Genomic DNA, 116,196 nt, shown 5'->3' on the forward strand with positions numbered 1-116,196 from the left:
CACTGGTGTGCAAATTCCCCCCAATTTAGCGTCATCTATCAATTGAATAGATGCATTGTTTACTTCCTCTTTCAAATCATTAAATAAGGTATGATAAAAGACTGGTCCTAACAGCAATCCCTGTGGTACCCTACTTGATACATTATTTGGGAGTGCTGTTTATCTCGGAGATGAAGTATTGACTGATGGTTGGCTTCTTGAGGTATTTAATCTTATCTGTGCTAAAGTCTATGTGGAGTCATTTCATCCATCAGAAATATGTAATTATCATAATTTGTACTTATATAGTGCATTCCATAGGAAGAGCTGAAATCATTACAAAGGTAACTATTATTATCCCGTTTTATGGCTAGGGAAACTGAAGGACAGAGACTTAATTCACATAAATCAGTTGTGGAATCATGAAGAAAACTCAGGGCTCCTGACTACCAATCCATTGTTGTGACTGTTAGACCTTATCCTCATCCTATGAACTTCACACAGACCTGCCAAGACTGTTTTTCCTATTAGATTACTGCTTTTGGCCCTTTTTAAAGGGCTACTGGGAAATATAGCCCATCTACTGATTTTTCTGGTGCCAAGCACCATGCTTAGGATGAGGAGTGTTGCATATGAAATAAGTGTGTTAAGAAATAAATCCTGGCACTTAAAATATGTAAAGGTCAGTGTGACAATCTGCATCCCTATGTTCATCCCTTTTTCAAGACTATGATAAATATTGTACAAAATATATCTTGTAAGCTATCATTTGAAAACTCATGATTTGCTGATCATTATTGTCCTGGTAAAATATATGTGCCAATGAAATCAAATGGACCATCACCTGATTAAGCAGCCATTCTTTGGCAGGAAAAGGGGTGAAAGCAAGAAATGTATATCTTAGCAAAGAAACAGTCTGTCCCCACAGACTTCCTGTCTTCTGAACCCCAACTGGAGATGATTCTCAAAGAAGAGGAAAAGATATAAAAATGGGGAGCAGATGCCCCAAGATATCTCTCCCTTCATCTCTACCCACAGCAGCCACAACACCTGAGGAACAAAGAAACAGCTTTGGATTAAAGGCGGGATCCTGTCTGAAAGGAGTTCAGTCAGTAAGACTATAACTTGTGGTGAGAGAGATTCTTTGCTTTGAATTTGTTTTAGCTTGTTAAATTAGCTATTAGTTGCATTTTACTTTTATTTTATTGCAACCAATTCTGACGTTTATGCCTCATTACTTATAATCTCTTAAAATCTATCTTTCTGTAGTTAATAAACTTGTTTTATTTAGACCTGTGTGTTTGGATTGAAGTGTTTGAGAAATTTCATTTGGGATAACAGGATTTTTGCATATCATTTTCTATTAATAAAATGACAGATTTTACATGAGCTTGTATTGTCCAGGAGAGGGCTGGGTAGTATGAGGTGCACATTTCTGGGGGAAAGTCTGGGTCTAGCAATGTGCTGGTGTTGCCCTGCAATAGAATACAAGAGTAACTGGCCATAGCACTCGTAAAATATAGCTGCGAGTAGTTTACATGCTGAAGGCTGTGTGTGAGCAGACCAGGAGTGGTTGCTCTCACAGCGAAGCAGGGTAAAAGGCACTCCAAGCTGGAGAAGTGAAGGGACATAGCTGCTCAACAGTCCAGATTGTACCCTGGGTAATGTCACAGTCATAGTCTGTTCTTCTAATCATTCTCATCATTTCCTCATCATTTAGATTATTCTAATCTAGATTTCCCAGACACTTTCACAGGACAGAATTCTGAGAAACCACACTTCTTTGTTTTTGATTTTCACATTTCTCAGATTTTCCAGTTCCTCCCCTTACAGTTTGAAATGGCTCTTGAGAACTTTTTGGGGATATCTTAAAATTGTTCAGGTTTTCCCTGGAGACAAAGAGCAAACTCTTCTGTAGAAAAAAACCCTGGGAATGCATGTTTTGTATATAGCAGGGATGCTGACATGGGGGCGGGGAGCAGAGGGCCGTGGCCCCATCACTTTTTACTGGCTGTAAGGGCGAATGATGGGGAAGAGAGGAGCAGGCAGCATCGTGGGGGGGGGGGGGGTGGAGGGAGAGAGGTGGTGCAGGAATGGGGAATCAGGGGAAGAGGCAGTGTGGGACCAGTGCCTTGGGGGGAATGGGTGCCACAGGAGTGGTGAGTCAGGGGGGAAGGGGCAGCACAGGAGGCGGAGCCACAGTTCGAATGCCAATATCAGCCCTTCAAACTTTGGGGAGGAGCATTAGCAGCCTGGCCTCCTTTGTACTGCTGCAGCAGCCAGTAGATTCTGAAGGAGGCCAGGACGATGCAGTGTGTCCTGCATGCACTCTTACCAACAGTGGTGAAGAAAACAGCAAGGGAGCTCCTTTTGCAGCAGCTGCCATGGCCCACAACAATAGTGGGTGCAATTGTCTGAGAGTAGAAGCTATGTAGAATGTTTCTCCATTCTATCTATCTGTCACACACATTAAGTGCAAGTTCTGTTTTTCTGAGTAGCAGTTTTTCCATGTTTAGATCTAATAAACAGATTTCCATACAAATGATTTTGGCTTTCCCCATCTCTGCATATTTTATTATGTCACTGTTACTAATGTATGACTACTTCTGGAACGCTCTCTGGATCATGTAGTATCTCTTGTATTTCAACGGACCAGTAGCCATTCAATTCTATTTCTGACTGGCTAGGGTTTTCTGTACCAACAATCAAGATGTTTTTAGGCATGCTGTCCCTTCCCCCACAGGACTCCCACAGACTCCAAGATCGGTAGAAGGCAGACCCTCCTCACACTGCTGCATCAGAGCACAACAGACTCATAAGCAGCAGAAGGAACAGAGCAAGAATGGGGGCAGGACTCCACACACCCCCTCACTATAGAACTTTTCATATTATCAGCAAGGCTTGGCTGGGGATATGTTAGGGGTGTTATGAAGGGGATATTTGTTTAGAGGGGAGGAATGGGGAATTATTTACATGGGCATTTAATGTGGGTTGTTTGGTTTGTTGAGGTGGGGGAAGTGTTAAGGGGATTAACAGCTGTGAGATTTTTCTTTGTTAAGGGAGAAGGTTAATGGTTGTGCGTCTTTTCTCTTTGTATTGGGGGAGGAGACTTAATGGCTGTGAACCCTCCTCTCACTCCCTTCTGAGTTAATTTCTGTACATTTGTCTAGTCAGGTTAGATTGTAAACTCTTCAGAGCAGGAACACTGTCTTTTAGCTTGTTTAAAGTGCTGTGTAAATTGCCATGTACATTGATGGACTGGTATACAAATAAAGATATACACATACATAGAATTTTTTTCTAGAAGATTCCAGCCATGCAAGATGCTCAATTTCCAATTAATTCACCTTCCCCGCCCCCCAAACAGGTGCCATTACCATGCAGTAAAATGAGTGATCAATGTATTTAAGTAGGCTTGCTTACAAATGGCACCATGATGAAATCAAAAAGGTAGCCCGCCACCTATCTCCAGGTATTCTTGCTGAAATACTGGGTAATATTTTATCATAGCAAAATAATAGGCTGTCAACTGAGCGGTTAATTGACTAGCTTTCCAAACCTAGAAATTAATCCTAAATTTTAATTTGTTCTGTTAATTAGCCCTTTTTTATTATGCAACTTCCAACATCTCTCATTCAAATTATTGGTATTCTAAGAAAATTTGCAGATTTATATACACAGTCTTATCTGAATGCACATATTCATCAGATTCAACTGAAAGTGGAAGTGAAAATTACCCTACAATGCCAGTGGAACTCACGTGTGTGTGTCATTCAAATGACAGCAAGTAGAAATACTGGGGGGAAAAGGGACATAAAAAATAAAATCATATCATGCTTACTAGAACCTAAACTTAAGTAATAAGATGTCTCACAAAAGTCTTTTCTCCCAGCATTTAACAACTAGATTGGCTGTGACCCTCTGTTCATAAAACAAGCACACTGGTAACTTGTCTCCAAGGTGAAAGTCGTAGAGTTTTTCTCTGTCTCTACAGCTATAGTACAAAACTCCATTGTCTTTGCTTGTAAACAGGATCCTTTCCAACCTACCTGATAGCTGTTTTTTTCCTTATGTGCTCTTTTCTTGTTGGGTTTTACAATCTCTTAATTACTATTCAGCTCAGACTGTAGTCAGGCTTCCATTATGAAGCGGACAATACACACACATAATCAGCCAGAGACAGATAAGCATCTCTTCCCTCCTGCCTGACAGGAGTGTGCTGATCACCTTCTGGTGACCTGCCTTAACTCACAGACCTTAAGAACATAATTTTCAGTACATATATACATAATCCTTACATATTATCTGTACGTTCGTCTCAAATGATTATAAGGACCAGCGTGGCACAGGCTTTCAGTAGAGACCTTGCATGACACTCTTTGGTGAACTAGTATGTAGATACCAGACCCAGGGGATCCCTGTAACCCTTATGCACCCCATGCCCTCTCCCAATTGGCATCAAGTGGTCCCTGGGTTGCAGTGGGTCAAAGAGCAATTAAAATCCTATGTACATTCTACCTTGCAGTGCAGAATAGTAACTTCACCTGCCCCTCCACCCAACCGTACTCAAATTCTGTACTAATGAAATAAATAAACTCTTGTTACGGGCCCAAGTTAAGATAATGCAAGAGTGAAGAAAGGATGTACTGCATCCTAAAACTATCACCAGACTCAGGCTGTGAATGTCCGATCCCATGGGCCTCTCATAAAAAATGTACTCCACTTTCAGTTCCCTGGCATGGTCTTTCTCATTCAAATTCCCCTACTCCTATTAAATGTTCCATCCATACCTGTCCCATTCCTGAATCTTTTTGCTCCAATGGTCCATTCCTCCTCCAAGGGATAGTTTGGCACAGGGATGATCATTCGATAGAGGAGGCAGCAAAACAGAACAGCAGCTCCAGCCTTCCCATGGCTGATCCTCTCCCTTCCGATTACTGTTCACTTAGCCCTGGTCTACACTACAGGGTTAGGTCAAATTTAGCTGCGTTAGGTCGATTTTATAATGAATGCATCTACACAAGCAACCCCGTTCCGTTGACCTAAAGGGCTCTTAAAATCGACTTCTGTGCTCCCCAGCAAGGGGAGTAGCGCTAAAATCAACCTTGCTGGGTTGAATTTGGGGTAGTGTGGACGCAAATCGACATTACTGGCCTCCGGGAGCTATCCCAGAGTGCTCCAATGTGACCGCTCTGGACAGCACTTTCAACTCCAATGCACTAGCCAGGTACACAGGAAAAGCCCCAGGAACTTTTGAATTTCATTTCCTGTTTGGTCAGCATGGCGAGTTCAGCAGCATAGGTGACCATGCAGTCCCCCCAAAATCACAAACAAGCTCCAGCATGGAGCGAATGGGAGACACTGGATTTGATTGCTGTACTGGGAGAAGAATCTGTGTTGGCAGAACTCCGATCAAAAAGAAGAAATGCAAATATATATGCCAAAATCGCACAGGGCATGATGGACAGAGGCTATAACAGGGACACACAGCAGTGCCATGTGAAAGTCAAAGACCTCAGGCAAGCCTACCAAAAGACAAAGGAGGCAAACGGTTGCTCTGGGTCAGAGCCCCATTCATGCTGCTTCTATGATCAGCTGCATGGCATTCTGGGGGGGGACCCTACCACTATCCCACCACTGTTCGTGGACACCTGCAAGGGGGGAGTCTCACACAACATGGAGGAGGATTTTGTGGATGAGGAAGAGGAGGAGGAGGAGAATGCGCAGCAGGCAAGTGGTGAATCCGTTCTCCCCAGCAGCCAGGACCTTTTCATCACCCTGGAGCCAATATCCTCCCAAGGCGGAATCCCCGACCCTGAAGGCAAAGAAGGCACCTCTGGTAAGTGCACATTTGTACTACAGTACAGGGTTTAAACGCAATAGTGTTTAATGTTTGATTTGCCCTGAAGACTTGGGATACATTCGCGGCCAGTACAGCTACTGGAAAAGTTTCTTAATGTGTCTGGGGATGGAGTGGGAATCCTCCAGGGACATCTCCATGAAGCTCTCCTGGAGGTACTCTGAAAGCCTTTGCAGAAGGCTTCCGAGGAGGGCTGCCTTATTTCATCCTCCATGGTAGGACAATTTACCACGCCAAGCCAGTAGCAAGTAGTCTGGAATTATTGCAGCACAAAGCATGGCAGCGAATGGTCCTGAGTTTTGGTCGCATTCAAGCAACATTATCTTTCTGTGTTAGCCTCAGGAGAGTGATATCATTCATGGTCACCTGGTTGAAATAGGGGAATTTTTGTTTTGTAAGTAAACAGTAAAAGGACCCCATTCATGCTGGGCTGTTTGCGCTTGGCTAAAAGGGATCATCCCATAGCCACGCGGCGGGGGGAGGGGTGAAGGGATCATCCCAAATAGCCACGTGGAGGGAGGTGTGTGCTGCATATCCATCCAAAAATCACAGCCCCTGCTTTTAAATGGCAAACCCAACAAGCATTGCTTGCTATGGGAAAGGAGGATGCTGGAGTTTCAAAACATTCCCACATGTTATGCAGATGTTAGAAGCCAAACCCCCATACCCTTTGGGTTACCATGGCTGCCTGGAAACCGAATTCTGTTGCTCAGCCATGTGTGATGTGTCACCATACCGGCAGGTGCTCAATATAAAAGGCAAAATGCGACCTTGTACCTAAAGCACATGTGCTGTCTGCTGTGAATTGCTTGATTCACTGTGAAAGAGTCTCCCTTTTGTTGTCAGAAATATATCATCTTAAATTTTACTCTCCCTTTTTATCCCCCTGCAGGTGCAAATGTTTCTATGCTACCCCTATCATCTCTGTCCCTGAGGTTATCGCAGATTAGAAGGTGAAAAAAACGCACTTGCGATAACATGTTTTCCGAGCTCATGCAGTCCTCCTGCACTGATAGGGCACAGCTGAATGCATGGGTTTGCCATTTAAAAAGCTGGGGCTGTGGTTTTTGGGTGTATATGCAGCACACACCTCCCCCACCCCTCCGCGTGGCTATTTGGGATGATCCCTTCACCCCTCCCCCCGCTGCGTGGCTATGGGATGATCCCTTTTAGCCAAGCGCAAACAGCCCAGCATGAATGGGGTCCTTTTACTGTTTCCTTACAAAAATTCCCCTATTTCAACCAGGAAAGCATTAAGTGAGCACGATGAGAAGAGGCAGGATGCAATGCTGAGGCTAATGAGGGGAACAAACGGACATGCTCAGGTGTCTGGTGGAGCTGCAGGAAAGCCAACTAGAGCACAGACTACCGCTGCATCCACCGTACAACCGCCTGCCCTCCTCCCCAAGTTCCATATCCTCCTCACCCAGACACCCAAGAACGCAGGGTGGGAGGCTCCGGGCACCCAGCCACTCCACTCCAGAGGATGGCCCAAGCAACAGAAGGCTGTCATTCAAACAGTTTTGATTTGTAGTGTGGCTACAATAAGCAATGTGTCCTTGTCTTTCCCTCCTCCCACACCCCACCCTACCCCACCCAGCCTACCTTATCAGTTATCTCCCTTTTTTAAAAAATTAATAAAGAATGAATGCATGGTTTCAAAACAATAGTAACTTTATTTCCTTTGCCAGCTGTGATTGAAGGGGGGAGGGTGGTTGGCTTTCAGGGAATTAAAATCAACAAAGGGGGTGGGTTTGCATCAAGGAGAAACACACACAACTGTCACACCATAGCCTGGCCAGTCATGAAACTGGTTTTCAAAGCCTCTCTGATGCACAGCGCGCCTACCTGTGCTCTTCTAATTGCCCTGGTGTCTGGCTGTTCAAAATTGGAAGCCAGGCGATTTGCCTCAACCTTCGACCCCACCATAAACGTCTTCCCCTTACTCTCACAGATATTATGGACCACACAGCAAGAAGTAATAACAGTGGGAATATTGGTTGCGCTGAGGTCTAACCTAGTCAGCAAACAGCACCAGCGAGCTTTTAATGTCCAAAGGCACATTCTACCACCATTCTGCACTTGCTCAGCCTATAGTTGAACTGCTCCTTACTACTGTCCAGGTTGCCTTGTATGGCTTCATGAGCCATGGGAGCAATGGGTAGGCAGGGTCTCCATAACTAATGGCATTTCAACATCCCCAACAGTAATTTTCTGGTCTGGGAAGTAAGTCCCTTCTTGCAGCTGCTCAAACAGCCCGGAGTTCCTAAATATGCGAGTGTCATGCACCTTTCCCGGCCATCCCACGCTGATGTCGGTGAAATGTCCCTTGTGATCTACCAGTGCTTGCAGCACCATTGAGAAGTACCCCTTGTGGTTTATGTACTGGTTGGCAAGGTGGTCCGGTGCCATGATAGGGATATGCATTCCATCTATCGCTCCACCACAGTTAGGGAAATCCATTGCAGCAAAGCCATCCACTATGACCTGCATATTTTCTAGAGTCACTACCCTTGATAGCAAAACATCAGTGATTGCACTGGCTACTTGAATCACAGCAATCCCCACAGTAGATTTGCCCACTCCAAATTGATTCCCGACTGACCAGTAGCAGTCAGGCGTTGCAAGCTTCCACAGGGCTATCGCCACTTGCTTCTCAACTGTCAGGGCAGCTTTCATCTTGGTATTCCTGCACTTCAGGGTGGGGGAAAGCAACTCACAGAGTTCAAGGAAAGTGCCCTTATGCATGCAAAAGTTTTGCAGCCACTGGGTGCACTGGGAATTATCCCATACCTGCAAGACTATGTGGTCCCACCAGTCTACGCTTATTTGCCGGGCCCAGAATCGGCGTTCCACTGTATCAACAAGCCCTACTGCTGCCATAATGTCCCAATTGCTACATCCCTTGCTTTCAGGAACATCTGTATCCATGTCCTCCTCACAATCATCCTTGTGCTGCCATCTTTTAGCCAGGTTCTGCACATACACAGTATAACGCATGAGGTGTTTACAATGCTCGCAACAGCAGCGGTGAGCTGAGCGGGTTCCATGCTTGCTATGCTATGGCGTCTGCACGGATAACCCAGGAAAAAAGGCGCAAAATGATTGTCTGCAGTTGCTTTCACTGAGGGAGGGAGGGGAGACTGACGACATGTACACCAAACCACCTGCGACGATGTTTTTGCCACATCAGGCATTGGGTGCTTAATCCAGAATTTGAATGGGCAGTGGAGACTGCGGGAACTGTGGGATAGCTTCCCACAGTGCACTGCTTCGTGAGTCGATGCTAGCCATGGTAGTGAGGATGCACTCCACTGACTTAATGCGCTTAGTGGGGACATACACAATCGACTGTATAAAATCGATCTCTAAAAATCGACTTCTATAAAATCATCCTAATTTCGTAGTATAGACATACCCTTAGATGCCAGCACTTGCTATTGCCCTATTTCTCTCTCTCTTCCCACCAAGCAGTCCACTCCTATTCCCCTCCTACTGCCTCCCATGCCAAGTAGTCAGTTACTGACATAAAGCTGCCTAAAAAACATGGAGCTGACAGGTAACCAGTCCATTATAATGACTTTTTTCTTTATATATGACAGACTAGTTTTCTATTTTGACTCCTGTTTTGGGACTTCAATGGGGGGCCATACCAATCAACAAATTTCTGAAATGAACCATGCAGTAGAGAAATATATCATTCCATGTCTATCTTCTAACACAGTAACTGACTGGAAAGTGTGATCTAAGAGTGAAAATGTAAACTAGCTGCTGAGCTGTTTCTTTGTAAACATGTCTGAATGAGAAAAGAAATGGATGATTTGTCCATGCAGCCTGTTACTTTGCTTAATACTTTCCTTTATCTCAACCTAGCAGTTGCTTCCCAACTGCAAAGGGAAGAATGCCCATGACTAATTAGCTACACGCATTACCCGAAATATTCAATATGCAGTTTACTGCTATTCAATTACACTTATAAACAAGCTAATGCCATGTCTACTCTAGAAGTACTTTACTAGTATACCAGTATACTAAGCTTTATACCAGTATAGCAAAGCTGAGCTTTATGCCAGTAGAGTAGAACTATTCCCAACAAATGAAACAAGCTATACTAGTAAAACCACAGCTTTGTCAGAACAGCTACATCTACACTAGGAACTTCTGCTAGCACAGGTACATCGGTCTTGGATCACACCTCTTCACGTCCCTGACTGATGCAGCTATGCCAGCAAAAGTCTTTAGTGCAGAGCTCATCAAAAGCAGGTCAGTTTCCACTGTCAGCCTCATGTCTGACATGCCAGCTATCTAACATACTCAAGACTTTAAGTAGTTTTGAACAGATCAGCAACCTGATTTTGTGAGATGTTCATACAACATACATAAAACATAACAAAGTAATTAATTTTTAACCTTAAAAGGTTTGTTTTCCTCTGCATCCCTGAAAGCAGTAAATGACAAGGCTGAAGTTGGTTCCTTATTCCCATTTCCTTATTTATTGCTCCGAGTTCCTTATTCAAAAGACCAAAATTTTAAAAAAAATCAGCAAAAGGTTAATTTTTAGTAATTTCACCCTAATAAGTGATTGAATTTTAGAACAAGTTACATTAGTAATTAAATATTGCTTATTAATTAATTATTTAACTAGGGAACTGGGCTTTCACTTGACAAAATACTAATTGGGTCATCCTCAATGACATAACCCTGCAACCATTAGGCTGTTCTGAAGAAGTGGGATAGGTCACCATCCAACCCGAAGCGTTATTCTTGAGCAATATGATGACATATATCATACTCACTTACATACCATTTTATAAATAGAGCTTAAATAAAAAACTGGGAACCATGAATAAGGAGCTGGGAATAAGGAACTGACTTTCAGCTTTGTTAGAAAATGACGGTTATTCAGCTGCAACCAGAGTTCTTAGCGTGACCTCTGCATATTCGCACATCCCCTCTTGGCCATGCCTGAACATCCCATGAGTGTGAATATGCAGCAGTCACTCAATTTTTTTAAATGTAAAATGAGATTCTCACCTAATTCCATAAGTCTGGGAGTGGAGGCTTTAAGAAAGGCACCAAATTTTGTGAGACTTGCCCTATAATCTGGAGAGTTGGTGATGTTCGTTTGTTGCTGAGCTCAGATAACTCCAGCAGCCTGGTGAGGCACAATTTCCCTTTCCAGACACGGGACTAGTCAGTCCTCATCACATAAGAGTTTAAGACCAGAAGGGACAACCAGATCATCTAGTTTGACCTCCTTATAAATCACAGACCACCACCACCACAAGCTAAAACCCACAACCAAATCAAAGCATTGCAGCCCACAGGTAACTAAACTATTATGTAGCACAGGCAGAGAATAGGAGGGACTGACATGCACCAATGCCTGAGGCCCCTGCAATGGCAAAGAATTGATTAAATGAGATATGCCCAGATATCAAGTGACCTCCACCTCATGCTGCAGAGGAAGGCAAAACAAAAAAAGTTCCAAAGTCACTGTCTATCTGACCTGAGAGGAAATTCCTTCCCACCCCCACATATGGGGATCAGTTAGATCTTGAGCATGTGAGCAAGAACCAGCCAAGTAAGCACATAAAAGAGGAAGAGAATTCTTGGTTCCCCTCAGAGTCCTGGATCATCTGTCCAGCGTCTTCAGCTGTGGGTGTGTTTCAAGGTGTTTGAGCATTTGATCCTCCAACGAATCCGAGTTAGAACGATGTCTTGCAGGTTGAGCAGGCAGAGTTCAGGAAAGGATGCAGCGTATGTGATCAAGTTCTGACCTTGGTCATCTTTATCAAAAACTGTTTTCAACAAAATCTAAAGATGGGAGCCAACTTCTTGGATTTGACCGCCACCTACAACACAAAAAGAAAAGGAGTACTTGTGGCACCTTAGAGACTAACAAATTTATTTGAGCATAAGCTTTCGTGAGCTACAGTTCACTTCATTGGATGCATTCAGTGGAAAATACTGTATCCTCTTTTATGTGCTTAATTGGCTGGTTCTTGTACACTATATTTTCCACTGAATGCATCCGATGAAGTGAGCTGTAGCTCACGAAAGCTTATGCTCTAATAAATTTGTTAGTCTCAAGGTGCCACACGTACTCCTTTTCTTTTTGCGATTACAGACTAACATGGCTACTACTCTGAAACCTACAACACAGTTTGTCACATAGACCTTTTGTTTAAATTCTCTCAAGTTGCCCCACGTTAGGTGGTCGAAGTAGTAGAGCTCTTTCTCCAAAATGGGCAGTTTAGAATACACATGGGCAACTGATGCAGCTCTTGGAAGTGTCAGATCAACGGCCTTCCTCAAGGCTCAGTTCTTTCACTGATACCGTTCAATGTGTACATCAACAGCTGCACCTGCCAGCTACACTCTCGCACAAGTTTATCTATGCTGACAACATCTACTGCAGCTACCAAGCTCAGTCCTTCTCAGAAATTGACAAGGTCTTGAATGATGATAGGAAGCTGATGGCAGACTATTGTAGTTGATGGTGCCTGCAGCCAAACTTTTCCAAGACCATTTTTAGTGTATTTCATCTGCATAGAGCAAGCCATGAGTTAAAAGTTTTTCTCAATGGCCAACACATGTAGCATGAGCCAAACCTGGTTCATCTCGGTGTGACACTGAATAGGTCATTAACATACTGCAACCACTTGAGGAAGATGGCAGCCAAAGTCAGAACTCGGAACATCTGGCTCAGAAAATTGGCTGGTTCAACCTGGGTGCGAGCACCTGGACACTTAGAACACCAGCCCTTGCCGTCTGCTATTCAACAGCAGAATATTGTGCTCCTATCTGATGTCACTCACCTCACAAAAGGCTAGTCGATGTAGGCTTAATAAAGCAATGCATATTGTTACAGGGACTTTACAGGCAACTCTGTTGCCACGGCTACTGATACTTAGTAACATAGCACTGCCCCATATTTGCCATGATTAGACTTCTGTCATGCTACTGGTCAAGATCCGTGAGAATAGCGACCTGCTTTTGTACACAGAACTCTTCAATCACCCGCCAGCTCACCTGTCTTCTAGACACCCTTTATAGTCATCTATGCCACCACAGAATGTAATGGTGGAATCTGCTTGGAGCAACGAGTGGTCAGCAATGACAGTCATGACTATCCACCAGGTTTTGATGTGCCACTGCACCATCCTTGAGGAACTCCTCTCGTAACCACCCTCCAGTTCAACACCCACCAGTTCACCATTCAGCACAACCCGTTTGCCTTCTCCTTTTCTAGTTCCTTGTGATGCTTGTACTGATCCCCATCTTCTCTAATTTAACTATTGTAATATCTTCCCATGTGGTACCTGATCAAATGCTTTAGTGAAGTATGATTACATCAGCTCTACTGCACTTCCCTCAACTAAAAATAAACAATGAAAATGATTAGGGGGCTGGGGCACATGACTTTCGAGGAGAGGCTGCGGGAACTTGATTTGTTTTAGTGTGCAGAAGAGAAGAGTGAGGGGAGATTTGATAGCAGCCTTCAACTACCTGAAGGGATGTTCCAAAGAGGATGGAGCTCTGCTGTTCTCAGTGGCAGATGACAGAACAAGGAGCAATGGTCTCAAGTTGCAGTGGGGGAGGTCTAGGTTGGATATTAGGAAACATTATTTCACTAGATGGGTGGTGAAGCGCTGGAACGGGTTACCTAGGGAAGTGGTGGAATCTCCTACCTTAGTGGTTTTTAAGGCCCAGTTTGACAAAGCTCAGGCTGGGACGACTTAGTTGATGTTGGTCCTGCTTTGGGCAGGGGGTGGACTAGATGACCTCATGAGGTCTCTTCCAACCCTGATCTTCTATGATGCAAGTTATTGCCTCATGGGAAGAAATCAGGTTCCTGTGGCATGATGAGCTACCTCTGCTGAACAACGCACCTTGCATGATAGCCCCTTTACTCCCAGTATTTAATTAAGTATTTAATTTCAGGTGGTGAGGGGGAGGAGTCACGTGGCTGTTTCTGCAGCGTGTGAATCCGGCTTCATACCCACAGGGCTCCAAGTGCCTTAGCCCGGCCGCCGGCAGAGAGGCGCTGGCCGGGCTGAAAGCAGCCCTTCAGCAGGCAGGGTCGGCTACGCGGCTGCCCTGAGTCGGCGCCCGCGCCCCGGGCCTGGCTGAAGCGGAGGGAGACGAAGCAGCGCCTGGACACGGTGGGAGGGGGCTGGGGCTCTGGAGCAGCGGAAGGAGACTGGTCCTTCCCCTCCCCCCCCCCGGATGATTGGCGGCGGTTCTAACTTCTCCGCTGGGGGGGCTCCTTCTCCCTAGTAGGGGGCGGGACTCAAAAGAGCCTCTTGTCCAATCGGAACTAAATTCTATCCGCACCCTGTCGCCGAACCCGCCAATCCGAGGCCGGCTTGTTGGGCGGTGACGATATTCAAACACAGAGCGCGGCGGCGCGCGCCGTTTCCTCTGCCCCAGGTCCCCCGCTCATAACCTCCTGCCTCGGCGCAGCGGCCTCGCAGCAGCCCGCTTGGCGGTGAGTGCAGCTCCCCCAACGGCTCTCGCCGCCCTCGGGGGCGGGCTCCGGGGGGCGGGGGTGGCAGCGATTGCCGAAGGACGAGAGTTTCTGTGGGGTCGGGTGTCCGGCGTGCGGCCTGTTCCCCCGCCCGCCGAGGGCTCTCCTCGCCGGGGGCGGGCGGGGGCTGGCTATCGCCTTGATTCCTCTCGCCAGCCGCCCGCGCACCACCTTGTGAACCACCGTGGCGAACCGGCGCCTTTAACGCCTGAGGCCGCCGCAGAAGCCTAGCGCTGCTCTTCAGCTTGCCCCTGCCTCCAGCGTGAAACGTAGCGGCCTCTCCTGGGGCTCTGCGTGAGCATCCCGGGGTCCAGAGGCGGGGCGCTCCCTGCGGAGCCTATGTGAGGGAACTCACCCTGGTGACTTGTAACGGACAACCGTTATGTCAGGGCTGCAACTGGTTTCGTCTCTGATATAACAAGAAGTCTGATGTAGGGCTAGTCCTTGGGTCTCCTCCGCCTGTATCTGTGCCTCCCATCCCACTGTACAAATCAGAGTCGGGCTCTTTATTATTTGTATTGTGTAGCACATAGGAACCCTAGGGATGGACTATTGTGCTAATGCTGTACAAATGCGGAACAAAAGCAAAAGAACCTCAACTCTAGCACCAATACGTGACAAATGAAATGGTCCCTTGGCTCTCCTGAGCCCAAACAGTTTAGGGCTTTATCTGCCCTGTCCTAGGAAATGAGGTTATATTGCGCCTAGGAATACACCGTTTTTGACAGAAAAGTGGTATAATATGCTTCATTTTGCTGTGTCTGCTGGTGCCTGCAAGTCTTGGTGGGAACTCTTAATCAGAGCCTTGTTGAGGTGCATATAGTGATGCATATAGTAATAGTGTCTGCAAACATGGCAGACACTTTAACTTGGACTCATACAGACATCAATCTGTCACTTTATTAACTTTGAATACCTTCTTCCTCAACTCTCTTCTCACTACCACCCTGACTCTGATATGCCCCCTTTAGCACATGTGTAGAAGAGTTTGTAATCTAAGCTCTTTGCTGTGTTCTCCCTCCATCGTGTTTCCTGTAGTCCTGGAATAGGGAAATCTTTACCAGTCAAACTGGATGCATTGCAGTTTTGATGATATGGGCTGTCTTTGGCTTTGTAGCTCACTCCTTTTCATCTGACTCTTCACTCTGATTGCTAGTCCCCCTGAGGCCAGATCTATACTTTACACTTACTTTGGTATCAGTACCTCGCTCACGGGTGTGAAAAATCCACACCTCTGAGTGGTTATATATAGTGGTTAATATAGTTATGCCAACTGTTACCCTCCCCCGTGTAAACAGTGCTATGTTGGCAGGAGAGCTCCTCCCTCCAACATAACTACCATCTCTCACAGAGGTGGAGTTGTTAAGCTGACAGGAGAGCTCTCTCCTGTTGTCTTAGAAGGTCTTCATCAAAAGCGCTACAGTAGAGCAGCTGTATCAGGGCAGCTATGCTGATGCAAGTTTGTAGTGTAGACCTGCCTTGACTCTCTCGAGATGTGGTTCTCAATTTGTGAGCCGCTTGTAGCCCAATCAGCACACGGCTGCGGCCCATGTGACCTCTTCAGAGCCTTACAAGTAGTATATGGTGGGATGTGGCACACATTACCCATAGAGAGTAGGGATGTAAATATTGTTTTAAACCGTTAACTTCTTTAACTATTAAAATTATATTGGTTAATCGTTGGGGCTAGGGCCGCTCTGGCCAGCTGGTCCGTGGCTGGCGTCGCCCTGGCTGGCATAGCTGGGGTTAAGGGTTAGGGTGGTTAACCGGTAGACTAATGCTTACCAGTTAACCGTTTACTATTTTGCATCCGTAATAGAGAGCCACATATATGGCCTGCAGTGGTAAGTAGGTTGAAACCTACTGCTCTAGAGAAGAGGTTCTCAACCTTTTTCTTTCTGAGCACTGCACATGCTATAAAAACTCCAGGGCCCATCTATGTCACAACAATTGTTTTTCTACATATAAAAGCCAGGTCTGGCATTAGTGGGTACCAAACAAGGCAGTTTCCCATGGCCCCATGCCACAGGGCCCCCCACAAAGCTACATTGCTCAGGCTTCAGCTTCTGCCCAAGGTGGCAGGGATGAGGGCCCTGGACTTCAGCTCCATGTAATGAAGCTTTGGCTTTCTGGTCTGGGCCCCAGTGAGTCTAAAGCTGGCCCTGCCTGCAGATACCTTGAAACCTGCTCACAGTCCTCCAGGGCCCAGAACCAAGTCTAGAGGACAGTTTAAATGCCGGCAACCAGAAATCCTATTGGCTTGGGGCTGCCAGGCTTAAGGCAGGTGATCTACTGTCATAAGGCTGAAACATTCTCCCACTGTAGTCCCGGAAGGAAAAGCAATATAGGCCAGTGTCACCCTTCCTTATAACTGCCATGTACTACTGCCCTTTGGTAATTCACCATCAAAAAACCAAAACAAGTCTTTCGCATTATAGGTTTTATTGGTATCAGCTGATGTCACTGCAATGAGTGCCTTTACCCAGTTAGACTAAGTACATGCTGTGACGAGATGTCCCACTGAGACCCCTGACCCATCAGTCTGGGCTCCCTCTTACCCTGTACTGTTGTGACAAGTTGCAAAGCCCTCCAGGCTCCAGCCTGCACGTTCACCAGCATACATGCAGCTGGATGTGTCCCTACCTGTAGTTATATGCAGGTGCTCTGACCAGCCCCTGCATGGGAAGGCCACAGCTAGGGCAACTACTAGCTCCTCAGGCTCCCGTCCCCTCTGGAGTATAAACCCAAAATTATACCATCTTGCCTTGCACAGGGAACTCTACAGCATAAGTTCATAAAATTTGCCTCCTTCCTCCATGTGGAGAGGATTATGCAACAGCCTTTTGCCTTTGAGTTATGATTCCCTCAGATTAGTTTAGATAAAGCAAAAAAGTTTATTAACTACAAAAGATAGATTTTAACTAATTATAAGGGATAGCAAACGGATCAAAATAGATTACCTAGGAAATAAACAAAAACGCAAACTAAACTTAATATACTAAGTAGATTGGATGAATAGCAGATTCTCACCCTAAGAGATTGTACAAGCAGGCTACGGATTCTTAAGGGGTAAGCTGCACTTGCTTACAGCTTGGAATCCCAAGATGTTCCATTCACAGGCTAAAAATCCCTTTAGCCTGGGTCCAACGTTTCCCCAGTTCAGTCTTTGTTCCTCAAGTGTTTCCAGGAGTCTTCTTGGGTAGGAAGTGAAGAACACCAGGTGATGTGTCTCCCCGCCTTATATAGCTTATATATATATAGCATATAGTGGGAACCCTTTGTTTCAAAGCTTGGTTCCCAGACCAATGTGTGGAAGAATCCTGACATCCCAAAATGGAGTCTAGAGATATGTGGACACATCACGTGTCTTCGTAGATTCATAGCAGTCATTACTTACAGGCTGTCTGTAGCCTTCTCAGGAAGGCTCCCCAGCTGGGAGATAAGCTTCTCCTAGGGCCTATTGTTTTCCCTAATGGCCCTTCCCCACCAGCTGTCTAGACTGAAAACATCTTGTCTAGTGGGCGTTACCCAGGTGTAACTACATTTGAAATACAGATACATAGTCAATATTCATAACTTCAGATACAAAAATGATACATGCATACAAATAGGATAATCATATTCAGCAAATCATAACCTCACATGACTTATCTTGCATAAAATACATTGATTATGTCATAATCATATAATATCACCGTGAAGAATATTTGGAGTGCAGTGTCACACATGCTCATTTTCTTCCCAACTTCTCTAAGGTAGGATGCCTTCCTGGGCTAAAGAACTCCATCTGCCATAAGCTGTACAGTTAAAGGTTAAAGGTAACAGATACCTAAGTTCCCTGTAAGCTGCATGGCTGCAGGGCCACGCAACAGTCTATTTAGCACCATGCAGATGCTCGGAACCTGCCCAGGGACCTGCCAAGGTTGGGTGTCCCTCCCTGGCCCCCACCTAACCAGGCCCTCAACCTGCTGGGGGAGGGACGGTCCGAACCCCGGGCTGGACCTGCCATGGCTGGGGCGCCTCTACCCCGGCCCGACCCAGCTGCAGTCTCCGCCCCGGAGCTGCCACAGTGGGGAGAGGTTCCTCTCCCCTCTGCTCAGAAGCTGCAGGAGGGGACTGGAGCCGGTGAGCTCACTCCTGGGGGCTGCAGGAGGACTGGAGCCGGTGATCTCGCCCTTGGGGGCTGCAGGAGGGGGAAGAGGGCTGGTGATCTCGTGCCTGGGGGCTGTGGCCAGTGATCTCGTGCCCATAGGCTACAGGAGAGGGCTGGGGCTGCTGATCTAGTGTCCAGAGGCTGCAAGAGGGGACTGGGGCTAGTGGTGGTCTCAGAGATTGGAGGTACTGTGCGCCCTGGTGCTTGTGGGCAGTGGAGACAGTGAAAGCAGCTTAGTCTCTCTGGCCGTGGTTGGTCCTGGTGAGCAGAAGGCAGTGGGTTTCTATGCCTTCCCGGGCCTCTGCCCGGGGGGAGTTGGGATCGGGAGCTAATTGCTTCTTGTTAGTTGAAACACTCATTGGTGGCCATGGGGGCAGCTGTGAGCTGGCTGGGCTGTAGAGCAGAGTCGCTGCCTACTTTGCTTTAACATGCCTTCCCGGCTGGGCGTGCAAAGGGGAAAGTGGTTCAGTGCAACCAGGGAGTTACTCGCCAAGCTGCTGGCTTTTGGGGGGGAGTTGGATGGGATTGCAGTCACCTGCCCGAAAGGGAGAAGCTCCTGGAGCTCATTAGAGCTTGGCTGCTCGCTAACCTGGGCTGGGAAGATGAAAGCCCCAGAGCACCCTTCTGTATCCCAAACCCCAAATCCCTGGCCCCACCCCAGAGTCTGTACCTCTACTCTCTGCCCCAAACCTGAGCCCCTCATCCCGAGCCACACCCCGGAGCCTGCACCCTTAGCCAGAGTCCTCACACCCCTGCACCCCAACCCTCTTCCCCAGCTCTGAGCCCCTCATCCCTGGCCCCACCCAAGAGCCAGCACCCCAACCCTCTGCCCCGGCCTTCAGCCCCCTCCCACACTCCAAACTCCTTGGCCCCACCACATGAATTTTGTTATGTGCACCAATACGAAGGCGATGTGTCACACATCACCTCCACATTGGTGCACATAACAAAATTAATTCTGCATATGGGTAGGAAAAATTAGAGGGAAAACTTCCAGATACTCAATGTTCACATCCTCTCCTCCCCCCACTGTTAGTGCAAATATCTCTGCCATATGAAGGCAAGTTATGGGGAGTTTGCCTGTAAGAGGTTATCATAGATGCTGGCCGTTTATAAGTATTTTATAGGTGTTGGGAGCTTAACCTGGGCATAACAGCCCTTTCTTTGAGACCATGTCCAACTTTGCTAATGCCACAGCTGCAAGTGGGAGGGGCCATTGAGCTAATAGCTCTCTGGTTTTATGTGGATGGAGGCTGGTGGCAGGGTATTCTCTATGAAGGATCTTCAATTCTGGAACTTGCTTTCCACTCTAACCACCAGGCTAAGCCTGGATTTTATCCCTTTGAGATTCTGAGAGGTCCACTTATTTTCCCATCCATCTGGGATGAGGGCGAGTTGCAGGCTATTGAGTAATCAGATGTGGGAGGTTTTCCTTGTATTCTATATTTTGGGAGTTGGACTGATTTGAATTGGCAAGTTACTGTATGAAAGTTTATCTTTTAATCTTGATTAGTAATTAACTGTGCCTAGAACTTGGGATAGATACATCTTAAACAAAACAAATATTGAACAAACGAGTGCCCACGTTCTTGTTACTTCATGTTCTTAAGTCGATAGTGTGCATGTTGCTCATGACCTTCGAAAGCTTCTCCTTTCTTCTTCTTGTCTTACTTTCTCTGTAGTGTGCAGTTGTTGCTGTTTATTACTTTGTTTTACAGTAGTACTTGTTACAATCAGTCGATCAGAGTGCCATTGTGCTAATTACTGTACAAGAGCATAGTAGAACAGCCCTTGTCCTGAAACACTCAAATGTAATTTGACACAAGATGTAGCAGTGACCATAGAAAGGAGATGGGAGGTGAATGAAAGAAAGTGTGTACCATAATACAGACTGAACTGCAATTCTAAAGAATGCATTTTGGTTTTTGAAAGGGGTTATTTCTTAACCAGTTAAAATCACTTGAGGATATATTTTTTTTACTTGAATAGGCTCTGTATATTTTGAGACATTCTGTATCTGAAGTCTGTATCAAACTGACAACGGTGGTGTCAGATTCACAAGAACTCTCGAACAAGTGGTCTGGGTTTTTTGTTTTGTTTTTTTTTTTTGTTTAGTAAACAATAAACTGAATAACTCATGACCCTTTATATTTTAGTAAAAGCCTTTTATAGGCTATTCATTTTGTCAGTTAATTCAGCATGGTGGGTCGTGGAAACCGGAGGCAGTGATTTTTTTTAACATGACCTGGTCTCTGTGCCACAAGGCAAAATCTGTGGCCAATCATTAGGGCCCTGCCCCTAGTTATAGAAAATATTGTAACTTTGTTCCATCAAGCTAACTAAACTGAACAATATGGAAAAATGGGTTTAGGAGAAACTTGGCCCTTTTAAAATTAAGCTGTCAAAGTAAGCAATAGTCAAAGTAAACGAAACTGGAAAATAAGCTATGTTTTTTCCCCCTGGATGGTATAGTATTTTAGGGGGTTACTTTTAACCATTGTAGGCACAATGCCTTCTGATGGAAACATGACTCCGGCCTTGTCTACGCTGGCAAGTTTCTGCGCAGTAAAATAGCTTTCTGCATTGTAACTCCTGAGGTGTACACGCTGCCAAGCCACTTAGTGTTCAGAAACTGCCAAGTTGCAGATCTGTTTAAAAAAAAAAAAAAAAAATCACCCTGACAAGAGATGTGCAGCTTTATGCGCTGGGGCTACAGAGCCACGGTGTCAGTGTAGGCACACTGATTGACTTCAGCACTAAGATTGGCCTCTGAGAGGTGTCCCACAATGCTTGTTCTTGCCTATCTGGTCATTGGTTTGAACTCTACTGCCCTGCCCTCAGGTGACCAACCATGAGCCCCACCCCTTAAATTCCTTGGAATTTTGAAAGTCCCCTTCCTGTTTGCTCGGTGACACGTGCAGTAGTCTCAGCACATCTTTCCGGGTGGCCATGCCTGCTCCACGTACCAGGCGATCCCCCGCTTGGAGCAATGCCGAGTTGCTGGATCTCATCAGCTTTGGGGAGAGGAGGCTGTCCAGTCTCAGCTGTGCTCCAGCTGTAGGAATTATGATATCAACGGACAGATTTCACAATGCATGACAGAAAGGGGCCATGACCGGGACACGCTGCAGTGCAGGGTCATAGTGAAGGATCTATGGAATGCCTACCACATGGCACAGGAAGCAAACTGCCATGGTTCTACTAGCTGCTGGTTCTACTAAGAGCTGGACGTGATGCTCGGTGGCGACCCCACCTCCACTGCGAAGGCCACCTTGGATACTTCAGTGACTTGTGTGCCAGTCGAGAGTGGACCGAGCCAGAAGGAGGAAATTTTGGATGAGGCGGGGCTGGGGGGGACCCAGAGGCAGAGACGACTTGGAGGTCAGAGATGCATGCAGCCAGGAGCTCTTCTCTACTCCAGAGGAGGCTAGCCAGTCACAGCTGTCGGAGCTTGGCGAAGCACAAATGTGAGAGGAGGCCCCTGGTAAGTGGCTTTGATTTTGGGAATCGCTTTGAAGTGAGTTGTTGGGGGCAGGAGGGTTGCAGAAACCTGGCTTGTGTCTGTATGATGTGCGTACCACCACATGCCTAGTCTGAGAGGCAGAGCAGTTTGTTGATTGACTCCCTCACTTCACAGGAATCTGCCTCTCCAGGAGGATTTAAGCTCTCCAGGAAACTCTCGTGGAGATACTGGGCAATCCACTGCCGCAGGTTCTTTGGCTGAGCTGCTTTGTTTCTTGCCCCATTAAGGGCAACTTTCACTCACCACTCTACCGTCACAGGGTGGTGGTGGGGGGTCTGAGGACCATTGCCGCACACTGGCATGCCGCATAAGGGCCAGGGCAGAGGCCGCAGTCTTGGAGAAGACCCTCCTTTGATTCCCCGCTCATCCTTAGCAGTGAGATATCTTCCATAATGAACACAGCCTATGGAAAATGTGGGGACAGGAATGATTATAAGGGGCCCCCTCCCCCCCAGTACTGGCTTTCCCCATAAGCCACGTGCTCAGTGTACAGTACAGTCCTGGAACACTGATTTCCCTGGCCCTGCGGTTACTCACCATTTTGAGGGTCTTGTGGCTCATGAGTGCTTGCTTGGGGTCAGCCAGTTAGTGACAGGTATGTGAATAGTGGCTGTGTTTTAAATCACTGAATCAGTGGTCTGTGTTTTGCAAAAAATACTGCTTCTGTAAAATGTTGCATTTTGGCTTCACAGATATGACCTTGGGAGTCAAGCTTCCCTCTTTATAATTGCCAGCTGAATGGCTGTGCAGAATTAAGCCAGGAAGAACTAAAAAGGACTCTGCGTGATGTCATGATGCACTGTGTGGCTGAAAAACAAGAATCGAAGGAGTGGCGGGACAGCGAGAATAGGGACTGAAAGGAGAACGTGGCATGCCAGAATGAAGCCATAGAGCGGCTCTTAAACATTATGGAGCCCCAGGTGGACATGCTCCAGGTGCTACTAGCACTGCAAACCAAGCAGCTCCGCACCCGCCCTCCCCTGCAGCAGCTGTCGCAAAACTCTTTCTCACCTGCACCCCAGACACCGCCAACACACCCGTATCAACCTCCTGGCTCCAGTCTGTACCTGCTGCATTCCAATCCTTCCCCGACACAGTCCAGGACTGCAAACTCCCAGTACCCACTGCACTCAACGCCCTCTGCAGTTTAGCCCTGCTGAAGTACAGTACCCACTGCACTGTACTCCAAAGGAGAAGATTGGATATGAAACACAAACCTTTAACTGTCCCAGGACCCCACCTCCTCCTGGGATCCTCCCTTTCCCCATCCACCTCAGGGCTGATGTGTTTTTTTGTCTCTCCTTCGGTTGTTGTTTTTTAATAAAAGAATTTTTTTGGTTTGAAAACCATCTTTATTCTATTAATTGAAAGCAAACAGAGCCCTGCAAAGCAACAGGCAATTTTCTTAAACCTTCATAGTACATTGTCTGCACCCTTCACAATCACCTCCTAGCACTACAAGCACTGCACTCCAGAGCATAGCAACAAATATTAGTAGCTTTCAGCTTTAAATTGCTGTCTCAAGGCATACTGTCTGTATAATGTCTTATTTAGGCTGCAACTTTGGGAGAGGGATCTAGCTTGTAATACTCTTGTAAAGCACCTTGGAATCTTACAGCACTGTAAAGCCAGGTGTCTGCAGGAACCATAACAACCAAATACTTTGAAATGCATGTGTGTGTGACTTTTAAAAAAATATTTGTATATGTGTTTATTTCACTTAAGGGCATCAGACCTTTTTTTAATTGCACTTTTTTAGACGGTAACATTCAATTGAAATGAACTATTGAGTCAAATCCATCAAAGAATAAATTGCTCTGAAAAATTTCAAAGAGCTATGTTGTTGAACAGCATTGCACACCCTGCATTCAAAGAACGCTCTTAAATACTTGTTTGTGTATATGTAGGAAAAAAGTAATGCTAGGTTGTAGATACCATTAACAAACTAGTAACAAGTAACTTGTTTCAAGAGTATAATTAAAATTGCCTTGATAACAGAAGTTCTTAACTTTTGCTGAAATAAGTATGGTAGATATGGAATGGTCTTAATCCTCAAAATATATATGAGGAAACCTCTCAGGCTTTTTTAACGGCTATTTGCAACAGAAGCTTTCACTTGTACCTTGACTGCAACAGAACTCTGCAGTAGTTACCCTGTCTTTTATCTGTGTCTAGAGATGGAGGAGGAGGATTTAAGCGAAAGAGGACTGACAATTGCTTCAATCATGAATCGAGTCAGAGACCTGAAAAATAAATATAAAAATGAAGACAATGTTACTGATGAGCTTAATTTTACTAAAGTCTCAGCTGATACAACAGGTATTTTTTTTTCTTAATCTGCATTTTCACTCTTACTGCAATTGATGCTCAAGTCAACTAGTTTGAGAACTATTAAACAAAAACAGTTTAATCTACTTCAGTATTTTCTTTTTAGTCTTTTTAAGACTAAAGAGTGATGCCCAAAACAAGTGACAAATTTCAGCTCCTCTTGATAATGCTGCTTAGATCCTTTCTTTCAGTAACTGCACTTGTTTGTAGATTACTCATATTTAGAATTTTTTGCAAATATTGACATTTTCCCCCTTTCATTTAGTGTTCATATTTGTGTATGTATATATGTATTTATAACCGTAAACCTAAGAATGTATTTGGTTGTTGCTTTTTTTTCTTAGATAACTCTGGCACTGTTAATCAAATTATGATGACTGCAAATAATCCGGAAGACTGGCTGAGTTTCTTGCTTAAATTGGAAAAAAAGGGTATACCTCAGACTGATATTAGTCTATTGAATAAATTGATTGGCCGTTACAGTCAAGCAGTTGCTGCACTACCTGCAGAAAAACACAGCCAAAATGAGAACTATGCTCGGATCCTAGTGAGATTTGCTGAGTTGAAAGCGTAAGTACCAATCACCAATTTACAATAAGAAAACTCCAAAAGAAGACTTCTGAATTTTACTAATGGCAAAATAGACACAGTTAACAAAAGTCTCTTTTGCCCTTAGGGCAAATAAATACTCCTATTAACATTCATGTTATTTAACTGGTAATTAGAGGGCACCTAGGACCTTTAGAAACTTACTGCTTGTGCAGGCTGTAGCTCATGAAAGCTTATGCTCAAATAAATTTGTTAGTCTCTAAGGTGCCACAAGTTCTCCTTTTCTTTTTTGTGCAGGATAAGTGACTAATGTAAATCTACTTATTGTGATGTCAGATGGCATTTTTTCTTATATACCAATGAGTATGATTGATCAGCTTATTTTTAACACATAGGGATGGGGGACGGGGAGCACACCACATCTCACCAAAATACTAATCTATTACATTACTTTCAATAACATTTGTTTAAAAATAATTTTCTTTTACTTGGATTGTATGTGTGAGGAAGGTTGAAAATGATATGAGGAGGCCTCCCATTCTTTCCTTCCCCTTCACCCCTATTTTGTAAAAACTTAAATATTTGTGTGGAAGTACAAAAAAAATAGGAAACTTGTAAGTTTAACAAGTTTCACCTCAACTCTGTATCGTGGATAATAATGCTGAGTTGTATTTTAACCTGTTCACCTCAAAAGCCATGCCTTTTCCCTCTTTGGAATTTTAGAACCCACTTATCATAACTTTTGTGTTGCGGTATGCAACTTCTCAGTAGGGCAGCTTATCTATTTAACAGTAAGGCATCTTTCAGAAAAAACATTTGGATTTATCCAAGCCTGCTGCCTTGGCTGTTCCAGAATGAGAGTCACTGTTATTTTTCTTACTGATATGACAGAAACAAAGACAAGTCAATTACCAAAATATAACTTTACCCAATAAAATGAAGCTAATGAACATTCCCTTAACTTGTTCTCAGTGAAACAGAAGTGGAAAGGGCTGGTTCTTCTTTGAGAGACTGCACTGTCTATTCTCTCTCTCTCTCTCTCTCCTCCCCCCCCCCCCGTGTGTGTATATAATGTACTAGTGTGTCTAGCCAGAGTTTTCCTTAGTGGTACCTATCAGGGCAGCGCATGTGCTATGCACTTCTTACATCCAGCTGAGGGTGTAAAGGGTGGAGTTGCCCCCATGCTCTCTTCAGTTCCTTCTTGCTACCTGTGGCGCCGTCTGTGGACTGTTGCTCAAGGTTTCCTTTTTTCCTCTGCGGAAAGCTTTTTCTTCATATTATAAATAGTAGTTTAGGTTATACATGTTTTTTTTTCCTCCTTGGCAATATTTTATTTCTGTTTTTGTAAAGGTTTTTTATGTTTACTTTTCCAAGCTTGTTTTTGCTTGGTACCAGGAGCTTGGTTATGCCCAAGTCTCCTGGTTTCAAGCACTGTTTCGTGTGCAGGGTCTCAGCCAGTTAGTGACCCTTATACCTGCTGCCTGCTTTGTCTTGGCCAGGGACATATTAAAGATAGGTGCTCTATTTGTAGATCTTTAAAAAGAGGACCCAGAAGTCCAGGAACATTAGGTTGAGAGACTACCTCAGGGAGTATACCATGCTTCCCTCCTTGGACCTGGGTTGTCCAGACCCAGCTCTTCTCTTTTGGCCTCAAGTGGTTCTCCTATGGCTCTTTCTGACTTCCCTGTTGTGTGGGGTCAGAGATTCTGCAACTGGAGAAGAAGTGTTTTCCTTCTCTGAGACCACCTTGTAAGAGCCACAAGTTAGTCTCAGGATGAAATCTGACTTCAAAAGCAAAAGAGAGTTCCTCTTCTAAAGGGCACTTGGGAGACACTGTGAAGCTTCAGTAAGTCTTCAGGGAACCATTGTGTAGCAAGGTTAGAGTGTGTGTGGAGACTCGCAGCTTGTTCTTACTAACGGTTGGACTTCTACAGGAAGCTTAGTCATTGACTTGGTACCTCCTGAGGTAACATCGAGGCCAGCACAAGTGAGACTATTAGTTGAAGCACCAACTTTAGCACTGCCACAAGCAATTTTGCTACCGATGACAGCAGTAGCTGATGCAATGGCAAAGAACTTACTTGGGGGAATCCATACAAACCGTCTACTATGGCAGAATATTGAAATTCTGCTCAAGTCATGCAGTCGGTACCACAGTTAATGCATTTTTTTGATGCATTGACTGGGCTCCCTGCTTGGTACCAATCCCATCAGATACTTTTACTTCTATGGTCAGGTAATCTCTAGTACCAACTTCAAGACATGCAGTACCAGTGAGGCTTAAATCTCTTGTACCGGTTCTGAAGATGATACATACAGCTACATCTCACAGCAGGAGTCTCAAACATGTGGGCCGTACTTATTTCCTGCGGCCTGCCATAGGCGCCGACTGCACCAGCAGCCAAGCTCCCCTCCCTCCCCCTGTGCGTGCCGCATCCCCCCTCCTCCACCTACCTCCCAGTGCTTCCCACCGTCAAACAGCTGTTTGGCGGTGCTTAGGACTTTCCGGGAGGGAGGGAGGAGCGGGGATGTAGCATGCTCAGGGGTGGAGGCATGGAGGGGGTGGAGTTGGGGCGGGGAATTTGGGGAAGGGATTGGAATGGGGGGGAAGGGGCGGGACCTCACGGACTAGATGAGTAGTCTGAGGTATGAAGTTCAGCATGTTTCTTTGCTGTGAGTAGTTGGGAAGAATGTTTGTTAAAAGTGGCAATGTATTTTGTATGAATAGTTACTTTAAAAAGTTCCTGCCATTATAGTTATGTTGATGGACTGTTAGTGTAGATCATCATCAGTTTTACTGACCACATAAGGAATAGTTACAGGTGTTTATATTTTGTTAAAACCCCTCTTCGCATTACAGTTTTAAAAAAGTTAATATATTGACTTTTAATAGCGTACTATATTACGCTTCATTTTTTTCATTTTTGACTATACTTTTGTATCGTGATTTGAGTTTGAGATCCCTGTCTCACAGGGACTACTGTTTCTGTTTGTTGAATTCAGAGGAGGAGCTGTGTGTCTCTTTACTGAAGAGAAGATCTAGACTAGCTCCCATTCATTCTTCAGTGGCAAAAACTAATAATGTTGTAGTCATCAATACAGTAGCAGATCAAGAAAGAGATCACCATGGTTGTTTGCCAGGTGCCTGTCTGTCCCCCCCCCCCATACCATATATACAAATGGCCGTATGGGAACCCATGGGACATTCTGTTAGCTTCTGGATCGGGTTCCCAAGAGCAGTCTAGACAAAGCTCTTCAGTGCATCCCAATGACATAGAAGGTCCTGTGCCTAGTACAGGCCTTGGTAACAACCTGCCCCAGATACCCAATCTTTTAGTACCCATGGTGCAACAACCATTGGAGTTGGAGGTTGAGGACTCTTTTCTATTGCCAACAATTCATCTGCATCACCAGGCAAAGCCTTCTGTCCTGATTCATTTTCACTTATTCCAGATTACTTTAAAACATAGCAAGAGTTCGTTAGCAGGTTGGTTAATTCCCTGTGAATCCAGGTGGAACTGGTCCAAGAAAACCCACATAAGTTGGTGGACATTCTGCATCCTACCACCACAGGCAGCGGGCGATGAGAAGGAACTGAGTTGGAGTTCCCTGTCCTTTTTTTCCCCACTGGTTTACTGCGCCACGGCGAGATTTCTCTGTGTGCTTTGTAAATAGTTTTAGCTCAGTAGTACCCTTTTGTTATTTAGTTAAATAGTTTAAGTAGTTGTTGTTAGTTACTCTAGTGCTGTGCCTTCACCAGGTTTTAAACATGTCCTTTTTGCGGGGTAGCTATTAAGAATAGTGATCCCTGTAGTCTGTGTGTGTTGTCCCTGGGAGAACGGCATATTAGTGCATTTTTCTTTATCTGCTGTTTTTTCAAAAAGAGAGTGTATGTTGCTTCAGACATAGATTTACTGCAACACCTCCTGGAACAAGCCATGATGCACAGTTCGGCTCTGGGACCTTCCATAGATCACCCAGTCCTTTAAACTTCTTTGGAGCTGGCACTGGCTTTCAATAGACTGCCAGTCTCAGATTCTTCTCCCTGGAGAAGAAGGAACTATTCTTCCTCTGGCCCTCTTGGGAAGAGACCTCAGAAGACTAATCACAACCACTCCAGGGCTCATCGAGATTCTTCCTGTGCTTCTAAGAGGAGTGCAGGACATCAATGAGACTCCTCAAGTGCCCAAATTAGACCAGGGACATCTACCTGCTCCCTGGTACCAAGGCAAGAACAAATCAGTTCCATACGTTTGATTCCAGCATTGTCCGTAGGATATCCATTGTGTCCAGTACTGATGACATTGGTTTGGCACTGACACTATTGACCTTACGGTCTCGTCAGACAGCAGCTGATTTACTCTGCCTCTCTGTCCGGACTCTCCTTCGATACAGGAGTGCTCAGCTGTAGTAGTGTCTCCTCTGGCCTCAGTACCATCCAATGTAGTTGCTTCAGACAATGGACTGTTTCTGGCATCTTTCTTGGTACAAGTCAAAAAGCTGCTCACTCGCTAGAGAGGTGAATCTGGTCCAATTGAAATATCCTCCTTTGCTACCGGGACTGTCTTTGGCCCCAGTAACAACACTAATCCTAGTTTTCATGCCTTCAATTCTCACCTATTCCTCAGATACAGTACTCACCTCTGCTCCAGTACCAATGACCTTTCTAGTAATGAGTTTTAGCGTGCCTGGAATCTTGCAGCTGGTGCTCACATTACTGACTACTGTACCATTCCTGGTACTGATGCAGTTTTCGAGCTGGACCTCAGACAGATTGGAATGGTTGGTGGCCATAGCAGGTTTGGCACCTCTGTAGCCTGTTGATTATTTGGGCGTTTCCTCGCACTTGGGCTCAGAATCCTGGCCTTCTATACCGTGTTCATTTCCTCATTGGCCCTGTTGCGGCACCCTCTGTTCTTTAAGGTCCCAGCTCACTCAGGAGCAAGGCCACCAAATCTTTCTGTTGTCTCACTTGACCCACTCAAACTGGAGACACAAATTGACGTTGCTCCCACTGAATCTCCAATGTAGCAGAGCGACCCACTATCACAGGGATTGGCCTTGCCCCAGGAATTAATTTCCTCCACTTCCTTTGTCATCATTCTCACAGCATGATTCCACTATTCCAGATTCATTACCTATTCTGGAAGACTTTGTCTTACTCTAGGACCTCCTAAGGAGGATGGCTACAGCTTTGGGCATCTAAAGTGAATTTATACAAGAGATTACCCATAAATAGATGGACATTCTTTAGCCTTCAGCCCCAGGGAGGATATCGCTCCCTATAAATGATACTCTTTTGGAGCCTGCAACGACTTTGTGGCACATGCCAGCTTCCTTGCCTCCCATAGTAAAACACAGGGACAAGCATTACTAAGTCCCCGTTCAGTGGTTTGAATGTTTTTACTTTCATCTGGCCCCTAACTGTGGTGGTAACTGCTGCAAGTGAGAGAGGAGATACAAGTTGATGCCCAGAGAAAGAGTCCAAGAGATTGGATTAAATGGGGGGAGATATTTTTTTCTACCTCTTCACTACAAATGTGCACTGCTAAGCAGCAGGCACTTTTATATAAATACAGTTTTGTAAATTGGAACGTGAAGTCAAGATTTACAGATAATTTCTTTCTTGGCATCTTCCAGCAACTTAAATCATTCCTGGTATTTATAAAGGTCATCAAGTTGCTAAGACTTCACTGCAATCAGTGCTTGATGTAGCAGACTCTTCCTCCAGAATTATGGCCTCAGCTGTAACAGTAAGAAGAGCGTTTTGGTTACAGAACTCTGGAATAGCTCCTCCTGTCCAACAGAATATAGAAGACCTCCCTTTTGATGGACCTTTTTTTTTTCCTGAAAAAAATGATGAAACTATATATTTTTAAAAGACTCTTTTTAGCCACTTCGTCCTTTATTGGAAATCTGTACCCCAGCTATTAAAAAATGGCATTACCGTAGGCAGCAGAATCAGCAACAATACTGTCAATGCTCCCAGTGGTATTTTAGATGGACAGCTTATCTTTCTAAGCAGCAGGACTCCTCCAGGAGAAGACATGTTGGAAGCGGAGGACCTTCTCCTCTGCAATTTTTTAACTAACAGGCCTGTCCCCATTCACTTTTTGGCAAATAGGTAACTTGACTCCACCTTTGAAGTCAGCATTCTAGTCGTACACAACTTCCCCCCGATCATATTCCCCCCATTTGGGAAGAGGCTGTTCCACTTTTGCAATGCTTGGGAAGCAGTAACCACAGACAGATGGGTCTTAAGCATTATGGGATTTGGGTATGCATTCCAATTCTTAACTATCCTTCCTTCCTACCCTGTTCCTTTTGAGGGACCCATTTCAGCAGCTATAGACTCTACATGCTTCAGAGATCATAGAAGAAGTTCCCCTTCAAGAGCTGAGAAAGGAGTTCTTCTCACCTTACATCCTGATTCCCAAGTCAGAGACAGGGGTGTAGGAGAGAACTGAGACCTATACTCAGCCTTTGAGGTCTCACTAAGTACATCAAATATAAGATTCCATGTGGTCACCGTAGCCACAATTCTCCCCTTGCTGAGTCACAACTGGTTTCCTCCCCTCTATCTTCAAGATGCCTATTTCAATGTAGCAGTTTTACCAAGCCACAGCAGGTTTCTGAGATTTATAGGGATGGGTTAACATTAATCAATAGACAGTACTTCCTTTTGGCCTGTCTTCAGCCCCACATGTGTTTACCAAATGTCAGAGAGTAGTGGCGGCCTATCTCAGGAGAATGGGGATTCATGTCTTTGCTTACTTGGATGATTGGTTAGTGAGGGGCAAATCCGATGGCAAAGTCCTGTGTCACATCCAGTTCACACAGTGTCTTTGGTTGGCTGGGACTGATCTTGAACAAAGGAAAATCCACATTAATTCCAGTGCAAAAAAAAAACCAAAAACAATTAATTGGGATCCTGCTAGACACTGTGAGTTCACAGACCTTTCTCCCATGTGAGTGATTTCAGGGAATTTGCTGCCTATGTCTGTTCTTCAAATTTCACTCCTTAACCACAGTTCTTGTATGCTTGAGGTTGCTAGGCTACATGGCTTCACATATTTGCAAAGTTCAACATGTGAGATTCTGCCTCTGTAGTCTTCAAGGGTGGTTGAAATTGGTTTTATTTCCCAAACTGAGTCTTTGGACAGCCTAGTCAGAATGCCTTCAGCAATCCTGGAGTCCCTGGAGTGGTGGGCAAATCAGAACAATGTATGCAAGGGGTGCCTTCTGCTCATCGCCAAATTACCAGTACCATGGTTACTGATGCTTTGATAGTAGGTTGGGGAGCATCTTTAAAGATTTTGAGGACATGTCTATGCTGCAATTAAAAACCTGTGGCTAGCCTGTGTCATCTGACTTGGGTTAGGGGCTGCTTAATAGCAGTGTAGATGTTAAGGCTCAGGCTGTAGCCGGAGCTCTGGGACCCTCCCACTTCTCAGGGTCCCTGGGCTCAGGCTGCAAGCTGAGCCCAAATGTCTACACTGCAATTAAATAGCTCCTTAGCCCGAGCCCGAGACTTCAAGTCTTGTGGACAGAACAGGCAGCATCATTACATATCATTGTAATGTTCAGCACAATGTGTGCTGAACCTCTCTCTCACATGAGGGGCACATCCCTTCCCATACTTGCCGACAATACCACCTCAATGTATTGTATTAAAGAACATTTAGATAAGTTAGATATATTCCAATCTCCAGGGCCTGATGAAATTCATCCTCAGGAACTTAAGGAACTAGCTGAAGCAATCTTAGAAGTGTTAGCAATTATCTTTTGGGAACTCATGGAGAACAGGTGAGGTCTTGGAGGACTGGAGAAGGGCAAACATACTACTTATCATTAAAAAGGGGAACAAAGATGATCTAAGTAGTTATAGACCAGTCAGCCTAATTTTGAGACCTGGATAGACACTGGAACAAATTATTAAACTATATTAATTATTAAGCTGCTCTAGGCTGTAAGTACCTAGAGCAGCGGTTCTCAAACTTCTTAGCAACCTGAGGACCCCAATTTTGATTTAAAAATTTTCAGGGACCCTCAAGCCCCCCTGCTCAGACCCAGATCCCGCCCCCACCTCTTCCCGCCCCCTGCTCACTCCATTTCCCCTCACTCTGTCACATGCTCTCCCATACCCTCACTCACTTTCACCAGTCTGGAGCTGGGGTGCAGGAGGGGATATAGGGTGCAGACTCTGGGAGGGAGTTTGGGTGGAGATGCAGGCTCTGGGCTGGGGCAGGGGGTTGGGGTGTGGGAGGGGGTGAGGAGTGCGGGCTCCAGCTGGGTAGCGCTTACCTTGGGTGCCTTCTGAAAGTGACCAGCACATCTCTCTGCCAGTTGCTCGTAGGCGGGGGAACTAGGGGATCTTTGCACGCTGCCCCTGCCCGCAGGCACCTCCTCGCAGTTCCCATTGACCGCAGTTCCCAGCCAAGGAACTTGAGTCAGGGGCAGAGCACAGAGACCCCTTCCCACCCCCACCCTGCCCCGGGCCACAGGGGCGTGCCGGCCGCTTCCGGGAGCAGTGTGGAGCCCCAGGACAGGCAAGGAACCTGCCTTAACCCTGCTGTGCTGCCGAACTTTTAGTGCTGAAAATCTCCCGGTTTTGCTTCAGTAGCGTCCAGGAGAGAGCGGGAGGGGGACGAGTTAAGACCGCGGACCCCAGTTTGAGAAACACTGGCCGAGAGGATAATATGGTTTTAAGAAATAGCTGATATAAATTTATCAAGACCAAATCATGCCAAACCAATCTAATTTCCTTTTTTGACAGGGTTACTGGCCTAGTGGGGGATGAAGGGGACGGAGGAAGTAATTGATGTGATATATCTAGATTTTAGTAAAGCTTTTGACACAGTCCCACGTGCTGTTCTCATAAGCAAAGTAGGGAAATGTGGTGTAGATGAAATTATTATAAGGCAGGCGCAGTTGTCAGTGGTTTGCTGTCGAACAGGGAGGGCATATCTAGTGGGGTTCTGCAGGTGTCAGTTCCGGGTCTAGAACAATTCAATGTTTTCCTTACTGACTTGGATGATGTAGTTGAGAGTATGCTTAAGATTTGCCAATGACACCAAGTTAGGAGAGGTTGCAAACACTTTGAAGGATAGGATTAGAATTTACAGCGACCTTGACAAATTGGAGAATTAGTCTGAATTCAACAAGATAAAACTCAATAAAGAGAAGTGCTGAATACTTAGGAAGGAAAAATCCAATGCACAACTACAAAATGGGGAATAACTGGCTAGATGGTAGTACATCTGACAAGGATCTGGGGGTTACAGTGCATTACAAATAGAATACGAGTCAACAATGTGATGTAGTTGCAAAAAAGGCTAATATCATTCTGGGATGTATTAACAGGAGCGTCATATGTAAGACACGGGAGGTAATTGTCCCATTGTACTTGGCACTGATGAGGCCTGAGCTGAAATACTGCATTCAGTTCTGGTCACCACACTTCAAGAAAGATGTGGACAAATTGAAAACAGTCTAGGTGAGAGCAATACGTGATAAAAAGAGAGCCTGATCTATAAAGAAATATTAATACATCTGGACACATTTAGTCTTGAGAAAAGATGGAGGGGGTGACTTGAAAACGCTTCAAATATGTTAATGGCTGTTAGAGAGAGGGCTGTGATCAATTGTTCTCCATATTCACTGAGGGCAGGCCAAGAAGTAATGGGCTGAATCTGAAGTATGGAGTGTCACGGGGTCCCCGGGCAGTGCTCTGGAACTGCTCCCTACGAAGCCAGTCAGGACTCGGGGGGAGCTTCCTCTCTGTGAGCAGATTGTCTTCAGGGCAAAAAGCTCACACAGCTTCCACCTTCCTGGGTCTGACCTCAGAGCATTCAGCATCCTCTGCCCCTCCATGCGCTTCCCACAGCGAGTCCGCCCAGGCGGGGTCCTGGGGAAGCCAGAGGGTCCTGCACCCCAACTTCGCAGTCAGACATGATTCTTAGCCAGCCAGTAAAACAGAGGTTTATTAGATGATGGGAACATGGTCTAAAACAGACCTTGTAGGTACAGAGAACAGGACCCCTCAGCGGGGTCCATTTTGGGGGCAGTGAGCCAGACAACCATGTCTGCACTTCACTCCATGTCCCCAGCCAGCCCCAAACTGACTCACTTTCCAGCTCCTCCTCCTCTGGGCTTTGTCCCTTTCCCCGGGGCCAGGAGGTCACCTGATTCCTTTGTTCTCCCACCCTTTAGCTATCACCTTGCAGGGGGGAAGGGCCCAGGCCATCGGTTGCCAGGAGACAGAGTGTTGGCCATTTATGTACACCGGCCCTTTGCTCTGCAACAATTACACCCCCTTATCCCACCACCTATTTCAGAGGCTTATGAAATGCATAGGGGAAACTGAGGCAACCCTACAGTATTCAGAGGAAACATTAAGAACAGTCCCACTTCGTCACAGGGGGATGTAGGTTAGATATTTCTAACTATAAGGGTAGCTAAGCTCTGGAATAGGCTTCCAAGGACGGTTATGGAATCCCCATCATTGGAGGCTTTTAAGAACATGCTGGACAAATGTCTATCAGGGATGGTCTAGGTTTATTGGGTCCTGCCTCAGCACAGGGGGCTGTACCTTGCTCTCTTCCCTGTCCTTTTCAGGTACCCTTCTGATGTGTGTTGTCTTATTTAAGTGATTCAGATGCTTCTCCACTTAAAGGCTACATAGGAAGTACCTCCTGAGCTTTGGGAGGAAAGGTTTTTATTCTTATTGTTTGCTCACATGCAGAGCAAGAGGGGGGACTAAGTCACATCCTGGACCTATGGAACTGAAACAAATGTATACAGAAGACAGAATATGGTATCCCTGGTGACCATCATCCCTTCTCTCCATGTTGAAGATTGGTATGCTGCTATAGATTTTCAGGATGCCTATTTCTGTGTGGCTATTCACCAGATCCACAAAGGGTTTCTCAGATGTATGGTATTCAACCATCATCAACTTCCAGAGATGATATAGGCTTTGGGAAGGCTGTTCTGCAGCTGCTTTTTCGATAGACTCTGAGCTTTCCTTCATCAAGTAACTGCCAAGCACTATACTAATAAAAAATGGTTATTTACCTCTGCTGTAATTGTTGCACTTAGAGATGTGGTGCACGTGTCTCTTCCATGTCCTGCTTTCTGCTTGAAGTCCATTATCTCATGGTTCCAGTAGGAAGGAACTGAGAGAGCATTGGGTCAGGTCCACCCTTTATACCAGAGGTGGGCAAACTACGGCCCGCGGGCTCTCCTGACTGGCCCTTGAGCTCCTGGCCGGGGAGGCTAGCCCCCAGCCTGTCACCTGCTGTTCCCCCTCCCCCACAGCCTCACCTCGCCATACCACTAGCGCTCTGGCCCGCTGCTCCTACCAGGCAGCGCGGTGGTGTGGCTGGCTCTGGTCGGGCGGCGGGGCTGCGAGCTCCTGCTGCTCTGAGCGGCATGGTCAGGGGGTTGGGAACAGGGGGGATGGATAAAGGGCAGGGGATCCTGGCGGGCAGGCAGGGGACAGGGAGCAGGGGGCAGTTGGATGGGGCGGAGGTTCTGGCTGGGCGGCATGGGGACAGGGAGCGGGGGGGTTGGATAGGTATGGGAGTCCCAAGGGGCAGGGCAGTCGGGACAGGAAGAAGAGGGTTTGATAGAGAGTGGGGTCCTGGGGGAGCGGTCAGGGGCGGGGGATCCCGGGAGGGGGCGGTCAGGGACAAGGAGCGATGGGGGGGTATTGGATAGGTCAGAGGTTCTGAGGGGGGCAGTCAAGGGGCATGAAGTGGGAGGAGGCAGATAGGGGGCGGGGGCCAGCCTGTTTGGGGAGACACAGCGTTCCCTACCCAGCCCTCCATACAGTTTTGGAATCCTGATGTGGCCCTCTGGCCAAAAAGTTTGCCCACCCCTGCTTTATACCCTCGGTTGGGTACAAGAGGAGGTGCATGGTGCGTACTCCACCCTGATGGGCACTGGTAGGGAAAACTTTCTGGCCACAGTGCAAACCGAATGTGGAATAGACATGTCCAACCTATCTCAAAGAACAGTTACAATGTACAAATAAATAACCATTTAAAACAAAACAAAACAAAAACAACCCACAAATCCCATACCACTTCACAGATATTTGGAGGCAAAGGGTTATTATAAAGTTTGTAGTACTTGGAAAGAAAAAGTCATAATTTTCCTGTTAATTAGCATAATACTTTAGGGAGACCTGATTGGTATGGTTATCACAGATAACCATACAATTTGAATCTTCATCAGCTAATAAGAGTCCATGGTTAACAACCCCCATCTTGGTTCTGCATAGTTATTAGAGATGAATGCTCACATTCATCAGGTTTCAGAGTAGCAGCCATGTTAGTCTGTATCCGCAAAAACAACAGGAATACTTGTGGCACCTTAGAGACTAACAAATTTATTAGAGCATAAGCTTTCGTGAGCTACAGTTCACTTCATCGGATGCATAGAATGAAATATATATATACAGATAAGTTGGAGGTTACCATACAAACTGTTTTCAGAGCATGAAGTGAGCTGTAGCTCACGAAAGCTTATGCTCTAATAAATTTGTTAGTCTCTAAGGTGCCACAAGTACTCTTTTTCTTCATACAAACTGTGAGAGGCTAATTAATTAAGATGAGCTATTATCAGCAGGAGAAAAAAAAACTTTTGTAGTAATAATCAAGATGGCCCATTTAGACTGTTGACAAAAAGGTGTGAGGATACTTAAGTTAAGGAAATGGATTCAATATGTGTAATGACCCAGCCACGCTCCCAGTCTCTATTCAAACCCAAGTTAATGGTATCTAGTTTGCATATTAATTCAAGTTCAGCAGTTTCTCCTTGGAGTCTGTTTTTGAAGCTTTTCTGTTGCAAAATTGCCACCCTTAAATCTTTTACTAAGTGGCCACAGAGGTTGAAGTGTTCTCTTACCAGTTTTTGAATGTTCTGATTCCTGGTGTCAGATTTGTGTCCATTTATTTTGCGTAGAGACTGTCCGGTTTGGCCAATGTACATGGCAAAGGGACATTGCTGGCACATGATGGCATATATCACATTGGTAGATGTGCAGGTGAACGAGCTGCTGATGGCGTGGCAAATGTGATTAGGTCCTATGATGGTGTCACTTGAATAAATATGTGGACAGAGTTGGCATCGGGCTTTGTTGCAAGGATAGGTTCCTGGGTTAGTGATTTTGTTGTGTGGTATGTTGTTGCTGTTGTGTGGTATTTTGTTGTGTGGTATGTTGTGTGGTATGAATATTTGCTTCAGGTTGGGGGGCTGTCTGTAAGCGAGGACTGGTCTGTCTCCCAAGATCTGTGAGAGTCGGGTAATTTTTCAGGATAGGTTGTAAATCTTTGATGCGCTGGAGAGGTTTTAGTTGGGGGCTGAAGGTGACAGCTAGTGGCGTTCTGTTATTTTCTTTGTTACATTCATCAGGTTACAAAACCTTATAACAAAATACAGTTCTTAGTGCCATAAAAGGTCATACTTCATTTTATTTCCCTTGCTATATTTCAGTTGTTCAATAACTTGTAATCAGAGATGGAAACCCCTCTGAGTGCACAACTTGGATATGGTTAGGTCTGTGACTCCATTTTAAATGGAGAAACAATTTGTTAAAAACTAAAGCATGTTCACCTACCAGCAGTCATAATGTGGGCAAAATTATGTTGAATGTAGACTTGTCTTCATGCTCTGTTGGGGCTCCTTGTCAGGTCCAAGTTGAATCAAGGGTCTAATTTACCTTTTGGTAAGGATATCTTCCCTCATTTCTCAAAACAATTTGATATGAGGTGGATGGATTCTAAAGCTGTGGCAGAGAATTCGGATACAAGTATAATAGCTTCCTTTCACTTGGTTGTCTTCTCCATCTTCCCCGTTTCCTGTCTCTCTTGCTCGTGTCATTAGTCTTCCTCCTTCCATGACTTGTCTCTGCGTTTCCCCCCTCTACTCCCCAGGTGTCCCCTTGGCTGGAAGCTTGTTCTTGCAAGCTTAGTATGCTCCACTTGCTTTCCCTGCTGCAGTCTTTCAAATGATGCTTCCTTTGTCTTCCTGTAGTTCTCTTGTATGTCTTTAGTAATCAATGGAGTGATCACTCAGAAGTGCCACTGGAAAAGTAATGTGAATGCCCCACCCTATACTGGGAGATAGTTTATTCTTACAAGACGCAAGAGCCAGAATGTGATTCATAGTTGAAGGCCAGATGGGGCTTTTAGATAATCTTGTCTGACCTCCTTGTATGTCCCAGGCCATCAAATTACACCCAGCTAGACCTATATTGAGCCTTTTAATTTGTCTGACTAAAGCATATCTTCCAGAAAGGCATCCAATCTTGATTTGAAGATATCCAGTTACGGAGAGTCTGCCATTTCCTTCGGTAGCTTGTTCCAGTAGTTGATCACTCTCCCTGTTAAAAATGTGTGCTTTCTAATTTGAATTTGTCTGGCTTCAGGTTCAAGCTATTTTGCTTTACACCTTTCTTATTTAGAGTAAAGAGCCCTTTAATACTTGATATTTTTCCCCCGAGAGATCTTATACATTGTACTTCAGTTACCACTCAAAGTGCTTTTTGATAAACTAAACCGATTGAACTCTTTAAGTCTGTCACTGTGAGGTCATGTCTACATTACACAATTAAGTCAACCTAACATATGTTGGCATACAGCCGCTGCAGTAATTGCATCACTTGTGTGTCAATACTTTGATCCTTGTGTCGGTGATGCGTGTCCTCACCAGGAGCACTTGTATCGATTGTACTGTCACTGTGGAGCATAGTGGAATGGCTCCTGAAAGCCAGTAACAATCAACATAAGCAACACAGTGTCTACACTGACGCTGCATTCGCCTGATTAAATCGACTTTGACTGTGCCGCTCGTGGAGATAGTCAAGTCAGCGTAGTGTGGCAGTTACATCACTGGGAGTGAAATTTAAGTGTAGACGTTTCCAGAGTTAGGTCCATATAAGGTGCTTTGTGTCAACTTGACTCTGTAGTGTAAACCAGACCTAGGGCATTTTCTCCAGCCCAAAAATTTTTTATGTAGCCTCTGGTTTTTCAAAATGTGGACACCAGAACCGTACACAATATTTCAACGTCTGTATCACTTCCTACTCCTTTTCACTACTCCTCTATTGATGCAACCAAGGATCACATTAGCCCTTTCCTCCAAAGCATCGCACTGGGAGCATATTGTGAGTTGCTTGTCCACTGACTCCTAAATCCTTTTGAGAATCACTGCTTTCCAGAATGGTCCCCTTTCTGTAGGTATGGCCTACAGTCCTTGTTCCTGGACTTCCCTTTTGGCTGTATTAAAATTTTTTTTTTTTTATGGGCCCAATTTATCAAGTGATTCAGATCACGCTGTATGATTTCTGTTCTTGTTATTTACCACTGTTCCATCTTTGTATCATGCAAATTTTATAAGCAGTGATTTTTATATTTACTTCCAGATCATTGATGAAAATGTTGAATAGCTTTGGGCCTAGTATCAAGCCAGGCAGAACCCCACTAAAAACATTCCTATTCAGTGATGTTTCCTGGCTGACAAGTATTTTCTGAGATCTGTCAGTTAGCCATTTCTTAATCCATTTAACATGTGCTTTATTAATATTGTATACTGCTAATTTTTTAATCAGAATATCATGCTGTACTAAGTTAAATGCTTTACAAAAATCTAAGTATATTATATCTATGCACATATAGGTTTGTTGGGCAAAACTTTTCCATAAAACCATGTTAATTGGCCTTAATTATATTCCTATCCTTTAATAATTCTGTTTAATTTTAATCCTGTATTATCTTTTCCATTATTTTGCTTGGGATTGATGTCCAGCTAGCCAGCCTATAGTTACCTAGGTCATCACACTTGTCTATTTTGAATACTGGCACTACATTAGCACTCTTCCAGTGTTCTGGAGTTTTTGTTTTATTTCAGGATTAAAAATCCAACACTTTTGGGCTCAAGTCATGTGGGCTTGCTGATTCAAAAGTATTTACTCCTAGTACATATTGTCTAACATCCTCCTTGGTTACTAGTGGACTGGAAAGTACTTTATTTTCCTCATGTGAGGCAAGTAGATCATCCAGCTTTTTTCTGAATACAAAAAAGATATTTTTACTGAACACTTCTGCCTGTTCTGCATCATCATTAACAATTTTACCATCTCCATCTAGTAAGGGGCCTATACCATTGCTAGGATTTTTTTGATCTTCGTATACTTAAAAACAAACAAAAATGGTTCTTCTCATTGTCCTTAACCCTGTCTGCCTTGGGTTTGACATGGCCTTAGTTTCCCTTGTCAGTTTTATGCACTTCATAACTTCTACTTTTATATTAATTGCTATCTATTTCCCCTTGTTTCCGTTTGTTATGTGTTACTTTTTTATTTTGAAGTGCTGACTTCACTTTGCCAATGAACCAGATAGGCTTTAGGCTAAAGTTATCTTTCTTGATTGTGAATTGTATCTTTTTGGCCATCTACTAAACCCTTGTTACAGAACTCCCAATATGGTTGTATAGAAAACATACCCCACAAAAACTGTTATGGTCAGCCCATCCCTCCCTCTGAAACCAGAATGGTCTCTTCTTATTATTTGAATGTAATAAAGATATGAACCTTGCTCTGCCTTAACTTGCATGTGGAGTGGATATATGTGATCAGGGATATTTAGAAGGATGTTGCGTTGTGTGCTAACATCTCATACCTCAGGTTTCAGAGTAGCAGCCGTGTTAGTCTGTATTCGCAAAAAGAAAAGGAGTACTTGTGGCACCTTAGAGACTAACAAATTTATTAGAGCATAAGCTTTCGTGACTGTTATGGTCAGCCCATCCCTCCCTCCGAAACCAGAATGGTCTCTTCTTATTATTTGAATGTAATAAAGATATGAACCTTGCTCTGCCTTAACTTGCATGTGGAGTGGATATATGTGATCAGGGATATTTAGAAGGATGTTGCGTTGTGTGCTAACATCTCATACCTCAGGTTTCAGAGTAGCAGCCGTGTTAGTCTGTATTCGCAAAAAGAAAAGGAGTACTTGTGGCACCTTAGAGACTAACAAATTGTAGCTCACGAAAGCTTATGCTCTAATAAATTTGTTAGTCTCTAAGGTGCCACAAGTACTCCATCTCATACCTGTAATTCTGGTTGCCTTGCTTAAATATCTGAGAGTCAACAATAGTGAATGCAGTGTCGTAGCCGTGTTGGTCCTAGGAGATTAGAGAGACAAGGTGAGAGAGGTAATATCTCTCTCTTTTATTGGGCCACCTTCTGTTGGTAAGAGACGAGCTTTCATGCTTATAAAGAGCTCTTCTTCAGGTCTTGTAGAATAATGTGGTCCAACAAAAGATATTACCTCACCAGTAGTAGTGAAGCTATTTAAAGCTAAGTATGAGGAGGTACATATGAAACTGTACTCTTCAAGGAGGACCGCTAAACATTGGCCATGACCCTAAAACAAAATCCCCTATATGCCTTGGGAAACTGGACCTTGTTTCTGTGGCAAAATCCCTGCATTCTGCAAAAGTTTGGTGTGGCAGACTGGAAATTCTGACAGATTCATTTCAGAATTCAATTAATTATAGTGCTCCTGTGTCTTGATGTTGTATTCATTTTTTCACATTATCACCTCATTCTAATTTTTTTTGGTATACTGCAAATTTTTATAGTGGCAAAAACATAAGTTAGGGGAAAGCTGGAGGCTTTGACACTTAGCACCTTGCACACATGTTGGAGGTTTGTGTGTGTTTTAAGTGTATTAGCTAAATTTTTCAGCTAACATTATCTGCAAGAAAAAAGTATTGGTAGTTAAAATTTTCCTGAAGAGTTTGAGAATACCCTCGCTGATATTGACAAGGGAAGTTGACACCTCTGTTGTTCTTTCAGTCTTTCTGCAGACTCAAGGAAATAGTGTACATTTGTTTAATTTATTTTTTAACAGTTGTGATGAGTAGAAAGATTTTTGTTAAGCTTCTGGAGGGCAGTACTGTGGCAAAGGTGAATTTTGCAGCAGATTCCTTGTCCATCACTAAATATATGGAACCCTGCCGTTAAATTTCCTTTACTCTTTCATTTCCAGCTTTTCCTCTCTACTAACTGTCAGTGTTCTATTTTACAGTTTTCAAGACCCAGAGGAGGCACGTGACCAGTTTCATCTTGCCAGACTGAACTGCAAGAAATTTGCTTTCGTGCACGTAGCTTTGGCACAATTCGAACTGTCACAAGGTATGTGAAAGTTTGTGTAATATTGAAAGCTTTTTCTTTTTCTTTTAAAAAAAAAATCAGTATAATTAATAAGAAAATAGAATATTGTGTAGTAGGTACTTAATTAGGAAAATTTAAGAATTTAGAAAGTACTTTTTTCTTCCATTTGATCTAAAAAGCTCTGGTTTCTTCCCTTCAGAAAAGTGTTTTTTTTTTTCCTTTTAGTAGAACATGTGTCTCGGATTTGTTTTAGAAAGTGTGCTCTATTGAATATGGTATATTTAAGACTGATTACTGAAGCCTACATAATCCATATAGTTAGAGAGCAGATTTTCCAACATAGTCTAGTGTAGCTTCATATGAGATAGGTGAGACTTTGTAATACTGCTTCACTGCCTAGAAGTCCAAGATATGATGCTTGTCCGCACAAAATTTTTCTATGGAAACTGCTTAATGTGGTGTGTAAAGACTTGCCTTTTCTGTGAAGTTTTTTCCACCAGTACAAAGAAGGATCTCCATCTTTCAATCAAGCACAGGGCAGCCAATCCAAAAAGTATTTTGGGTCAATCATCTCCCCTCACACCCTGTAGTTTTTAACTCATAATTAATATCTCTGACAAACTTCTAAACAACTCTTAACTGAAATTAGAAAAATCCAGGAAGAGGCAGGTTAGCTATCTAAGGGTATGTCTACACTATAAAATTAGGTTGAATTTATAGAAGTCGGTTTTGTCGAAAGCGTTTTTATACAGTCAAGTGTGTCTGTCCCCACACAAATGTTCTAAGTGCCTTTAGTTGGCGGAGTGTGTCCACAGTACCGAGGCAACTATTGACTTCCGGAGCGTTGCATTGTGAGTAGCTATCCCACAGTTCCCGCAATCTCTGCCGCCCATTTGAATTCTGGGTAGAAATACCAATGCCTGATGGGGCAAAAACATTGTCGCGGGTGGTTGTGGGTACATATCGTCAAGCCCCCCCTTCCCTCCCTCCTTCCTTGAAAGCAATGGCAGACAATCCTTTCGCACCTTTTTTCCTGGATTACCTGTGCAAGCATGTAGCCCACTCAGCTCACTGTCACTGTATGTCTCTTGGGTGCTGGCAGACACGGTATTGCATTGCTACACAGCAGCAGCTCATTGCCTTTTGGCAGCAGACAGTGCAGTATGACTGGTAGCCATCGTCGCCGTGTTTCAGAGTGCTCGTTTACCTGACTTCGCTGAGGTCGGTCGGGGCGCCTGGGCAGACATGGGAGTGACTCAGCCCGGTCATTTCCCTTTTAAGTTTCGTCTCATGGCAATTCAGTCCTGCCGGCAGTCGTACTGCACCGTCTTCTAATGAGCAGCCAGGAGACGATGATGGCCAGCAGTCATACTGCACCGTCTGCTATCAGCAAGATGTATAAAGATAGCTGAAGTGGATCAAAACAAGAAATAGACCAGATTTGTTTTATGTTCATTTTCTCCCCCCTTCCTTCCTCCCTCTTTCTCCTTCCTTCCCTGAAATCAACGGCCTGCTAAACCCAGAGTTTTGAGCCCTATCCTTAAGGGGGCCATTCTGTTTCTCCTTGATGCAAAACCACCCCCTTTGTTGATTTTAATTCCCTGCAAGCCAACCCTGTAAACCATGTTGTCAGTCGCCCCTCCCTCCGTCAGAGCAACGGCAGACAATCGTTTCGTGCCTCTTTTTCAGCGCAGATGCCCTAGCACTGGGAACATAGAGCCCACTCAGATCACCAGGGCAATTATTAGTACAAAAAAACACCTCTTGCATTATCCAGCAGGATATGTAGAACCATAACCTGCAAGAAAAACGAAACCAGGAGAGGAGGAGGTGACTGCAGTGTGGTGACGAGAGTGATGAGGACGAGGACGTAGACTTCTCACAAAGTATGGACCCCTGCAATGTGCACATCATGGTGTGGAACGCCGATTCTGGGCCCAGGAAACAAGCACAGACTGATGTGACCGCAGAGTGTTGCAAGTCTGGGTCGATTCCCAGTGGCTGCGAAACTTTCGCATGCGTAAGGGCACCTTCATGGAACTTTGTGACTCATTTTCCCCCGCCCTGAAGCGCAAGAATACCAAGATGAGAGCAGCCCTCACAGTTGAGAAGCGAGTGATGATAGGCCTGTGGAAGCTTGCAATGCCAGGCAGCTACCTGTCAGTCGGGAATCAATTTGGAGTGGGCAAATCTACTGTGGGGGCTGCTGTGATGCAAGTAGCCAACGCGATCACTGAGCTGCTGCTGTTGAGGGTAGTGACTCGGGGAAATGTGCAGGTCATAGTGGATGGCTTTGCTGCAATGGGATTCCCTAACTGTGGAGGGATGATAGACAGAACCCATATCCATATCTTGGCAATGGAGCACCGAGGCAGCGAGTACATAAACCGAAAGGGGTACTTTTCAATGGTGCTGCAAGCACTGGTGGATCATAAGGGACGTTTCACCAACATCAACGTGGGATGGCCGGGAAAGGTACATGATGCTCGCATCTTCAGGAACTCTGGTCTAATTGAACAGCTGCAGCAAGGGACTTACTTTCCAGACCAGAAAATAACCATTGGGGATGTTGAAATGCCTATAGTTATCCTTGGGGATCCAGCCTACCCCTTAATGCCATGGCTCATGAAGCCATACAAGGCAACCTGGACAGTAGTAAGGAGCAGTTCAACTATAGGCTGAGCAAGTGCAGAATGGTGGTAGAATGTGCATTTCGGCATTTAAAAGTGCGCTGGTGCAGTTTACTGAGTCGTTTAGGCCTCAGCAAAATCAATATTCCCATTGTTATTACTGTTTGTTTGCGCTCCACAATATCTGTGAGAGTAAGGGGGAGACGTTTATGGCGGGGTGGGAGGTTGAGGCAAATCGCCTGGCCGCTGATTACACGCAGCCAGACACCAGGGCGGTTAGAAGAGTACAGGACGGCACGGTGCGCATCAGAGAAGCTTTGAAAACCAGTTTCAGGAATGACCGGGCTACAGTGTGAAAGTTCTGTTGTTTCTCTTTGATGGAAACACCGCCCTCCCCCCCCCCCCCCCCACGCCCCGGGTTCACTCTACTTTCCTGAAGCTAAGCACCCTTCCCTCCCCGCCCCCCTTCGATCACCGCTTGCAGAGGTAATAGTCATTGTTGTTTCACATTCATGCATTCTTTATTTATTCATCACACAACTAGGGGGATAACTGCCAAGGTACCCCGGGAGGGGTGGTGGAGGAGGGAAGCACCAGGTGCGGTGGTGGAGGAGGGAAGGACAAGGCCACACAGCACTTTAAAACTTATTGAATGCCAGCCTTCTGTTGCTTGGGCAATCCTCTGGAGTGGAGTGGCTGGGTGGCCGGAGGCCCCTGCACCACGTTCTTGGGCGTCTGGGTGAGGAGGCTATGGAACTTGGGGAGGAGGGCAGTTGGTTACACAGGGGCTGTAACGGCAATCTGTGTTCCTGCTGCCTTTCCTGCAGCTCAATCATATGCTGGAGCATATGAGTTTGATCCCCCAGCAGCCTGAGCATTGACTCCTGCCTTCTTTCAGCAAGCTGACGCCACCTGCCACCTTTCCTTGCGGTCATATTGTGTTTTCCTGCACTTTGAGATTGTCTGCCTCCACATATTTTGCTGTGCTCTGTCAGTGTGGGAGGACATCATGAGGTCAGAAAACATTTCATCGCGAGTGCGTTTTTTTTCGCCTTCTAATCTTCGCTAGCCTCTGGGAAGGAGAAACATATGCAGCTGGTAGAGGAAAAAAAGGGAGAGTGGTAGTTAAAAAGACACATTTTATAGAACAATGGGTAGACTCTTTCACGGTAAACCTTGCTGTTAACATTACAGAGCACATGTGCTTTCATTAAAAGGTCTCATTTTGCCTCTTATTGGGGGTATGCCGGTTTGGCGTAAAAGATCACTCACGCAGGGCCAGGCAACAGAATTCGGCTTGCAGGCAGCCATGGTAAGCCACAGTCTTTTGGCTTCCTTAAACTTCATAATATGTGGGAATGGTTTCAAACAGCTGCGCCTTCATTTCCCATATGAAGTAGCTGTTGGGTTGGCCATTTAAAATGGGTTGGCAATTTAAAAGGAGGGGCTGCGGTTTCCGGGTTAATGCATGCAGCGAGCGGAGTTATTCCTTGTGGCCCGCCATAGGCACCGACTCCACTGGTGGAGTTGGGGAAGGGGTTGGAATGGGGGGCGGGGGAGGGGTGGGAAGAAGCAGGGCAGAGGCGGGGCCTCATGGACTAGACGAGCAGTCTGAGGTATGAAGTTCAGCATCTATGATTCTTTGCTGTGAGTAGTTGGGAAGAATGTTTATTAAAAGTGGCAATGTATTTTGTATGAATAGTTACTTTAAAAAGTTCCTGCCATTACAGCTATGTTGATAGACTGTTAGTATAGATCATCATCAGTGTTACTGACCACATAAGGAATAGTTACAGGAGTTTATATTTTGTTACAGGGCCTCTTCGCATTACAGTTTTAAAAAAGTTAATACATTGACTTTTAATAGCATTCTATATTACTCTTCATTTTTTTCATTTTTGACTATACTTTTGTATCGTATGAAAAGATTTCAGTGATGCGGCCCTCTGGCCAATGTACTAGTCCTCATGTGGCCCTCGTGGTGATTTGAGTTTGAGTTCCCTGGTCTAGAGCATTCTCTCTGTTGTAAAGATGGAAAATAATACAAATACTTAATGCAGCATGTGACCTTATGAAATATTTGTGAAGCTTGTGTTGACCTAAGAAGTTGAAATGTTCCCCCAATTCTATATATAACTAAAACAGCAGCACCTTTTAACCCAATAACATTTTTGAAAAGCTCAATGATGCAGTGAATTTTTTTTTAATTTTTTAAGTGATTTTAATAGATTAGGGCTTAACATAGGATGTCATAATTTCAAATTTAATTTTATTCAGGTTTATTTTGTCAAAGGAAAATGTTTAAATATCTATTTTTTGATATCCAGGGTGGATAAAAATTGTGTTATGGAAAGCAATTCTCTCATCAGGTTTGTATTCAGTCTCTAAACCCATGGTATCTGTACTCACTGATATTGCTGGTCTGTGCTCAGGGCGATGTTCCTGCATACACTGTAGAGTTGGGGTCTATAGTCACAACTTTGTTACAAACTACAGTAGGTAGATGATAGCAGGAGTTCTCGTACTTTATCATACTATGGAGCATGTCTTAATAAAGAGTGGCTTATGAAACACCTGTGTTATGATCAAACAAAATTTCTGAAGTAATTACAGAACTTAATTAAATGGAAAAGTAAAGGGAAAGGTGGAAAGGTGTTTATGTATTTTAGCAACACTTAATGTAATAAGTGTAGCCTTTCTTGGAGAAAGTTAATCAGTGTCTTCGGTTTCACAGGCACCCATCCTTGTCTGTTCTGTTCCTTTATTCTGGTCTGTAGCCCATTCTTCCCTGTAACTTAGTTCCTTTGTTGTTAAGACATATTACCCAACTGCTTTGTTTTATGCTCCTCTAAATGTTCTCCTCCTCCTGGAGCAACTGCCTCCCAGTACTTGGCAGTGATTCTTTTTTTTTTCTTTTTTTTTTTTTGAATGTCACAGTGGCCCCTAGAGGAGGCAGCTAGACTTTCTCATTACGTATACCTCTGCTTAGAGAGAACTAGATTCTTCTTTCTAGATACTGGAGGCTATGGGGGAATTTGATAAATAATTATGCCTGGTCATTGACTTAATTAGTTGCTCCAACAGCTCCTCTTCCTCTTTTGTCTTCGTTTACAGAGACTTACTGAATATTTGTAAATGCAATAGCTGTTAGCATTCATTATAGAATATCAGGGTTGGAAGGGACCTCAGGAGGTCATCTAGTCCAAACCCCTGCTCAAAGCAGGACCAGTCCCCAATGTTTGTCCCAAATCCCAAATGGCCCCTGCAAGGATTGAACTCACAACCCTGGGTTTAGCAGGTCAATGCTCAAACCACTGAGCTATCCCTCCAGGAAACTACTTCCAAAAATACCCAGCTCTGAATACTAAGGTTGCAAAGTCAAGCATTCAAAAGTAGAAAATGCCAGAATTACCGTTGCCCATACAGCCTTAATTTGACACCCTTGTGCGTATGCATAACGAAAGATTTTTAATAGCATGGTCACATAGTTGTATCTCCTGACCACCACAGGACCCCGTCTTATTCAGTGCTCAGAAATCAATATGGGCATTAATCAGGGTTGCATATTGAATGAGGCTGTTGTCTGTAGGGCCCCTGCCTTATTAGCTGAAGAAGCTGGAAAGTGTGTAGTGAATGAGGTTGGGGATTGTTGAAAGGGAAAAAATGGTCTTGTGGTTAAGGTAACTGGATGTTGTCCTGGAGAACTGGATTCTTATCCCTGCCTCTTCCATCGAGTTCCTGTGTGCTGCTGGGCAAGTAACTTGAATCAAATTTTTACCAGTTATCACTAATTGTGGGTTAGAACATCTGATTTTTAGGTGCCTTGCGACCCAGTGCAATCCACAGCTCCGAGTAAGGCACTGAGGCATTCTATAATATGCATGGAGAGAGTTAGGTGCCTAAGAATGGGATCCACAAAAGCCAGCACGCTGAGCAGGCAGCAGTCCAAGTTAGCCAATAGGAAATGCCAAGGAGAGGAGGGTGGCCTAAGCCCACCCCCTCAAAGGAACCTATGCACTTCCTCCAACCAGCATGTAAGCACTTATCTCCACTAGAAATTCAGCCTGTACCCTTTCCTGGGGTTAGGTGCCGAAGCCCTTTTTCTCAAAAAGCAAGGTGGTGGTAGTGCCACTTCCTTATAACTTTCAGCCCAGTGGTTAGAATGCTCCCCTCAGATTTGGGTGACGTTGTTCCATTTCCTCCTCTGCTTGATGTGGAGAATGGATATGAATTTGTTTCCCACCTCCCAGATGATTGCCCTAACCTCTGGGGCTTGGAGTATTCTGGGACAGGTCTCTCTCACTCTCCTGTAGGAGGAGTTCCACTGTTATTGGGCCAGAAAGGGAGGAGTTATTGGGGAGAGAGACTAGCCTGGTGATTAGGGCACCTATCTTGGAGATGGCAGACCCAGATTCCGGTCCCCTTGCTCCAATACATATTGAATTGGACCTGTCTCCCACAGCCTAGGTAAGTGCCATAACCACTGGCCTGAAAGTTTTATAAAAGGGGCAGCACCACCACCTCTCCTCCAGCTGTTTGTGTGGGCTTAGGTGTGCTCCAAACACTTACTGGAATGGGTCCTGGAGATTCAATAGACAGTGTAACTCCTTTGGGAAACCTGCTGTGGTTTAAATGTGGGAGGTTTCCAAGTGCCTACAGTGAGGCACTGTGCAAATGCACACTGGTGGAAATTTAGAGCTTAAGAACAAAAAGGACCACCAGATCATTTTGTATGACCTCCTGTATATCACAGGCCATCAACATCTGCTTGCTAAACCCAACAACCAGAATTAGATCAAAATATTACAGCCCACAGAAAACTAAACTATTATGTGCCACAAATGGAGAATAGGAAGGATTGAAGTGCGTCAATGTCCGAGACCCTTGTGTCAAGGTTCCTTCCCCGCTCTGAACTCAAGGGTAAAGATGTGGGGACCTGCATGAAAGACCCCCTAAGCTTATTCTTAACAGCTTAGGTTAAAACTTCCCCAAGGCACTGATTTCTTTCTTGCCTTGGGAACCAGCTTAGGTTAAAAACCTGATACGCTGCCACCACCAAGCGATTAAACAAAGAACAGGGAAAGAGACCACTTGAAGACGTCTTCCCCCAAAGCCCTACACTCCCTTTTCTGGGGAAGACTTGATAATAATATCCTCACCAGTTGGTACAGGTGAACACAGACCCAAACCCTTGGGTCTTAAGAACAATGAAAAAGCAATCAGGTTCTTAAAAGAAGAATTTTATTTAAAGAAAAGGTAAAAGAATAACATTTGTAAAATCAGGATAGTAAATACTTTACTGGATAATCAGATTCAAAACCTAGAGAATCCCTCTAGGCAAAACCTTAAGTTACAAAAAGACACAAAACCAGGAATACACATTCCCTCCAGCACAGCGAATTTTACAAGCCAAAAAACAAAAGAAAATCTAATGCATTTTCTAGCCAGATTATTTACTAATTTTCCACTAGTTGGAAGGCTTGCATCCTTGATCTGTTCCTGGCAAAGGTATCTCACAGACAGACAAAACCCTTTGTCCCCCCACCTCCAGATTTGAAAGTATCTTGTCCCCTCATTGGTCATTTTGGATCAGGTGCCAGCGAGGTTACCTTAGCTTCTTAACCCTTTACAGGTGAAAGGATTTTGCCTCTGGCCAGGAGGGATTTTATAGCATTGTATACAGAAAGGTGGTTACCCTTCCCTGACCCTTGTAATGGTCGGGGAATTGATTAGGATATACCCAGATAATTGTGGCAAGTGACCTATATCCCAGTCTGCAGAAGAAGGTGAAATACTCCGAAGGTCACTGCCAATCTGACTTGGGGGGAAATTCCTTTCCTTCGTCACATATGGCAATCAGTTAGATCCTAGATATGTTAGTAAGAACCAACCAGCTAAGCACATCAGAAAGAGAGAGTGCTTGGTGTCACCTCAGACCCCTGGACCACCTGGCAATGTTCCATCTCCAGCCATGTCCATCCCTCATTCTTCAGAGGAAGGAGACCAAAAACTTCTGAGAATGCACTGTGGTGGTGAAGGAACTGGTGACCAACTGAAGCCATGAAGCATGAGCTTTAGGAACATAAAATAGGTGTCTACATAGTTAGGAGGCCACTGAGTGGGGGATTTGAGGATATTTGTGTTGCCTAAAGTGTCAGTTAGGCACCCGAGTCCTGCTGTGGAGCTGGCCCTAATTGTGTTCCTCATTTTTTGGGTGCCCATCATGAGAGAAGGGGCCAGATTACCGGTGCTCAGCATTTGTGACTTCAATTAAAGTTAAGTGGAGCTGTGCTTTGAGCATATGAAGTGCTATAAAAGTGCTAAGTACTCTGGAAAATCAGGACTTAAGTGTCTCAAATTGAGCATCCAAATTAGTGGACACTTTTGACCTTAATCTCTCTGTGCCACAATTCCTCACCTGTAAAATGGGGATAATAATAGAACCTATTCTCACCAGTGTTGTGGAAAAAAATTCATTAGTGTTTGTGATACTCTTGGATACTATGGTGAAAACACCATAGAAACGCCTGAGAGGAAATTAATTTTGTGTTGAGTGCAGGGTTTGAATGGTGTGCAGTTAATAGAGCCTGGGGCCACACACTGAAAGAGAAAGATAAGAAATCTTGAATAATTATCCATTCACTTGAATCAGGCATGAATCCTCTGGGGGAAAAATAGTAGTGAACATATAATTAAAGACTGTATCATAATGCCCGTGCACAAGGGGGCAAATTAAGGCTGCATGTACAACCATAGGTATGGCATTTTAGAACTTGTGACTGCTTGACTTTGCAACCTTAATGTTCTTTTAATGTAGGTTATTTTGGATGTAATTTCCTAATTTTAAAAACACGCAAATAATAATTCCAGTATGTGGACCCATATTAATCCCCAGCTTGGGTAATCAGCAGGATATGGACATTTAGATCCACAGCACATCTCCCTACCACTTCTATTAACAGAGTAAATGGTAATAGTAATAGGCTGAGTATATGGATAAGGCACTAGAGGGGGACCAGATTTACTTGATTACTTGTTCAAAGCACCGTACAGATAAGTGTTATACAGATGTTAAGTATTTCACACTAGTCCTGGGTGATTGGTACTGGGGAGGGCAGGTGAAATTTGGCCAAGGTAGGCTTTTTTCCTAGTGGGAGTGTATGTGTGTCTCTATATAATGCACAATTTTATAATAATTATCTGTATATGTGTATATATATATATGTATTTTAAAGCAAATTCTGTTTTTAGCAAAAACTTTAATATACTCACTAAATATCTCTTGTATTTATTTATTAGAAGTGGAAATAATATGTTGAGCACAACTCCTTCTCTCTTAAACAATATTCTTCCTCCTCATCCTTCCCCCTGATTCTTCATGTGTGGTTTTTGTTTAGTTTTGTTTTCCTGATGTAGCTTCCTTAGTGGACTCCTCACTTTTGTTTCTTATTCCTTATCTAGTTTTGTTGGATTTATTTAAACCACAACTTCTATTTGTGTGCTCTTCATGAATCAAAATTTACAGGGATTATAGAGACCGTTTTTATCAGACCTAGAAAGTCATCATAGAATCTTTTACTTTTAAAATATGCCTTTTTTTTCTGGGATACATCTTAAAAAGTCACTGTTTTTTAGAACATAAAACAATGTAGTGGGTTGTAGTTGTAGCTGATGAGTAAATGCCAACAGTGATGCAATACACAACTTCAAGTGAAAATATAGCTGGCTTTTCCTATTTCCTCTGTCATAATTTTTGCTCTATGAGGTGGTGGGCAATCAGTGTCTCTTTAATAAGTGGGAGATCACAAAATCAGTAGTGGATTTGGAATACACTGATCTTGAGAGGGTAATGCAAAGCACATACCAGACAAAATGCTAATACAAAAGGAGCTTAAGAGCATATTGCCTGTTCGTTTAATTGATATCTTTTGTATTCACTAAACTTTTAATTAATTCTCTGTCCCTTACTGCTTACTAGGAAATGTAAAGAAGTGTAAACAACTTCTTCAAAAAGCTGTGGAATGCTGTGCAGTTCCACCAGACATGTTGGAAATTGCTTTACAAAACCTACACTTGCAGAAAAGTCAGCTGCTTTCAGATGAAGAGAAAGAGAACTTCACAGGTTAGTGCATTTAAGTATTCTAAAGTTACAGTTGAGCTTAAATATTCATTTTGTTTTTTGAATGATGCAATAATAGTACTAATATAATTGGAAGGATCTTCTAGAGGATGAAGCACTGGACTGAGATTTGAGACCTGTGTTCAGTTCTTCGTTGGGTCACAGACCTTTGCCAATTGACTTGTGACCCGGTGCCTTCATTCCTCATCTGCAAATGGGAAAAATAGTTCCATATCTCATAGGTGTGTTGAGGATAAAATCCATAAATGCTTGTTTCAGAGTAGCAGCCGTGTTGGTCTGTATTCGCAAAAAGAAAAGGAGTACTTGTGGCACCTTAGAGACTAACAAATTTATTTGAGCATAAGCTTTCGTGAGCTAGCTCATGAACATTTAGCTTTCGTGAGCTAGCTCATGAACAGTCAGCATGCGTGGGCATTTCCTTCTCAGTTTCTTCTCCACTGGTGCTGGCTAGAGACAGAGATGAGAGCTGTCCCTTAACGGATCGTTAGTCCCCCATAATTTTGCAAATTTAGCTTCACTTTAAGCCTTTTTTTCTTTTGGCCATGCCAAAAAAAAAAAGGAAGAAAAGCTTTGCTTCCCGCCAACCCTGGGTGGGGCCCATAACAAGGTTATGCCTGACTCCCCAGGCTTCCAGAAGTGTCTGAGCTGCAAAGAATCCAAAGAATCCTGGTAACAGACGGACACTTATAGTGTATTCGCTGCTTGGGGGAACAGTACAATCCATAAAAGTATGATTGGTGCCAACAACTAAAATCCTGTCCAGGAAGGATAGAGAATTGAGGCTTACACTCCTGCTCATGGAGTCTGCCCTTCAACCTCTGGAGTCCCGGCGAGAGCTATCACTGCAACCTTCTACATCAAAGGCAGGTGATTCCAAGGAGATGAGTCACTCGCTCAAGATCTCTAAGAAAAGGTCTGAGTGTCTCCACAGCGAGCCCAGATCAAGCCAGAAACGTTCCTCGGCTCCATCGGTATTGTCAGCACTGAAGCCAAGTAGACAGAGTACCCAGGGCCTGCAAGGTACTGAACTGACAGCAAGTTGGTCAGGCCAAAGACTTGGCACTGTAAGGAAGCTCTGGTACTGAGAGGACATGAAAAATGTAAGAAATCCTCCCCAGGGAAGGCTACGTCATTGCGGTCAATAGCACCAATGCTGGTGCATGTTGCACCAGCCCATGTCACGGTCAAGCCCATGTCACTGTCTCTGTTGGTACAAGCCACTCAGCACAACAACTAAAGGCATTGACACCGTCTGTACTGACAGAATTCCAGTGAGTATCTGATCTCTCCATATTTGATGCACCAGACTCACCCATAGTCTGCACCAGAACTCCAGTACTAAGCTCCCCCAAGGCATTGGAATTGATGGCTTCTCCATGCCACCCACCACCCTTCTTCTCAGAGGCGTCGGAGAGTCAGAAAGAAGACCTGGTTTCCCAATGCTCCTCATGTCCACCATACTGGCCTCAATTCCAGCGTGAGCAACAGGCACACCACCCGCTAGCTCCTCAGCTTCCTTGGTATAGGCAGCCCTGGTATCAGCCGCCAACCCTGTACCCCCAGTGGCCATATTGAGACCCCTGGCAAGCCTAGAGACAGCAAACGTCCCTGGCCCACAGTGTGATACAGCAAGCTGGGAGATGCCTTCCTTCAGTGGCATTATCAAGGACCACAGAATCATACAACTGTTCGAGGAAATCAAGCCTGAGGCAGAAAGAGAGGATACCCTTCAAGCCCGCCTACCATCCTCCTTGCTTGATGAGGTGGTGATGCCCCCTCCGCCATCCATGGTGGATGACTTCAAGTCCTTTCAGAACTGGGCCCAGAGGGTTGCAGAAGCCCTACAAATTCAACTATGTGAGGTGACTGAAGTCCACAACAAGCTGGCAGATATTCTACATGCTTCCATCTCTGCGAGTGGCACTCCCTGCACATGAGGTGCTTCTGGACCCTGCCAGAATCGTATGGCAGACCCCAGCCTCTGCCCTGACAGCATATAAGCGTGCAGACAAAAAATACTATATGTTGGCGAAGGGCACAGAGGTCCTGTTTTCTAACCCACCTCCAAACTCTATTATAGTGGATGTGTCTAATTCTAGGGGCCACCAATACCAATCTAGGTTTACTCCATCTGATTGGGATGGGAAACGCTTAGACCTGTTCAGCAGGAAAGAGCACTCATCTGCCACTCTGCAGTTGCAGGTGGCTGGCTACCAGGCCTTATTGGCCAAGTACGACTACTAGAATTATGGGAAGTTAAATTCTTTTATTGATCAGCTGCCAGATTCCCACAAAGACCAATTCTCGGCCATAATCAATGAGGGCCACTGGTAGCAAAGACAGCCCTCCAATCCGTTCTAGATGGGGCAGATACGGTGTCACACTCCATTTCCACTCTGGTGGTTATGAGAAGGGCTTTGTGGCTGCAGTCATCAGATTTTCCCAAAGAGGTCTTGGCGACAGTGGAGGACTTTCCCTTTGAGGGAACGAAGCTGTTCGCCAAGAAGATGGGTGCGTCCATTCACACACCGAAAGATTCTTGGGTGACCTGCCGCTCATTGGGAATTTACATGCTGGCCTAAAAAAGGAAATACAGTCTTCAGCCACAGTTTAAATCCCGTTCGTCACAATATATGTCTCAGTATCAATCGCAGAGGCCTTACAACCTCAAAGGAAGAAATAGAGATTCCCTAAGAAGCAGCATTTGGGACCACAGTCATCTTCGTCACATCCATCAATAGGTTGGTTGAGGTACCCATAGAACACACTCGCTACTACCACATACTGGGAAATCCCACTCCTTCTTTCGGAGATCACCCTCCCCATTCCGCAGTTCCTGGGAACAGATAACCTCTGATAAGGGGTTTGGAAATAGTCTAGAGTGGATATGCAATCCATTTCTCTTTACTTCCTCCTCCCAGACACCCTAACGCTAACTCTTCCCCCTCCCCTTTTAGGGATCCTTCTCACAAGAGTGTACTATGCCAAGAGGTGAACCATCTCCTCAGTATAGGAGCTATAGACCCAGTACCCATGCATCTTGGGGCAAAGGCTTCTGCTCCTGATACAGAAGAAAAAAGGAGATTAGAGGCCCATACTGGACCTCGGAGCACTCAACAGTTTTGTCAAAGCACAGAAATTCAAGATGGTCATTCTATCAGCGATTGATCCAGGACTAGAAGAAGGGGATTGCATCTTGAAGGTAGAGGGCCAAGAACCATACTTCCATCATACCAAGTCACAGGCATTACCTCAAATTTATGCTGGGCCAGGACCACTACCGGAGCACAGAGTTTTCAGAACCCAAAGCCGTGGTAACTTAGCTGTTTTTCTCCAGGCAGTGCCAGGAATAAATCAGTGGGGACATAGTTCCTCCTTCTTATATATGATTGATACAAACCAGAGTGCTTTTACCTATACTTTTTATTAGATGTTAAGCACACATACACATATATGCTCTTACAGTAGGTTCAGAGCGGCATCTCCATTCTCTGGATGTCATTCCCTTGCATTCTATATTTAGAGAACCAAACCATTCCGTAGATCCACTCAACTCTTTAAAACCAAAGTTGATAGGATAAAAGGTGTCTCCATCTCAGCTCAGAGAATCTCCTCCTGTATCATTCAGTGCATTTGCACGTGCTACAAACAGACAGATATTTCACTGTCAGCTATACTGACAGCCCATTTCATGAGGGCTCAAGCTTAATCATCGGCATTTCTGGCCCAGGTCTCTTATACAGGACATCTGCAGAGCAGCAACTTGGTTGTCAGTGCATAAATTTTCTGCCCACTAGGCCATTACAAGCCAGGGACGAAGCCAGTTTTGGTCAAGTTGTTTTGCAGTCATCGTGTCCATGAACTCTGACCCCACATCCTATGCTACTGCTTGGGAGTCACCTACAACGGAATGAACATATGCACACACTCAAAGAAAAAACGTTCGCTAACCTATCTGTAACTGTTGTTCTTTGAGATCTGTTGAACATGTCCATTCCACCACTCACACTGCTACCCCTCTTTGGAATTGGCCAGAAAGAAAGAACTGTGTGGGTGCAGGTCGGCCAGGCCTTTTATACTGGCACTATGAGTACACTGCACTAGAGGGTGCCAGAGTAGACCTGACAGATATCACTAGGGGAAAAAGTTCCAGCAACTGTGCTCGAGGCGCACGCACACACATGGACAACATGGATATGTGCAACACATCTTGAAGAACAACAGTTACAGGGAGGCTAGTAACCATTTTTTTCCTTCAGCAACTTATTCATTGATGTGTATTAAAATCCTACAGTTAATGTAACTTTAGGGCAGTTTCATATTTTGAAATATGTAATATATTTCATTGGGAGTCACTGAATAATTCAAACTACTTAATTTATTTATAGTATCAAGCACACAAGAATCTGGACCACAAAACATGTCTGGAAATCTCCGAAGTAGGAAAAAAAGTGATTCTGGTGAAATTTCTGCTAATGCCCCCAGATCTTCTCTTGGGTAACAACTTAAATTCTTATATTTTTATTCAAGGTTGTTTTTTTTTTTTACCGCTGAGATAACTGCAGTGTATTTCCTTATTTTTTAGGGAGAAGAACAACTTTCCACAAGAGTCTGATGCAGTCCTGGTTGGCCGCAATCCCTTAAAGCAATTAAACAAATCTAACCAGGTGGAAGCTTTTTCAATGCTCACTTTTCTCCTCTCGTGCCCTTCCCCCTTTTACAGATGTGATAACTTTTCAATTTGTTTAAATGTTTAGGTGTGCCCATTTGGGAGAGTCCCTGTTAAATTAGTAACTGATGCTGTAGATACTGTAAAGAAGATGGATGCTCCACTTTCAACTAGTGTTACAAAGAGGTACAGATAGTTATATTAATTTTGTTGCAAAACAATGGATTTTAATCCTTCTCTTCTTTAAAGATAGAACTGACAGGTGTTTTCAGGACATGGACAACATTGTTGGACATAACTGCCAATGATGACTATAGGCCAAAAAAAAATTAAACCTATTTTACCACCATAGGTATGAATACAAGATACACTAACTTTTTCAAATGACCATTTAAGTACAGGAGTATAGGTAGACTTGGAAGGATTAGATTTTTATTGGTAAATGTTAGTAAACATCAATTTCACCATGTGCATGCAAACTAAGGAAAATATATTGCCATAGATAATTATGGAAATGTACAGATAGGTAAAGTAGGAAAAATGCTGCTTGAAAACTTAGAGTTTAAGGATTTTTTGTGTGTGTTAATTTTTGTTTTAGTAGTTATAAAGCTTTAACATCTTGAATTTGTGCCTATCATTAAATAATTGTTTGATCCCCTCCTGTAATTTCCTGTAACTGTGAAAAATTAAAAGATAAAAATCTAAAAAAGTTTAAGAAAAGTATCTATTATTATTATTCAAAGCTGTTTTAAAAGGGGGGGGCAGCAAACAAAAACCTCATTATTCCAAACCTACATATGTACCCATTTATTAGGGAAGCAAACCAAGTAGAACTCCTCATATGGAGGTGCTTCTGCCATCTCATGGGATAATGTGTCATCTGTTTAGATTTTTATATTATACTCATCACTGTGCTATCAGAGCGTTCTCAGTGCTCCTATTATTTTGTGACTTCTGTCCAGCATTTGCACAACTAGCTCAAAACAGGTGAACATTTGTCCCTAAATTTTGAAGTTTCTTTTACTGTTAATATTGTCTTTTATATAAACAGGAAGATATCTGTCTCTAAATGCACAAATTTGATTGCGCCTTTTTTACTGCATGCACCAAAACTTAATGAGGATGATTCATATGAACTGGGAGACTTAAAGGTAACTTTATTTTTCTGTTTCAAATAGGTAGTTGTAGATAGCTAAAAATGTTTTGGGGGGGGGGAGGAGGGAGGAAAACAGTGACTCTGAAACCAAAAAGGGTTCTAGTAATATGAATTCAGAAGCAAGATTAAATTCATATTTAGAGAAAAGAGGAAAAGTGTAGGACTTGTGCAGGCAAAATAACTAATGAATCTGTTTATATCCTCACAAAAGTTAGTTTATTTTTGGATTCATCTTTAGAGAGTGATACATTGAAAAAACAACAAGGAGTTCTTGTGGCACCTTAGAGACTAACAAATTTATTTGGGTATAAAGTTTCGTGGGCTATAACCCACTTCATCAGATGTATAGAGTGGAAAAATACAGTAAGCAAGTATAAATATACAGCACGTGAAAAGATGGGAGTAGCCTTACCAAATGGAGGTCAGTGCTAATGAGGTCAATTCAATTAGGGTGGATGTCACCCATTCCCAACAGTTGACAAGAAGGGGTGAATATCAATAGAGTGAAAATTTTTTGTTGTGACCCAGCCACTCCCAGTCTTTATTCAGGCCTAAGTTGATGGTGTCAAGTCTGCAAATTAATTTCAAAAACTTCAACGAGAAACTGCAGAACTGGAATTAACCCAAGCCCCGACATCCCAGGCAGTTGTGTGTGTGCCAAAGCTGAAAGAGTTTCGGGGGGGGGACGGACTTGAGCCCGGCTGCCCCAAGCAGGGTGTGGGTGTGGGTGTGGCAAAGCTGAAGCCCAAGGGCTTCAACCCCCAGTGGGAGGCTGTAATCTGAGTCCTGCCACCCCTGGCTGAAGGCCTTGGGCTTTGGCTTCAGCCTCAAGGCCCAGCAAGTCTAACATCAGCCCTGGCAACTCCACTAAAACAGGGTCCCAACCCACTTGATTTGTTACTGGCGTAAAACAATTTACAGTTGGATTAGGAATACTAAAACCATTTTGTTGGTTGCTTCACTTTATTTAAAAAAGAAAAAAGCATACCAGAAATAGGAAACATTTAGAGAAGGGTAATAATTGGAAAGATTTACGCAGGTGTAAACTTCTTTGTGTTCATATATTGAAAGTTTAGAACCAATAATATGTTTGTTTGGTATGGGGTGTATCAGTGGCAAACTATTATCATAAGGAAATTTAATTTTAGATACTGTGCTTGAGTTCTTGATGCTTTTAAAAATATATATTGTTTTCTTTAGTCCTTACAAGATGAAAGCTCTGTACAATCACAGATATCAGATGAGAGTTTAGAGACTGCAACTGAATCAACTGTAACCCTAAAAAATAAAACAGATTTAAGTCTTGCAACAAAAAGAAAAGAAGGTAATTGTCCTAATAAGACTAAATTTTTACCAATCCAAAATGGAACAAGTATTTTAAGTGGGCTGTTCTTTGTAGAATGTCTGCTAAAGGAAACCTTATAACTAGTCAATACTTACTATTTTTGTGATTAGGGAAGAATTTAAAAATACAAATTCCTTTTTATTTTTTGTGGGGTGACGTTGGACAAAGTCAACCTTCCAAGAAAGGACTGTAAATATATTTAAAACTGAAGCTTGATAACTTATCACCACTGCATGCTGGAATTGTAACCGATGTGCCTGTATATAATGTTCATCAACTTGTCCTTGCTGGCTCTTTGTGAGTAGGCAGGGTGTTGAAAATGACATGAATCTTGACCTTTGGAGAGCAAGACTTTTGACAATTTGAATTTCATGCTTGCGCGCGCGCTCTCTCTCTCTCTCTCTCCCTCTCTCTCTCAAAAAAAAAAGGGGGGGGGGAGGGCAGGCGGGGGCAAAGTCCCAGCTCCTCAGCTAAACAATACAACAAAGTTGGAGGATACTATTTCATATCATCAGGCTAGATGGATTACTAGACTAGAAATGGATACATAACTCTTACCTGGGTTACCACATGAATTTAGCCTTCATCAGGAGTAACTAAAAGTAGCTCTGTCTAAAAATACCACGTTGACCAAGGGTTAAATTTTTAAAAGTGCCCAAGTACCATTTTCAAGAATGACTGTGGCACTTGGGAACCAAAGTCCCACTGACTTCCAATTAGCTGCCTTTAAAATGTTACCTTACATTCCTACTTTTGAGTCTTGTGTTTCAAATGTGAAACAGGTTCGCTCTTTGATCCCTTTGAGAGCCATGAAATGAAATTGTCCTCTTTGTCTGCTTAAATAAAGAGCCCACACCATGCCTTTTAATATTTTTAAAAACATTGGTGGTGATCTCATCCGGTGAGGTAGCATGTAGTGGATTCAATGGGTTTTAATAAATGCTTCATGGTCTTGTACATCATTTTATGTTATCATTGTCATCCTACCTGCATAGTCCAAATACCACTACTAAGATAAAATGCTGCCTATAAAATCTAAGGCCTCAATTCACGAAGATACTTTGATATGCCTAACTTTAAGTGCATGAATAGGTTTACTGAAGCCAATGAGACAGCTCAAAATTAAATACGTTTAAGTGCCTTCCTGAAATGGGAGCCTTACAAAGATTCAGATGGGATTGTCCCAAGTGATAGCATGCTCGTGTGTGTGTGTGTGAGAGAGAGAGAGAGAGTGAGAGTGAGAGTATGAGTGGTAGTATTGATTAGGAGTCTAATTCTTTATTCTGTTTAAGAGGCAAAACAAATGTAGAAGCCTTTTCATAGTAAAAATGGTGATGTTGAAGCCTCAGATGGTATTCTGACCTATGTTTAAATTTTCAGTGAGAGCAGTTGCCGCCGCTGTTAGGATTAGTATCTATTTGTGTCTGAGCACCAGGTATCTTTAAAAAGAAAGAAAGAAAAGGAGGGAAAAAAAAAAAAAGCTTTGGCACCAGCTGAGTGCTCTAGATTCCTGTCAGCAATATTTCATATAGTTTAAAACTTTTTGCTAATTTATTATAGAGAACTGTAATATTTTTGATAAATCCTGGAAATATTCTAAAGCTCTACTTGAAGACGCCAAGCAGTGGACGAAATATTACCCTACTCTTACTTCAAACTCGGTGATAAAGATCTTGGGACTTAAACCACCTTTTTATTTGTTCTTTTTATACTCTTTAAAGGAGACAATTTCTGGGAAACTATCTAAATTATCAAGGTCTAACAATGAAGAACAGCTTTCAAAAACCCTAATATTTTAAAAGGATACTTGCCACCACCTCTTTTGCTCCTATTTACTTTTTTTTATTGGGTATAAAATACACATATATATTTTATCAAAGTGCTTAATAATCCTCTTGCTAGCTTCTGATTATTTCCAACGGCAGAATTTGATCGGTCATGAAAATATCTGCTACCAAATTGTGGTCCTATTAAAATCAGGACAATTTAGGCATTATGTGTCTGTAGTAAAAATCTATTACAAAAAATGATTCATGCCCAGTAAAACATTTTTAAATTGCACAATTCAGCCACTTCTATTATCTGAAAATAACAGTGTGATTAGCCTATATACTCAAAGGCTGATTAGACTTAGTTGCAGAAACCGTCAAAAGGTAAAATTCTTTTTACCATTAGTTATTTATATAATACATACATGAAAAGAACATTAAGATTGCAAAATCAGTCATTCAAAATTTAAGAAATGCCTGAATTGAGGATGTCTGTGCAACTATAATACGGCCCCCATGTTCATATGCATTATTATACAATCTTTAATTACACAATCATACATAGGCTGTGAGTTTGTCACGGAAGTCATGGATTCCGTGACTTCTTCAGTGGCCAGCCTTCTGCCCCCATCCCCCCAGCAGCAGCAGGAGTTTGGGTGAGGGGCTCAGGACTGGTGGGATGAGGGGGGGGGAGTGAGGGCTGTGGGCAGTGCTTACGGAAGCGGTGACATCTCTCAGCTCCTAGGAGGAGGCCTCCACTGAGGATCTAAGGGATGTTGCTGCTTCTGGAGAGACGTAGAGCCAGGTAGGGAGCCTGCTAGCCCTGCCAACCCCCTCATAGCACTAGCAGGGGTCCCAGGCTGTGCCCTTCCGCCTCCCCTGCCCTCTGAGCTCCTGCAGCACCCCCGGGCCACCCCCCTCCCCAAGATTTACTCAGGAGTATATAGTACAAGTCATGGACAGGTCATGGGCCGTGAATTTTTGTTTACTGCCTGTGATCTGTCCATAACTTTTACTAAAAATACCTATAACTAAAATGTAGCCTTAATCATACACAGTTTTTCGATAGGGTCCCCTGGCTTCACTCAGGGTGCAGAATGCATGGCACTCACTTAATGAGCGATTCAATATTTTGTTTTCTCTTCCATTATTCAACTTGTGGTCCCATGCCTTATTTACTGTACACTATTCAAACCCTGCTCTGAAGACAGAATTATTCATTTCTGCATGGGTTTTTAATTTGTCCCTCTTCGCTATAGTATCTGAATATTTCAGAAACACTTATTTTCAACACACCCCTGTCAGATCAGGGGGTATTATCCCCATTTTACTAATGGGGAACTGAAGCACAAACACTAAAGTCGAAAGTGTCCACTAATTTTGGGTGCCCAATGTGAGATGCTTAGGATCTGATTTTTCAAAATACTTGCCATTATAGAGCACTTTATATGATCAAAACCCAGCTCCTACTAACTTTATTTGCCAATGTGAGCACTCACCCCTGCTGTGAATCAGACCTCTAGGTCAAATTCAGCACCCAGAAAATGAGGTGCACAAATTTGGTTTATTTAAAATAGATCTCCTTTAATAATAGAAAAAAAATGATTTATTTCAGAAACAAATGTGCAGCATCAGAAGCAAAGGATACCGGAGCTGAGGTATCTGGAAAGTCATGAGCAGTCCAGTTCTTTTGGAAGTAACGGAAAACAAGTGGAGCAGTTAAAACTAAATTGTGTTACATCTGCAAAGAAATGGGAGATTCCAGAAGTGACACACAAGAGCTACACAGAGGTGACTTCAATCTTTTCTTGTATAGGAAATGTAAAATGTGGTGGTTTTGTCTAGTCACTTTCTCTTGTTTTCTTAGGTATTGCTGTGGATGCAGAAATCTACAGTGCTACATAAAAGCTCACGCTCACTAAGTAATACCAAAAAATTGAGACTAATGTGCTCTTACTCTTTTTTATCTGAGAATTTCTGAACTAACAGCCTACTTTACTGTTGTTAGGGAAAGCGATCAAGTTTTGAACAGCCTATCCTTCCTGTTTCAAAAAGATCATCGCCAGTAGAAGCTGCTCCTAAAAGAAAAGATCCAGTGTATTTTTGTGGAACACCAAGCAACAACACGCTGAATGATTATATGGCCTGGTAATGTCTCTTAGTGTGTGTGTTTAAATGGACTTACCACAATAAATTTGTAATATTTTTATTAAGATAACTTAGTTTAGGGCTCTAAATTGCAAACGTTTAGATGCTATTCCTGGGGTAATTCCGCTCCAAAAACTTAATTCTCTGCCCAATATTTTAAAATCTACCAATTCTTCTATTTTATTTGTCAAAATAACACAATATAATCATGCCAATTTCAATTACTTAGGTATTTTGAAATAAATTACCAGTCAGCAAGTATATCTGTAACAATACACACACAAAAAAGATTCAGGTAATGGATTTTTTTGACAGATTCCTTACTAGGCATATTAATACAGAACTTTGAGTAATTCATTTAAACTACACTACAGAAATGTATTTCCCACCCCTCAGAAGCAGTGAAAAGGCTTTGGGGAGTTGGGGTAATGGAGGAGCTGAGCGAGAGGGAGAAGGAATCTGGGAGTGAACCTGACGGGTGGTTGTGTATGGGTGGGAGGAGTATGGAATAGGGGTTTTGGTTGAGGAGGGAGGGATTGTTAGGGAATTAGGAAGCCTCCCTCATGCAGATCCTGGCTAAATCCAATCCTCTTCCATTAAGTCAGGCACATCTGTATCCTGCAGCTCCTTTCCCCATGTGTCCTACAGCCCCCTTCCACCATCCCTATGTGTCCCTGCCTCCCATCTTCCTGTGGCCCTCTGGCACCACTCCCATTCAGCCTCTGGCTCAATGCTGTTACCCCTCTAGCTCCTGAGCCTGCACCCCAGTCTGTCCTGCCCCAGTAGCCCTTCTGAATCCCAGTGTGTGGCCCCCAGAAGTCTTGTTTGCTCCTCTCTGTCTGTCCTAACCTGGCTTCATGGGAAGGGTGCTGTTTGAACGTAGCCTGCTGCTTGCTGTTCTGGCACCACAGCAGCCTCTGATGGGTGAAAAGCAGAAGTGCAGCACTTCTTAGGCAGAATGTCTTTTCTTCAGGGTGAAGGGGTGAGGATTCTGTGCTGGACATGAATTCTGCCTATGCACAGTGGCGCAGAATTCCCCCATGAGTAAAAGATGCTAGAAAAGATTTCTATGCATCTTTATGCATGATATCAGGAACAGCACAGCACTCTAAGAAATCAGAATGATTTTAGAATATAAGGAATTTATTGGCTTCAAATTCCAAATTCAGGACTTCAATACTAAACAATGGGTCTTCGTTACAAACACTTAAATATTGATATCTGGTCACTAATAAAGGACATTTTATCTTTTAAAAAGAAAAGGAGTACTTGTGGCATCTTAGAGACTAACATTTATTTGAGCATAAGCTTTCGTGAGCTACAGCTATAGATGCGACAAGTACTCCTTTTCTTTTTGCGAATAGAGACTAACATGGCTGCTACTCTGAAACCTAACTTTATCTTTTCCATCCCTATTTTTCGGATTGATCAAAAGACCCATATTGACTTGAATAATTAACCTACATAAATTTGGGAAACCAGTATTATAGATTCTGGAGTAGTTGAACTTGAGTTTCCTTTCTGGAACAATACCTTTGAAGTGTGGGTTAATGTATTGGGAATGAAGTGGTAGGAGCTGAAGTGGGTGATGGGAGGAGAGACAAAGGAGCCATGGGAGAACGGGCAGAAGGGTTTACGACGACTAGAGCACTCTCCCATCCAGCATGTGGACTATATCCCAGGATTTCTGAGTGTTGGCATTCCTCTGAGTTAAGCATATAGCTGTGAAACCCACTGGCAAAGTGTCTCCTCTAATAACTGGTCCACACAGAAGTAAACAGCCTATTACTGCTACCAGTTATTGTTAGTTCAAACGATAGAGATCTGTGCTGTGGATCCTGTGCTGTGCCAGCTCAGCTGATGACCCCAAGTGTGAATCAATATGATTCCACATGATAGAATTTTTTCAGAAATTTAAAACAAAAAACTACACAGAGGTCTGATCTACACTAGGGAATTAGGTTGGTATAATTATGTTGCTTGGTTATGAAAAATGCACACCCTATGAGCAATGCAGTTAAGCTGACCCTACCCCCGGTGTAGACAGCACTAGGTCAATGGGAGAATTCTCCTGTCAACCTAGCTACTGCCTGTTGAGGAGGTGGAGTACCTATGCTGAAGGGAGATATCCATTGGTGTAGGTAATGTCTTCATTGAAGCGCTACAGTAGTGTAGCTGCGCTGCTGCAGCATTTTATGTGCAGAAAAGTGCTAAAAGAACATAAAGGTGAAAAGTTAAGCTCTCAAAAGTAAGGAAATGTCAGAATTAAAGGTTGCCTATGCAACCTTTAATTAGGCACCTTGTGAAAATGCATTGACACTCTTTATGTGATTCTATATTCATGGACTGTGCTCTGGGAAGGGATCTGAATTGTATAGTGAATGAGGTTTTTTTTTATAACACTCTTGTCTTGTTTGTTGTGGAAGTTAGAAGATCTGAATGAAGTAGAGAACTTCAGGAAGAGAGAGGGTTGTGTCATGGGTGAGGTAGTTGAATACCATCCAGGATTCCATTTTCATTTCTCCCACCAGGTTTGTGTGTGATGCTGGGCAAGTCATTTAAACCAGACTTTTCATAGTTGTCTTCCTCATTTTCTTGGTGCTGAATTTTCAGAAGGCTTGAGCATTGCAGTCAAAAGGAGCTGTGTTTTGAACATACTAAGTACTATTTTTTAAAAAAAACCCTCTATGTAATTTTAAACAAACAAACAAAAACAAAAAACTCAGTCCGAGCTGTGTCAAGTTGGTCGTCTAAAATTAATGGACACTTCCCCCAGTTTTGGTCATACACAGAGATGATCAGTTCCCTATCTGTGAAGTGGGGATAATATACCTTACTGGGATGCTTTGAAGATTCATTGATGTTTATGAAGGACTTGGCTACTTTAGTGAGAGCACCATAGAAAAACCCATAAGGAAATGAATAATTCTGTATTCAGTGAAGAATTTGGATGGCTTGCAGTAAATGATGAATCGAGCTGCACTGAATGATGATGATTAAAAGAAATATTGACTGATTACATGTTCAGTGGGCACAATTCTGTGCACTGAATGAGGCAAGGGTCCAATGGAAAAAATAGTATGTTGGGGTATAATTAAAGACTGTATCATAATATATATGCCTCACCTCAATCCCTGGCAAAATCATGTAGCAGGACCTCAAGGAATCCATTTTGAAGCACTTGGAGGAGATGGAGGTGATCTGGAACAGTCAATATGGATTCATCAAGGGCAACCTGACCAACCTGATTGCATTCTATGATGAGATAACTGGCTCTGTGGATATGGGGAAAGCGGTGGATGTGACTTTAGCAAAGCTTTTGATGCGGTCTCCCACAGTATTCTTGTTAAAGTTAAAGAAATATGGATTGGATGAATGGACTATAAGGTGGATAGAAAGCTTTGTCGGGCTCAACGTGTAGTGAACAACGGCTCGATGACTAGTTGGCGGCTAGTGTCAATTGGAGTGCCCCAGGGGTTGGTCCTGGGGCTGGTTTTGTTCAACATCTTTGTTAATGATCTGGATGATGGGATGAATTGCACCCTCAGCAAGTTTGCAGATGACACTAAGCTGCGCGGAGAGGTAGATACGCTGGAGGGTAGGGATAGGGTCCAGAGTGACCTAGACAAATTAGAAGATTGGGCCAAAAGAAATCTGATGAGGTTCAACAAGGACAAGTGCAGAGTCTTGCACTTAGGAAGGAAGAATCCCATGCACTGCTACAGGTTGGGGACCAACTTGCTTAGCAGCAGTTCTGCAGAAAAGGACCTGGGGATTACAGTGGACAAGAAGCTGGATATGAGTCAGCAGTGTGCCCTTATTGCCAAGTAGGCCAATGGCATATTGGGTTGTACTAGTATGAGCATTGCCAGCTGATTGAGGGAAGTGATTATTCCCCTCTCTTTGACACTGGTGAGGCCACACCTGGAGTATTGTGACCAGTTTTGGTCCCCACACTATAGAAGAGATGTGGACAAATTGGAGAGAGTCCAGCGGAGGGCAATGAAAATGATTAGGGGGCTGAGGCATATGACTTACAAGGAGAGGCTGAGGGAACTGGGGTTATTTGGTTTGCAGAAAAGAAGAGCGAGGGGAGATTTTATAACAGCCTTCAACTACCTGAAGGGGAGTTCCAAAGATGATGGAGCTTGGCTGTTCTGAGTGGTGGCAGATGACAGAACAATAAGCAATGGTTTCAAGTTGCAGTGGGGGAGGTCTAGGTTGGATATTAGGAAACACTATTTCACTAGGAGGGTGGTGAAGCACTGGAATGGGTTACTTAGGGAGGTGGTGGAATCTCCATCCTTAGAGGTTTTTAAGACCCAGTTAGCCAAAGCCCTGGCTGGGATGATTTAGTTGGTGTTGGCCCTGCTTTGAACAGGGGATTGGACTAGATGACCTCCTAAGGTCTCTTCCAACCCTAATATTCTATGATCCTGAGATAGCCAAACTAAAGACTATACAGTCAGCCTTAATTCTGGCATTTCCTAACTTTTGAGTGTTTCATTCTGCAATCTTAATGTTGTTCTAATGTGTTTTTTATCTGGATACATTGACACACACAGAGTGACCAAGACTTCTAAAAACCTGCTAAATCTATACTTGGGTACCTTAATATGGACCTTGGTGACCAACTTTAGGCACTCATTTCTTCACATTTTTATGTTTTACATCTTGACCAGTCTCTTAATCCTAAAATCTGTAAATTTGAGTAAAAGATTGTGAGCTTGAAACTAAAGAATTCCAGTTACAGCTGTGACACAAAGACTGCCTCTGAACATGATTAGGTTTTCTAACTATTTTGTATGTTCATTCCCCAGTTTTTTTGGGCAGGAGGATAATACCTCAGGGAGGTGTTTTGATCAATTAGTTAACATTTATGAAATATTTCTGCAGATTAAATATTATTTGTGTTTACTTAAAGGTACTTCACATTTGAGAGGTACTTTTTCATCTCAAGTTTGAGAGCCTATGTATAGTAAATTTTACTCATGAATAGGAGCGTGAATATAGTAGTGACATAGGCATTCAGTGACAAACTAGATAAACTGTCCTGATTTTAGGAAGTACTACAGATTTCAACTTGTAATAGACCTACTTTCAAACTAGGCATTGTGACCTAGCGGATAGTGCATTGGACTGGGAATTAGGAGACCTGGGTTCTTATTCCCAGTTCTGCTGCTGGGTGATTGTGGACAAGTCACTTGACCTGTACTTCAGTTTCCCCATCTGTAAAATGTTAATTAAAACTTCCATTCTAAAGTACTTTGAGTCTACTTATGAAAAATATTATAAATAGCTAGGTGGTGGTAGTATTATTTATTATTATATTTTTGTAGTAATACTGATTAAGTACAAACCTCTATTTGATTATGAAAAATATTTCCCACAGTTTCAGAACTCCAGTTTTAAAGAATGACTTCCCACCAGCGTGTCAAGTATCCACTCCATATAATCAGTTTCCATATTTCCAGCCACATACACCAGCAACTCCATTTCAAAGCCAAATTGACTTACAGGTAATGTAACCTGAATTGTATCTCCTTGCATTTGAAAAATATTTTACCTCTTTCCAAGATTTTTCAGCCCCATATTTATCTTGATTCAATAAGGGAGAAGTGGATGTGTTTTTTGTATAGATTTAGTTCACCTTTACATTTGTGTCTAAGGCTATGGTAGATCAACTACCTGGAGCAGGAATGAGGTAGAGTTCATATTGCCGTAATCAGAAAAGAATAACTGTTTCTACCTCTGTGCCATTTCGCTGAAATTTATATTAACTACATTAGGTCAAGGCTCAACAAATCCCTTAAACCTTATAAAAAAAGATGATTTCTTGGGAGAATTCAGTCAATATCTGTGAAATCTAAACTTCACATTAAAGGTGGGGTGGAGGACTTTTTAATCCTTTACAATTGTGAAAGTAGTCTTCCAAATGTAAATTAATGCAAATGCGGTGATGTCTTCACGGGTTTGCCAACAGCTCGCTCCTGTATCTCTCCGCTGAAACGTGCAACTGAATTAAAGTAGAACTATCTATTGTTGATTTTTCCTGCTGTTGTTTTAGAGCCCTTTGGACAGAGACAAAACTGGCAAGAATAAGTTGTGTTTCACTCTGCTCAGGTTTGGGAGGTACTGGAGCTATTCGCTGCTGAGAAAAATCCACAAAGAGGCTAGCAGAAGGGTAGAATGGCAGAAACCTCCACAGCATCCAGCAGGCTTAGGGAGGCAGAGGGAAAAGGGAAATATAGAGATTATGGTCCTCCTCCCTGCTAGTAGCCAGTGTGATTTAAGGGGTCAGTTTCAGATACATGTTAGTAGGTGACTATCTGAAAAATGGAGTAACTAAGAGCCCAGGGACTGTATCCAGGTAGGAATCCCACTACTTATGAGGCTGGGGAGTAGGCTGAAATTCTCACTAGGGCATTACTGCTGGGCAGTGGGGCCCATCTTTTTAACTTTAATCCTCTGGCTATTAGGTGCCTAAGAATTTTTTTCTCTTTTTTTTCAAACCCTGTGCAAGGAGAAGGGGGGAAATTGATGGGATAAGTCAGAAAAGAGAAGTAGGGAGAGGAAGAGAGAGAACATGAAAGATGGATGTGAAGCGCACAATACGAAGAGAAGGAGTATAATGGAGTTGAAGGAGGAAAAAAGGAAACTTTAGGACTCCAAAAACAATGCAGGAAAATATGCACCGTGATCTATTATATTAAAGTAAAAGTGTAATGAAGCCAAGAAAGGAAAGAAAGTATACAGAAATAATGAACATAGTAAGCTTTTTTAAACTTACTGAAAAAAGTGAAAAGGAAAGGAGTACTTGTGGCACCTTAGAGACTAACAAATTTATTAGAGCATAAGCTTTCGTGAGCTACAGCTCACTTCATCGGATGCATCCGATGAAGTGAGCTGTAGCTCACGAAAGCTTATGCTCTAATAAATTTGTTAGTCTCTAAGGTGCCACAAGTACTCCTTTCCTTTTTGCGAATACAGACTAACACGGCTGCTACTCTGAAACCTGAAAAAAGTGAATTGGCAAAATATAAACTGAACACACTGTACAATATTGTTTTATTCTTTAAATGCAAGGGTTAGCTTTGGATATATGGGAACTTATGCTCAAATTTGTTAGTCTCTAAGGTGCCACAAGTACTCCTTTTCTTTTATGGGAACTATCATTACATACAGATATATTTCTGTCCTCAAGTTCCTTTAGTCTTCAAGATATTAAGTGTTGGATGGATTTTTCAAGCCCTGAATTAAGTGCTTTGATAGGGAAAGCCACAAAGATTTTTGTAATTGTATTGTTACTTAGCAATATTGTGATAATCTTCATCAAGATTTCAAAATCTCCATTGGGGGAATAAGTGTTATCTCATAAGTCTATGTTGTTGTCTGAAAATATTGATCATGTCTAACAGTAGAAGTCTGCCAATTCTGATAATTGCTAAAATCACATAACCTTAATTTAGTCAAGAAGGCTTCTCAGTATCTAGATCTGAAATCTACCAGTGGCAAATACAGACTAACACGGCTGCTACTCTGAAACCTGAAATTCAAACTGATGCCCACATGTGTTTTCATAAAACAAATGCCATACTACTTCCTCTTTAAATTAAATACAACTTTTTTTTTTTTAAACTAGTGCATATTTTTGTAATCCAAAGGCAAATTTTAGAATGGCTCAATGACACAACTCTGATCTGGTCAAGAAAGTATGTTGTAACATAAGATTGTAGCTATTAAAAATTAATTAAAACTGTTCTTAAAGCTGTCTCATCAAGTACCATCTTATGCCAGAATGCCAGAAGTAAGATTGTCCCTTAGTTTTGTCCCTTGATGCATATACATTGATTAATTAAATTAGCTTGTTTTTTTTTTCCCCCACAATACTCCTGTTCAGGGCCTGGAATGTTTGCAGTGCAGTTGGAATGTTTACAATATTAATGAGCAAGCTTCTAGCAAGTTTCACAGCACCTGCACAAATCGCCATTTTCATTTAAATTTTTCTGTATGCAGGTTTCAGCTTCTGTACCTTCAAATGAATGCCTGGCCATTAAAGGAAGAGTGTACACCATATTAAAACAAATAGGTAGCGGTGGCTCGAGTAAGGTAGGAAATTTTTTTAACCTTTAAGACTAATGGAGCCCATTAATTGTAATGTGACTACTTCTGTTCAAATATTTAGATCATGGGTGTCAAACAGATAGGTCATTTGCCAGAGACAACCTGGATGATGTATTAGGTGACCTGCATAATGCACTCGGATTCTTTAGAATCTTACTTTTTACTAAGTGAAAGCTTAGTTTCTAGCCCTCATGGCTGTGGGGAACATTCCAAATGTGACCAGAATTTAACCACTATAATAATATCTGCCTGAGTCTGCAGACAGCCTGAAACAATGACTGGTGTGAACACCCATGGCTCCTATTAATCTAATTGCCATCAGTTTTCAAGCCCAGTGATGACCTGTTAATGTGAACATTAGTGACTTTAATCACTGGTCACTTTAGTGGATGGAATAGGAGCAGTAGGTGGGAGTGAAGCACTTTGGGTTGAGACCTGGGAGATGCTAGAGCAGTGATTCTCAAACTTTTGTACTGGTGACCCCTTTCACATAGCAAGCCTCTGCGTGCGACCCCCTTATAAATTAAAAGCACTGTTTAATACATTTAACACCATTCTTTTTTGAGTGTCCCTACGGGTGCTCCACTGTAGGTGTATGTATGCCCCTGTGCCTCTAATCGGAGATTTTTGGTAGCAGTGTCCCGTTGAGCCCGGGCATGTGCCCTCCCTCCCTCGTGGTCTGCTTTGCAGGGGCAAAAACCCCCCTCACTTCCTTCTCTACGGAATGAGCAGTTGTCCCTTCCTTATCTGTGTCATTAGCATAAGTAGTGTTTGTTTTGTTACCTTTGTTCTCCTTAAAAGTAGTTAGGCTAGTGTTTCTTTTTTATTTTATTTTTTGGGGTATTAAAAAAAAAAGAGAGGGGGAGAGAGAGAGAGAAAGGAAAAGAACTTCAGTTTCCTGCCCTCTCTGGGGACATTCCTCCCCCCCCCATCTAGTAGACGCATCATTTTTTATTTTCAGTTTAAAAAAAAAAAAAAAGTAAAGATGCTGTTGTTCTGCGTTCCTCCCTGCTAGAGGATGACAACCCCCTGCCCAGGGGCATGCCTGGGTCTCTCTGCTCCAAGCGGTGCCTCTCCTGCCAGGAGTCAGTTCCTGTAATGGCCAGACACCCTCACTGTGCTTGGGAGAGCCTCACAGAAGTGCTTTACCTGCCACAGCTAAAACGGCAGCCTCACAGGAGCTGGGAGCTGAAGTTAAAACTCCTCCATATGGAGAAAACACTTCAGTCTGCAGGGGACTCCGACCGGATCATCCATGGAGCCTTCACTTCAAAAGGGGTTGAGTGGTGAAGAGGAGGGAAGGGTGGGGGGAGGCCACCAGTAGACTCCCTCTGGAAAGGCTCATAAGGGAAGAGTGGGGAGAGGAAAAAAAAAAAGCCACCAGTAGACTCCCTCTGGAAAGGCTCATAAAAAGAGCTCCTCGCCAGCCAGAGGGGTTCCCCAGAGCGGCCACCTTGGCAGGAGGACACCAGCAGCTCTGAAGCAGGCACCCGAGAAGGGGTCTCCTGCTGTGAGCTCTGCTCTGCAGCATGGTCCCCAGGGCAGGGTTCCAGAAAGCCAGGGGCTTCCACAGTCATGCTCTCAGGCAACAGTACGCACCCTAAGGAGAGGGGACAATTAACATACCATCTCTAAAAGAGCGGCACAGAGAAACCATTTGGTACCAGGTGCAACAAAACTCCCATGTAGGAAGTGTTCTGCACCTTCCCAACCATCGATACTGACGACATACTACAGACACTCCTCTGTGCTACCACGTGAGCCCATGGTAACACACTGTGCTCTGGTACTCTGGAGACCTGTGGACTCAGTACCCAGAGAGAGACAGTTACCATACCATCTCTAAAATAGTGGCACCAATAAACTTTCTGTACTGGGTGCAACAAAACTCTCATTTAGGGAGTGCTCTGCCCAACTATCGGTACTGACAACATACCATGGACACTCCTCTGTGGTACCGAATGAACCCATGGTACTGCATAAGTTCTGGTACCCTGGAGACCTGATGATTGGGGAAGAACCACAATCCCCATTACTTAGTACCAGGACCCCGGTATCAAGCACATCCCAGTACTCAGAATCGCTCTTGGAACCAGACTGCATACTGCCAATACCCCAGTCAGCGCCACCCTTACCCACTGAAGAATCTGACACTGGCCAGGAGGAGATCATTTCCCAGGCCCTCATCGTGGCCCACCGTCACGCTTCAAGGGTCCTCCCCAATTCCATCAAGCCAACCTACAATCGCATTATGGGCCCCCTGAGGTAAGCCCACCACCCAGGCCCGACTTCTTCCCTCGCCCCCCCAAGGCCATATTGTAATTCTTGGGCGACGTGCACACATGTCGTGACTATCCCCGGTGTCTCTCAGGGAGAGTTCATCATATGGTTTGCTACAGCATGGCTGTCCAGAGCACTTGAGTCAGGGCAGGAGGAAGCGTTTTCTGAACAGGAAAAAGAACCTGAAGAGAAAGCTATCCCTCCAGCACACTTCTCCTCATCTCTCCCAGATGAGGTTGTGCTGCCCACCCCTCATCACTAGGTGAAGATTTTAAGAACTTTCTGGATCTTACCAAGAGAGTGGCAGATGAACTGCAGATTCCACTACAGGAGGTGGCAGATACACATCACAAGTTGGTGTGCAGAATTTCCTCCATCTTCTCATCTAGAATTGTCCTCCCAATTAATGAGGCAATTTTTGTCCTACCAAAGTCATCTGGCAGACAGCAGCCTCCATTGCACCATCCAGCAACAGAGTGTAAAAAAAACCACGATAATAATAATAAAAACCCGCTAATCTCTACTCAAAGAGGCAGACTTTGTTTTCAACATCCGCAACCCAACTCCATCATAGTGGATGTGGTTAATGCACGAAGCAAGCAACATGCCAAGTCAATTCCATATGATCAGGCTTGGCAAGATGGCGTATTCATTGACAACATTACTGTTTAGAGTCCTAAATTACCAAACTGTCATGGCCAAATACAATTTTATTAATTATGGGAAACCCAATTTGTTTCTGGAACATTACTGGAAACACAAAAAAGACCAGATTCAGACCATTCTTAGAGATGGTCACTTAATAGCCAGAATGGTCCTAGAGACAGCACTGGATGTAGCTGTTACAGCTGCCCACCCAGTCTCCATGACAGTGGTACTGAGGCGGGTTGTGTTGTGCTTTTTTGTGGGTTGTCTTTTGTTTTTGGTTTTTTTTTTTTTTTTTCTGGCTACACCTCCCTAGATTGCCCGAAGAGCTACAGACTTCCAGTTTGAAGGGCCAAACTCTTTGCGGAGAAGACAGATTTTCTCTCCACATCCTGAAGGATTCTTGGATCATGTTACACTCCTTAGGAGTCTACACTGTGGGACAGAAGAGAAGATATACCTCTCAACCACACCACAGGTCACAATCTTATCAATACCCACCATCCCAGTGCTGTTATGAGCCAGTGTAAGAGGATCAGGGCTCAAAGATACCTTACAGCATCAGCTGCCATCTATACACCTGTCACACCACTCAGAAGTCCTACTTCATAGCAGTTAGGACCAGCTCTAAAGTAAGAAGATTGATTTCTAGCCCTGAACCTACAGGGTGCCTACTTCCGTATCTCAATACAACCATCGTACAGGAGATTTCCTGCTGCTTACCTTTGGGGCAGGATCATTTTCAGTACAGACTGCTCCACACTGGGTATTCTCCAAGGTTCTCTTCATTGTAGCAGCATACTAACCCCGGTTCAGTGACTAGACTTTATCAGAACCAACCTTGATGCAGTACAAGCAGGAGCATTCCTCTTGCTACCCACATTCACCACTCTGGGACACAGGTCTCCCTAATACGCGAGGGAGATCACCTACATAACCACAAAGTTCAAGACAAATGGCCTTCCACAGAAATGACCTTCCATATCACTCTTTTGGGGCTAAGGGCTATCAGGAGTGCCTGTGCACACTTTCTGCTTTTCATCAAAAAGAACACACAAAGGTCATGATGAACTTAATGTGACCTGTATGTTTTGTATAAACCACCAAGGAGCTGCTAGATCTCCTTCCCTCTACAAGACAGCACTCAAACTTTGGAACTGATCACCCATCACAATGAGCTCATCTCAGCTATTTATCTACCAGGGATACAGAACGTCACAGCCGACAGTCTCAGTTGCAGTTTTCTCAAGATAATGAGTGTGTACTGAATTCAGAGGGTGCTTAAAGATATATCCGCCCTTTGGGGAACCCTGACTATGGAGCTCGTTCCGTTAAGTAATGAAAAGAAAGGTCCTTGTTACTGCTCCAGGGCTAGCCTGGGGAAACATTCACTGGCAGTTGCCCTCATCTTCCCACGGGACAGGGCCCACTTGTATCTTTTTCCAGTTTCCTACTCTATCCAAGATTCTGTTGAAAATTCAATGAGACAAAGTGAGAATTATTCTGATTGCCTCTCTTGACCATGACAAGTCTGGCTCTCTTACCTGACACAGATGGCAATATGCCCTCCTATTTCTCTTCAGCCCATCCCTCACCCACTCTCTCAAAACAATGGTCTGACCCTTCACCCCAACCCGTGGGTCCTCCACCTCCAGGCTTGTCTCCTTCTTAGTTCCAAGGCTTGGAGGCAGAATCCTCTGACAAGCTGAAAGATGTGTTGCAACACAACCAAAAGTTGACCGCTCAACATACTTATCTACAAAATGGAAACGACTCCAAGTTTGTGTCATTCCAAACGCACAGACCCAACCTCATCTTTCCTACCTCTGATTTTGCACTACATTTTCAACTCTCAGCTCCCTTAAGGTTCATCTCACAGCGAAATCAACTTTGCTCACCCACTAATGCGTAGATTCTTTAAGGGCATTGGGAATCTCTTCCTGCATGTGATACCACCCGCTCCTGCCTGGGACTTTAACCTACTTCTCAGGGCTTTGACTAGACATTCCTCTGAGTCCAGGGCAACTTGTTCTCTCTTACACCTGTCAGTGAAGATAGCATTTCTAATTGCTATTACCTCGACACATAGGAGAAATAGTGGCACTGGTGGCACATTCATCATTCACAGCCTCCCCCCTTACTTTTTCTTTAAAAAAACAAAAAAAAAAACTCTAAGGCCATATCCCTACTTTCTCTACACTTTCCATATGAATCAACAGATTCATCTCCCTCCTTTTTCCCAAAACCACATTTTGATAACTGGGAGATATGCTAGTGGGAGATGTGCATATGCTAGATATAAGGACATTAGAATTCTACTTGGACAGGACTAAGGACTTCAAGAAATCCCGTAAACTCTTCCTTTTGTCCACTGAAAGATCCAAAAGCTCTGTGATATCGTCTCAAAGACTGTCCAGACGGGTCTCTAGCTGCATTAATCACTTTTCAAGGGTGCAACTTGCTTCTGTCCAGAGTCCATACACACTCCACGAGGTCAGTTTCTACCTCAATCACATTCTGAAGGGATACCTCATCACAGCAATCTATAGAGCAATGACTTGGGCCTCTGCCCATACTTTCGCAGAACATTATGCGATCACTGAAGATTTGGCCACTGATACCATCTTCGACTCCACGGTACTCTGTCGTAAAAGACTCCACTCCGAAGTCCCAACCTCCAGTGGTGGGTACTGCTCAGGAGTCACCTACAGTGGAGCACCCATAGGGACGCTACTCGAAGAAGAGGAAGTTTCTCACTTTGTGCAGTAACGATGGTTCTTCAAGATGTGTGTCCCTATGGGTGCCCCACAACCCGCCCTCCTCCCTCTACTTCGGAGTTCTCTATAGGGCTCTGCGGTAGAGAAGGAAGTGAGGGGGGGTTCGTCCATGCAGTGCGAAATAGCCTTGAGGCAGACCAGGAGGGAGGAAGGGTACATGCGTGGGCTCAACTGGACACTGCTACCAAAAATCTCTGATTAGAGGTGCAGGGGCACACATACACCTACAGTGGAGCACCCACAGGGACACACCTCTCAAAGAACCATGGTTACTGCACAAAGTGAGTAACTTCCTCTTCCTCTTTGCTGGAGGCAAAGCAGGGTTTGGGGTGGAGGCTGACAGCTCACGACCTCCCATGTAATAACCTTGCGACCCCCTGAGGGGTCCCAGTTTGAGACCCCCTGTGCTAGAGGGAAAGAAATGCGGAGAAAAGAAGACAGGAGATTCTCTGAGACAGGGAAGGGGAAAGGAAATGGAGAGAGGAGGATGGGGAAGGAAGAGAAACTAATAAAAATAGAAGAGGTGCATCCTTTTTTACTGCTTAGTGAATGTGACAAAGCTCTGAACAAATAATGACTAAAGTCAGTGGGAGTTGGGCACCTAACTCCCTTAAGTGTCTCTGAAAATGTTAGGATAGAGTCAACAAAAATTAAAAATAGGATTCCTTTCCCCTCCCCATCCCCAGCTTTATCATGTATAAATGCCCGAGAGGCTGTTTATCTAATTTTTAGGAGTTAAATTTTCAAAGGCTCCTTAGACATACCAGTGATAACAATTTTTACCTTTCTAAGACATCTGTCTCTGGGAGTTTCTAGCATCCCTTCCACCTGCCAGCAATGGGGACTTTGGTTCAACAGTAACTGTTAAGTCTTTCTGATATGTTGTCAAGGCTGAATCGTCACTCCGAGTGCAGAAGGTAGGGGCCTGCAAGGATTCTAAAAATTAATACGTGCCACTCCAGGCTTGAATTAAACTCCCAAGGTTACAGCTTTTCTCTGACCTTGGCTTGGTAAATGCTGCCAACACCCAAATGCAAAAAAACCCCTTTGAACCCAGGAAGGAGCACTTGGGGATTCCTCCATGTGGGGTACCCTCAAGCCCTTTCACCATCTCCCCCCCCCCCCCCCGCAGGGAAGAGCTGAGAAAGAAAACAAAGGAAATTAGCTATGGCTATCAGCTAATCAAACAACATGCACAAACCTCTTAGGACACCAAAAATCCAATCCTGTTCTTAAAAAGGTAAATTTTATTAAAAACAAAAAGGGAAAAAATACATCTGGAACTTAGGCTTTTGCTAGATTTTAAAAGAGCAATTCCAAAAACCAGGCACCCAAAATAGCTTTCTTGGGGGTTCAGCTTAAGGTTACAAGCAAACAAAAGCGTCTGGGGTTAGCACAATGGAGATCCACAAGCCAAAATAAAAGAAATTACCCTAATCGCGTCTTTTTAGACATTTTCTAATTTTACTTACATATCTGAGGCTCCAGATAACTAGGTTCAAGGTATGAATTGATAATCTATAATCATACCTGTCTTAAAGCTGGTTACAGCATTACTGCTCCATGTCCCTGCAGCCCAGAGAACAACGGACAAAGGCAAAGTTTCTTTCCCAAATTTAAAAGTTCTAGCCTTCTCATTGGCTCTTTTGGTCAGGTGCCCATTCCGTTTCTTTTACTAGTGGTCTTGTTAACCCTTTACAGATAAAGCAAGCAGAGAACAGACACCAAGGGATTTTACAGCTAACTGGCTGACTGCGTGTTCATAAACAGGGTTTTCCGCCCCCCAACCCCTCCATTTATCACATATGTGAAGTCCTGTGGTACCAATAGGTGTTGTGGTACCAAATGATGCTGCAGCACCAATATATGTTGTGGTACCAAGTTGGGTAGTGGCACTGAACTGGGTTGCCATTGCCAGCCAGTGCCACATTCTGCTAGAAAGGAGAAATCCTCAGAGTTCTCCAGATCTTCTAAGAAGAGGCGCTCTAGTTCCTCTTCCAGGGATTCTCCATCAAAAAGATCTCTGTCTCTGGCCAGATCTATAACCTTGGAGATGTCTTCCTCAAGGCTTGGTACGATAGCGCTAAGAGGCTCCTCTGATGCAGGTGAGGCGAGAAAACACCACAGTGCTAAAGGTAAACAGGGCTCTGGGAAGAATCTGGTGCTGTTGGCTGGGGTGTCACTAAGCACAGATCGGTACCATTGCACCTGACTCTAGTCTCCATCATGGTACTGTGTATGCCTCCAGCCTCTTCAGTGCCATCTACAAAGTACCCTAAGCCTCTGGTACAGTCAGAAAAGGACAGACACCCGGTACCACAACCCCGCTCAATGCCATTATCCCACTTCGTACTGCAACATCTATCAGTGCTGCAGCACAGTTTAGTACCCCAGGATTTTAGGTACTGAAAAGACTTAACAGTGTCTGCTGAACCAAAGTCTCTGCTGCTGGCAGTTACCAAGCACCTTTCAGTACTAAGAATCTTTGGTCTCCAGTTCCTTTTACGTCCCCACTACCGTCGCCTCCCTTTTCTGTGGGAGCTCCTCCATTAGAACAAGAGACCGGTGACTATGACTTTCCTCCACTTCTTCCATTTCATTGCAGGATTCTCGGATGCACCCTTACACTAACCCTCTCCCCTGAAAGTGTAGAGAAGGTGTTCTGGGGTCTCATGACTTCTGATGGGAGCAGTCCTGGATGCCACTCCCTCCCCCATGTGGACCTCTGGCCATATTGGGATCCCTGGCGGCTTATCCACCATTTTCTAGGGCCCCGACCCTATCCCATCAGGATAATATAGCGTTCCAAGCTTCTCCTCCCGAGGAACAGGAGACCAGGGTAGACACAGAAGCCACGCCTCAAATCACAATCTCATCTTCTTTGCCGAATGAGACCCTGATGCCTCTTCCTCCACCATCAATGGTTGATGATTTTCAGCAGTTCCAGGACCTCATTAGGCAGGTGGCAGACTCTCTGCAGATACCCCCTGAGGAGGTCAAAGAATCCCAACACAAGCTGTTGGACATTCTGCACTCTGTGATACCCTCTAGAGTTGCCCTCCCTATTAATGAGTCTCTGCTGGAACCATTTAGCAAACCTTGGCTACAATGACACCCACTTGTAAAGGGCTGACAATAAATATTATGTCCTCTTTATGACTCTGAATTTTTCTTCTCTCACCCACTTCCCAATTCTCTGGTTATTGACACAGAGAACAAGGAAGGCAAACAACTCAGTTAAAAATCCACCTCCTCCAACAGAGATTGTGGATTATCAAGTGCTGATGGCTAAGTACAACTTCACCAACTACACAAAGTTTGGGTCTTTCATTGAACACCTTCCTCCAGATAAAAGGGAACAATTCCAGGTCACTGTTGCTGAGGGACAGTTAGTGGCAAGAAGATTGCAGACAGTGCAGCCCGTTTCATTTCTACAGTGGTGATGGTTCATAAGTCTTCCTGGCTACAATTGTCTGGCTTCCACAAAGTCCAGAATATGGTAGAGGATTTCCCATTTGATGAACTGAAGTTGTTTGCAGAGAACCTTGACAAGTCATTACATACTCTTAAATATTCCGGGACCACTTTTCGCTCATTAGGCATCTACACTCTTGCAAACAAATGGAAGGTCAGCAGATTGCAAACAGCTGAAAGATCACACCCTATGCAATTCTCTGGATTCCAGAGACCCACGGAATTTCCCAGGAAGGAGGCACAGGTTCAACAGAAAGAGACCCTAGAAACCCATCTGATATGGCTTCACAACAGGTTTCGTCATTGAAATGACACTTTTGATGGGACAATTGAGGGTTCGAATTCCCCTCTCATTAACCTTCCAGCATCATTGTTTTGCCCACCTTCACCCATTTGGAAACTGACTCTCCCATTTACAGCATGCATGGGAATATATAATTTTGAACAAATGGGTGCTGGAAGCAATATCAGGCTATACCACTGACTTTCCCTCCCTCTCTCCTCATTCCCCTTTCCTGCCCCTCTTCAGGGACTCCTCTCACAAGTGCCTAGTAAGGCAGAAAATAAACACTCTGATTAGGAGCAATAGAACCAGTACCCGCTCAACACAGAGAAAAGGATTTCTATTTGAACTGTGTCCTCATATCAAAGAAGAGCAGCAAGTGGAGACTAATCTTAGATCTGAGACTCCTAAACAAATTTGTGAGATCCACAAAATTCAGGATGGTGACCCTGGAAGCTATAATTGCGTCTCTAGATTCAAGGGATTGGTTTTCTGCCTTCAACCTCTAGGATATGTACTTCTGTATAGCGATACACCCACCTCACAAGAGATTCTTCTCATTTGTGGTAGGCCAGGATCTTTTTCAGTATCTGGTGCTCCCCTGGCCTCTACTCAGCTCCAACAATGTTGTAGAACCGTGTTTCTCAACCTTTTTGATACCAGGGACTGGCTTGCTGTTATCCTAAACTGTCATGGACTGTTTGAGAGGGGAAAAAAATGAACAGTGTTTCACTGGTATTTCTTGCTCTTTTTTCAATATTGCCAGGCATTTCTTTTTTTGTATTATCTGCATGTAAGGCATTTTTCTTTCTTTCTTACCAACACAGGACCAATACTCCAGTTCTGTTTGTTAAAATAAAGTCCAGTTCAATCAGTTATGTGATATGAAAATGTTAATTTGATTTTTAAACATTGTTTCAAATGAAGGGTACCAATAATTTTGTCTGCAATTGTATACTTTATTTTAAAATAGATAATTCAATTGATTCAGTTTTAAAACAATAATGATCAGATGGATTCACTCACCATACTGTTAAGGGAGATGCTTGTACCTATCTTGTAGACACAAGTCTTTCAATCCGGGGATGAATGTTTGACAAGGATACTCGGAGCATCTTTCCAATGCTCAGCTGATTGCAGTTTTTTGTTTTCATTGCAGTCATTGCTGAAAATCCAATTTCACAGAGGTATGTGGAATGGAACACAAGCAAAGTTTTGACAGCGAGTTCACTGAGTTGTGGTTATTCACTTCTGACTGTGATCCAGAAAACAGGTAGAGTAACTTCATGAAACTGTAACTTCGGACCCTCGTCACTTGACAGTTCCAACAATTTGTCCTCCAATGATGGTGAAAGAGAGCTCTCAGTTTCTTGAGAGGAGAATTGCTCATGATCCCATTGCTTTCCTTTCCGTGGATCAGAGTCTGATAGGAAATAGTCCTTGAACTTTTGGAGAACTGATTTTAGAAGGGATACAATTATTTCACATAGGAGAAGCAGATCCACATCTTTACTGTCATCAATAGCCAGAAATGCAAGAGATGGGAACATGTCAAAACAGTCGTGCCTGATTCTTTCCAGACTTGAGCTTTATTTTTTAAAGGCTGTGATCTTGGTAGCCAATATAAAGACACTCGATATACTTCCATGCTTAGAGAGATTGAACTGATTAAAGTGATCAAATATATCTGCCAAATATGCTTTTTGGCAAGCCATTGTAAATCCTGAAAGTATGCTGTCAGAGGGGACTTCTTTTGAGACAGAAAGGCTTCAAGTTCACACACTCGGTTTAATATTTTGCCATGGGATAACCCTGCACTTCATCATGTAATAGTAAGTGATGGTGTTTGGACCCCATTTCTTCACACATTGTAGCAAAGATGCGAGAACTAGTCCATTTGCTTTCACAAAATTCACAATTTTAACCACCATACCAAAGACATCATTAAGCTCTGGAGATCATTTCTTGGCTGCCAAGACCTCTTGATGAATAAAGCAGTGTGTTGCTTGAGCAACTGGTGCAACTTCCATCACTCTTGCTACTACCCCTGAATGTCTGTCTATCATTGTGGCTGCTTCATCCGTGCAAATTCCAGCGTAGTGGTCCCATTCAAGTCCGTGTCCTGTCACGTAGTCGTTTAGGACCCAGAACATTTCTGCACCTCGTGTGTTTTGTGGCAGTTCTTCACAGCAGGGTTCTTCACATGAAACGCCTTCATAGGCATAACACACACAAACAATAGGAGATGCTGCATTAGAAATGTCCATTGACTCCTCCAACTGAATTACAAACCAGCTTGACTCCCGCACCCTTTCTATCAACTGAGCTTTGAAATCTTCTGCAATATCAGTGATTTGATGCGAGACATTATCATTTGATAGTGGAATGCAACTTGGTTTTTTTGGCAGCTGCATCACCCAAGACTTTGTGACAGGCATCTATTACTGAATGCATGATTAGCTCTTCACCACCTGTAAATGGTGATTTGTAGTAAGTTAGTTAGTACTAGATAGAACTTAGCCTAGGAACAGGGCATGCCCCGATCCCCAGGCTTCAAACCCTGAGATCGCTGTAACAAAACTATTCTCATCAGTGATCCTCATAGTAGCTGTCTGAGATGCCTGGGCAAAACCCATATCAGCGACATCCACCTCAAGGCATCTCAGCTCCCTGGTTTCTGGAATGCCCTGGCAGATCATCTCAGCAAGTCCTTCTTCTCTCCCCACGAGTGGTCACTCCACCTGGAGGTCGTCCAGGTACTCTTCAGATGGTGGGGAGCTCCGCGAGTGGAGGAACTCCATCTCCAATGCCTTCCATCTGTCGTGGGAAAGGGATCTAATGTATGCATTCCTGCCGATTCCGCTGGTCAGCAGGGTCCTAGCAAACAACAAAAGAGACAAGGCAAGAGTCATCATGATCGCCCCTGCGTGGCCTCACCAGCAGTGATTCGGCACGCTCATGGACCTGGCCTTGGCTCCCCCATGGCCACTGTACGGATCTCTTCGCAATACCACGGTCTGCTCCTGCACCTGAATCTTCCCTCCTTCCACATCACGGCTTGGTTGCTGAGTGGCTGAACCCGGAGGAAAGGGCCTGCTCCAGCCAGGTACAACAGGTCCTCTTGGAAAGCAGAAAGCCCTCCACCAGAGCGACTTGCCTGGCAAAGTGGAGGCAGCTCTCCTGCTGGATGGAGGAGTGTGGCATCTCCCTGACGCAGTCACCTGTGCAGTCCAGCCTCAATTACCTGCTCCACCTTAAGTAGCAAGGCCTCGCACTTGCCTCCATCAAGGTGCACTTGGCAGCCATATTGGTTTTCCATTCCCAGGTCCAGGGCAAATTGGTGTTCTCACATGACACATCCATCTGGTTCCTGAAAGGACTAGAGCAGCTCTTCCCACCTGTTTGGGACCCGATTCCACAATGGGACCTCAACCTCTTCCTCTCAAGGCTCATAGGGCCTCCCTTTGAGCCACTGGCCTCCTGCTCCTCGTCTCATCTGTCATGGAAAGTAGCTCTTCTTGTAGCCATTGCCTTGCTGAGGCGAGTCTCCAAGATTAAAGCCCTCACTTCGTACACAGTTTTCTGCAATGACAAGATCTAGTTGCAACCCCACCCAGCGTTTTGGTCTAAGGTGGTTTCTCACTTTCATGTTAACCAGAATATCTTTCTCTGGGTTCTCTGTCCAAAGCTGCACTCAACTGCGGAGGAGAGGCGGCTGCACACCGTGGATGTCCAGCGCACCAAGGCCTTCCGCAAGTTGACCCAACTCTTTATTGTGACCGTGGACAGGATGAAAGGCCTACCAGTGTCTTTGCAGAGGATCTCTAACTGGATCACATCGTGCATCCAAATCTGTTATGAGTTGGCACTGACAGAACCACCACCTATAATAAAGGCTCACTCGACCAGGACACAAGTGTCCTCGGCGGCCTTCCTAACACATGTCCCAATCCAGGACACCTGCAGGGCTGCTACGTGGTCATCAGTATGCACATTCACGACGCATTATGCTCTTACCTAGCAAGACAGAGATGACACTGGATTCGGCAGAGCTGTGTTGCAATTGACGTGTTCGTGAACTCCTACCCGCCTCCGGTGGCACTGCTTGGGAGTCACCTACAATGGACTGGACATGAGCAAGCACTCAAAGAAGAAAAGACTGTTACCTGTTTCGTAACTGGTGTTCTTCGGGATGTGTTTCTCATGTCCATTCCATGACCTGCCTTCCTTTCCCCTCTATTGGAGTTTCCAGCAAGAAGGAACTGGGGGGGGGGGCAGCAGTTCCACCATACGGGCACCACTCCAGAGGGCGCCAGAGTCGGTCACCAATACTGCTGAGAGAGAAACTTCTGGCACTGGTGCATGTGGTGAGCGCGCACACCTACAATGAGCAACACATCTTGAAGAACACCAGTTAAGAAACAGGTAATTGTCTTTTTCAGTGTGTCGAATAATTTTTGAAGGTTTCATAGCATCATTTGCTTAGTTGTGCCAAACACTACACAGAGTTTTCAGACGTTCTACATCCTCACTTGCAACAAATCCTTACTTAATGTAAGACTAATCATATTTTTTATCGAAGGATGAACGTTTCCTTTTCTTTTCTCACCCTTCTTCCTTATCATGTTTGGAGTCGCTCACATTTCAGAAAAACCGAGCTTTTGTTAGTCCTAAAAAATCAATCCAGAGATAACTGCTTTGACACTGACATGTTCTGATTTAGCTAAGTAAAAGTTTTTTACTAGAACTTAACTTTCGCTCACTGCTAACTACTTCCTTCCAACAAATGCATGCAAATGTGCTTTGCATATCAGCATGATGGCAACCGATGTCAATGTAGTTAGTTTATGTGTTAATGTTCAAAAATAATTGAATGTAGTGATGTGAAATGCAAGCACAAAAAACCCTTTGCATTTTAAATATTAATATTCTATGTTGGGAAAATCTCAGGAAGGAGACTGGCAAGGAGGCTGTCATGAATGGTGCCTGTCCCGGATCGGTCATTGAGAAACACTGTTCTAGAAAGTTCTGTCGGTAGTGGCTGCTTACCTGTGTTGTTAGGCTATTGTGGAATAATTTGTGTTGTCAGGCCATTCCCCTAACTTGATGGTTGGCTACTCAGGTCAATCCTACCAAGAGGTGTTATCCGCCACAAGATCAACGCTTTCTCTGTTTTTGGAACTGGGCCTTCAGCTGAACATAAAAAATCCATACTAACTCCTGTTCAGAATGTACAATTCATGGAGGCCTTCTTGGATTCCCTGTCATCCAGGGCATCTTTCCCAATGGACAGGTTCTGGACATTGAGACTTTTGTCAAAAACGATTCAAGACAGCTCCCAGACCTCAATAAAAAACTACCTTCAGCTTTTGGATCACATCGCAGCTTGCACTGTTGTAATAGAGCATGCCAGGTTACACCTCCACTGTTTCCAGGGGTGACTCAGAACAGTTTATTTGCCAAACAGACACATTCTAGAAAAGAAAGTGTCTGTTCCCCTGCAGGTAAAACATTCCCAAGACTGGTGGAAGATTGAGCATAATGTAGGGGCAAGGGTCCCCTTCTTCCAACCAGTTCCGACAGTAACCATGACCACAGATGCCTTTCTGTTAGGATCGAGGGTGCATCTCTGTACTCTGACAGCACAGAGCAGGTGCTCCCCCCAAGACACCACCATCCATATCTGCTTTCTAGAGCTCAGAGCAGTCAGAAATGCCTGTCTTCATTTCCTTCTTTTCATCAGACCCAGATCCATCAAAGTCATGACAGACAGCATGGTTTTCATGTTTTGTGTCAGTTGCCAAGGAAGGGCAAGATCCCGTTTCCTCGGCGCTGAGGCAATAAAATTGTGGAATTGGTTCATAAAGTATCACATAGGGATCTCAGTGTATCTACCTGGCATACAGAATGTCATGACCAACAAGCTCAGCATATACTTCTCTGAAGACTGAGTGGGATTTCAATCCAGAATCTTTTGGAGTTCAGGGTTTCCAGAATTAGACCTAGAAACAAAAAATGTCATTTTACTCAAGGGGGAAAAGGGGGTTTAGCTTGCAATTTCCTGGGGGATGCCTTCCTCCAGCCTTGGACGAAGATAAACAAGATTAAATAGGACAAATCCAGAATCATTCTAATTTCCCCAACATAGTTGAGGGAAGTATGATTCCCTTATCTGTTGCATCTAGCTCTTTTTCCCTCCTACAGATCTCCCAATCTTCCTCCGCTCCTCTCCCAGGACGCCTGTAGTCTGACACATCCCAACTTTGGCAATCTTCACCTATAAGATCTGGTACCTCAATGGTTTGTGGAGCTAGAGTCATCTTGCTCTGCTGAATTGTAACACGTTCTATTAAATAGTTGAAAATTTTCCACCAGAACTATTTACCTTCAAAAAGTGGACAAGATTTGACCACCGGTGTGAACTGCACAATGCTGATCCCCAATCTGCCCTGCTTCTGTTTGTCCTGGAGTACCTGCTATAGCTTAAGAAATCAGGACTGTCCCTTAATTCCATCAAGGTTTGATCTGGCAGCCCTAAGAGCCTTTCTTACTACTATCAAAGGGTTTTCTTTATTTTCTCACCCCATAACCACAAGGTTCACGAAAGGCCCGGGGAATCTCTTCCCAGAGATAAGTTTCTCCTCCTATCTGGGATCTGAACTTGGGCCTCAAAAGCCTCACAACCTTCTCTTCCCCCTCCCCCTTTGAATCAATGGCCACCTGCTCCTTCTTGAATTTATCTAGGAAAACAGCTTTTCTAGTGGCACCTTAATGGCAGATTCCCCCCCTTTTTGCAATGTTCTACAAGAATGAGGTATCTTTTTACAACTATCTGCCAGGTTTCTTCCTAAAGCAAGTTCTGAATTTCAACTGAATCAGATCATATACCTGCAAGTTTTCTTTCCAAAATCGCATACTTCCAACCTGGAGCTTGTTCTCCATACACTAGATGTCAGGAGGGTATTATCCTTCTATCTGAATAGAACTAAACCATTTTGTAAATCCAATAGACTGTTTCAATTGCAGGCAGGTCAAAGTGCCCTGAGCTCAATCCACCAGATCATGCAGTGTCTTATGCTGAATAGATGTGTAAATATTTCAAAACTGGCTTTCCCATCATACCTGGGAAGGTACTTAAACTAAATCTTATTCAGCCCTCTTCATAATGTTTCATCATTTGCAAACAGTTACTCCTCAACAGAACATGTGCATCAACTTTTTTTAAGCTGAAACCTCTGCAATAATTTAAACAAATCAGTTGTCTGGTGGACCTGAGAAGCTGGCATCCCTCCCACCCCAGAATTTGCATTTAATCTTGGAATTTGAACATGCATGCACACTCATGTTGTAATTACCACACCCAGGTGTTCTCAGTAGGTTTCTTCCCTATAAAAGTGCTAAAGGGGAAATGCAGGGATGTTATCTTAAAAACAAACCAACAAAAAACCTCACTGGTGTATTTGGATGCCAGTAAAGAAATAATTTCTGCACAAAAAATCCTATACAGTATATCCAGATTACACATAACAATTGTGATTTCAAAGCAGTTTTGGATTTGATTTATGTTTATAGCCCTTCCTGCCAAACTTTTTTTTTTAAAACAGAATTTTTTCTATACTTTTTTAATTGGCAGGCAGTTTTAGTTTTGTGTTTGAACATCCATAGGTTCACTCTCCAGAGACAGGAGCCAAACTGGAGAGGAGGCAGCAGTGTTGATATTGACGTTTAACAAGGGGCCACACAGGGAAAACTGGGACTTGAAGTGTTGGTGGAGACAGAAATTTGGTTTTGAACTTGCATAGGCTACAGTTTTATTCCAGGGAATGGGACCTGGAAATTTGGCTAAGTTGGGAGGAATATATGGGGAGAAAGCAACAGAGGTAGTTATGGTAGACATGAAATGGGAAACGCAGCAGGAAGTCAGAAACTGCTGTTCTCTCTGGAAGGTGTTAAACTTCATACAAAATAATTAGGCAGTAACTTTGTCACAGTTCTCTGTCCAATGGTCATTTGAATTTATTTACTGTTGACTATCTGATGTCTCTTTGGTGATCCTATTCCAGTTCTTGGTAGGTTGTCATAGAAGATTAGGGTTGGAAGAGACCTCAGGAGGTCATCTAGTCCAATCCTGTGCTCAAAGCAGAACCGACCCCAACTAAGTTCACACCCTAACTTGCAGTTTTAAGTGTGCAAGTGGGTTCAGCTGAGAGCCCAAGAACTGCCTGGGTGTAGAATCTGGCTACCTTCTGAATCCCTTGAGGTTGTTCTTCTAAGTGAAGTATTGTAGTGCCAAATATGGAAACTTGTAGTATTTCCTCTGTAAACTAAAATGAAATGTTATTGTTTTCTTCCCCAAAAAGTGCTGTTCGCCCATTTCTAGATGTAGTGATGGAACACACCACAAATTGAAGAAACTTTAGGAATGCATAAAGAGGGCACTTTTGTTTCTCTGCTGTTTTGCAGGTGTTTCAAGTATTGAATGAAAAGAAGCAACTGTATGCTGTCAAATATGTGAATCTTGAAGAAGCAGATCAACTGACTGTTGAGAGTTATAAGAATGAAATTGCTCATTTGAATAAGCTACAGCAACATAGTGATAAGATCATCCGACTTTATGACTAGTGAGTAAACATTTAAAATAAGTTTTCAAACTATTCCTCAAAGCAGTTACTCTCTAAAATTTAATTTCAGTATGATAATAACACTTATTATTTATTTTAGTGAAATCAGTGAACAGCATATCTACATGGTAATGGAATGTGGAAATATTGATCTCAATAGCTGGCTTAAAAAGAAAAAGACTATTAATCCATGGGAACGCAAGAGCTATTGGAAAAATATGTTGGAAGCCGTTCACGCAATCCACGAACATGGTATTGCTAAATATTTCTAGATATTAGTGTAGTACATGTGGTAGAGATCAAATGGATTTTACAGAGTTTGGAGGGGTAGCTGCTCTCTGTGCTTCTGGAAGCTGGGAGGCCTTTTTGGATGGGTGGCTTTATGGCAGAGTCCTTGAGGTTTTGTTTATTTTGTGTATTTCAGAGCAACTCTGATATAGTCCAGAGGCCAAACATCCCTCCGGAAATGAAGTACCACAGTAGTACTTTCCTCTACAACTTACCAAATTTGATCCATGTCTTCTTGACTATGTTATTTGAATTTACCTCCATTCAATATCCTTCATTCCCATTTTCTCTCCCCACCCTACAGAATACATAACTGACTCCTAGAACATAAAACTAGTTGATGACCTATTCAACAAAGATTTTGGGTTTTGGTTTGTTTTGGGTTTTGCTGTTTTGTCCAGGTGGCCTGTCTCCATGGGCCTTAAATGATGATGTCCAGGTGGCACACAGAAAATCTCTTTTTCCCCCCTCCCCCATGTGTACCCAGAAAGGGGAGAGCTTGTCCCTAGCTTGTTTCTGGTACTCTGGACCTCTTCTGCTTTTCTATTTTTCAGGCAGCCTACCTCATCAGACTACACTTAGGATTTCTAGATTTACCACTTTGTGGCTGTAAACTGGACTCTAGTTCTATCTCGATGGAACAGTTCAGGGTGTGTGTACCCCAGTTGTCTCAGATTCTCCTTACAAGTAAAATTAGAGTTAAAGGGGAAGCTGCAAGCAGGTCCCACCAAGGCAAATAAATGCTAAACAAAATGTCAGTCACTTGATTGCAGCAGAAGTACTGAATTCTGCAGCATTTTGAAAAATGCCCAATTCTGTGACCTTGAAATCATAGAGCTCATGGGGCCCTGATTGAGAGTAATGGTGCAAATCATACCTCTTGGAGATATTGTTTCAGACTATCTGCAGACTCAGGTAGTTCACATTTTCATGATTTTTACTGAAATTGTTAAGGACTGAAAACATCTAATTTCATTTTTTTAAATGAAATCTAAGATTCTACAGCACAATTCAGCAGCAAAGGGTGAATTTTGTAACCAAAGAATACATTGGTTCCTGCTCAAAAGTTTAATTGACACATTTGTGGGGAGAGCCAAAAAATCATACGTACTTGGTAGTTTAAAATTCATGTCTTAGTTGGATTAATCTTGGAATTTTCTTACCTTGCAGGCATTGTGCATAGTGATCTGAAACCAGCAAATTTTCTGATAGTTGATGGAATGCTAAAACTAATTGATTTTGGCATTGCGAACCAAATGCAGCCAGATGTGACAAGCATTGTTAAGGATTCACAGGTGAAATATTTTTAGTAGATGGAGTACCATGTTTTATAAAATGTAATTTCTGTGTCTGCTACGTTAAGTGATCTACCAACCTAAAGAAAACAAACATACATCAGAATTTTGTGCTACACAGTACTTTTTATGTTTCTGTAGCTAATAAAACTAAAGCTACTGATAATTATTTAGAGCGAATTTCTGTGCATGCATATTGTTAACTTTAAAGTATTAGACCACTGAAAGCCAGAGCATGGCAGAAATACTCATCCAGATTCTCAGTCTGGAATGTTGCTTTTCAAGGCTTTTATTAGACCACAAACCATCAAAAGAAAATTTTCAAGTTAATTAGATTCCATTAAACACTTGGTTAATATAAATATGTGTGTGTATATATATATATATGTGTGTGTGTGTGTGTGTTTTTTATTACTAGGTTGGCACAATTAATTACATGCCGCCAGAGGCAATCAAAGATATGTCTTCCTATGGAGAAAATGGGAAATCAAAATCAAAGGTAACATATTTTCTGTGTGCGTGTGCGTGCGCGCGTGTGTGTGTGTGAATATTTCAGACATTTTGAGGAAACAAAAGCTTAGAGTATAAAAACTTTCACTCTAACCAGAACTTGGAGGAAAACTATCTCATCAAGGCAACTGGGCAGAGTCGCTGGCCAGGTACATGCTTGCTTTTTCTTTGGAGGTGAAGGGGAGCAAGGCAGTCTCGAGTAGCAACAGATGTGAGGGTATGATTGAAGTGCTAAATAAAGAGATGGGGAATTGAGAAATTATGATCTCTGATCAAAAGGAAAGACAGGAAGAAGTAGATTGAAGCTAGAAGGAAAGGAAGATAGAACAGTGGGAGACTCTTGTAGAATAATCCTTTTTTAAAAGGAAGCTGGCTGTCCATGTTCTAGTTAAATACTGTACACGAGAAATTGTGCATTATTTTAAAAATGGAAATGGGACTTTATGGGAGACAAGCCAGGTATAACTTTCAGTCTGACTAGTAATTTTATGCTCTGGCCAGTAAGAATTAAGTAAACTTCTTCAAGCCCAGACAATAAGAAAATCTTGTTTTGCAAACTTTTATCTTATGCCTTTATACTACTGCCCATCACTGTAGTATCTGCTGTTGATATTACATGAAAGGGGCTCGAAGTCCCGTGTAGACTTCATGGAGTCTCTAGCACTTCTCCCTTTTGGGCATCAAAACTCTGCTTGAGGTAGGCTTTTTTGTTTTCATATTGTGAGAGTCACTCATGGTGAAAGGCTTTCTCGGAGGGAGGTTTTGCAATGTTCCCTAAAGATGGTCCTCCAGCAGTTTGTTCCCTAGCTGGATCCACTTGACCAAGAATGGTTTGTCCCCAGCTCTCACATGCTTTGTGATCTCTGTTTTAAAGGATCGTAGGTATTACAGAGGTTCATAAATCAAAATTTAGTCTTTCATGTAGCTGGGGCTTGATCCAGTAATTACTTTGAAAATTAGGACCCAAGCCTCAAACCAGCATCTGGAGCTGACTGGGAGCCCGTGGAGGGAAATTAGCATAGGTCTGGTGTGTTTAGTGTCCAGAGCCATGGAGAAGGTAGGCTACCTCATTCTGTGCCAGCTGGACCTGTGGGTCATCTTCAGATACAATGAGTTGCAGTAATCCATTTTGGAGGTGACAGATGCCATGTCATGGCCATGTCTTCATCTGCGAGGAAGGGATGAAGTTTCCTAGCAAGCTGGAAGTGAAAAGTGTTTTGGGAAACTATTACTTGGTTATTGAAGTGTAGTGAGAAGTCAGGCAGAATACCAAGTCTTTGCACAGCTGTGATGAATGGAGGCTGTATGTCTCTGATGGAAGGTCTTACCTCAGTTCAGCTTGAGCCAGCTGCTCTTTATCCTAGAGCTAATTTCTTGTAGGCATTCTGACATGTTAGTAGAGGTGGCATCAGTTGAGAATGAAATATATAGCTGAATGTCATCAGCATACTGCTGCTAGTGGAGTAAATGTTTTATACACACTTCCAAAAAATTATAATTTTGGCAAAATTGCTAAATCTCAATCTTAACCAAATCAAATTTGCCCTATGTTTGATTTGAGGCTGCTCAATTATAGCTATAGTAATATTTAGTGCACAGATTTAAATAACCCTTTCAAATAGTATTAAGTTAGGATGTTTCAGATCTACAGGAGGATTCACTGTCTCTCACTAACTACATATGACATTTTGGTATGTTGATATTATAATATGGGTATACGTTTGTGCTAAGGTTTCACCTCTGATCTTAACAATTTTGGCAGAATGGTGAAATGAAGATGTGGGATTTTTTCATCTACCGTCCTTGTTGTCATTTTAAAAATAGCTAATGTAACTTAACTCTGTAATGGTCTGTAAGATCTTTGCACAAAGAGGTTACTGAAGTGAGCGTCTTGCATGACCATCTGAGCCATATACCGAAGTACATTGCACACCACATCTGGGTTAGCATTAAACTTACTGGGTGAGATTCAATGCTGCACTTCTGAGAGATGCAGCAAAGAACTCTCAGCCCAATGGGAAAAGCAGATAAAGATGGTTTTAAGCCATCTTTGCACCTTCCCAATCCTGGGCTGCTGCAGGCAATGGAGCAGTCCCCTAGCACAAGTTAAACTGTCCTGGTGGCCTGTCTAAAGTATGACAGCCTTCCAGGGCTGCCCTACAGGCCAGAGTGCTGCATGCTGTGGTCCCTGCCCTGACATGTCCCTCTCTCACATTTGCCTCTTATACCAGGGCTTGCGTGGGGTCCTCAAAGACAGGCTTACAGGCCTGTGTTCTGCAGTGCCCGGGGCCGAGGGAATCTGCCCCTGACCAAATACTGTTCTTTAAGGATATTTTTGAGCTGCTCTGGCCCTCTTACTTTGTATAAAGGTGCTTGACAGAGGGTGAAGCTTTCACCCTATATGTTCATCAAAAGCTTCATTCATACGATCCTGCATGAAGGGTCCTGGCTTAGGAATCTAATGTATCTAATTTTTGACCAAAGCCCAATGCATGTCGGGTAAGTAATATGGCATGGTGGTTGTGTCAGTGTCCTTCTATGACAAAAAGTAAGTTCTGTAGAAAACACAGATGCCTAGTGAAATGTCTTCATTTTAAAAATAAAGACAGCCCTACTCACTGGGGTTCAACTTTTATTAAACAGCCACTAACTCACCTTTCCGTCTAAGAGATCCATGTTGGTGGTTGTCAGATCCTCTGGCTTTAGAATCAGTAATCTCTTCCCATTTATAATTTGATCATATACTGGTGATGGGGTTAGTGAGGAAAACGCTGAAGAAAAGAACTTCTGCATTGTTGTCAGGGTCATGTATCTCAATTGAGGCTAAACTGTGTCTCCTCCTCCTACTCCTCAATGACTGATTGATATGAAGGAAGTTCTGGGATCATGTACCACCAAAAACAAAACCCCAAACCAACAAAACAAAACCCTACATCATCATATCCCAGATAATTCAGTTGGTGGTTGTGCAGGAGAGGGAGTTTACTTTGCTTTTTTTTTCTTCACCATCTTTGTGAAGAGATGCCAAGAGGAAAGAACTGTTTTAAGAAACTGTCAAAAGCAATATCAAGTGCAACTTTAAAATCAAATATTTTGTTTTAATTTTACCACTAACTCTTTAGCTTTTTAAGTTGGGAAAGTCCTCATAAAAATAATTCTTTAGAATATATTTATTTAGAAGTTAATATTGTAACAAGACACTCGAAGATTTGTGTTTATGGACTAATAATGACATGTGTTGGCAGTTAATAGCACTCAGCCTTTGGCTTTTATTCATAATCATTAAGGCGGAACAACAGACTATGTAACACACCCCCTATTGTATCTTCTTGCTTAAGTGAAATTATATTATACAAAGTAAATGATGTTTGGTAACTATGAGAAAAGAGATCATTCCCTTTTAAACTAAAGTAATTCATATTATTATTATTCAGATAATTACTTTGTTTGTTTTTAGATAAGTCCCAAAAGTGATGTTTGGTCATTGGGATGCATTTTATATTGTATGACTTATGGGAGGACTCCATTTCAGCACATAACAAATCAGATCACTAAACTTCATGCTATAATTGATCCTAGTTATGAAATAGAGTTCCCTGACTTTGCAGAAAAAGATCTCCAGGATGTTTTAAAGGTAACTTTAATATTTTTAGTTTTTTAAAAAAGTTGAATTCAGATTCAAGCGATAGTTGTTCCTTTGCTAGACTGTTGTAATCTGAGTAGATGTGACTTGACTTCTGAAACATTTTCTAATTTGGTTCCCAGATGGGCATAATTCTGATTGTGCATGTAATGATGGATACGACCACCAAAATGAAGATTAGTTAATGCTCAGGCTAACTATATGGCTTCATCTAGCTTGAACATGGTTTTTCAGCTCAATTTGCAAATGTGATAAGTAATTATATAGATTAGGCAGTATGACCTGGTTGATTTGGCTGAGTCACAATACAAGTGCAACATATGCTTTTCCCAGAAAAAATGCTTTTTCCCCTATTCCCCACAAATTGGAGCCTAGCCAAATTTTTCATATCTCTAAAAAGCCAAAACTGATTCCAGTTGAGTTTCTGACAATGCTACCTAGCAGGGAATATAGATTCAGAATCCAGACACTGCTCTTGACCTGGCAAAGACAGTTAACCCTTTGATGGGTTGTTAGGGCATGTTTGTGGAGCATAAACTGAGAAACTTAATAGAAATACTAATGATTTATGTTGCATAATGTAAAACTGGATCACTACCAGTTATATTACATGATCCCTTTTTAATAATAGGTATGTTGTATTTGATCTTCAAAATTTATATTGTAGCATAACATCAGTTCTCCAAAAGTTAAGGTTGGCAGCACTTTGTTTAATGGTCAACTTTTTTAAGGGCTCTAAAAATCCACATGCTTATTTGGATTGTCTTGAACCTTGCTGTGTTTCATGAGGGTAGAGAGGAGTAGTGTTAGTGGGGATGTGGGTGAGAATACTTATAGAGAAGAAAGGAGCAGTCATCACATCTCAGAGCTATTATTTCAGACTGTATTCATCTCCATGGAGTGTTTTCATTCAGGTGAGAACATCCCATTGAAATAAATGGGCTACTTCACCCCTCTGTTTCCGATGTTGTAAATGGGTGTGGGAAGTAGTTGAAAGAGTGGGGAGGAAAGGAAGGGATCAGAGCTATTCAGTGGGGGGGATGTCACAGGGGTTTTAGTTATGCCCCTCCAAAACTCCCACATCTAACAATCAATGGTAGGTACTTATTTGGCCCATGTCACACTAGTATCTGAGTACCTCACAATCTTTAATGTATTTATCCTCACGATGCCCCTGTGAGGTAGGGAAGTACTTTTTTTTTTTTTTTTTTTTCCACACAATGCACACTTCTTCAAGTGCTTGCTCATGTCGATTTCAAGTAGTTGTCCGCACGCTGCGTGCACAGTTGTCAGTAGGTTTTTCCTCTAGCGGTACCCGTTGGGTCGGCTGTGGAGTCCCCTGAAGTCGCACCTTCATGGTGGTGCATATAGGTCCCTGCCAACCCGCCACCTGTTCAGTTCCTTCTTACCACCAGTGACAGTCGTTGGAGCTGCGTGTCTCACTTGCCTCGGCAAGCGTTTCCCCTAGTGATTGAACTTCGAGTACACTGTAAATAGTTAGTTAGTGTTAGTCTTCATAGTTAGTTAGAAGAAGGGGGCTTTCCCCCGACCCCAATTTTCTCCCCTCTTGGAGTTCGGGGCATGCCTCGATCCCAAGGGTTTAAGCCATGCAGGACTTGCCCAAGCCCATGCCAACAGATGACCTCCATGACTCCTGCCTGAAGTGTCTGAGGGAGGCGCATCAAACAGATCACTGCAAGATCTGTAAAGGGTTCCGCCCGAGAATGAAGCTAAGCGGGTGGAGAGGAAGTATTTTGTCCCCTCTAAGGGATACGAATACTTACTTACTCACCTGAGGCCAGGTTCGCTAGTCGTGGTGGTGGCGAATGAGAGAGAGAGAGGGGGCAGCAGGGCCCAACCCCAAAATCCAAGGATTCAAAGAAGCTGGACCTCTTTGGCTGGAAGGTGTACTCCACCGTGGGGGCTCCAGCTTCGGATTGCTAACCAGCAAGCAATCCTTAGTAGATATCATTTCAATTCATTGGACTCCATGATGAAATTTAAGGAATTGGTCTTGTCAGACTCTAGGTTGGAGTTTGCTGCCATAGTAGAGGATCGCAAGGCAGTGCAAGGACTCTTGCAAGGCCTTACTGAACGCGAAAGATTCGTCCACACGAACCATGTCCTCTTCTATAGCCATGAAGAGGAATTCGTGACTCCAGGTGTCAGGCCTTCCTCCAAAGGTCCAGCAAACAATTCAGGATTTGCTGTTTGACAGCATGGAGCTGTTTTTGGAGCAGACAGACTCCAAGCCCCACAGGCGGAAGGATTCGCGGGCAACATTAAAATAATTGGGTCTGCAAACCCCCACCACCCAGCAAAAGCACTGTAAGTCCCAGCCCCCTCTGCACTTCTACCCTCGCCAGCCTAGGCAAGATTTCCCCAGGAAGTGGGGCAAGAATGGCAAGCATAAGCCTCCCCATCCATAGCCCAGTCAAGGCCAGGGCTTGGCGAGGGAGCGATCAGGTTCTAACCAAGCCTTTTGAAGGGGCACCTGGAGGCAACACATCTGACCACACATTGGATCCTTCACCCTGTTTTCTGAATTTTCCCCCCATTTCTACCATGTATGGTCCCAGATAACCTCAGATCGCTGGGTCCTTCACACTGTAGAAGTAAGATATTCTCTCCAATTCTGCTCCTCCCCTCTCTCCCACCTCCTCTTCCCCGTCCCTCTTCAGGGACCCTTCTCACGAGCAACTCCTCTTGCAGAAGGTTCAGACTCTCCTCGCTGCAGGAGCAGTAGAGGAGATTCCTCAGGAGCTAAGGGGCAAGGGATTCTACTCCCGATATTTCCTAAGCCCCAAAGTCAAAGGATCTCAGACCCATCCTTGACCTGCGAGGCCTCAATAGATTTATGAAGAAGTTGATGTTCTACATGGTCTCTCTGACTGCCATCATCCCATTTCTGGATCCAGGACACTGGTACGTCACCCTCGATGTCAAGGACGTGTACTTCCACATATCGATAATTCCAGCCCACAGACATTTTCTCAGGTTCGTAGTGAACCACAACTACCAGTTTATGGTCCTCCCCTTCCATCTGTCAGCAGCCCCTTGAGTTTTTACCAAGTGCATGGCAGTCGTAGCCGCCTTCCTGAGAAGAAGGCAGTGCAGGTCTTCCATTACCTCAATGACTGGTTGGTCAGGGGCCACTCCAGGGCGCAAGTGGAGCAACACATCAACCTGATGAGATCCACCTTCAACAGGCTGGGTCTCCTTCTGAAATGTACACAAATCAACTCTTTCCCCACTCAGAGAATACAGTTGATTGGTCTTTGGTCAGGCCAGAGCCTTCCTGCCAGAGTCTCGTTTTCAGACAATGCAAGACATACAAGGCTTCAAGCAATACCCCACCACTGCAGTGAGAAATTGTTTGAAGCTCCTTGCACATATGGCAACTTGTACATATGTGGTACAGCGCGTGAGGCTGAGGCTCAGACCTCTCCAGGCCTGGGCACGATGGTCTGTTCAAGGTGGTTACACTCCCACTGCCAGTTCTTGGGTCTCTCCAGTGGTGGCTCGACCCACAGGCGGTATGCACAGGGGTCCCCTTCTCCAAACTACAGCCCTTGCTGTCCCTGGTTATAGATGTGACAGCTTTGGGGTGAGGAGCTCATCTGGGAGAATTCAGGACCCAAGCTTTTCGGTCATAAGATGAGCTCCCACTTCACATCAACATCAAGGAGCTGAGACCAGTCCACCTGGCATGCCAAACCTTCCAGGCCCACTTGCAAGGGAAATGTGCGGTGCTGGTGATGGACAACACGACCACAATGTTTTATATAAAGGAGGGAAAAGCTTGTTCCTCTCCCCTATGTCAGGAAGCCCTCAAGCTGTGGGACTTCTGCATAGTCCACTCAATTCACCTGAAAGCATCCTACCTTCTGGGTTCTCAGAACGACTTGGCAGACTATCTCAGTAGATCCTTCCACAACCATGAGTGGTCCATTCGTCCGGACATGGTGAACAGCATTTTCCAAAGGTGGGGAGTTCCCCATATTGACCTGTTGTCCGCGAAAAGCAACAGGAAGTGCCTATAGTTCTGTTCCTTCCAGAACCACAGCCCGGGCTCTCTTGCGGACACATTCCTCCTCTCTTGGACAGGCCACCTGTTGTATGCGTTCCTGCTTCCCCATTCATCCACAAGTTTCTGCTCAAGATCCACGGGGAGCAGGCCGCAGTCATACTGATAGCGGCAACCTGGCCTCGCCAGCACTGGTATACGATGCTGCTGGTGCTATCGGTGCACAACCCAATCACATTGCCTTTCCTTCTGGACCTGAATACTCAAGACCATGGCTGTCTCCAGCATCCCAGCCTAGAGTCTCTCCACCTTACAGTTGGGAAACTTCCTGGCTAAACCCAGTAGAACTAATGTACTCTGAGCCTGTTAGGGAGGTTTTCCATGGCTAAGTGGAAGAGATTCTCAATCTGGTGCTCGCAAGGTCACGGTCCTCCAACACAGGCACCGATAGTAGAAAATGAGAGATATCTGCTGCACTTAAAGAAGCAGGACCTGTCGGTCCCATCGATAACGGTTCACCTAGTCACCATTTCAGCATTCCACCCGGGTGTAGTTAGCTGTTCAGTCTTCTCCAACCCGATGGTCGGCCGGTTTCTTAAAGATCTTGACAGAATATACCTGCAGGTTAGGCAGCCGATCCCGGCTTGAGGCCTTAATATAGTTCTTTCAAGGCTAAGGGGACCCCCCTTGAGTCCCTAGTGACTTCCTCTCTACTCTACCTGTCATGTAAAGTGGCATTCCTGATCACAATAACATCAGCTAGGAGAGTGTCCAAACTTAAGGCCTTAACCTCTGATCTTCCTTACACCATTTTTTTTTTAATAAGGACAAGGTGCAGCTTAGGCCTCACCCAGCCTTTCCCCCAAAGGTCATCTCTCAATTTCATGCCAATCAGGACATTTTTCTCCCAGCCTTTTACTCTAAGCCACAAGCTAACAGTCAGGAGCAAAGACTCCACTCCTTGGATGTCCAGCGAGCATTGGCCTTTTATATTGAGCGCACATTTCGTAAGTCGAATCAATTGTTCAAAGTAGCAGACAGGATGAAGGGCCTCCTAGTGTCGTCTTAAAGAATTTATTGTGGATCATGTCCTGTATTCAGGCATGTTACGATTTGGCAAAGATACCTGCCTCTGCACTAATGGCACATTCTACAAGAGCGTAGGCCTCCTCAGCGGCATTCCTGGCCCAGGTCCCAATCCAGGAGATCTGCAGGGTGGCAATGTGGTCGTCTGTCCACACGTTCACCTCTCATTATGCCATTACCCAGCATGCCAGGGACAATGCAGCATTTGGCAGAGCAGTGCTTCAGCCAGCAATTCCATGAACTCTGACTCCGCCTCCTACAAGGCTTGGGAATCACCTATTTGGAATCGATATGAGCAAGCACACGAAGAAAAGTTACCTACGTTTCGTAACTGTTGTTCTCTGAGATGTGTTGCTCAGTCCATTCCAAGACCCACCTGCTTTCTGCTCTGTCAGAGTTTCCCGGGAAAAAGGAACTGAAGAGGTGGCGGGTCAGCAGGAACCTATATGCACCACCATGAAGGCGCGACTCCAGGGGGCTCCACAGCTGACCCAATGGGTACTGCTAGGAAAAAAGCTTGCGGCAACTGTGCACATGGCACACACATGCCTACTTGGAATGGACATGAGCAACACATCTCTAAGAACAACAGTTATGAAAGGTGGGTAACCAGTTTTTTTCCCCACACAACGCGCTGTCAACGTGTGGAACTCCTTGCCAGAGGATGTTGTCAAGGCCAAGACTATAACAGGGTTTAAAAAAGCACTAGATAAATTCATGGAGGATAGGTCCATCAACGGCTATTAGCCAGGATGTGCAGGGATGGTGTCCCTAGCCTCTGTTTGCCAGAAGCTGGGAATGGGCTAAGGGATGGATCACTTGATGATTACCTGTTCTGTTCATTCCATCTGGGGCACTTGGCTTTGGCCATTGTCGGAAGACAGGATACCGGGCTAGATGGACTTTTGGTCTGACCAAGTTTGGCCATTCTTATGTTCTCACGTACCGTTATCTGCATTTCCGCAGATGAGAAATTAAAGTACACAGACTTAGACTTGCTTACGGTCACGTAGGAAGTCTATCGCAGAGCAGGGACTGGAACCCAGGAGTCCCAGGTCCTATGCGCTGGACCATGCTTCTTCTCGTGCCCCTCCCCACGTGTCTGCCCCCCAATTTCATGCTTGTTCCTGCAGCCTCTCTCCAGCTCCTCATCCTGTGTGTCCCATGCTGACTTCTGCCTCTCTGTGGGGAAGATGGTTGGAGAGGGAGAGCCAGGCTGTGTTGGACTGGCAGAGAGAACGGAGAGGAGATAATGCAGAAGCAGTGAAGTGGAGAACATAGAATATCAGGGTTGGAAGGGACCTCAGGAGATCTAGTCCAACCCCCTGCTCAAAGCAGGACCAATCCCCAATTTTTCCCCAGATCCCTAAATGGCCCCCTCAAGGATTGAACTCACAACCCTGGGTTTAGCAGGCCAATGCTCAAACCACAGAGCTATCCCGCCCCCTCAAACATACCGCCCAACGAGGGGCTAACATGCAGTCATTCTTTGGCTGGGATAATCATTACTTACGAGCCAAAGGCAGTGAAAGGGGAGAGCTGGGCTGTGGTAAATCGGGGAGCTGAGAATTTATTTATTTTTTTTTCTGAATGAAGGAAACTAAATGCCTAGAAATTTCATTAACATAAAGTTAAGGATGTCCAGTGGTGCCTAGTGTGCTTCCAGAATATGGAGAGTGTCTGTCTAAATTTAAACATCTGAAAACCAGGAAATATAAGTAAAGTACACATTAGCCACCCAACCCAACGTTAACTTTTTCCTCTGAATGATGCCCCATTATGCCAATACCACATACTATCATTCAACCCTTACAGATGTTACAGAACACTTTGGGAACAGAGCACCTGAGCACTGTAGGACCAAGTCTAACTCTTTCTCCTTGGAAAAGCAATGCTCAAGGTTAGGTCAGGCATAGCAAATAGGAGCTAACTATAGTTAGCCTACACCCAAACTATCCCAGGCTTTCTAAATGTTACCATGCCTCCACACTTGTCCTGAGAATTCCTTCTGAGACCTTGTTTTCACTTTTATCCCTCACTCCTTGGAGGCTACTATCATATATGCCACCTGAGTGCTGGGACTCCCCATGGCAAGAACACACCATTGTGCTCCTCTGTGGACAGTCTACAAAACTCAGCATTAAAATGAGGCATACTTGAACCTTTAAAAACACACATGTGCCTCTTATCACATTGCAATAACAGCTCTGCCAAGCAGCTCCAACTAATCTCTCCACCATTCAATATAGCTACACCTAACACAGTGAAGGCAGTTGGAGCACATCCAGATAAATGCTGAAATTCAAGGCTGTGGAGCACAACACACGGTGGTATGTTAGAACTTTCTCATGTCTACCTATTATAGTACACCGCTTTATTGAACCATTCTCTGCGACTTTTGCCAATTCCAGGGGACAGAATTAAGGTTGCATTGCGGGGGTAGTGTATATAGTATTTTCTGGTTTTCAGAGATTTAAATTTAGTCACTCTCCACGTTTTGGGAGCCTACTGGGCAACCTTAACTCTGTTAGTGAAATTTCTTGGCATCTAATTTCTGCACAAATGTGACTAAATCTGCAGCTATTACATTCATGTTAATAAAAATTAATGTAACTGCATTATTAGAATTCCTGTTCATGATAGGTTTTTTAAAAACCTCCAGTTCTGAATTTAAAAGTAAAAAAGGTGTATTCCAAAGTGATCTGTCCAAACAGAACCAAGTCAAAGGCTCCATTGTTACTGTATCTCTTCTGTAAATTGTAACCTCTCAAGTAAGTTGTCTTCATTTAAAACACAACTAGAGGATAGCTGTATCCTGGTTCACTAGTGCCTAGTGATTATTAGCTGATGTAGTTTAGGATTGAGCATTGATAATATGGGGTGTGGAGGTATGTTTGTTAACCCTGTGACATGAAAAGTTACGACTCCGATCTAGATCTTGAAGAATTTATTTTTTTGTGTAGCTGGGATTTCTGACGGTTAGGAAAAATATTTCTGGTTGAACTAAATGTTTTGTTTTGACTTTGTTTATTTTTTTAACAAAATTGAAGGAAATTTTGAAACAGTCATTTCAAGTAGAATTTTTTTCTACACAAATTTGTGAAATGTTTAGTTGGTCAGAATCTGCATCCCCCCCCCCCCAAAAAAAAATTTGCTCAAAATATTTTTCGCAGTTCTATTCCTAACTAAACTGTCAGACTACTTTGGCATTTACAACAGGAGGTCCTCTTACTCCTCATGCCTACAAAGGAGTGATATTACAGGAGTATTTCAGTTTCTCTTCTGTGAAGAGGGGATTTTTAGGCATCTTGGTTTTAAGAGATGAGGATCCATACATGTGTTACAGCTTCTTTCCAGTTCTACAGATACAGCTAATTTGATACTATCCTACCAAAGCAAGTTTTATAAGTTACAGATTTGTACATGGATACCAGCATAACTGTAATGATTCAGGAAATTGAGCATGTGTATTTTAACTGCAGGAAACAAAGCTTCAACTATTCACCCCCTCAACCCACTTTTTCAATCTTTTTGTTTTTGTAGCGCTGTTTAATAAGGAACCCTAAACAAAGAATATCAATTTCTGAATTGTTGATTCATCCATATGTGCACATTCAAACCTATCCACAAACAGGTAATTTTTACATTTTATAATAGTTATATCACAATAAATTAGCGAACATTTTCTAGATTTCTCTACATTTATTTTGATTTTAAAGAGGAATGCCTTTTTTTGTGTGCATTCTCCAGTTATTGGAGTTATGCATAAGTGTTTCTGGTACACTTGTGTATGTGTTGGCAAGGGCTCCAGTATCTTAATTCTGAAATTCTTATATATTCAAAATAAAAGACTCATTGTATACATTTTGTAAATTACACTTAGAATGTGGGTTTCAACATAACTATATTTGAATAGCCGTAGGTGGCCTGAATACAAAAGGAACAACAGAAGAAATGAAGCGCATCCTTGGCCAACTTATTGGTCTGAACTCTCCTAACTCTATTTCTAGAGCTGCTAGAGTGAGTACAGTTTTTATACCAATATAATGTTCACATTTCATTAAATATAATCGGTTTAGTTAAAATAAGTGCATGCATCACAAAGCTAATAGAAGCAAATATTTCAAAATTTTATCCCCCGATATAGAGGACATGTTCAATACTGTCATGAAACTTGCAGATTAGTAAATTACCATTTCTCATGATCCTCGAATGGAGTGGGAGTTAGACTGGTGGTGGTAACAGGATTTTTTTCGTCTCCTTGCCTTGCGCAATAAACGTTTCTCCGTAGTATTCCTGTGCTGACTACATGTTTGTTTTTTTCTCTCTCTCACTCAGAGCTTATGTCTTGTTGTTCTGCCCTGACCCTAACACTGCAGCACTTTCCTGTAATCAATATGGATGAATGAGTAAATCTTCATGTGTCCATCAGGCAGCCAGTCCAGATGCAGGGTTTTATTTCTGCTGGCTTTGGTACTGAGGCATGCTTCCCCAGTTATTCCCCTCTATCTCTGGAAGCAGCTAGTACCCCTCTGCCAAGGTGTCACCTTTCTTCCAGGCCTCAGAAGAGCCCCAGATGACATTCTAGAAAAAGATAAGGAAGAGCAGCTTAAAATGTACCTCCTTTACCTCCCCTGCAGTCTTAGACAGTGGGTCCATTCTGATAATCTGCCCCACTCCATGGCCAGTCTTCAACGGGGTTGGGAGTGCCTTTGAACTGAGCAACTGCTTTATGGTTTATTAGCACTCCACCCCAGTGGGATGGCTGACTGCTCTCAATTCCCCACAGATATCCGAGAGGGTCTCTAGGAGGGCTTTGATCCAGTCTGGGGCTTACAAGAAAACAGTAGAGGTAGGGAATACAGTCTGTCTCTGGGAGGTTGGCAAGAGGAATCTCCTTCCGTCCCAATAGGGAATCACTTCAATCAGGAGCCCTGGCCTTCCCACTCTTCTGTTTTTCCACAAAGAATCTTCTCATCTTCCCACCAAAAAAATAAAATCTACCCAAGCAATCTTCTATTTCCCGGCAGGCCATCTCCTTCTTCCTTTGTCTTGAGGGAATTTTTCCAGTGCCCTATGGGCCGGGGGAGCCTAATCCTTCTCTCAACCCCACCCCAATTCAGTTAAAGAGTCAGCCTGAGAAGGTGGGCTGGAAGTGGATCCAAACTAGCCAGCTGTACTGCACCTCTCCATTCCGCAAAAACCCTGTAAAAGGTGGGTGAGGGTTACTTGTCTCTCACATATGGCAAACCTTTAAAATATCCACTGAACAGAAATATTCATGAGACCAAGCTCCCTGTTGTCCACCAAGGCAGCCCCAGAGAGCTGATATAGCCTATCCATCCTCCTATTGGGAAGATGGTAGAAATGTGATGTGCTTCTCACAAATTTTCACTCACCCTGTCCAAGAGACACCTTAGGCTCTATAAACTGAACATCTGACTTCCAGGATCCACCAGAAGACAGATTTGGCAATGGCTTTCAATTCTACATCCTTCAGCCTGCCTCTAGAGACCAGCCCTTTGTGACACAATCTTTCTATCTCCCTTCCCCCCCCCCACCCCGGTGGACAGGAAGGTATAAGAAGCTGTTCAGAATAGTTCCAACTGAGCAGCACTGTGATCACTATCACTTTTTCGTGTAATTCTGTGTAAAGACCACTGCTGGGGCACTCAGGCTGGAGTCTTTTGATCAGCAATACGTTTTGGGGCAGCACATGCGCTCTGAATGTCCTCATGGCTCTAAAAGAGGGATGCCCCAACCACCCCATAGTTCCTTCTCACAACCCATAGCTTCTAGTCAGAGGTTTCACACAAAACTTCTTTGTACATCATGTAGTCTCTTTTTATTTGTAAATTCTTGTAAATAATTAGTTGATTAGTACTTTGATTGGGTTTAGTGATAGAAATGTTTTATAGCGTTTCTGTTTCTTGGTTTGGAAACTTTCCTTTTCTTTCTTGTAAGGTTCTTTATACTGCTGCAGTCTCATTATGACTGAGCACAAGTCCCCAGGATTTAAGAATTGTACATCGTGTGGAGCAGTAATGCTATTAAATGGTCATTCAAGATGCCTAACTTGTCTGGATGAAGGGCACATTACTGACGTGCTGTTTGTAAATCTGTTTCTAGAAGATATATTGAGCAAGATAATCTCATCTTAAGATGCTTCTCTTCAGAAGTTTATGCACTGAACTCGCTGGTACCAAGAACATCAGTGCAGATTACAGCTATGCCTATGGCCCCGCTACAGTCTTAGGCGATATCCTATCATACATTACAGATCCCTTCATTGCCATCAACCTCAATACCAACATCAGCCTCGACTCATTCAGTGCCAAGAGTGTAACTTGTTACAAAAAGATGTTTCTTCTCCCAGTAGTGTCCCTGTGGGTGCTCCACTTTAGGTGTCAATGCTTCTCTGCACCAGAGATTGGAGATTTTAGGTAACAGTGCTCGTTTGGGGGGGAGTGCACAGTAGCTGGCCTTTGGCGCCTTGTGTAGTGTGCGCACGACACGACCTTTTCAGTTCCTTCTCAACGTCCTCGGCTGCAGACAGAGCCCAATGGCAATGCTGCCTCTTCAAAAATCTTTAGAAAAGAAAATAGTTTACATCCTGGTTTTAGTGTTATAGCTCTTAGATAGTTTTAATTAGATTTTACTTAACCAGTTATTTAAAAATAAAAAAAATTCCTTTTGGTTTTGGTTCCTTAGCTTAGCGGTAGAAATAAAGTTTCCTTTAACCAATTTCTATATTTTTTTTCATTTCCCTTCCTAATTTGGAAAAATTAACGGATGTAATGCCAGGCTCACCCGGTTTTAAGAGATGCGACTCTTCCCACAAGGCGATACCAGTCTCTGACAGCCGCGCATCTTGTGTCCATTGCCTGGGGGAAATTCATATCCCCCAGAAATGTGCACACTGTAGCAATTTAAAGGCGAGGAATCTGTCTTAAAATGATTTTGATGGAAAAGTCCTACTAGCCTCCTCAGGAGAAAACATCACAGTCACAGAGCAGTAAAAGTTCTAACAATGGCAATGCTCAGCCTTCCAAAGCTTCAAGGAAGTGAGCCACGACCTCCCCAAAATGGGACACTCAGAGAAAGAGGAGTTCCCCAGCGAGGTCTTTGCCCTCAGTGCCGAGCTCATGCAGAGGGAGCACCTGTGAGGCCATGGGCACCTCCAGCATGTCAACAGCTGTTGGGCTCACTTCTGGTTTACCTCTTATGTTCCCTAAAAGCCTATGCTTCAGGGTTTCAGCTGGCCACCTGCAAGTGTGTCAGAGGGATTCCCCCCCCCCCATGTATTCAGGAGTGTGTTTTTCATTTCCTTTTCCTGAAGCATCGGGGATGGCCACAGATGGAGATGGTACATTGTATGTGGAAGACCAGAGCTCTGAGGTGGCACTGAGCTCTTTCTCTCATGTTTTAGCTGGCTTGGTCTTGCTTACATGATCAGGGTCTAACTGATCTCCATACATGGGGTTGAGAATGAATATTCCACCAGGTCAGATTGGCAGTGAACTTGGGGAGTTTTCACCTTCCTTTGCAGTGTGTGGGTGCAGGTAACTTGCCAGGAATTTTGGGGGTATGTTCCACTGATAGTTTTACTATCTCTGAAATAGTAGGTAGATCCAGAGAGCCTGCAAAGGAGTCTCCTTCTCTCTAAGATCCATGTGATGTGTGAATCTTCCCTAGAATGAGTAGACCATATAGACAATGTGCGAACTCAGGGCATTTGGTCACCCCAAGAAACATCACTTCACATAAACATACTGGAGTGGAGAGCTATCCATCAAATTTGTGAAGTCTTTCTGGCAAAGATCAAAGGTGTCTCTGTTCAAGTAATGACCAACACAACTGTTCTATTTTACCTAAATAAGCAGGGATGAGCCAGATCCTCCCTACTGTATTGGGAAGCAGTATAACGTTGGAATTTCTGCATTCCTCATGATGTTACCGTACAAGCCATTCTCTTTCTAGGGAGTCACAATTTACTAGTGGAGAACTTCAGAAGGGAATTCAGATAAAAGGTGATTCACTTAAATTTTTTCAAAATGGAGTTTTCCCTGTATAGATCTCTTCCACTAGGGAAAACACGAGATGTCATTGATTTTGCTCCAGGGGAATGTCCCAAGATCCAATTCTAATCCCATGGCCCTTGGATACTATTTTATATGTATCTCCCAATTGCCATGATACCAAGAATTCGAAGGAAAATCAAGCAGAATGCAGCCACATTTAATTGTGATATTCCCCCACTTGGCCAAGGCAGTTTAGTATGCAAATCTCCAGAGGTTTAGTTCAGCCACCAAATAACCTTACCTCTGTTCTTAGATGTAATATCTGAATTAAGGACAGATCCTGTATCCAGATCCAGCAAGACTCCATCTGACAGCAAGGATGCTGAATGGCTGATTTTATCAGAGACTACACAGGATCCACTTACCTCTCCAAATGGAAGAGATTCTTAATATAGGTGTGTCAAGGTTCCTTCCCAACTCTTAACTCTAGGGTACAGATCTGGGGACCTGCATGAAAACCTCCTAAGCTTACTTTTACCAGCTTAGGTTAAAACTTCCCCAAGGTACAAACTATTTTACCTTTTGCCCTTAGACTTTATTGTTGCCACCACCAAACATCTAACAGATATATAACTGGAAAAGAGCCCGTTTGGAAACGTCTTTCCCCCCAAAATCCTCCCAAACTCTACACCCCCTTTCCTGGCGAAGGTTTGATAAAAATCCTCACCAATTTGCATAGGTGAACACAGACCCAAACCCTTGGATCTTAAGAACAATGAAAAAAAAATCAGATTCTTAAAAGAATTTTAATTGAAGAAAAAGTAAAAGGAATCATCTCTGTAAAATCAGGTTGGTAAATACCGTACAGGGTAAAGAGATTCAAAACATAGAGAATCCCTCTAGGCAAAACCTTAAGTTACAAAAAGACACAAAAACAGGAATCTACATTCCATTCAGCACTGCTTATTTTCTCAGCCATTTAAAGAAAACAGAATCTAACACATATCTAGCTAGATTACTTACTAAATTCTAAGACTCCATTCCTGTGCTGTCCCTGGTAAAAGCATCACACAGACAGAGAGAGCCTTTGTTTCTCCCCCGCTCCAGCTTTGAAAGTATCTTGTCTCCTCATTGGTCATTTTGGTCAGGAGACAGCAAGGTTATCCTAGCTTCTTAACCCTTTACAGGTGAAAGGGTTTTTCCTCTGGCCAGGAGGGATTTTAAAGGTGTTTAGTCTTCCCTTTATATTGATGACAAGGTGCCATCAACATTATTTGTCTCCATCAGTCTCGCATCTCAGTCCTAGATTGCCTTCTACATCTCAAGAACTCACACCTGTCTCTGAGCTCTTTGAGACAGCTTTTTGCCCACCATACAGTGATTTTCTACTTTTTTTTTCTCACCCAAAGTAGCAAGGTTTCTAAAATGCCTGATAAGTCTTCACTTTAGCAAACGAATACGTGCCTTCTGAGAACTTTAAATTTTGATTCTACTATGTCCTCTGGTTTTACCCTTTCAGCCCCTTGCTCCATACTTCACCTCTCTATCAAAACATCCTTCTTTGGTGGTAGTGACATCGACCAGAAGGAGGAGAGAATTACAGGCTCTAATGGCAGACCCACCATATGTGATTTTCCCTAATGACTAGATATCCTGAAACCACACCAAGTTCTAAAGCAGTTTTGAATTTCATTTGAACCAAATAATACACCTCAAAGGTGAAGAAAAATTGCATTTCTTAGATGTATATGGAGCAATTTGTTTTTATTAAGAAAGGATTGAGCACGTTAGGAAGTCTCGGACTTTTCGTGACATAAGCAGAGGGAGTTAAAGATGAGGCTGTTTCATCATAAAGAATTACTAATAGAGTCCAGTACAAGAGGAGATCCAATCAGCCAACTTCTAACAAACACCCACCTTCAAGAGTAACTGGACATTCCACAAGGACTCAACCTATTTCTGTAGCCTCTCTCTCAGAAATCTACCAATTATGGACCTATGCAACATGACACTTTTCCAGCTACATGTTGACACAACATTAGGCCATAGTAAGGGCATCCAGAGATGACACAAACTTGGCAGGATAGTTCTGTGTTCACTAGATTCCTGGTACACACCTTCAGCAAGGGCTACTGCTTGGGAGTCACCAGAAGTGGAATATATAGATGGATAATCACTGAAAGTTACTTACCTGTATAATAATTGTGGTTAAGATGTGGTGTTTGTATGTATGTTCCATGATGTGCTTTTCTATCATTACTTGGAGTCTATTAACATCAGGCTTCCATATGGCAAAGGAAATAAAAGGTAATTAGGGCAGCACTGCCCTTAATGCCATCGGTTAGAGGTTTGTGAGGATGTGTTGCCTCAACGGGTACAGCCCACCAGGTAAAAGCCTTCAACTTGAGTACACTGGGCACACGCACCAACGGTATGGGTGGAACGTATAAAAATAAAATATGGACAACATATCTCAAAGAACCAGAGTTACTGTGTAAGTAACGGTTTCATTCTATCCCACGTGCACTTCTGTAGCAGCTGTGTAATAACTTTGTTAGGTCTTTCTTGCCTGGATATGATCTCTTGTATTTGGACCTATTTGTCCATATGGATGGCAGCCATTTGACAAAAACAAATTTCTCTTACTGCCCTAATTTTATCCTGTAATGTGGCGATGTCAATGTGGACACCTACCCAAGATGTCTCAACCAAATAATTTTTCTCCAATTCCTCTATGGAACTCTACCTACTCGCATAGAGGAGGGGGAGAACTGGGTGCAAATACCTTCATCCTTCCATACTGGTATTGGTGTAATTTAGATCTGGGTGATTTTTCAGTCCCTCCTCTGCCTGAATTGCTCAAAATGTTCATATTTTTTTTCTTAGTAGTCTTGCTTTGTATGTTTTTCACCATCTGGACGCTAAACTGCATTTAATGCTAGTACTGCTTTACCCTGTCTTCCTATTAATTTCCTCATATTTATATATATATCTGAAATTTTAGTGCTTGGTTTAGATGGTACTCATTACTGTCTATTGAAACAATTTTGTACACTTTAGCATCATTTGTTACAAACAGACATTTGAATAAGTAATTCTTGGAATGACTATTTCTACTCCTTTTATCTTTTTAAATTTCAGACTTTGTACGAACAGTGCAACAGTGGTGAAAGTCTTGATGTATCTGCATTTACAAAACCTGGCAATCAAACACGGACAAAGAAATGATGTGCAGTAATGCATGATTTACTTGAAATGTGTAAAATAATTTTGATAAAAATATATATTGATCTGCTCTTTTACAAAAAGGACACTGACAGCATAAAGATCCTATATTTAAAGTAAATGTCATTATCTCTGTTGCGAATAATGCCATAGATTATTAGTACAGAATTTAAAAAATCCAATATACTCTTTACCCTCTGCTGTCTGTTTACCATTTGAATGTCACTCTGGTTAAATAGTGAATATGAGCTAGTCCATCACACTTTATGGTCCAGGTACTGGCACTAGGCTATAGTATTTGGATTGCAAATCCACATGTGTGTGTCTAAATAAAAAACTTTTTGAGGAAACTTTTAAAAAAAGATGGGGGTGATTTTTAGATTTCTATAAAACCAAAACTGTGGATTTAAAGTCCCTGACAGGGTCCTTGCAAGTACCACTTGGAAAGTATATTCTACAGTTTCGTTCTTTACCGTCAAACATAGTAAATATCAGTGACTTTCATTATGTCCAGTGGATTGTCTTAGACTTTCGGAAAACAAACACTTCTGTAATATTGTTAATGTTAAAGTGCTAAAACACAGCATTGTTTGTTGATAAATGTAAATCTAACATCCTGGCTTTGAGATTTTCAGTTGTCATTGATTGATAAATGACACACTGGAAGTATTGATAAAACTCTGAAGAACAATGTAAATAAAGTGGCTTACACTGTATAAAAATTGTTCCTTGTAAATTCAGTTTTCTATTTTTTTTTTCAAGGCGTAAAATAGTCTTAGAAAAATACTTAACTAGTTTTTGTGGTGTTAAGAAAATAGCTAACATTTAATACTAGTTTTAAAAACCTCTTCAGTTAAAGTACTGTTCTGAACTTCACAGAAGATGCTTTAAAGGTGGTAGACCTATTACAAGAAGCTGAAATATAGTGTACAAAGAGGAAGTTTATGCCAAGATTTTTTTATACTTTTATTCTGTTACACTGATTTTAATAAGTACTGTTCTAAACAGTGTGTTAGAAGCGTGTTTCAATTTTAAATACTTGTTGAATTTTAGGTATGCTTAAATAAATTAGCAAGAGAAATCAGATTAGCAAGTAGTCATTTACCTTTTGCTTTAAAGGTAAATCTTTTTGAAGGTTGTTTTGCCATCCTTAAAATTGTGCCCTTAAAAGCTAGTTGGCAAACTAGAAGTTTAACTTCTTGCACAAGCGTTTTTGTTAATACAATGTACGTGATTCATCATGTCCTCTTTTAGTGTCCTTTTCTCCAAAGGTACCACTCCCACTCTTGAGTCAGATTTCCCAGTGTATAAATAGCTGGAAGTCCTACAGTGATTACCTCCTCTACTGAGGGCTGTACTATCCCCTACTCAGTGAAAGAGAATGTTTGGAGGCACTTCCCTTGACTGCTTCTGCATCAGTAGCTAAAATTAGTTACATTTCTGAGAGAAGTCGCAGGAAAACAAGAAGTATCATTCATGTCATTACATTTCAGCTTTAATTTAATTTTTAATTACAGACTGGGTAACTATGCTGTGGGAACCAGATGAGATGCCTCACAAAGCCCAGGGTTATTCCTCCTTTTCATTTATATCTCATTTTAGTATAGGCACAGATTTGAATTTTCAGGGTAGCATTAAATCACCACGGGACATTTAATTTCAGAAAGGAGAACTATAAAAAATGACGAAGTTATTTAACCAGAAATTAAAAGGTGCAGTGCCAAAAGTGAAATTCCTGCGAGCTGCCTGGAAACTTTTTAAAGACATCGTAATAGAGGCTTAAATTAAATGTATACCCCAAATTAAAAAACACATAGTAAGAGGACCAGAAAAGTGCCACCATGGCAAACAACAAAGTAAAAGAAGCAGTAAGAGGCAAAAAGGCATCCTTTAAAAAGTGGAAGTTAAATCCTATTGAGAAAAATAGAAAGGAGCATAAGATCTGGCAAATGAAGTGTAAAAATATAATTAGGAAGGCCAAAAAGAATTTGAAGAACAGCTAGATAAAGACAAAAAGTAACATCAAAAAATTTACATCAGAGGCAGGAAGCCTACTAAACAGCCAGTGCGCCATGGGATAATCAGGATGCTAAAGGAGCACTCAAGGAGGATAAGACCATTGTGGGGAAACTAAATGAATTCTTTGCATTGGTCTTCATGGTTGAGGATGTGAGGGAAATTCTCCAACCTGAGCCTTTCTATTTAGGTGACAAATCTGAGGAACTGTCCCAGATTGAGGTGTCATTAGAGGTGGTTTGGGAACAAATGGATAAATCGTAATAAATGACCAGGACCAGATCGTATTCACCCAAGAGTTCTGAAGGTGAATACCATGAAATGTGAAATTGCAGAACTACTAACTGTGGCATGTAACCTATCATTTAAATCAGCTTCTTTACCAGATGACTGGAGAATAGCTAATGTGATGCCAATTTTTTTTAAAAGGCCCCAGGCAATTACAGGCTGGTAAGCCTAACTTCAGTACAGGGGAAATTGGTTGAAACTATAGTAAAGAACAGAATTGTCAGACGCATAGATGAACATGATTTGTTGGGGGAAGAATCAATGTGGTTTTTTTTAAAGGGAAACCATGCCTCACCAATCTACTAGAATACTTTGAGGGGGGTCAACAAGCATTTGGATAAGGGTGAGTGGATATAGTGTACTTACATTTTCAGAAAGCCTTTGACAAGGTCCTTCTCCAAAGGCTCATAAGCAAAGTAAGCTGTCTTGGGATAAGAGGGAAGGACGTTTCATGGTTAAAAGATAGGAAACAAAGGGTAGGAATAAATGGTCAGTTTACAGAATGGAGAAAGGTAAATAGTGATGTCTCCCAGGGGTCTGTACTCAGACCAGTACTGTTCAATGTATTCATAAATGGTCTGGAAATATGGTAAGCAGTGAGGTGGCAAAATTTGTAGATGATACAAAACT

General features: G+C 43.4%; 1 protein-coding gene across 3 annotated transcripts; it reads left to right on the top strand.

Annotated features, from left to right (window-relative positions):
* Window positions 1–13,793: 13,793 nt before the first annotated feature.
* Window positions 13,794–113,959, top strand: TTK (TTK protein kinase). Of its 3 annotated transcripts, XM_043510551.1 has the most exons (23): window positions 13,831–14,007; window positions 17,576–17,578; window positions 24,226–24,367; window positions 24,721–24,946; window positions 43,021–43,127; window positions 53,715–53,858; window positions 58,265–58,373; window positions 58,462–58,543; window positions 58,634–58,731; window positions 59,597–59,696; window positions 60,902–61,025; window positions 64,431–64,606; window positions 64,824–64,963; window positions 70,356–70,482; window positions 72,980–73,072; window positions 91,010–91,167; window positions 91,268–91,419; window positions 92,626–92,750; window positions 93,169–93,249; window positions 96,718–96,894; window positions 105,560–105,650; window positions 105,933–106,036; window positions 113,179–113,959. In XM_043510551.1, exons 3-23 carry the CDS (start codon window positions 24,226–24,228, stop codon window positions 113,263–113,265), a joined length of 2,643 nt encoding a protein of 880 aa, XP_043366486.1. In that variant the 5' UTR covers window positions 13,831–14,007; window positions 17,576–17,578; the 3' UTR covers window positions 113,266–113,959. The 3 variants fall into 3 exon arrangements, with proteins under 3 accessions (XP_038253524.1, XP_043366486.1, XP_043366487.1); XM_038397596.2 differs by lacking the exon at window positions 17,576–17,578 and having other exon boundaries at window positions 13,794–14,333; window positions 24,224–24,367; XM_043510552.1 differs by lacking the exons at window positions 13,831–14,007; window positions 17,576–17,578; window positions 72,980–73,072 and adding an exon at window positions 14,137–14,333 and having other exon boundaries at window positions 24,224–24,367.
* Window positions 113,960–116,196: the final 2,237 nt, after the last annotated feature.

Source organism: Dermochelys coriacea, chromosome 3, assembly GCF_009764565.3.
Source record: "Dermochelys coriacea isolate rDerCor1 chromosome 3, rDerCor1.pri.v4, whole genome shotgun sequence".
Lineage (NCBI taxonomy): Eukaryota > Metazoa > Chordata > Testudines > Dermochelyidae > Dermochelys > Dermochelys coriacea.

Excerpts from the sequence above, each read along its gene's own strand:
- TTK (XM_038397596.2), top strand. The coding sequence starts at position 24,226 with ATGGAGGAGGAGGATTTAAGCGAAAGAGGACTGACAATTGCTTCAATC. Across the intron at positions 64,607-64,823 it reads CACACAAGAGCTACACAGAG|GGAAAGCGATCAAGTTTTGA; the intron begins GTGACTTCAATC and ends TACTGTTGTTAG. Across the intron at positions 96,895-105,559 it reads ATCTCCAGGATGTTTTAAAG|CGCTGTTTAATAAGGAACCC; the intron begins GTAACTTTAATA and ends TTGTTTTTGTAG.